The sequence below is a fragment of the Labeo rohita genome, chromosome 19 (assembly GCF_022985175.1).
Source record: "Labeo rohita strain BAU-BD-2019 chromosome 19, IGBB_LRoh.1.0, whole genome shotgun sequence".
NCBI classification, from domain to species: Eukaryota; Metazoa; Chordata; class Actinopteri; order Cypriniformes; family Cyprinidae; genus Labeo; species Labeo rohita.
Window position 1 is genome coordinate 18,334,657 of NC_066887.1, and position 144,179 is coordinate 18,478,835.

The following is a 144,179-nucleotide window of genomic DNA, read 5'->3' on the forward strand; positions in this document are numbered from 1 at the left end:
ACAGACAGAAGTACAACAGGGTCAACAACAGTTCAGCCAGTTTACTGATGGCCAGGTAATGATTTAATGCTTTTGTACACACACACAAAACACTTCATTCTGTATGATTTATGAGCTTGTTTTCTCATGGAGACCTAAAAAATGTCCCCAAAAGGTATTACTATCCACCTTATTTTTTTAATGCGGGAGTGAGCTGTTTTCTGGTAATGTGTGAGACTTCTGGTTCGTAAGCCGCTGTGGGAAAATAAGAAGAATAACAAAGTGCAGTAAATGGTAAAACTGTTTGCATTACAAACCACTGTACTCATAATTAAGATAATACATTAAAATAACATGGTAAGACAGATGGACCAGATGGCAATATTAACCAGCAAAATGAGCTATTTTCTACAGCTAAAAATAGCTGCATGTGGATAAGGCCAGAAGCCAGACACATTACATTTACAAATGGCTGAGTTTGCTTATAAGGAAAAAATAAGGTGGATAGTTGGTGGATAATTTGGTCCCCATAATGTAGTGTACCAGTACACACACACAGATTTCCATTCAAAAGTTTGGGGTTAGTAAGACTTAAATCTCTTATGCTCGAGGCTACATTTGTTTGATCAAATATACGGTAAAATTAGTAATATTGTGAAATTTTATTACAATTATCTGTTAATATTATTTAAATAACATTAACTGTTAATATTATTGAAATAATAACATTTACTAAAATAACATTTTTTGCTATTTGAGTACATGTAATTTATTCCAATAATGGCAAAACTAAATTTTCAGCATCATTACTCCAGTCTTCAGTGTCACATGATCCTTCAGAAATCATTCTAATATGCGGATTTGCTGTTCAGGAAACATTTGTTATTATTATTATCAATATTTAAAACAGTTGAGTACTTTTTTTTTCAGGATGAATAGAAAGATCCAAAGATCAGCATTTATCTAAAATAAAAAGCTTTTGTAACATTATACACTATACCATTTAAAAGCAATTATAGAAATTATAGAAATTAATACTTTTATTTGGCAAGGATGATTTAAATTGACCAAAGGTGATGACATTTATAATGTTACAAAAGATTTCTATTTCAGATAAACGCTGTTCTTAACTTTCTATTCATCAAAGAAACCTAAAAAAAAAATTGTACTTGGCTGTTTTCAACATATTAATAAATGTTTTTTGAGCAGCAAATCAGAATATTAGAATGATTTCTGAAGGACCATGTGACTGGAGTAATGATATTAAAAATTCAGCTTTGAAGTCACAGGAGTAAATTACTTTTAAATATATATATTTAAATAGAAAACAGTTATTTGAAATGGTAAAAATATTTCAATATTGTACTGTTTTTACTGTTACTTTGCAAATAACTGCAGGCTTGGTGAGCAGAAGAGACGACGTTAAAAACATTAAAAATCTTACTGTCCAAAAACTTTTGACTGGTGGTGTTATGTGCTATGTAAAACTATAATTACATTCTCTTAAAGGGATAGTTCACCTAAAAATGAAAATTCTGTCATTATTTATCCCTATGTTGTTCCAAACACGTAAGACCTTTATTCATGTTCAGAACATAAATTAAGATATTTTTGATGAAATCCGAGAGCTTTCTGACCCTGCAACTACCATGTTCAAGTCACAGGAAGGTAGTAAAAACATCATTAAAGTAGTCCATATGACATCAGTGGTTAAACCTTAATGTTTTTATGTTGTCTATGCAGGGTCAAAAAGCTCTCAGATTTCATCAAAAATATCTTAAATTGTGTTCTGAAGATAAACAAAGGTCTTACAGGTTTGGAACGACATGAAGGTGTGTAATTCATGACAGAATTTTCATTTTTGGGTGAACTATCCTTAAAAGAAATTACTTCAATAACACACATCCCTCCTTTTCTTCCTGTGACTCTACAGCAGTTGTATCAGATCCAGCAGGTGACAATGCCGGCAGGACAGGAACTGACCCAGCCCATGTTCATTCAGTCCACCAATCAGACGGCTGACGGGCAGGTCACCACGCAGGTCAGTGCGGACTGAGGCTGTCCATCCGAATCCTCACTGGTCCACGAAGCTCCCGATGCCACCAACCGCAATGAAGGAGAGGAGCCGCCACACACCAACACCCAGTCCTTCCACTTCCTTTCATCTCATGCCATATCTTGATCAAGTTCTCCGACTGGTTTAATTCAGCAATCAAATAATAAACTTCAGATTTAAGCTTCATATTTTACCGTCCAAAATACACGTACTGCTGTTTTGTTAACAGAGTTTGGGTCTCGTTACTAAAGTGCTGGAAGGATCAACGTGTAATGGCAGAGATTTGATTTCTGCCATATTAATTTCAAATGTATGTCTTCTGCAATATGGCTAAACAATATGAACCCACTGTCTTCCTTGCAGTATAGGTAGAATATGTCCTTGTTTTATAGTTCAGTGTGGATATGGGTAGAGATTATGCTTTCAGATCTGTTCAGTGATAGTGATGTTAGAGTGAGGCTTGTGAAACCTGAGCTTGAGGGCACTTCTTTTGTGGAAGAAAAAAATCTTTTTTTTTTTTTTTTTTTTTTTTTAAAGCCCTCATCCATTTTGACAGATTATGCCATCTCATGATGTGTAGAGTTCTAAACTTGATAAAAAGCCATAATCTACACATTCTGCATCTCTGTAGTTTAACTCTGTAATTCTATAGTAATTGTATTAGTTCAGTTGTAGTATCTTGTATAGTTTTGAAATTTGATAACATTGTATTTGTTAAAGGGCTTCTTATTGTTGGGTTTTCTACATGCAGGAATGGTCCTCTTCGTGTGAATGTGTGTGAATGTGTAATTGACGTGCTTTTCTTGCGTGTCTTTCTGGACCAGTTTTAAAGAGACTTCCTCTGCCCCTTGAAATTAAACTGCTCCACTGTTACCGACTTGTAAAAACAACACCTTAATTAAATAAAAACCCTTTTATATAAACATTTTTAATACCAATTGTAACTTTGTTTTCACTGCCCTTTTTTTCTTCATCTTATAATTGTTGGTCATGTTTTGCATGTAGTTATGACTGCCAGCATGATATGCAATACCTAGGTACAAATTTTATTTTTGTGGGTTTTTTTTTTTTTTTTTGGAAACAGACCTTGGTTTGTGGGAAAATAAAAACTCCCAAAAAGGTTGGAAGTTGTATTTTTTATTTTTTTTTTATCACAGCTTTGGCAGTGCATTGTAAATAAAGTCTTTTACAATATCTTTAAAATAAAGTGTTTCTGGTGGATTGAGATGCAGGTTTTAATCCATCTTGTGTCATGTTCTAGTCTTATTCTACTTACCTAGCAAATAAAGGCGATTTAGAAATGTTTTCATTAGGTTGTTAACCGAGTACGTTTATTTTTAACTCCGAGTACATTAGATTTGCCTCTAGCTTTGACGTCACAGTTGAACGTTCTGTTCCTGAGCCTGTACTGTAAGAGAGTGGCTGTGTTTATTTTCAACACACGGTGGCGCCATTTCAACTTGACTAGGGCTCAATCACTGTAGGCACATTTGGATTAATAGAACTCAGACTCATTTCCGCGAATCGAATCTTTTCAAAGAACCAGTTCTAAATACAGATTAAGCCGCAATGTTGTGTTATTAATAAAAGTTTTTATTGTAATTTATGTCTCAGTCTGTTAATTGTTGACATGACTCAAAAAAAGACGAAATTAAAACTTGATTATACGTTGCATGTACATCAAGCAATACATCTTTCCAGTGCATTTACTTCTCTGGTGAAAAAAAAACAGCATATGCTGGTAGGTATGTTTTGTTGCTGGTTTAAACTGGTCCTTTGCTGGTTTATAGACCAGCATAAACCAGCAACAAAACCAAATACCTACCAGCATATGCTGTTTTTTTCTTCATATTTTCAGATGCTCTTTCTACTGTTTTGTTACTTAGTCATGGTTTTTGGCTCCCCTGGTGAAAAAAACAGCATATGCTGGTAGGTATGTTTTGATGCTGGTTTAAGCTGGTCCTTAGCTGGTTTATGCTGGTCCTTAGCTGGTTTAAGCTGGTCATGTTGCTGGTCAAGGACCAGCATAAACCAGCATCAAAACATACCTACCAGCATATGCTGTTTTTTTCACCAGGGTCATCACAAAATATGTGACCCTGAACAACAAAAACGGTCATAACGGGCAATTTTTAAAAAATATTTGGCCGAGATACAACTATTTGAATATATGGTCCAAATGAAGTTCTTAGCAATGCATCTTACTAATAAAAAAATAAGTTTTGATATATTTACGTTAGGAAATAATATCTTCATGGAACATGATCTTAATATCCTAATGATTTCTGGCATAAAAAAACGATTATTTTGACCCATACAATGTATTTTTGGCTATTGCTACAAATGTCACATATTTCTCGGTTTAGTAAATCGGTCGTTTGTAGAACTACTTGTACCGATTAAATCGTTTTTTTAATCATCGGTGATTCACTGATTGAATCTGTTGTTCGTTTTCGTTCTAATCCTTTATTCAGGTCAATGCGTTCGTTTGATTTTCAACAGCCAAACTCCCAGAACAAGTTCACCTACGCAATTTTCATCATATTACAATTTAGGAAATCATTATTATGCAGTCAAAGATAATTTATGAGGAACATAAGTAATCGCTTTTTATTAGTCACGTGACAGAGGAAATGAACAAACGAATCGTTCATGAATGAATCGTTCACAAATCGGAGTGTTTTCACGACGCGTCTTTAATCAGCCGTTTTGGCGGCACTGAACGTAAACAATGCCACTGGACTGAACAAAACTCGCAAATTTAGCTGATTATTGCTGCTGAAAATGGTCAATTATTGTCATATTTTGGGCTGTACTAATCAGGAAAAACATTTGGAGTACTATAGACTGCCGAAAGTTATAACAAATCAAGGAAAGGAGTGCAAAAGGAATTTGTGGTTGGCCAAACTGAAGCAGGATTTCCAGGGCAAGAATCTAGATGACATTCGTATTTGTTCTGATCATCTGATTAGGTAGGTAAAATAATTAAGATAATATCTTAATACTGCTAACGTATCGTTACCACCTATTAACTTTGGTTTGTCAAACTATTGCACCCTTTCCTGCTAAAGTCCTTCTCCATATGATTTAGCAGCTTCCACGTGTTTTTTCCATGGTTTAGACATCACAAATTATCAGAACAACATATTCAGTAGTACATTTACCATGCAATATATGCTGTTGTTTACATCCGAGTATCTCCAATATGGCCACGCCTCCGGGTAACTGACCAAACTGTGACGTAAATGCAAACCCTCTATGGTGTGAGTGCTTGCATTTGTAACAGCATATTGTGACAAAATCACATAAACAAACTTAAAATTTTCCATCTTGGGTTTTTTTTCATATAGTGGAAAAAATGAAACGGTTCAGTCACGGGTTTGTCAATTAGCGCTAAGCTTTGGGAGGTCAGGCTGCTTTTCTTAGCCAGCCTAAATCTTGAAAGGAAGGCTTGATTAGGAGGGAACAGAGAAAGGAGTGGAAAGAGTCGGATGTGCGGTCAGAGCAGATGGCTGGAAACTCGTCATAAACATTCAGCTAATATATAACTGTTTTAAGCCTCTTCTTTTTTTAATTAACTAACACTCAAAAAATAAGGGCAGCTGCTGGTTTTGTCATTCTTTTATTTCTTTTCCTTTATTTCTATTTATTTTATAAAAAAAAAAAGTTTGAAAGCCTTCATAGAGTATAAATAAGCTTACACTTCCTGTAAGTGGTGTGAGGCCAGGATTTCACTTGTGGACATGCCTAATCGTTTTATGCAATGAACAATTACTGCATTAATGAGTGAGGATTGGTTCTTAATATTTCAGATATGGGGCCTGGTGAATATCTGTACCTAATCCTGGCGTGACTTGGATTTATTAACTTTGTTTGTCTTGGCTGTTGAGTTTCTTCAGGTCAAGGAATCATCCAGAAGATTAGCTGAAACTGGTCATGAGAGTCCATGAGAGATTTGTTAATTTAATACCACCACCAAAATCATGTACAATAAATCATCTGATGTAAGACACTGCAATGAGTATTGCACGGTTGTTGTTTTTTATCGTAGCCTGTCACCTTGTGCCAACCTATTGTTGTCACAGAGAAAGCACTTCTAGCTGTTTGCTTGGCACAGCCATTTGTGTTGATAGTTTAGACACCTCATCATATCAAAGGGGAAACCCAGCGGATCAGGCTTCAGTTTTGGACGTGGTTCTAAATTCCATTACATGACCCTCAGTTACTGATCTCCTATACTGATTTATTGCTGCTTGGCTTCCTTAAAGGTATAAAAAAGTCATAAATCAATTCATTTTCAGCTAACTTTATTTGTACAACAGCTTTACAACAAAAAATAAAGCCACATTTAAATGGATACATACGCAAAATTATTAGAGCAGATGCAAACCTTCTCTAGTTTTAGACTTGTTTTGTTGATTTTATAAAGTACAATTCATAAATGACTGATTCTGTACAAAAATTGTGTACAATTTTGTCTAAATAAACGTGATTTTTCTTTTATGCCAAAAATCATTAGGATATTAACTAAAGATCATGTTCCAAAAAAGATATTTTGTACTTTTCCTACTGTAAATATATCAAAACTTAATTTTTGATTAGTAAAATGCATTGCAAAGAACTTCATTTGGACAACTTTAAAGGCGATTTTCTCAATATTTTGATTTTTTGCACCCTCAGATACCAGATTTTCAAAAAAGCTGTATCACGGCCAAATATTGTGCTATCCCAACAAACCATACATCAGTGGAATTATTTATTATTATTTATAAGCTTATTCAGCTTTCAGATGATGTATAAATCTCAATTTTAAAAAAGTGACCCTTATGACCCTTATGGTTTTGTGGTCTAGGGTCACAAATAAATAAAAATAAGTTATTTTAGCTTCAGATGTTAAATTACTAGTGTTTTTAAAAATGAACTTTAAGCGAATGTTTATTGCAAATATAATCTAAATGCAAAATTAAATATGTAATATCAAAAAAAAAAAACTTGAATTTTAGTAGATAACCAGTATAATACTGATATTTCATGCTTTCAACAGATTCTCTGACTCTGTGTATGTGCAAAACATTACATTATAGTGGGAGAGGTTTTTATTTTCAGTCAATAACTGTTGGATTAAACAGTTGGACTCTGAACCGGAATCTTAGTAGTGCTGAATTCCTATTGAGGATAATCCTATGTTTTCCTTGTGTTCCGTTCAGTTTTGGAGTCTGTAAATGACTGACCCATTTGTTTTGAGACAAAGCTTTAGGAATTTGGCTTCTTATGATTTGCGCCAAGTTCTTAACCAGTAATCTCAGAGAGTCTGGAGCTACAGAACCCTTGTCCTGACTCTTGTAGAGTCCTGAGCTGTTCAGGTGGGGCTTCAGTTCCACATTTTCCTTGGTGTGGGTTTGTAGGACCTTGCTTTTAAAAGCCATAGTGTCTGGGGGATTGAGGTTTGATTGACTGGCACAAAGTGACAAACTCTTCCTCTCGTGACGTTCTGTACGGCACATGCAATCAATGTTTTAAGCATTGTGTGGGTGACACAAGGACATTTTAAACTTAGGCTGTGTCCACCAAAGCATTTAAAGCCAGCTGCACATGCCAGGTACTTTTTGACAACTCCCAGCTGTGAGTGCTTGAGAGCTCTTATGGTCAACAAAATGTAAAAATATTGTTGTACAGTAATACTCGTAAATCAAACATTTCTTCTCTATTGTCCCGCCTGTCCTCCACTAATTGGGCAACTTGCTAAAAAGTGACATTTACCCAAAGTTGAACATTTTTAAATTCTCAGTGACCAGAAAGAGAATGTAGAGTGTGCATCATCTGTTTTAAAATGCATTCTGCTTACATTAAAAACATTTAGAAAATATGCCAGCCTCAGGGAAAAATGCTTTGGTGGACACGGCCTTAAAGATGTGCTCTATGGTAGGTTAAGGAGTTTACATACAAAAAGGCCTTGTATTTGGGTGGGAAAAAGGTGTCTCAGCCCTCACAGGTCTTTTAAATAGTCTCTTTCATTCAAGGTACTGCAAACACACCAGGCCGTCCTGCTCAGCAGAAGATACAACCGTGCTACTGTTCCAGCCTCTGGGCTGCACGTGAGTCATGACATCATTTTGGAAAAGGAAGTGATGGATTTGGAAGTTAGTTTAGGAGAGGCAGATTCTAGTCTAGCCACAGACTGCACAAACTCTGTTTTGTGCATGTCTGACCCACACAGTATAATTTCATATATAAATAATTTCTGTGAAAAGCAATTGTCTAGTCATAGTCTGAATGATCTCAAGTTCTTAGTTCTGCATAGGTTTTAAAGGATTAGTTCTCTTTCAGAATAAAAATTTCTTGATCATTTACTCACCCCCATGTCATCCAAGATGTTCATGTCTTTCTTTCTTCAGTCGAAAAGAAATTACGTTTTTTGAGGAAAACATTCCAGGATTTTTCTCCATGTAGTGGACTTTAAAGGGACTCAAATTGCAGTTTCAATGCAGCAGTCATTTTCGATCAGTCATTTTCTAAAAATAATAAAACTGTATTTACTTTTTAACCACAAATGCTTGTCATAATATGAGTCCGCAACTTCACACATTATGTAATCACATTGGAAAGGTCACGCGTGGTGAGATCTTCATCTGTGTGCTCCGGTTCAAAAACGTCCAAAAACGTATTTTTTTTTTGTTTTTTTTTTTTGTAGATGGCGTTTCACGCTCTTTGCACGTTGGCTTTGTAAATAATGTGTCAGTACTTCCACCTACGTCACGTGTGACCTTTCCAACGTGAATTAAAGCTAGTGCAAGATGTGCATTTGTGGTTAAATGTATGTAATTTGGAAAAAAAAAAAATAGAAAATGACCATTCGTTTCACTACGTAAAACTCTTATTCCTAGGCTAGAATCATGTATAGCCCTTTGAAGCTGCATTGAAACTGCAATTTGGACCAGGAATGCTTTTCTCAAAAACCTTAGTTTCTTTTCGACTGAAGAAAGAACGACATGAACATCTTGGATGACATGGGGGTAAGTAAATTATCAGGAAATTTTAATTCAGTAGTCAACTAATCCTTTAAGTCTTTGTGTCATTATTATTGAAAGTTTCATTTCACTATTTTGTATCTTCCTTTTTCCTGTCATTAGCTGAATTAAAAACAGCATACTCTTATTTCTCTTACTATTCTGTAATATGATAATATGCTATACCAAATTCAGCTATTGTTGATGTTTTCTCTTCCTCTTCTATTGATTTATTCTTCCGTCTTGTCTTGTTACTGGTTGTCATCAGTTTTGTTTAGTCTTTTGAGCTCCCATGTGCTTGTAAAAATTCTCACGTCTTGTCTTTGGTCTAGTATTGTTTTGAAATAGTTTAGTACTTTTGTGAGCTGAATTTGTTTTGTGCCGTTCATGGTTCATGTCATGCTTTTTTATTGAATTATTAATAGTTTTGAACTGGTCTTGAACTTTGTGTTATTATTTTAAGATTTCTGTTTCATTGCAAAGCAATTAATAAAGTGCATTGGGGTTCAGTAGGAGAAATTAGGCTTTTAAACAACTTCTAATTAATATAAGCAATTGACACTTCGCGGGGAGTTTGACTGACAGCTGATCTGACCAATCATAGTGTTGAATCTGCCGTTTTGTTAGACAGACAAATCAGACAGGAGAGTAGGTCAACGTTGGTGGGCTTGAACTTGAAAAATTGTGTTTTGATGTCTTTCCATGTTTGAAACAAGATACCAACTGATGTTCATTCATGTTTATTTCATGCTATAATAAGTAGTAAAGAGGAAGAGATGATCAGTTCACGCTTGAACTGAGATGCTACAGCGATCTGTTGCAACACATGAAAGAGACACAAAACGGTATTTATTGTTCAAATTCCTTATTCTTATTCTCTAATTCTTGTGATGTAATTAGTATGGGAATGGGTGATTTTGGTAAAGAGTATGAAAAGGTGCCTAAGCCTCAGCATCAGCAAATCACACAAATGCAGTTGTGTAAACTTGTACAACTACAACTCACCTTACCTAACATCTACAAGAACAGTTGTTTTTTTGTTGACTGTGAAAAAGGAAGTATTGATGAATTCAATGAAAAAAGAAACAATTTAATAAGGCAAACAATATTTTTGGTGTGGGAAACATTGCTGAGCAGTCGTGTTCTACAGAGCAGAGCGGAAGTGAGGGCCTGAGGTCTTACCAGTCCTGCTGATGTGTGTGTATTTTTAAATTCCCCTAATGTCCCTCTGTGGGTGTTCAGTTTTGGATAACACAGTGCTTTCTGGGACGTGAGTGAATGTGTCCTGTGAGTGTGTGTATATTTATGTGTAAAGAGCTCTAAGTTTTCCCATATTGCCTCATCGCATTTGTTGTCTATTTACACCCATGCGCCAAAGGAAGGCGAGAAGGTGTTTATGTCTTTTAGTAGATTTGTCTCAGCAGTGACATTTGGCCCTCGAAAAAACGGGTGCATTTCTGCTCTGTGCCCACCGACCTTGCCCAGCTGCTGTGTGTCATCAGAATTCCGGGCTAGAGGTTTAGGACTCGTATCAGTGGGTTTTCATGTTAATTGCTGGTGTTAGGAGGAGACTCTGTTTGTTTATGAATAGGTGGACCCTGAATGATTGATTCTCTCATGTGAAACGTTTGAAGTAAATCCTATGAGGTTGCTATGGGTCACCTGCACCTACATAAGAACTAAACAGATTAGAATTTAAGAAATTATATGTAAATAAAGGAAACTCGAGCTTCGTCTTGTCATGTTACATGCTGTTGTCCTCATTTTTTCCCTCAAGAACCTGTCTTATATTCCTTGAGAAGCATATAGAAACATGTTCAATGTTATGACATGAAAATAACCACAAGGGCCTTAAAGTGATCAGTGATGAACATATCTGCACTTTTAAGGGTCAGTTCACCCAAAAATGAAAATTGTCAATAATTACTCATCCTCATGTCGTTCGAAACCCGTAAGACCTTTTTCTTCTGAAGATATTTTTGATAAAATCTGAGAGTCTTTGACACGCATTCATGAGATTACCACGTATACGTGTGGTGCTGTCTAGATTTTTGCAGTGGAAATTTCATCTGATATGGAAAGTAACAATTATTATTGTACATTTTTACACTTTTCACATTTTTACGCTTCTTTCCTGACTAAATGTTTGGATGTATTTAAAAGTTAAACAAATTAATAACATGTTTCGTTAGTTTTTTCATCTTTGCTCATTTTCTCCTTTTATTCCAAAGCTTTAAAATTAAGTGGTTAATGAACGTGCATTGAAATGTCATTAAGTTTAAAAACAAAAGCAAGGGGTTCACTATTCAAGAACATTGCAAAGTTGCACAAGAGTGCATGTACAGAATAAAGCATAGGGCTTAAGAGGCAAAGGACTAATGCATTCCACGGTTGCTCTAAAGCAGTGCATATAGCAGCAACCGAAGCCATTAGGACGGTCTGCATAAAATCACATAAACTAAATGCAAGGTATTGATTGTTGATGTCCCTCTTCTCCGCTCCATCATCAACCATCAACACCACATAACTTACGCATTAATTCTCAAACTTTTATAAGCATGGTTTATTGCAATATAAGAAAGTGATGAGAGACTATTACTATTCTTATTTTACTATTGTCCTTATGGTTAGGTGACACGCAGACAATATTGGCATTTACAAAGGCACATGTTCAGAGCTTAGAATACTGTACAGCACATCCCCAACACCTGTTCGTGAGGGTTAATCTTGGCATTGACATCAACAAGATGGCCTTTTGATTGATTCTCTCGATATGACTGAGTGCATGTTTACACAAAAGTACATTGATCCAGCATGTAGTTGGATAAATGTTTGATGTTTGCACTGTGTGTGAATTAGCTACTTCAACTTTAAGGGGGGATTTATATATTTATTTTCTATTATTCTTTTTCGTAGTTTTTAAGGTTGCAAATTGGTGAGGTTAGCCTGGTGCAGCAATTTGTCATTTGGCATAACAGTAAGTTGAAGGGATAGTTTACCCAAAAATTAAAATTCTGTCATTAATTACTCACCCTTGTGTTGTTCCAAACCCGTAAGACCTTCGTTCGTCTTCAGAACACACATTACCAAGAACATAGTCCATGTGACATCAGTGGATCAACTGTGATATTATGAGCTACGAGAATACTTTTTATGCACAAAAAAACCTAAAATAACAACTTATTCAACAAATCTTCTCCTCCATGTCACCCATAATAGTATTTTTGAGAGTACCACAATGCATGCTGCTGATGTAGAACATGCATGCGCTGCGCCTTGTTTACGTTCACGGTGCGTTTCCATTACAGCATCAAATCTCCGCTATGAAGCGAGTGAAATTTAGGGCAGAGCATGCATCTGAAAACAATGTTTACACCCTGTTTGCGTTTCATTTTCTTCTTTTAGTAGTGGTTTGCAAACTTTACACTTTATTGGTGCTGTCTAGGTACAACCTAAACTTCAAAATGATGAAACAGTCTATAGACTCAGCCGCTCTCAACACTTTCTCCGCACAGCTTTCGATCCCATAATGCACTGTGCGAGCGTTTAAGCTCAACTTCCATTGGAATTAATTGAAAACGCTCACTCTGCTGCGCTCGCTACGTGCCAGTGGAAACGCATCAGAGGAAAACATGCGCATGAATGAACTTTTAGTTTTAATTTTAGTTTTTGCGCACAAAAGTATTCTTGTGGCTTCATAAAATTACGGTTGAACCACTGATGTCATATGGACTACTTTGTTGATGTTCTTGGTACCTTTCTGGGCCTTGAACCTGTCACTTACGTTGCTGTCTATGAAGGGTCAGAAAGCTTTTGAATTTCATCAAAAATTAATTTGTGTTCTGAAGATGAATGAAGGTCTTACAGGTTTGGACCAACATGAGGGTGATCAATTAACGACAGAATTTTCATTTTTTGGCTAACTGTCACTTTAACGTAAATTATTTGACCTTTTAAACAAACGCACTTGAGTTTTTGTTACAAGTTCATGTTATAGATCTATAATATAGCAGGAAAGTAGTTATTAATTTATCGCTTTATTTATTATGTTAATTGTCATCTTTCTATCTCAACCGACGCGCAATCACTGTGATTAGGTTACCTCAGCCATAGGTGCTATGACTAAGTTTTTGGTACAGTGAATTTTCTTTAAAAGACCATATTTGTTTTCATTTCTTTTGGAGGGTTTTGTTCCTGAGGGAAAACAGAAACCATAATCCGTTCATCTAAATTTGGTGGCGGTGCCAGCCATCCCTCCCTCTCCTCCTCGCGTCTATCCTGCTCTCACTTTCATCAACATCGCGCTCCGCGGAGCACGTGCCGGTTACGCACTCTCTCCGTTCACACCGCCGAGCGTCTTGGACTCTATAATATGTCATGGACTTTTGGGACAGTCTTGAAATGACCGAACTACGGGCACGACTTTGAATTCATCTCTCACGGACCGGCTCCGCTCCTCCCCAAAGAACCGGAATCAGCGTCGCGCTCCGGAGGGGGAAAACCGGGCATGTCGTTTACTTCTAAACATTTCTGCTGTGTGCTTAGACAGGATTTGTCAGGAAAACTTGAGTTATGGCATGCGTCGGGCTTTTTTGTGACGCTGGGTGTATTACAAAACTTTTGAGTAATTAATTCGCACGGTAGTGTCTCACCATGAAGTGCTCATTGTCCACTTACGATTTAAGATGAAAACCGAGCTGCTGAAATATTCATATCAATGTGGAGTCAGGGCTTTAATGGACGTGTCTTTGTGATTAGTGATAGTGACCTTTAAATTAACAGTGATAACATGTAGACGCGCTCTTTGAGGCTTTTCAACTGTTTCACCTGAGTAAGCCACGGTTATTCACTTGCAGGTTGTTAGAATGAGCATTTTGTCTTTTAAAGGGAGTAATTGTCTTTAATTAGTAGGCTAATTGAGTTAAATGTCCTAATACGTTGTTTTGTTATTTTGCTGATTACAACAATCATTTTTTGTTTAAAAGTGATTTAATATTACAGATCGGTTTTTTTTGACCAGTGTTCACACTTTTCTACTTAATCAGTTATCGGTTAACATCGAGTCCACCGATAAATTCTAATAGGTCTCTAAAATAGCGTTAATTTTTATGGTTATTTGCGTAAATTATTCAACTTTGTATGTTACATGTTCATTCTTAAGTGAACTGTAGATATATTTTGTTTGTCAAGATTAGATTTGAATTTTAATAGTGGTCTTTGCAGCTAAACTGTTTAGGGAAAAGTATTATTATTATTAACAATAATACACAGTATGAATTATTATTAATAATGCATACATTTTAAATATATTATTAATAATACTATTGTATTTTTATCGTAGTATAATTATTTAGCTATTATTGTGCTAGAAATCAAATCAACTTAAACAAATACAAATAATCGTTATCGGTCATTTGGAAAAGAAAAACAAAAAAATATCGGTCAGTCTGTGCTGTATATTTTGCACTAGTTTGCTTGTGTCAACACAATAATGTTGGGCAGCCCTTCAAATAACGGAGGCATTAGGATGCTGGCCCCCCCTGCACCCAATGATGACAGGCGGGTCGAGTTCGTGGCTCTCACGGCTGTTCACACCGAAAGAAGCGAGCCGTCGACCCCAGAGCGCGGACACCCGTCTCACCGCACCGGCTTACTGGGCACTCCGCTGCCGGTGCCACCGGGCCCGAGGGCGACCCCTTCAGCCTCCAGCAAACGCTACAGAAAGTTACAAAACTGCCTGTACAACGTGCTCGAGAGACCCAGAGGATGGGCGTTCATCTACCATGCTTTCATGTAAGTCACCCATACTTTTAAAATGCACTTTTTTGGTTTTTGTTTTCCAAAGTCTTAAGCTAAGCAAGAAGCATGTTGATAAATCACCTCGGAGAAACGGTTAATGACTGCTACATAATTCGCTCACACAAATGGACCACCTGCCACGCGCTCACCTGAAGTCAGCAGCGGTCTCTAATTCTGAACAAGCTGAGTCGAGATATTTTCTTATTAGGTGACCCTTCCAGTAGACCATATCATTTCAGCATCAGCCAAGATTGATTTTCATCTCTCACAATTGGATTAAATTCCCATGCTGCGTTCTTTCAACAAATCAAGTTTGCTTGAGCGTCCGTTTGACATTTACAGATGCGTCGTATAGGGCTTTAACTTGGTTGCAATCGTAAAATGCTTTGGGATGCTCTAATACAGCATATTATTAAATGTTTTATTCATTGTTGCTCGTTGTGTTGCCAACTAAAAGAGCCGAGTATTTAGCAAGAGAAGTAGAGCAAGTGCTCCGCCATGCTAACTTTGACACTTGTTTATTCAAAGTTAGTTATTAGCCCACTTCTCTTTGCTTGAGAGTCCTGAATGGTCCCTATTCTAAAATAATCCACTATATCATTGTATTTGACTGGTCAGAAGTTGTTCCTCGCAGGCAGGCACATCAGAGTTCATTTATGGATGTCCATGACTATAATTTCAGCCATGTGCAATGGAGGCAGGTGTATGTTGTCTTTTAATTTAGTATTGAACAGTTCTAACGTATTTCTTTCTTGAAATGTGATTTCTTTTTAAGAAGGCCCTTTCTGACCGCCGTTTTTATCCTCTTGTACATCCACCTGTCATTCATCTCCTTCACTCAACAGCACAACACAGAATTAATTCACGTCTCCTAGTGCTTTTTGTTTTCAGGCCTAATCTAATTGCAAATTCCAAAATAACTTGTAATCACACAGCTTCAGGGTAAACAATGTTTTAGTTTTTTAATTTAAAATACATGTATATGTTTTGATTGTTTTAAAGGGGTCCTATTATGCTTTTTCAAAGTCTTGATTTTGTTTTGGGGGTGTACTAGAACATGCTCTCATGCTTGGTGGTTCGATAAGCGCATTATTTTTCACATAATTTACATTATTACAGTACATTTCTCCCAGCCTGGCACAAATAGCTCGATTAGTTCTGGGTTTAATGAAGGCCAGCCTTCCGAAAAAAGGAAATGTGTTATGATTGGTTAGCTATCCTAATGCGTTGTGATTGGCGAACAGCTTAGAACAGTAGTGCTAAGTCCCATCCTTAGCCTGCGAGATCGCAGATACATGATCGTGCTAATTTATTTAATTATTTTACATAATTAGTTTCATCGCCCCAAACCAGCTGCAGCATAAGACTAAAAGCAGCCTAACATTATCAAAAAACATCATCACTGATTAGCCTAGCCTATTCTAGTGTAAGTTTATGCATTTTAAAAAACATTCGTGTTATAAGTGAAGCTATCAACACTGTATGATGAATAAATCTCTTACCACACACTGCACACGTCTGTGGCACGTTACAGCTCTGAAGTGGCCACTCCAGTCAATGCTTGTGTTTATACCCGCCGCGCTGTGGTTTGTTGAAGCCGCTCTCCGTGCTGTATCGCTAAAGTTAGGCTAATCCCCCACCTCGTCCCTAACAATTCGAATTTCATATAATTAACCCCATAATTATTCGCATAATTAACCCCTTTAACTAATATGTGGTGCAAATTAAGTTATTCGTCTTTTTGCACTTTAAAGTCAACATGAGTTTCGCTTTTACTACTGTAACATGACGTATTTCCAAGTGAAACAGGATATTCAGTGAGAAAAAATGTAGGGTGGGATTTGATTTTATCCACCATGATTAGCACATGGAAAATGGGTGTGGGTTATCAGAATGGAGCCAGACAGAATGTGATTTTCCTAAAACAAGACCAGGGGTCAGGTTCACCAAAAAAAAAAAAAAAAAAAAAAATTCTATAATAAATTGTAAGAAGTGAGACGTTCATTAGAATATTCCTAGGTTCGGTTCTTGAGAATTATAGATTTAATCTTGGATGCACATGACGTGCGTTTTTTAATGTAAAGTACATGAAGTGTGAGTCAGAAGGTCACTAAAGTTCCCATACTAAATCTAGGCTCAGCAACTGTTTCTGCAAGTGTAAGTTCTACATGAAGTACCTGTATACCTATAATCATAGACTTAAATGTATCCCGTCACGTTTGATCAACCTGCTAAAAGAGCCTTCCCTTTGTCCATGAAGAGGAGATGTCTGGTCTGGCGTGTTTCACCCCAGTGTAGTTTAAACAAGTATAACAGTCTCTAAGCCACTGCCACTATTTGTTTACACCAGCTATGTTGAGCACTCTCTCCCTCTTCCTCTCTCTCTCTTTCTCTCTCTTTCACTCTTTCTCTCTTATTCACTCTTTCTGTCTTTCACTCACACCCTCACACGTACTAAAAGCTCATATATAAAATACACTACCAGTCAAAAGTTTTTGAACAGTACGATTTTTAATGTTTTAAAGAAGTCTCTTCTGCTCACCAAGCCTGCATTTATTTGATCCAAAGCACAGCAAAAACTGTGAAAATGTGAAACATTTTCTATTTAAATATATTTTAAAATGTAATTTATTCCTCTGAATTCATAGCTGATTTTTTAGCATCATTACTCCAGTCACATGACCCTTCAGAAATCATTCTAATATTCTGATTTGCTGCTCAAAAAACATTTATTATTAATATCGTGTTCAAAACAGCTGAGTAGGATTTTTTTCAGGTTTCTTAGGTGCATAGAAGGTTTGAAAGAACTGCATTTATCTGAAATAGAAATCTTTTGTAAGATTATAAATGTCTTTATTGCCACTTTTGATCAATATAAAGCATCCTAGCTAAATGAAAGTATTAATTTCTATCATTTCTTTCCAAATAATTATACTGACTGCAAGCTTTTGAATGTTATAGTGTATAATGATACAAAAGCTTTTTATTTCAGATAAATGCAGATCTTTGCATCTTTCTTTTCATCAAAGAATCTTGAAAAAAAGTACTGTAACAGTAAAACTGTTTTAAATATTGATAATAACTGTTACGAATCTAGTCGGTGAGCTGCAGACCGCTCACCACCAGACGTCGCTCTCGCCTTTTTGTCACGCACGGACTGTCACACTACACCCCGGACTACACTCCCCATCAGCCATTGCACTTCACCCCCGTCCAATCAGAGACAGTATAAATACCCCGGTCTTCCTGTCACTCTTCGCCGAGTATCTAATTGTGTTCATCATTCATACAAAGCGTCTTTCCTTGTTAGTCTGTGTCTAGTTTCCTTGTTTTTGTCCATTCGGAACTCTCGCCTGTCTGACCACTCTTTTGCCTAGCCCTTTACGGATTACGTTCGCCGCTGTATCGACCCTCGCCTGCTATATGGACTATTCTTCACCTTGCTGTCCAAATACCTGTTTGCCGTTGTTTGACCCTGCCTGCCTGACCATGTCTATGTCACGTCCCTTCAATAAAAGTATGCAGATGGATCCGCTCGTCTCTCGTCTCGTTCCCACTGTGACAGAATACTCGGCCACAAAAGGATCCAGCAGCTTTTCACCCGGACATTCGGCAGATATGGACTTTGACTTCACTCTCTTCAGGATCAAACAGGGACAACGTTCACTCAACCAGTACATCCGTGAGTTCTTAGCCCTAGCTAACTATTCTACTCTCCCGGACTGCACCATAATTGAGATCTTTTGTGATGGCGTGAATGAGCCGTTAAAAGCAAGGCTGAGACGCGAGGGTCCGCGCTCTTCGCTAGTGGCTTTCATGAACTTTGCGTTTATGTGTGTGGGCTCGCCGTGTACTGTGGGAGTCGCGGAGGAGGAACGCGACAACGCGGACATGGTAGCCGCGAACCCCTCTCGCAGATTGGCGGTCACGCCGGATCGCGACCCCACAAACACGTTTGCCGCCTGGATCGCCCGTGAAATGGCGGCCGTGCAGGAGCGCGCTCAACCAATGGCGGCGACAGCGGTGCCCGTTCACAAGATGGCGGCAGCGCCGGCGCGCGCTCACAAGATGGCGGCGACGGCGGAGTCTGTTCACAAGATGGCGGCGGAAACAGAGCTCCGTCACGTCACAGCTGCCATACCAGAGCTAGATGGAGTTACAGCTGCATTTCCTGAGTCAAGTCAAGCTTCCAAGTCAGGTCAAGTTGCAGCTGTACGTCCTGAGTTAAGTCAAGTTCCCAAGTCAAGTCAAGTTGCAGCTGTGTTTCCTGTGTCAAGTCAAGTCAGAGCCATCGCACCTATCTCAAGTCACGTTACAGCCATCTTTCCTGAGCCAAGTACAGTCAAGATGGCTGCCACGCCAGAGCCACTGCACAGGTTGGCCGCCGTCTCCAAGCCACTCCTCAAGATGGCCGTCATCCCAGAGCCGGTTCACAAGATGGCCGCCATCCCCAAATCTGTTCACAAGATGGCAGCCCTCCCACAGCCCGCTCACATGATGGCCCACGTGCTGGACTCACCTCTAATAGCTGTATGGGCAGCCAAGATGGAGCTCCGTCGCGTTACAGCTGCTGTTCCTGCAAAAACAAGTCAGGACACCGCTTCATTTCCAGTGTCAAGTCAAGCGTCTCCCAGGCCAAACCAAGCTAAGGCCGCTCTTCCAGAGCCAAGTCAAATTGCAGGTGCATCTTCTGAGTCAAGTCAAGCTCCAGCTGCCACTCCAAGGTCAAGTCAGGCCTCCAAGTCCGGTCAAGCCTTTAAATCCGATCAAGCTTCCAAGTCTGGCCCAGCAACAGGGTCAGGTCAAGACACAGTCGCTGTTCTCCACGAGTCAAGCCAATACACTGCTGTTCTCTACGAGTCAAGCCAACACACTGCTGTTCCTCACGAGTCACGCCAAGTCACAGCTGTGCACCACGAGTTCAGCCAGGAGCCAAGCCAAGTTACTGCTGTTGTTCCAGAGCCAAGTCACGTTACAGCTGTCATTCCCGAACTAAGTCACGTTACAGCTGTCGTTCCTGAAACAAGCCAGGCCAAAGCTGATCTTCATGAGCCAAGCCAGGTCACAGCAGATCTTCGTGAGTCAAGTCCAGTTTCCAAGTCCTGTTTTAATGCAGCTTCAGCCTCCAGTCAAGCTTCAGCCTCCAACCAAGCTTCCGAGTCAGGCCAAGCCAATACTGTGATTCCAGAGTCAAGCAAGTTCACTGCTGCTGCTTCAGAGTCCAGTCAATCCTCCAAGTCACGCAACGTCAGGGCTGTCGTTTCTGAGTCGAGTAAGGTCTCAACCGACATTCCCGAGTCAAGTAAGGTCACAGCTGGTCTCCGTGAACCACGTCAAGTCACAACTGAGCTTCATAAACCTAGTCTTGTCTCGCTCACCCACCCAGAGCCAGGTCTTGTCTCGTCAGACCGCTCCGAGCCTAGTCACGTTTCATCAGACCGCCCAGAGCCCGGTCACGTCTCGTCTGACCACCCAGAGCCTTACCAGGCCTCGTTCGACGGCCCAGAGTCAAGTCATGCCCCGTCCGACTACCCCAAGTCAAGCCACATCTCGTTTGACCTCCCAAGACCACGACCTATCGGGATAGCCAGTGCATTGGGCCCACCACAACCTCCCGCTGCTGCTCTACCTTTAATGGCGATTGCCATCTGGTGTGTGTGGGCTGCACACTGTGCCCCTGAGGCCACGCCTGCTCATAAGTCAGCCCCTGAGGTCGCGTCTGCTCACAAGTCAGCTCCTGAGGCCACGTCTGCTCACAAGTCAGCTCCTGAGGCCACGTCTGCTCACAAGCCTGCTTCTGAGGTCACGTCTGCTCACAAGCCAGCTCCAGAGGCCACGACAGCTCACAAGTCTCCTCCAGAGCCCCCGTCTGGTCACAAGCCTGCTCCAGAGCCCCCGTCTGGTCACAAGCCTGCTCCAGAGCTCCCGTCTGGTCACAGGCCTGCTCCAGAGCTCCCCTCGGTCGGAGAAGCCGCGCCAATACCTCCTGAGGTGTCAGCTTCGGCTGTAGATCCTCCCTTGGAGGTGGCGTCCCCTTACAAGCTCTCTGCTTCTCCCCCTATTCTGTCTGCCTCCTCTGTCCCTGCTTTCCCCAGGTCCCAGACCGTGACGCGGCCTCCTGCTCTGCCCCGGAGGGCCGCTGCGCCTCCTGCTCCGCCCCGGAGGGCTGCTGCGCCTCCTGTTCTGCCCCGGAGGGCCGCTGCGCCTCCTGCTCCGCCCCGGAGGGCTGCTGCGCCTCTGTTCTGCCCCCGGAGGGCTGCTGCGCCTCCTGTTCCGCCTTCTGTTCCGCCCTGGAGGGCTGCAGCACCTTCTCCCCCTATTCTGTCTGCCTCCTCTGTCCCTGCTCTCCCCAGGTCCCAGACCGTGACGCGGATTCCGGCTCCGCCCTGGAGGGCTCTAGCGTCGCCTGCTCTGCCTCCGGCTCCGCCCTGGAGGGCTTCTGCTCTGCCCCGGAGGGTTCCTGCTCCGCCTCCGGCTCTTCCCCGGAGGGCTCCTACTACGCCTCCGGCTCCGCCCTGGAGGGCTCCTGCGCTTCGTGCTCTGCCTCCGGCTCCGCCCTGGAGGGCTTCTGCTCTGCCCCGGAGGGCTCCTGCTCCGCCTCCGGCTCTGCCCCGGAGGGCTCCTACTACGCCTCCGGCTCCGCCCTGGAGGGCTCCGGCGCCTCATGCCCTGCCTCCGGCTCTACCCTGGAGGGCTTCTGTGCCTCCTGCTCCGCTTCCAGCTGCACCCGGGTGGGCTCCTGCTCTGCCGGTCCTGTCTCAATCACCGGGTCCTCCGCAGGGACCTGGTCCTCCAGCCCTTGCCCTGTCTCGCTCCCGCCCCACCACTCCCATGGACTGTTGTTCTGTTGGAGCGTCTGGAAGCCGCTCTTTGGGGGGGGGCTATGTTACGAATCTAGTCGGTGAGCTGCAGACCGCTCACCACCAGACGTCGCTCTCGCCTTTTTGTCACGCACGGACTGTCACACTACACCCCGGACTACACTCCCCATCAGCCATTGCACTTCACCCCCGTCCAATCAGAGACAGTATAAATACCCCGGTCTTCCTGTCACTCTTCGCCGAGTATCTAATTGTGTTCATCATTCATACAAAGCGTCTTTCCTTGTTAGTCTGTGTCTAGTTTCCTTGTTTTTGTCCATTCGGAACTCTCGCCTGTCTGACCACTCTTTTGCCTAGCCCTTTACGGATTACGTTCGCCGCTGTATCGACCCTCGCCTGCTATATGGACTATTCTTCACCTTGCTGTCCAAATACCTGTTTGCCGTTGTTTGACCCTGCCTGCCTGACCATGTCTATGTCACGTCCCTTCAATAAAAGTATGCAGATGGATCCGCTCGTCTCTCGTCTCGTTCCCACTGTGACAATAACAATAATAAAAAATGTTTCATAAAGAGCAAATCAGCATATTAGAATGATTTCTGAAGGATCATGTGACACTGAAGACTGGAGTGAAGATGCTGAAAATTTAGCTTTGATCACAGGAATAAATCACATTTTATATATATATCAATAGAAAACTATTATTTTAAATAGTAAAATATTTTAACTTTCTACTGTTTTAGTAGTACTTTGGATTAAATAAATGCAGGCTTGGTGGGCAGAATAGATGACTTTTAAAAATTAAAAATCTTACTGTTCAAAAACATTTGAGTGGTAGTGTATATAAGGTAAACACCAAATTTGAGATGTTTACCATTTCATGATCTTTGTCAGAAATTATGGGATTAATCACAATTATTTTTAAGTACTCTACTTTCTATACCGAATTGAAAACTCACTGTGTAAATTGGTCTTTATATATGAAAATATATATTAGTCTTTATATTTTAGGAGGGGCTCCATATACTGTTATCTGTCCTTTGACAGGTTTGGGCTGATACGCTTCGATGCAGAGAAAATTCATAAGTTCAAACTTTTTTAAACTTACTTTTATAGATGTAGATACTTCATTTGCATTTACAGCAGATTAGTTGACAAACAAATGGTTATTATGTGAATTTATAGGTTTGGGAAAAGATTATAGCATTCAGAAATCATCTGCGTGAACTCTTGAACACGTCTGAGCAACACGGTAAAAATGTAGATGCGCATTCTTATAATAATACACTGACTCTCTGTCCAATGAAAGAAATACAGTGAGGAGTTATTAACAGTACGTGACGTGTCAAGGTTATGGCTCTCAAATTTCAGACACCCAGTGTCTAAGTCTCTGTTTCTATTAGCGCCTGGGCATGTGGCATTTGGATGATGTATATTCTGTCAATGTATGACATTAGTATCTGAGTTTACCTTCTATATGCCATCTGAGAACCACTGTCATGACGTGGGCATCGATGTGACTACACGTCCAATCGATTATTTAGTGTCAATACTTTGCAATGACAAATTCAAGTTAATTTCTACTAGTGGTATTTCAGCCAGAGTCTCTTAAATGTCTAAATTAGCCCAGCGTTAATGGGAACTTAAACTGTAGATTAGAACCATACTGCATGGCTCAGGGAAATGAAGTAGCACATTGATCATTAAATTGAAACTGCGATTAAGCAAGGGGTGTAATGTCTTGATCGCTTAATTAGCTCTGCCCTATGAGGCAGCTGGAGGCAATGTGTTTCTCTCATGGTACCTTGTGTTTGGCACGACTGTTGTGAAGAGCTTTTCAAACAAGCTTTATCATTCTGATCTCATGCTGAACACTCTGGCTCTCTCTAAAACTTAACAGTTAGATGTTTTCCTCACAGATTTTAATCACGCCTTCTAAATTGGTAGGGAATCATGTGAGATGCTCAATATTTTGACTCAGCAGTAGAAAGCTTGTGTTTAATGGACAGTTTGGATGAGATTAGCTTTCTAACCGACATTTGACTTTAGGATATTAAGTAAAGATCATGTTCCATTGATATTTTACTGGGCATTTTATTATAAATTTTCTACCGTTAATATCAACTTAATTTTTGATTAGTAATATGCATTTCTAAGAACTTAATTTGGACAACTTTAAAGACAATTTTCTCATTATTTTGATTTTTTTCTTTCACCCTCAGATTCCAGTTTTTAAAATAGTTGTATCTCGGCTAATTGTTGTCCTATTCTAACAAACCATACACCAATGGAAAGCTTATTTATTTAGCTTTCAGATGTGTTTAAATATCAATAAAAATTGACCCTTATAACAAAATATAACATTACAAAGTAGGGCGGGGCGATAATTCGATAACGATAATTATCGCGATATAATTTTCCTCGATAAAACGATATGAAGAGTTCGATAAATGTTCGATATAATTTTTATGCACCAAAAGCGGAACGAAATAGCGCGACTCATTTGAATCGCCCCACACGGACCGTTTATCCACTAGGAACAAAGTGCAAATAGCCGCGCTGCGCGAGCTCACTACAAACATTGCATTTATTATCTCGATGTGGCACGGGCGCGCCTGGAAAAACCAAGCGCGTCGCTTCCGTATGACCGCAGCTGCCACGCGCATACATTTGAAATAATGACCTTGAGCGCGCAAAAGACGCGATATGTGAACGGCTCTGTCACGCGAGCACTAAACAGCGTGTGAGATCCAGTGTGAAACACTTGAATTCAGCGATGAACACAAATGACTCTGTGATTCAAACTAGTTTAAAGCTGTCTGCAATGAGACAGTCGGAAGCGTTTTTTAATCTACACATCGCCATCATTTACCATGGATTTACTGTAGTAACACTCACTGCACCATGGTATTGTGGCAGCAATGTGGGATATTCACATTAAATTTTATTACAGGAGTAATGGTATATAGTTATAGTATGTGTGTATTTGTGATTAAGCTATAGCATGTGTGCATTTATACTGAATGTTACCTACCTATAAAACTATGTAGTTATATTTTTTACATGGTATTAACATACCATTATGTGTGGTTTTAACTGTGTTTATCATGATTTAAAATGTATGCTTTCTACTATGGGAGACCAATGCTTAAAAAAAAAAAAAACAGGTCAGAATAAATTTAACCATATAAAACTGAGGTTGCTACAATTTTTACAGATGTTACTGATTGATAATGAACAAAAATGTACCTCTGCATCCTCAAGCTACTATCAAATGTGCATTTCTAAGAGACAAAAAAAATGATATTATTATCATTATCATTATTATCAGACAACCCACACCTGTTTCTTGATGTGAAACAATATAACTCATTAAAACATGCAGAAATTAATTTTTCTATTTAGATATTTGTTTTGTTAGGGAAAATTAATGGTCTGGTTTCTACAACTTTCACTTTGGAGCAAAAATCTGACTTTAAACCGGAAAGAAATAAAGAATTGACATTTATCGACAATTATCGATATTGTGATAATTTTTTTTTTGCCCATATCGCCCAGCCCTATTACAAAGTTAATAAATTTGAAAAATAATCTGAAAAATTCAAAAACAGTTAAAAGTTAACTATTAAGAAGAATAGCTGGACATAAGTTCACACATAAATTCTTTTATGCCAACAAATCATTAGGATATTAAATTAAAATCATGTTCCATGAAGATATTTTGCAAATTTCCTATCAAAATATATCAAAACTTAATTTTTGATTAGTAATATGTATTGCTAAGAATTTCGTTTTCTCAATATTATTTTTTTTTTTTTGCACCATTAGATTCCAGATTTTCAAACAGTTGTATCTCTGCCAAATATTGTCCTAACAAACCATACATCAGTGGAAATTTATTCAGCTTTCAGATGCTGTATAAATTTCAGTTTAAAAAAATTGACCCTTATGACTGGTTTTGTGGTCCAGGGTCACATATTATTATATTATATTATGTTATACTTTTTATCAGAGATAATATTATACATTATGTAGTAATGAGTTAAGGTGAATATAGTGCTGGGCAACGATGAATCGCATCCAAAAAAAAAAAAAATTGTGTACGTAATATATGTCTGTTTACTGTCTATATTTATGTATATATAAATACACAAACATGCATGTAAGAAAAATGTTATATTTAAATATATTTATATTATTATTATATAGATTAATTATGTGCATATAAGTATTTACATGTAAATATTTTCAAAATATATACTGTATGTGTGTCTTTATATATACGTAATAAATAAACACAGTGCACACACATATGTCATGTACACAAAATTTTTTATTTTAGTTGCGATTAATCGTTGCCCAGCATTAATTATATTGTGAATACTATACTTTACACTGATACTACAATTACAGTAGTGAGCATTATTCATTTATTTATTTTTTTATTTTTACAATTGATAGAATGGCATTATTACCACAAATTTACTTTACCCATAAGGATTAAGGTTCACACGGCAGCGCAAAAAGAACAAAAAATGGGTTTGTGTGGAGAAAACTCACGTTTTGATTCGGACAGGATTGAAATTACAAATTATGTTACTGTTAAACTTTTAACTTCTTTAAGGAAAATACAGAGGGACAAAATGCACTTTGTCCACCCAGTTGAGTGAGCCATTACATACAAATCTGACTCGAAAGGACACCTGCTGCTGTTCCTGACATAAATTCCTTCTCTCGTGACGCTGAGACACATTGCTAGGACACGAGAGGAACCTTTGACACTGTTAGAAGTTCGACACAAATGGCTGGTAGCCTGTAAAATGTTTATGCATGGGAAAGGATTGTTTTTCTATCGCCCCAGCGCTCACCCCAGATTAACTTGTCTTGTCGTAGGGTAAACTTACAAGCTATCAGAGTGTTGACGTGACGTTTTCTAGAGATGGGGGGTCAAAGGTGAACATATGTAATGTACATGAGCGCATGCCTAGGATGCAGCTGGAGTTTTAGTAGGCCGAAGTTGACCTTTGGTTGCATCCGTTTTTCATAGCACCACATATAGAAAATCACATGCTGTTTTCAACAGGCCCCGAGCAAACACACAAGGGCTTTCAGAGCTTCACAGCGGTTCTTGGACTATAAATGAGGGCAACGGTGCCAGGAGTTGTTAAACAGTCTCAAACTGAAGAGGTGAACAGCAATGATTACAGTGGAAAACATCTTCATCCCTCGAACAGCCCCCGAGTCACGTTTCAACCTCACCCTACAAATTAAGCAATAATTGAGCTCTCGTTTTGTTAAATGACTTCCTTGTTTATAAATGACTTTCGGATTAATGAAACATCTTTGCGGCTTAATATAATAAAGATGGTATTGCACAGAAGAAATGGACGTAGCCAAAAGAGAAGGATAATATGGAAGTCAGAGAGCCGGGGGAAAAGTGAACAGGCCTGCATTTTTGTCTCCTTTAGGATTCAGTCGTGTTTTGCAGTTTTACCCATTCTTTAACTTTAAGTAGTCAGCCAGAAATAACAACTTGTCCAGAACTGGTGCTCGGCCCCTTAAAGTGCTGTACACTTGAGTTTGAGTAAATAAATATATAACAAAAATTGCGCTCCCTCGGCACAAACATGTAGCCTCGCGCGGTGGAATTGCGTGTGTAAGAAATGCTTTTGTGCTCGTAGTGCTGTTGCGCTGTTCAATAATGCATTTTTGTGCTTTTAAAGAAATTACGCAGCGATCATAAATCCAACGGGGATAGGACCCTCCTCTCACGGGAAGGTCATTGATTTTTCTTCTGTGGTGGCCTTGACCTTGTCAAGTCTAGCTGCTGACCAGAGGGGCCACTAGGATTTTTAGGATTTGCAGCATTAAGGATGCCAAGATTTTTTTGCACAGTAGATTTGTAGCGAAAAGATTTGTAGGCCCTAGACAAACCACAGATTGTTTGTCCTGTCCACCTCTGAATGACAAGGCAATGATTTAATACACATGCTGTAGTAGGCTTTTAAACATAATGATGGCAGATACTTTTCCAGTAAGCAGGACGGTTATGATAAAGTGTGTTGAGTGATACCTTGAACTGTTTCTCCAGCTTTGAGTTGCCTTTGTTGTTTGGTGAGATGGTTTTATTTTATTTTATTTTTTTTATTTTATTTTATATATATTTTATTTTAGTTTTATTCTGTATGTTTTGCTTTTTCTTTTCTTTTGATTTTGAACTATTTGTTGTTGTTTTTTAAGTTTTGTTTTTCTTTTTTGTTAGATTTATTTATTTTTTATTTTATTTTGGTTGTTGAGCTTTTTCTATTTTATTTAGTTTTTTGGTTTTGTTTAGATTTTTAATTCTTTTTCTATTTTATTTTATTTTATTTTAATTTGTTTTGTTTTTTATTTTAGTTTTAAGGGGTTTAGCCTTTATTTTGTTTTTATTTAACTATTTATTTGTTTATTTTATTTTGTCTGTCTTTTTGTTTGATTTATATTATTTTGGGAGTTTTATTTGATTATTTATTTATGTTTTGTTTTTAGATTTTTCTTTTTCTATTTAGTTTTGTTTTTATTTAACTATTTATTTGTTTGTTTGATTTAGTTTTTCTTTTTTGTTTGTTTAGTTTTTTCTATTCTGTTTAGTGTTTTGGTTTTGTTTAGACTGTTTTTGTTTAGTTTTTATTTTATTTGTTAGTTTGTTTTTGTTTTTATTTTAGTTTGGTATGTTTAGCCTTTTCTTTTGGTTTAGTTTTTATTTAACTATTTATTTATTTGATTTGATTTTGTTTGATTTCTTTTGTTTGATTTTGTTTAGTTTATGTCTGTTTTATTTTATTTTTGGTTTTGTTTATTTTTTTTTCTATTTAGTTTTGTTTTTGGTTTATTTTATTATTTTATTTTATTTCATTTTTTTTAGTTTGATACATTTATTATTTTATTTTATTTAGATTTTTTTAATTATTTTTTTTAAAATAAAGTATATATATATATATATATTTTTTTAATAAAGTATATATATATATATATATATATATATATATATATAAAATAAAGTGTAAAAAAATATATTTATATATATTTATATAAATATATTTTTTAAAATAAAGTTTTTTTATTTATTTACTTATTTTGGGGGTTTTGTTTACATTTTTTTATTTTATTTTATTATTTTATTATTATTTTATTGCGTTATTTTATTTTTAATAATTTTGTTTTGTTTATTTTTATTTTACTTTGATATGTTTAGCTTTTTTTCATTTGGGTTTGTTTTTAGTCAACTATTTATTTGTTTATTTTATTTTGTTTTTCTTTTTTGTTTAAGACATCAGCCTTTAACTCTGTTTTTGTCTATACAGGACTTCTATATTGACCTGCAGTACCCAGCTTTGATCTTTTATTTTCTTTAAACAATTTTCTACCTGTAGTTTTTCATTTCCTTCACCATGCACACTGTATCTATGCATTAATTCCAGTAGATATATATCAGTCATATTTCAGACTTTTATAACATGGGCTAAGACAGTATGTTTAAATCCTCATTATTTATAGATGAAGGCAACTTCCTTTACACAAATTAGGAGATGAATGAAAATTTGCCTAAGCCTGTCCAGAATGGAAGCTATTTAGGCTGTCTGAATGACTGCTTGTGTTGCTTCAGGACTCGTATTTTATACTGAAAATCATGTGGTGATCCATCACAGTACCAAAATTGAATGTAACTTTGTGCTCAGCATATTCATTTATCCTGCTCATGACTGCAGTGTTGCTTGTTTCCCATTAGCCTGTTTTATTGGTTAGCGTCAGTGGAGTGTGTAAAATTCTGCCCCATTAAAAACACCCAATATTTATATAGCTATAACTCTCCATTCCATGATACGCTTCAGCAGTGTATTATCTCTTTTTCTCACACCACCTTTAATTTCCGCTCAAGCTACGGCACTCCCTCTCATGCCCATGCAGTGGCTATCCACTTATTTGACTAGTGGTAATAAGGTGAATTAGGTGGAAGAAGAGGAAATGCCTTTTGAGTCTTTCTGCTAAGTGCTAGTTGAGGGCACATTGAGGATTGATTGTTAAGTACTTGTGAGTGGACTATGACCTCAGGTCTTTGGCTTCACTTAAGTCTCAATAGGATGCTCCGGTCCTTCCAGGATGAAACACAGACATGCATCTGTTTCGTTTCGAAACAGATTTGCTAGTTTTGTGTTGTTTTGTACAATTTGTTTTGATTTTTTTTCTGAGGTGCTTCATAATGTTGTGTTTGTTTGTTTGTTTGGTTTCTTTCAGTTTAGTTTTATTTTCTATTTTATTTATTTATTTTCAAGTTTATTTATCAATCACGTTTCATCTTGTTTAATTGTTTGTTAATCCCATTTTGTTTAATTTTTTTCATGTTTCATCTAGTTTATTTGTATTATATATTTGTTTGTTTGTTGGATTTCTTCCTTTTTGTTTTTTTGTTTTTGATCATGTTTTTTTTTTTTTTTTTATTGTTTGTCTTGTCTTGTTTATTTGTTTGTTTGTTTGTTTTGGTATGGTCATTTTTTTGTTAATTTTTGTTTTAGGTTTGTTTTTTTATTTAATTGTTTGTTTTTGGTTTCCTCTTAATTAGTTTTGTTTTATTTTCATTTTATTTGGTTTGTCATGTTTCATCTAGTTTAATTGTTTTGGTTTATTTCTATTATGTTGATTTTTTTCATGTTTCATCTTCTAGTTTATTTTTATTATTTATTTATTTATTTATTTATTTATTGTTTGTTTGTTGGATTTCTTTATTTTTGTTTTTTGTCATGTTTTGTTTTAATTGTTTGTTTTGTTTGTTTGTTTGTTTGTTTTGGTATTGTCCTTTTTTGTTGAAATTATTTGTTGGCTGGTTTTGTTGGTTTCTTTCAGCTAGTTTTGTTTTATTTTGTATTTTGTTTTGTTTTATTTTTGTCATGTTTCATCTACTTTAATTGTTTTAGTTTAATTTCCATTTTGTTAATTTTTTTTTCATGTTTCATGTAGCTTATTTTTATTGTCTATTTGTTTAATTTTTTTTTGTTTGTTGGATTTTATGTTTTCATGTTATGTTTTTTTATTAAATTTTTTGTCTTGCCTTGTTTGTTTGTTTGTTTGTTTGTTTTTTTGGTATTGTATTTTCTGTTTTGTTTTTGATTTTTTTATTTAATTGTTAATATTATTTAGGGTTTTTTGTCATGTTTATTTTAATGATCTATTTATTTATTTTTTTGTTTGTTGAATTTCTTTCTCTTTTATGTAATGTTTTTAATTTTTTTAATTTGCTCTTGTTTGCTCGTTTGTTTGTTTGTTTTGGTATTGTCATTTTTGTGTTGAATTTTTTTTTTGTTTTTGTTTTGTTTTGATTTTTGATTTTTTTTTTCAGCTTTATTTATTTATTTATTTATTTACATTTTTCATCTACTTTAATTGTTTTGGTTTATTTCCATTTTGCTTAATGTTTTAAATGTTTCTGGTTTATTTTTATTATCTGTTTATTGATTTATTTATTTTGTTAGTTGGATATCGCTTTTTTGGTCTTGTTTTGTTTTTTAAATTGTTTGTTTTGGTTTATTTTGTTTTGGTTTTTTTCGTCTAGTTTATTTTTATTTATGTATTTGATTATTTATTTGGATTTGCTTCTTTTTTTCTGGTCATGTTTTTTGTTTAATTGTTTTTAAGTTTTGTTTTTGTTTTATTCTATGTTTTCACAAAACATTTGACTCTCAGAAGGTGGAGCCCCATTTTACGGTGGCGCCGTTATTTGCTCATTCACGGACCGAAGGCTGTTGCTCAGCAGATTGAGTTAAATGAGGTGTGTGTGGGGAATGCTCTCTTTATCTGCATTAGTTCACATTGTTTATTAAGGCTTTGAGTGACTTCATTATGTCTCATCCTCATAGGAACTACTTACTGAAGAGGCTGAAGGTTACTGGTCCTATGAAATATGTGCTTATTTCTCTTTTTTATTTTTTTCCTAGAAAAAAAAGCAATAATTAAGCAAAAAATGAGATTAGCATCACGCTAATTAGACTCTATTAGAACGGAGGAAGTGATTATGCAGGAATCACTCCTACAGCTTTAAGATGTTGAGTGGTGGGTCACTGTAGTCCAGTGTACATTCTGGAAATGTAAGAGAAAGTTTGTCATTTCCAGTCAAGACCAAACATGCATGGGGCCTGGTCTCTTTCAATGAATCTTGCATCCCTAGATTTCACGCAGTCCCTCCTCACATCTGTGGCAGTGCCTGCTGACACTGAACTGATGTCTCATTCAATACCCTGTCACATTCTGTACATGGCGAAGCGTCCAGCTGGCACTACCGGCTTTACTCAGGTTCCTGATAAATTTATACCATGGGAAGGTTATTCAGTGCTAATGTTAAGTATGTGTGTGGAGAGAGAGAGAGAGATTTCTTGTTTTGTTTTGTGTATCCATGCTATGGCAGCTGCCAACAGGCCCTCCTTTTTAAAGGCGATTGAACAGACCAGAAAAAAAAAAAGATTTTTTATTTATTTTTTATTTTTTTTTTAACAATTGGTTGTAACAATTTGTTTCATCATTTTAATGAAAACATTTAAATTTATGTTAATTTATACATGCATTTCTGTTGAAAAGTGTAGGTCTTTTTAATGTTTTTTATGTTTTTGAAATTAGTATTTTATGGTGACCATGGCTGCATTCATTTAATTTAAAAAATGTGTAAAAATTTTCTCAGAATTGTGTTTATATGTCGCAATTGTCTTTTTTTCTCAGAATTGTGAGTTTATGTCACAATTATGACTTTCTTCTCAGAATTGCCACTTTATTTCTCAGAATTGTGAGTTTATATGTCACAATTATGACTTTATTTCTCAGAATTGCAATTTATATCTCGCAATTGTGACTTTTTTCCTCAGAATTGCGACTTTATTTCTCTGAATTGCTCGTTTATATCTAACAATTGTGACTTTTTTTTCTCACAATTATGACTTTATTTCTCAGAATTTTGAGTTTATATGTCGCAATTTTCTTTTTTTCTCCGAATTGTGAGTTTATATCTCGCAATTTTGACTTTTTTCTCAGAAGTGCGACTTTATTTCTCCGAATTGCGAGTTTATATCTTGCAATTGTGACTTTTTTTCTCACAATTATGACTTTATTTCTCAGAATTGCAATTTTATATCTCGCAATTGACTTTTTTCCTCAGAATTGCGACTTTATTTCTCTGAAATGCGAGTTTATATCTAACAATTGTGATTTTTTTTTTTCAGAATTGACTTTATTTCTCAAAATAGTGAGTTTATATGTCGCAATTTTCTTTTTTTCTCAGAATTGTGAGTTTATATGTCACAATTATGACTTTATTTCTCAGAATTGCAATTTTATATCTCGCAATTTTGACTTTTTTCTCAGAACTGCGACTTTATTTCTCCAAATTGCGAGTTTATATCTCACAATTGGCTTTTTTCTCAGAATTACAACTTTATATCCCTAAATTGTGACTTTTTTCTCAGAATTATGACTTTATTTCTCAGAATTGTTAGTTTATGTTGCAATTATGACTTTTTTCTCATAATTGCAGTTTTATATCTTGCAATTGTGACTTTATTTCTCAAAATAGTTTGTTTATATCTTCCAGTTCCCAGTTGTGACTTTTTTATCATAATTGCAACTTTACTTCTCAGAACTTCTCAAAGTTTATATCTCGCAACTGTTATTTTTTTAAGGATTGTGAGTTTATATCTTGCAGTTGTGACTTTTTTTCTCAGAATTGCAAGTTTATATCTCTAAATTGTGCGCAAATCTGACTTTATATCTCACAATTGCGAATTATAAAATGAGATACAAACTCCCAATTCTGAGAACATCATTCTTTTTCCCTCTTTATATCTCACAATTCTGAGAAAAAAGTCTGAATTGCGAGATAAAAACGTATTCAGTGGCAGAAATGGGTTTCAGTGTCACGTGATCTTTTTTTTTCTTCCATCAAACATAAGAGTTCACTCTGCTTTTGTGGGAAAAAACACCTTTAATTAAAAAAAAATACTCCATACAACTTACACATTTTATTTTGTTCCTCGCACAAAGCAGTGCAAATTGTTATTCCCTGATAATTTTCTCTACTGCAGTTCTCAAATCTCATTTATGTTTATGCCTGTTCAAATATATGACATCATGCTGACATCCGTCTTTGATTCTCATGTGTCTCGTAGCCGATTGTGATACACCAAATGTTAATATGTGCATTTTCAAATTACATAAAAGATGAAAATAAAGTTAAATCATTGCAAGAACCGTTGCAGTAAATGTGCGGTGCATGGTGCGGTGGTTCGTCCTTGTGACAGAGCGCTGGAGAAGAAGTCCTGATGCGGTGTATTCATTTCTCCTTTCGGGGCAGAAATGTTTCCCGTGGGACGACCTGTCTCTCCCAGGATGAGCAGTGCAGCGGGTTTTAAGTTTCCAGGATAATGACGAACAGGAGCTTGGACTGTTCTCCAGATGATAGTCTAGTGTTCGCACTGTAATTTACAAACGCTGACTCAGGGTTAAGATTGTGTGTATTCTGCGCTTTGTTAGTGTTATTTTTTTTTCCCAATGAATCACGGTGATTAATTGGCATGTTAATCTAGCAAGTGCACAACTGCCAGTCAAATCACTGCTTTCACAAAGTCGGCCATGCTTAACAGATTTCCTAGAGCGGGTAAATAGTAAGGCAACCGTGTGCGATCACAAATCTGTATTTGTGCAACTTTCGTCATGCGAGGGATGCAGAAACTCTCTTGTTTTATTGACGTAATTCCCTATCCATCTGAATCTGAGAGTCACAACACCCCATCCCGTAGAGATCAGACGGCGAGCCGTGTTTGAAAAAGTACAGAGAGACGGGAAGACCAAAGGCCCAAAAGTGCATAACCGTCATAGCGTGTAACGTGATCCACGCCAGCGTTGATACCCCCTTAATCTGCTGTAATCTCTGTTTATGTAATGTTATTTTTGCCAGGCTACACTCTGTGAGTCTGACAATTCTGGTGCGAGCCTTTGACCAAGGCTTATTTTAAGTGGACGTAACCATCTTACTGCACTCAGGTGGTTTTTACAACCTTAAACTTCAAAGTTTATCACTAGAGATTTAGGCATGTTAGGGATGCTTTAAATACTTCGGCCTTTAGAGCATTGTCTTTTGTAAGTAGCCAAGGGACACTTCTAGCATTTGATCTTGCTTTCATAAACACCTTAACAGTGAATGTCAGTCAGTCGTTTGATGTTTTCATTGTTAAGCGTTTTATGTTATGGTCCTGAATTCATTTTGGGGTTAAATTAAGGTTAGACACTCCTCGTTTGCACTGGCATTATGAATTATTCATGTTATTGTTTGCCATCCAAACTAAAAGTTAATTATAGCCTGATTAAACTAAGAAGGTTCTTCACATAAGCATGTATACAAAAATATTTGTGGTCGTACATTCATAGACATGATTCTTATTTCTGTAGGAATACTACTAAGCAGCCATTGATCCTAGTTACATATATTTACAATAATAAGTGTACATATTCCACTTTGGCATTTATCTGACTTCTGTCTGTTTTGATATCTTAACGTTTCATTAAAAATATCCTGATTTATGTTTTATTTCTGTTTTGGGTTTGGAACAACATAAGAATCAGTAAGTTTCATTATTGGATCAACTATTTCTTTAAAGGAGAAGTTCACGTCCAGAACAAAAATTTACAGATAACTCACCCCCCCCTGTCATCCAAGATGTTCCTGTCTTTCTTCAGTTGTAAAGAAATTATGTTTTTTGAGGACAACATTTCAGGATTTCTCTCTCTCAGGACTTCAATGATGCCTGTGAGTTTGAACTTCCAAAATGCAGTTTAAATGCAGCTTTAAAGGGCTCTAATACTTTTTAACCTCAAATGCTCATCTTGTCTACACTGTAAAAAACAATTTGTTGAATCAACTTAAAATAATTTGTAACCTGGCTGCCTTAAAATTTTAAGTTCAGTCAACTCAAAAAAAGTTTATTCAACTTGAAATGTTAAATTATACTAAGTGACAACTTAGATATTTGAGTTGAATCAACGTAAAATTTTAAGGCAGCTGGGTTACTTACCCATCTCTTAAGTTTAGCAAACACAAATATCTAAGTTGTTACTTAGCACAACTTAACATTTCAAGTTGACTAAACTTATTTTAGTTGACTGAACTTAACATTTTAAGGCAGCAGGGTAACAAATTATTTTAAGCTGACTCAACAAATTGTGTTTTTTATTTTTTACAGTGTAACTCTGCGTGAACTCTGTGTAGTCCGGTGCAAGACAGTTAGGGTATGTCGGAAAAACTCCAGTCTCATTTTCTTCTCTAACTTTAAAATCATCCTACATTGCTGTTTTAACTTTTGTAAAGAGCTTTTGATTTTCTTTGCACATTCATTTTGTAAACACTGGGTCGATATCTCTGCAGCGATGTGGGATGATTTTGAAGTTGGAGGAGAAAATGAGATGGGAGTTTTTCGACATAGTCCAACTGTCTTGAACCGGAATACACAGAGCTAAACAAGTCGAGCATTTAAGGTAAAAAGTATATTAATTGTCAATTTGTTTCAGAAAATAAACAATCGTTTTGCTAGATAAGACCCTTCTTCCTCAGCTGGGATCATTTAGAGCCTTTTGAAGCTGCATTTAAGCTACATTTTGGAAGTTCAAATTCAGGGGAACCAATGAAGTCCATTATATGCAGAAAAATCCTGAAATGCTTTCCTCAAAAACCATAATTTCTTTACGACTGAAGACGGAAAGACATGAACATCTTGGATGACAAGGCGGTGAGTAAATTATTTGTAAATTGTAATTGTTCTGGAAGTGGACTTCTCCTTTAATTTGTTAGTAATTAGTTAGTAATTAGTGGTAAATTAGAACATAACCAATGAAGATATTTTAAATTTTGTGACAACATGCCCCAATTGTGGAGAATTGTTGGTGGAGAAAACATGCTTGTGTAATTAAACTTTTGACATTGTAGTTACTAAGATATTGGCCAAATGTAGATTTATGATTCTTAAAATTCTGATTCTTAATTAATTGCTAAATCCTGTGGTGTTTCCACATCATGAACTCTTATGACTCTTATTCAACTACAGAATGGTTAGACTTTAGTAAATAGGGAGCCCCTGTGAACGTCTTCACTGAAAAATCAGCAGAGCTAACCTCCCACTCCCACCTCCCCCCTGGTTGCCGGTCGGCAGCTGATGTCTTGTGTAAGCCCCCTTAAGTGTTGTTAAGGCCTTTTAATTTATAATGGCAGGTTGTATAAACATGTCGGGAAACCTCACCATAGCAACAGTACTAAAACAAATTCATAATATAGAGAGGTATTTATAAGGGCTAGCATCCTGACGACTCTCACATAGTGGTTTGGTGTTCGTGTATCTGTTGTGAATGAACATATTAGTGAACTAATAACCACAAACTTCGTCACTAGTACCAACATCCATTAAATACTAAAAATGCTATTAGTGAAAATCACAGATGTTTTCATTTATTTCTGAATACAGAGAGTCAGTCCGACCCCATTAACCTACTACTTTTTGGTCATTTTGATTTGGTCATCTTTGCACTCATGCCAGTTAAGGTCCGTTACATTATTCAGCACTTTTTATCTCTCCTAATTCAAGTAAAAATCAAAACAATATCAAGATGAACGTTTGTTGCTAATATGAGAGTATTAGACAGAGTGTGTATACAGTATATTAATGGGTTTATTCACGAGTGTTTGTAGTCTAATTTATCTACTATAAATCAGTTTATATATTGCAAATCTTAATTATTAGTGGTGTTTGTTCTGTGATTAGATATTTCATTTTTTATTTATATCAAATAATGTTTTTTATTTTGGAACATTGTGTTGTTAGTTATGGATACAGCTGTACTTGGATACAAAGTAACAATGAGGTAACGTTTTTACAGGTCATTTATTTGACCTGACAGATCCAAGTAGGTGTGTGTACAGTGTGATACCGTGCATGGATTTCTTTGTGAAACTACGAAAGCTTCCTAGAATCTGCTGGCCTGGATGGTCTTGTCTTGGCTGTGTTTCCTGTAAGATGTCATATGATGAAGGAGAAGCATTCACAGATGATTTCAGTGTTTCTTGCTGTCTCTCTCTTATATTGCTCAGATAATAAATGGCCAGAAGAAAGTCATGCTAATTTCTTGGATCCAAGAAATGCGTCCAGTCATGCTGATTTCTTATTTAATTCTTGTTATTATCGATGTTGAAACAGTTATGCTGCTTGGTAGGGATGTCACAATACTCAATATAATATTGAACCGTTCGGGACGACATCCACGATTCAATACACGCTTGTGAATTGCGTTTTTTTGGTTTTGCTTTTAAATAACTTCCTTTTCTGTTTTATTTCTGTTGGAATTTGCTGTATGTGTGCCCGTGATTTCACGTGCTGAAATGAGGAAACACTTCCCCGCTTATATTTAAAAAAAGCAACATGCAGAGCATCTTCCATTCTAATGACATGCAATGATAAGCCTTTCTAAACCTGTTGTCCAACAAAAGAGTTAAAAACAAAAGTTATAAAAAACATTATACCTTGTTTTTAATTCACAACATCAGTCGAGTGTTTGAAATAATGTCCTTATGTGATCTGATGTGGATTCTTATCACAGAATGAGGCAGATGATAAATTCTATACTCATATTCTATGTATGTTGATTAGCAATAGTTTATAAAAATACAACCGATGACTTGAAGAACACAGATAAACCATATATTGTTGCAGACAAGTGTTTATTGTCCTTACATTTCATCATTCAATACGTTTAATGTTAAATCTTGTTTTTAATCAGCCTTTATCCATATTAGAGAAGCTGGAACGGAACGTCACCAGTGATACATCTTTGACACATATGTGGATTTTCTGGCGTACAGTATGAATGAAACCCTTTCTATTTTGCGTAAAAATCATAGACTGTAAAAAATATTGATGTAGTGTCCGTGACATCACCCGTAGGTTTCTGAAGAGCATTTTTGAAGCTCTTAGTGGCTGTGTGTCGGCCGTCGCCATCTTGGAATCGTGTCACTGCACGTCACTCCTGGATAATCGGAAATGGGAAAGAGGCGGGATGTGGGTGGAGCTGGTTGCTGAAACCACGCCCGCCTAGCGCGACGCTGGTGACAGCAGCAGCAATCCACCTGTCACTCAAGTGGCCACGCCCTAAATTATACAGAACTTTAAGGCTTAATATAATTTAAACGGATGAGTTATAAAAAAATTCATCCCCTCACAGTTGACATGAAGGGCAAAATTAGCTATATAGACCAAAACCACTTTTTGTACCAGGCTGTAAACATATTTATTTCCCGCTGTAAAGTTGGGCATTTTAACATGGGGAGTCTATGGGATTGACTCCCTTTTGGAGCCAGTCTCTAGCGGCCAGTTGATGAATTGCGGTTTAAGTCACTTCTGTGTTGGCTTCAATAGAGAGAGCGGGAGGTTGCCGCTTGATAACAATCAAAAAAATAATACATCTGTCAAAAGAAAAATTAAGAAGACATATACTAAACCACGCTTTTTCCAGTGTGCAGATGTTTATGGGAGTATTTTGTTAATTTGTTGCAAAAAAAACTACACTTAAGTGGCAAGATATCAGAACCGAACCGAAAACCGTGGTTAAAAACCGAGGTACGTACTGAACTGTGGACTAACTGTATTGTTGCGTCCCTACTGCTTAGTATTTTTGTGGAAACCATGATCATTTTTTTTCTTATAGAATAGAAAGTTACTAAAAACTGTGTTTATTTGAAATAGAAATCTTTTGCAACCATATAAATGTCTTAATGCATCCTTGCTTCTAAAAAAAGAAATGTTCATACATCTCTGTTAGTTTAGACAGGGGAATATTATGTATCTAACATGTGTTTGCCGCATAAACTGTAACTGTATCAGAAGCTCCAGGTTAAACCTCTGTAGTGATGAGACAGCAGCGGAGTCTCTGTACTGTGTTTTGTGTCAGTTTCAGCAGCGTTGACAAGGTGCTGCACTCTTGATTACACTCTTGCGTGCCACAGCAGTCGTTTAGATGAACCAGAGTGTCCATGTTTGAAGTCTTGGTCAAAGATGGTAGCCCGCTGATCTTGTAAATAGTACTTTGAAAGATAAGCGTAATGGCGAGATAGCATTTGGCGTGCTCTATAAACGTCTCTTCTTTGCTGCCAGATGCTCCCATCGCTTGTCTGGTAATAAGGCTGTCTTCAAAAGAACATTCCCACCAGAGGGTCAGAGGGACGCTTCTGTGACATCTCAGCCGAACAGAGACACTGACAGTCCGTGATCAGGCTTGTGTAACTTTGATTGGCTAAATCTTTTTATATAATTCAGGGGGCGCTTATTTCTAAGAATTATTTTAGGGTTTTTTCCACCAACAGTGGTATGCACATTTTAGGATACTGCATAAATTGTGTGAGTGTACATATTTATAATGTATTAGTAAATGTTGAAATTAACTTTAGATTAAAACATGCTGTAAAAGTATTGTTCATTCTTCGTTTATGGTAACTATAGTAGTTAACTAATGTTAACTAATGAACCTTATTGTAAAGTGTTACCATGTGCATCCAAAAAGTATAATTCTAAGCCATTCTATATATTATACTGAAAGTTTAAGCTTCTAAAACAGATCATTAAAAACTATTTTAACTATTCAGGGTGTGACGTTACATCCAAAACACTTGTCAGTGACCTTTGACCTTTACCTGTAATTTCATATATGCTTTTATATGTTGTTGTGTCTTTTTTTAAGACACACGCTAGTGTTCAAAAGTCACCTATGCTCACTAAGGCTGCATTTATTTGATCAAAAAATACAGTAAAAACAATCATAGTGTAGATTATGTTATTTTATGTAAATGTAATTTATTTCTGATTCAAAGCTGAATTTTTAGCATCATTACTCCAGTTCTCAGAGTCATATGATCCTTCAGAAATCATTCTAATATGCTGATTTAGGGCTTAACATTTTTATTATGATAGATGAAAACAGCATTTACTTGAAATAGAAAGATAGTTTGTCCAAAAATGAAAATTACCCCATGATTTACTCACCCTCAAGCCATCCTAGGTGTATATGACTTTCTTCTTTCAAACAAATACAGTCGGAGATATTAAAAAATGTCCTGGCTCTTCCAAGCTTTATAATTGCAGTGAATGGCTATTGATGTTTTGAAGTCCATTAAAGTGCATCCATCCATCATAAAAAGTGCTCCACATGGGACATTTTTAATATAACTCTGATTATATTCATCTGAAAGAATAAAGCTATATACACCTATGATGGCTTGAGGGTGAGCAAATAATTAGGTAATTTTCATTTTTGGGTGAACTATCCCTTTAAAGTTATTACCTGCCACATAAAGGCTTTGCCGCTGACCACCAAAGAAGTGTAACCTTTTTCTTTTTCTCACACCCTTGAATTCCTAAACATCTTAATCCGGTCAGTTACAGGTCAAATGTTAAAGCCACTTCTTTCTTTTGTTGTTGTTCAATCCACTGACCAGTTCCTGTAAATCTCATAATCCACTAAAGGAAATTCCCACTAAATGAACAGAAGTTCTGCCACTTTCTGACAATTTAGTTGCAGTGTCACTTCTCTAACCGAACAAAGACCCCAACTTGACCGTGCACCTATTAAACAATTATTCCTGCTCCATGCCCAACGTGTTACTTTTAATCAAAAGAAAGACTGTTGGTCCTTATCCATACAAAGTGGATTAGAGTAATGAATAAATGTTCAGAAATAAGTGGAAATATTTGGTTGTCCCACAAAGCATAGCATTCATACTGCAAAAAATATATATAAAAGAGTAGATTTTAAACTTATCAATCTTTGTTTGAATCCAAAAGCACCCAGTTTGGATTGTAATGGATATAGGAAATATACTGTGTGAGAGCTATTTATTTTCTTCTGTATGGCTTGCTGAACTACATTTATATGTAGTTTAAATCAGAGACTTAAAATCTGATCAATAAGTACAGAACATAAAAATGTGCAGGTAAGTGGATGCTGCTGAAATATTACCATTCGGCCGTCCCAGCGCTGTAGTAATGACAGGGAGAAATAAGGACGTATTTAGAAACAAGTCTGCATTAAATCAAAGCATCTTTGACAGAGCTGTGGGCCACATGCACTGGCTTCTCTTCACCTCATGTGTAAATAAAGGCATTATATTTTGCAAGGCTTTGGGCTTTTAGGAGTGACGTTAGCAGTGCATTGAGTGGTGAAATGTCAGCACATAAATACTGGAAATCTGGGCAATGAACTGTGCGCGTGAAAGAGTACAAGTGTGCAAGGTGTGTGTGTTTTGAAAGCACTGCTTCAATTTTTTTGCGACTGTGCAAGATTATTTATATTTGTGTGTAACACCACTGAATGTGATGTTAGGCACATTTTGGTAAAAACATCAGATTTTAACAAAATACATGCTGAATTTTTTTAAATATTTAAAATATTTCCTAATTAAATATGTAATTATTATTTGATATTTTATAATGATTCTGCATGAATTTGAAGATTTTAGTGTGTGTGTGTGTGTGTGTATATATATATATATATGCGTTTGATTACGCACAGGCAGGTACACAGAAGCTACAATGATCTACCATGCCACATTAGAGAGCGCCAAACAGTATTTATTGCTTGAATTTCCTAAGAAAATTGACAGAATTTGAAATCTGGGACTTTGTTTCATATCAAAAGTAACACAAATCCTAGCCTATTGCTATTTATTGGAAGGAAGATGCACTATGTACTGTTCATTCATCAGCTGAAAACAGCATAGATCGATTGTGATTTAATAATTGCTGTTGGTTCATTAAAGAAGAAGAGAATCTATTTTTTTTTTTTTTTTTTTTTTTTTACCCAGCCCTAGCATATTTTGTTGTTTTTAAACACTGCGCTGTTGTCCTGTAGGTTCATGATTAAAAGCGAAAATGTGAACAAAAATGAAAGCAATTAAATGTGTTATTATAATTAAAATATGAAAATTAAAATGATGGGCAATAATAGATTATGACGGAATTTTTTGAAGTCTAGTGCGACCTTTGATATATTTATACAGTTGAGGTCAAAAGTTTACAGACACCTTGCAGAATCTGCAAAATGTTAATTATTTTACCAAAATAAAAGGGATCATACAAAATGCATGTTCTTTTTTTATTTAGTACTGACCTGAATAAGATATTTCACATAAAAGATGTTTACATATAGTCCACAAAAGAAAATCATAGTTGAATTTATAAAAATGACCCCATTCAAAAGTTTACATACACTTGATACTTAATACTGTGTTGTTACCTGAATGAGCCACAGCTGTGTGTGTGTGTTTTTTGTTTTGTTTTTTTTGTTTTTTGTTTTTTTTTTGGTTTAATGATAGCTGTTTACGAGTTCCTTGTTTTTTCCCGAACAGTTAAACTGCCTGCTGTTCTTCAGAGAAATCACAAATTCTTTGGTTTTTCAGCATTTTTGTGTATTTGAACCCTTCCAACAATGACTGTATGATTTTGAGATCCATCTTTTCACACTGAGGACAACTGAGGGACTCGTATGCAACTATTACAGATGGTTCAAATGGTCACTGATGCTCCAAAAGGAAACATGATGCATCAAGAGCCATTGGGTGAAAACTTTTTGAATTTTAAGATCAGGGTAAATTTAACTTTTTGTCTTCTGGGAAACATGTAAGTGTCTTCTGTAGCTTCTGAAGGGCAGTACTAAAAAAAAAAATATGATATTTAGGCAAAATAAGAAAAATGTACACATACATTCTGTTCAAAGTTTTCACCCCCTGGCTCTTAATGCATTGTGTGTCCTTCTGGAGCATCAGTGAGTGTTTGAACCTTCTGTAATAGTTACATATGAGTCCCTCAGATGTCCTCAGTGTGAAAAGATGGATCTCAAAATCATATAGTCATTGTTGGAAAGGGTTTAAATACACAAAAATGCTGAAAAACCAAAGAATTTGATTTGTGAGAGCTGAAGGATTTTTCTGAAGAACAGCAGGCAGTTTAACTGTTCAGGACAAACAAGGGACTCATGAACAATTATCCCTATACAAAAACACAGCTGTGGATTCAGGTAACAATATAGTATTAAGAATCAAGCGTATATAAACTTTCAAACAGGGTCATTTTTACAAATTCAGCTATTCTCTTGTGGACTATATGTAAACGTCTTTTATATGAAATATCTTATTCAGGTCAGTACTAAATAAAAAAATAACACATTTTGTATGATCCCTCTTATTTTGGTGAAATAATTAACATTTTGCAGATTCTGCAAGGTTATGACCTCAACTGTATATATCGAAAACATATTATTTTACAATACAAAATTGCAGGTAACATGGAAGGTTATACGTTTTTGTGTGTGGCATCCTGTTTGTTCAGTATCTGGAGAGGATTCTCTAATTGTCTGCTCATGGTAACAGTATTGTCTGTAAATGTCAAGCCTCTCATCATCCTTCTGCCGTCCAATTAACATCTCTCACTGCTCTTCTGCTTTTCCACTCAGCAAGCTCAGCATATATCCCACTCACAATACTGCGACTCAGTGGCCTGTGATTGTGCCCTTTCAAACTATAGCTTGAATGAGACTTTCCAGATAGCAGAGTGTGTTCAGAAGGCCACTGTGTGTGTGTGTGTGTGTGTGTTGGTGAACGGATGTGTGACATGAATGAATAGTGGAGACACACTGATAGATGCCATTTGCAGTTGGCAAACAGTATATCAGTAATCCTATTAAAATGAAGTAATTTATGATCCACCAGTTACATAAAGACTCTTTAATAAAGGCTACTCTCACAGCTGAATATGCAGTAAAAAACACTACAACAGCATAAAAGTGTCATAATAGTAGTTGGGGTGCGAGCCTCAGCAAAGGTGAATAACCACTTTTTCTGGTTTGTTCCTCACACAAAGGCATGGAAGCCTGCTTCTGCCTCTGAATATTAAAAAAAGGTATTTACGACTTTTATCTCACAATTCTGACTTTTCTTTTATATCTTTAGACAGAATTCCGAGAAAGAAACTCAGAATTGTGAGATATGAACTCACATGGCATATTCAGAATTCTGAGGAAAAAAATCAGAATTGTGAGATGTAAACAAAAAAAAGTTTTGTGTTTATATCTCACAGTTCTTCATTTCTTAGAATTGCAAGAAACAAAGTCTGAATTGTTAGATAAAAAGTCACAGAATTTCATAGAAAGCTGTCATATGTTGTTTAGTTCTTTCATGTGTTCTTTGTGATTTTTGGACTTGACATACCATTCTTACTATGATCTTAGATTGTTTGGTAATGAAAAAAAAGTCACTTTTGTGTTCCTGATACAGTTTTGGAACAATGTGAGGTTGAGTAAATAATGACAATGAATCAGTTTTTTGGTTTAACTATTGCTTTAAGTCAAGCAAAATATAAACTTGAACTAAACAACTTTGGGGACTTGAGCAATAGCTTTTCCTTTCCAGATGTGAAGTGTGCTTTTAAAAACATTTAAATGACCTCATAATGACCTCATAATAAGCTCATTCCCCATGCAGGGCCATTTTTCATGATTCAGTAGCTGGAGCCTGCGCTTTCTTCGGGGAAGCGTCTGTGCTCATTTTCACTGATGATATTTCTGTTGTATGATGGGTATCAGTTTTAACCCTATTTTGCTGACATTCAGGATTTATGCTTTCCAGACTGGTTGCAGCTATGGCAGCGTTGTACTTCCCGCTGTGTTGTGTTGTCTGCTCCTGCTTCTTCTTTTTGACATCTTTCACAACTGTGTACAGTGTAATAAACACTGACTTCCAATTCCACTTTAGAATTAAATGAATTATTATGAACTTAGCAGGCAGCTCTCTAGACAGCAGATAACAGATTTGCGTTATGGATGGATTGTTTGGTTATACACAGTGTTTCCCAGCAGAGCTTGTGTTGCCAAACCTGTGCCTTGTGTTTATTTATGCTTCAGCAAGATGTTTCCTCTCACTTGAACAGTTGTATTTTTAATTTTCAGTTCTGTGAAGACCAGCCATATTTTTGCAGTATATATTTTAGTTTCCTTAACATGAGTCTGTCTTCACTGTAAAAGTTTAGATAAAGTAATTTTCATTTTATACTATTATATTTTTAAAGCGGACATTGGAGACCCATTTTCCACAAGTTGGTATGATTCTTTAAGGTCTTCATGAAATGTCTGCAAAATACTTTGGTTCAAATTTCTCAATGGTTGTTTCAAACAACACCCTTTTACCTTGTCACAAACAGCTCTGTTCACAGTGACCCGTTTCGGAGCATGTTTCTTTAAATTATAATGAGCTACCGCTCACTCCGCCCCTCTCTTCCGTTTTTCTTTTTTGTGTGTGTGTGTGTGTGTGTGTGCATTTGGTGGTGCGTTACCATCAAAAACAAAACAAATTCACTGCGTCCACATTGGTTCTGATGTTGGGAGAAAATGAAGACTTTTATGGTCACTTGCAAAAAATCCGTAAAATTTCCGTTAAAAAACAGCAGCTACTACACTGTAAAAAATGACAGTGAATTTTCTGTAAAAATTTGTGTAATTTCACATGTAAAGGGGTCATCGGATGCTGAGTTCACTTTTACATGCTTTTTGAACATTAATGTGTGTTGTCAGTGTATGTACAAATCTACCCTATAATGCTAAAAATCCATGCAGTGGTTTTTAATTAATCTGTAAAAATAATATCCCCTTTTTCAAATCAAGCCATTCTCAGATGCCTGTCGTTGTTGTGTCACACCCACAGAGGCCGCTCCTACAATAGTTGATTGACATTACCGTCTTACCTCAGATCAGCTGTAACAGTCCAGCCTACATGTTTCAATGCCAGAGCAGGGATATAAGTTGAGAATTTTTGACCAAAGTATATTATAGACTTTTCATTAAGACCCTAAAGAATCATATCAACTTGTGGAAAATGGGCATCCGATGACCCCTTTAAAAAGCAAAAACAGAATGGTCTGACTTTAGCTTTGTAAAACGATACTACATTAAACATATCTACACTAAACAGCAGATGGGCTGAATGAGATGCAAATTCACTCCCTGACAACAGGTGGCGCTTATGAAACAGCAGCAATACAGCATTTTCTCAGTTACTGCTGTAAACAAAGCAGCACTGCGCTTTTACTACATCAATATGGATTATATGGAGGTAAGATGAAAGCAAAATACCATCTTAACTTTTCCAAACACAGTCAGTTCAATGCAGAGATACATTCATATAAACCCCCAACTCCAGTTCACTGTTTAGAATTTGCTTGCTATATTTTGCGTGCCGTCAACAGTGAGCTTGATCTGCCTGCTACAGCATTTTCTCCTTTTTGTGTTTGTCTTCAGCATCTCTGGCTTCTGTTAATGGCCCTTACAGTTGGTTTATTTGCCAAGTTACATAATTATTTGTGTTTTATTAATAGTTCTGAAAGTCCTTCAACCATTAGTCAGACATGTATATGGTATGTAGTTAACAGGGTTCTCTTCTTAATTCACAACGCTGTCTACATTGCTTAGGCACTTTTACTGGTATGGCGTTTTTTTTTTATTTTCATTCTGCCTGAAAGCTGTATATTGTTAGGATTTCACATTACCAAGTAAGCCAAAATGACTACAGTATTAAAGGAAATTGTTGGTATTTCATCAGTATTTGCTTGAGGTAATCATTTTTTACAGTGACTTGAACAGATGTTTAGATGTTCTCTCTTTTGTTCAGGTTACCATACACACGTAATTGCACTATATAAAGCCTTGTACAGTATCAAGGCATTCATCTTTTTTTGCATCTTCAGCCTTTCTTTCCTTTTCTTATATTCCCCACAGACACCTCGCAGCATTAACAATGTGGTTGTGTGTACTGGACAAATTTGCAGGCTGTCACAATTCAAGGCACGTGGATATTTATAGAGCTTTCCACTGCTGCCACCTTTGTCCTCTGCTTAGAGGTACAATCTTTTTCTCTCCTTTGCTATACTATTTGTTTTCTAGCTTTTTAACACATCTACATATTATTCATGAAGAAATCACATGACACCTTTCACTTTTTCCATTTCCAAACATTTATCCTTCTTCCACCCTTACGGTAGCTTAGTGTTTATCTCTCTTGTTGTGTAACTGATACCTGGTCCATCAGCCTGGTGTGATTGAATTAGGGTCAGAGACTCTGGCGTTATGCGCAGATGTTTTGTGGTGTGGAGTCTACAGAGTCCAGCTCAGCAATGTGTAAAGCCCTTACTATTCATCATCCCCTCTGTTTACCCACATGGCCCATATCTGTGTCCTCATGCTTTCATCTCGCTGTGGCTTTTATGGCATATTAACAGTCCAAGTGATGAATTTAGCCTAAGACTTAGCCTAATGAGGACCACAGCAGGGTCCATTACATCATACTTCATCTTAATGTATAGCAGAAAATGAGAAAAGAGGAACAGGTCATGCTGCGTTATTGCAACGATTATTTCATAACCCATATTCAATTTAAAAAACTAGAAAAGTTGATATTTAAAAGGCATATAGCCTTCTTAGATTTACCTATGATTTATGTTTTCTTGGATGGATTTTTTTGGATTCTTTATGAAATATCTGATGATGGATAAATTGTTGGTTAAAGTGAGCAGCTTACCTGGAATTAAAAAGATAGTTCATGCAAAATTTAAAATTCTGCTATCATTCACTCACCCTCATATTGTTTTCTTTTCATACATTTTTTTCAACTAAATAAAAAATAGTGAACAACTATTTAAATGTTCTCAAGCTCCTATAGTCAATACTACTACTGCTAATACTAATACTAATATGATATTAAACTAATTCTTATATAATTTGTTGCATGAATGCTACCACTTCCAGTCAAAAGATTTTTGATGTTTTTTTTTTCTAAAGAAGTCTCTTCTGCTCAGCAAGCCTGCATTTATTTGATCGAAAGTACAGCAAAACAGTACAATTTTGAAATATTTTGACTATTTAAAGTAACTGTTTTCTATTTGAATATATTTTAAAATGTAATTTATTCCTGGGATTTCAAACTGAATTTTTAGCATCATTACTCCAGTCACATTAAGTCATTTTAATATTCTGATTTGCTGCTCAAAAAACTATTATTATTATTATTATTATTATTATTATGTTGAAAACAGCTGAGTAGAATTTTTTTAGGATTCTTTGATGAATAGAAAATTCAGAAGAACAGCATTTATCTGAAACAGAAATCTTTTGTAACAATATAAATGTTTTTATCATCTTTTGATCAATTTATTTCAGATAAATGCTTATCTCTGGATCTTTCTATTCAGCAAAAAATCCTGAAAAAATTTACTCAACTGTTTTAAATATTGATAATAATAATAATAATAATAATAATAATAATAGTAATATTATATTAAATTGTTTCCAGCATATTAGAATGATTTCTAAAGGTGACTGGAGTGATGATGCTGAAAATGTAGCTTTGATCACAGGAATAAATTACATTTTAAAATATATTCAAATAGAAAACAGTTACTTTAAATAGTCAAAATATTTCAAAATTGTACTGTTTTGCTGTACTTTCGATCAAATAAATGCAGGCTTGCATTTTTAACTATATTCAAATAAAAACAGTTATTTTAAATAGTAAAAATATTTCAACATTTTTTAAAGAGACTTCTTTTTTAAAGAAACTTTTGACTGGTAGTGTATCTGGCATTTATCCAAATATATTTGAATTATTATGCATATATATTCTATTTAATGAGAGCTCAAAAGTATCAAAAAATCTTCTAAAATTTGTCCTTTTTTTTCTTGCATTTACAAGGTCCATTTGATGATGAGGTGCATTTTACAGGGTTAGCTTCTGAAAACTTTTTTCTTACAGTGTACTTTTTTTATAAATAAAACAAATTATGGTAGTACATTTGACAAGAAAATATTGTTTTATGTATCTTTCTGTACTTCAGAATTTTGTGTTAAAGTTCAATATGTATTTTGCCATTTCTTTGTAATAATTTGTGAAATTTAATAGTAATTTCTGAGTCAAAAATATTTTGCTACCCTTGTTTTTATCCCAGTGTAAAATTCAACCTGGACCAATTGTCAGCACAGGCATACATCAGAGGATAGTATCGACATGATTTACAGCAAAATCATGTGCTTACCAGGAAATACATACACACGTGGCACTGCATTGTTTTCACCTCACGAGACTGTCATTTCTGCTGAGTTGAGTATTTGATTTCTGCTTTTCCCAGATTGACTTTGGGCTTGGAGGTTGGGTTCAAAAGTTGCTTCTCAGCTGAAATGCTAGCCGCACATGGTCTTTGCATGCTCTAATGTATCTATTTTTTACTGCGTTCATCGTTTTTTGATGGAAACCTATTGGGGGCAGCTAAGCAGTTTCTGGGCATTTTCCTCCTCTGGTCATCCAGTCGGATTGTTGTTGATTCAGGACTGGGAAACTGGTCCTTGGCTTTCAGTGCTTTTGGCCTTTTTTTTAGTCTGTTGTTTTATGAGGGATCATTTTACCTACAGTACATTAGTTTGGCAGTAATGAGTCACACTCAGCAAAAACGGTTCAGGGATGAAGTGACCTTTCAGTCTTCTGAGATTTTCCAAAATTATTATTTATGCATAAAGAAAGCATGTTAAAAACTAATTGACTTGAGTTCAATACCCTAATAGTTCCCATAATCTTTGATATATATTTTTATTAGACCCATCAATCTCTATATATACTAAAAAACAGACATTTTTATTTTCTTTAATTGTTGATCTTGTTTGCTTAAAGTCAAAGTTCTTTTCTTGCGCTCCAAACAGCAAATGGGCAAAATTTCAACCTTTCAGAAATTGTTCAAACGTAAAACTTTGGAAAATGCCTCCAGAAACCAAGTCCATTAAATACGATCGAAAAGTGTTTGTGCGTGTTAAATTAGCACTAAAATCCATGTATTATTAATCCTGTTTGTTTACTTTAAACAACAGGTGTTTCCACTCACCCGTGATTTCCAATATAAATTAGTTTTCTGCTGCTTTTTTCCATCCAAAACACGAAGGTATCCGTGGCATCCTTACTGAGGGTTTTTTATTCTCTTGGTCAACATGGTCAACTTTAGAAGGTGTATTATTATCTTTTGCCTTCTTTAAGCATTTACAGCCTTTTCTGATGTCAGCTGATGGTCGTTTAACAGAAGGCTACTATGTTTTGATGTAGACGTTAACTGGCTGTCTGCCTATCTCTGTCTCCTTCCTCCTTTCTGAGAGAATCAGTGTACAGCGGCTCATTAAGATCTGTCAGTCTTGTAACGCTCTTCATTCCTTAGAGTTTGTGCTATTAGCATCTTACCATTTTTATCAATAATTAATTGAGAAAAAAGCCCCAGGAGTTGTATTTCAAATGTCCTTATGGGCCTCATTAGGCAACAAGGTTCTTTTGTTGTGACTATTCGAATCTTCTTGCTGTTGCTCCTAACCGTCACATTGCGCCCAAGAACACAGCTGAACAGTGTCATTCTCTCATCATACAGTTAGTTTGCAAAACTGAGAAGACAGCGGGTATGAGTATGAGCGAGGGCCGTGTGAGCGAGCGGGCCAGATGTGTCCGGTTTGGCATCATCCCCAGCAGCAGCTGCTTGCACGGAGCCAATCGGACTCCAAGAGGTTCTCTGAGAACCGCAGGGCGAATCCAGCTTTCATTTTGCGAAGCTTCAGCTGGGAGCACCTGGAGCCGTCCGGGAGCCCCAGTTCTTGAGAAAAGGCCCCTTTTCCCAAAGAGTCTGAGTGCTCCCGAGAAATGGCAGGAAGTGGGGCTGTAATCTCTGCTTTTATCCACTCCATTTTGAGTGGGCATGCTGGGCTTTCCAAGCGGGGTCTGTGACAGCAGTGATTAAGAGCATCTGTGTGTATGAGCTGAATGCCAACTTGGATTATGGGGTTCCATGGCGAGCTGAAGGCCAATATTCATCAGTATGTGTAGAACACATGTTTGTTTTTGGTCAGTCTTTGCTGTGTTGCTGTGATATTTGTGTTTTTGTTTGTTGATTTGTTTAGTTTTATTTTTGCTGTGTTACATAGGGTATAGATTAAAAAATAATAATTATAAAATCTGCATTACATTAACTGTGTTTTACATGATAAAGTATTACTCTATAAAAAAAAAAATACAACACTCATCTCAGTTTTGTATTGTATTTTGATCTGTTAGTTTGTGTGTGTTTGTTTGTGTTTCAGTTTTCTCCTAGTGTTCAGCTGTCTGGTGCTTTCTGTTTTCTCCACCATCCCAGACCATCATAAATTTGCCAACGAGGGGCTCTTCATCCTGGTAAGGGGTTAAAATGACACAAACTATATCTTAAATATAGATAGTTCTAGAGATAGTTCACCCAAAAACAAAAATTCTGTCATTAATTTCTCACCCTCATGTCGTTACAAAACCTTAAGACCTTCGTTCATCTTCGGAACACAAATTAAGATATTTTTTATGAAGTCCGAGAGCGTTCTAACGCTGCATAGACAGTAACTGCCACGTTCAAGGCCCAGAAAGGTAGAAAGGACATTGTTAAAATAGTCTATGTGACATTAGTGATTCAATGTAATTTTATGAAGCTGCCAGAATACTTTGTGTGCAAAGAAAACAAAAATACCATATCATATGCGTGTGATGCTGGTGGTGGAGGAGCTGGCATTCGGACGTATTTTAATGATATTCTTACTTCCTTTGTGGGCCTTGCACATGTCAGTTGTGTTGCTGTCTATTCAGGCTCTCAGATTTAATCAAAAATATCTTAACTTGTGTTCTGAAGAAGAACAAAGTTCTTATGGGTTTGGAATGACATGAGGGTGAGTAATTAATGACAAACTTTTCATTTTTGGGTGAACTATCCCTTTAAACAGCCTAATAATACTAATCACTCTTAAAGAAAATTATATAATAACAATGCTGATTGGTTCATGACACCACAAGAACATGCATAGTCACAAACCCTTTGCTAGCAGCTTTCCTTAGCAATGATATCAAATGTGGCAGACAGGAAAAAAAGTTAAGCCTGTTTCATGCATTTAAGAATATCAAAAAAAAATATATATATTGACGCTGATAAAACATCTACTACAATTAGCAATTTATAAGTTAAGTCCTTTTTCAGAATGCACAGCTACTTTTGAATGGCCAGACTTTTTTTTGTACCTAGATGGTGTAATTCCAACATCTACCAGATTCAGCCACTTTGCATGTTTATTTATTTAATATTTCGGGTAATTAATAAAGCTGTCAGCTACCAATAAAAGTGTAGTACTCTTAGTAGTACATTTTGCCATATTTAAAGTCTGTGTAAAAAATCTTAAATTTGTGTTGCGTTTGTCACACTGCATGTGTTATTAACCACCCAGCCAAATTTGAATGATCAAAAAACATCAAGTAAATAAAATAAGTGATCAAAATCTTTAAAAAATAAGCAGAATTCTCTACTCTCGAACACTGTGGGCGTGTCTGCTGTTTGTGCTGAAACCACGCCCACTCACAGGAAAGCTGCCGCCTCAACTGTCAAACTGTCAAATACCTAGCTAGCAAATGTCTCGGTTACATATATTCCCTGAAGGAGGGAACAGAGACGTCACATTGGTAATGAGCGATGAATTGGGATCCCAGTTCGTTGGTGATGTCAAGAGTGACCGACTGAAAGGGAACTGCAGGATGTTGTAACTAAAGGTAATGACAGTAACTTGTGATTGAGCGGGCTAACCACTGATGCTAATGCGCTCTAGTTATTCTAGACCAATTTGGAGCATTGTGGTGGCAGAAAAACACTGGTAACAAGTGCAAAATGTATTGTGCCTTTGGATGTCAGAATCAGAATGCAAATGATTTTTATAGAATACTGCCATCTAAGATAGCTAAATGTAGATGTTTAAACAGACTAATGGATGAAGCCTTCTATGATTACTCTACTTTTAAAGCATAAATTTGATTTAAACAATTTGTCTGTATAATATTCACATGCAGTTCATAATGGACATATTATATTAGCCCAGCTGTTACAGCATGAAATACTACTTCAACCTATAACATTTTACATAACATTTACCTATTTGTGACCCTGGACCACAAAACCAGTCTTAAGTCACTGGGGTTTATTTGTAGCAATAGCCAAAAATACTTTGTATGGGTCAAAATTATTGATTTTTCTTTTATGGCAAAAATCATTAAGAAATTAAGTAAAGATTATGTTCCATGAAGATATTTTGTAAAATTCCTACTGTAAATATATGAAAACTTAATTTTTGATTAGTAATATACATTGTTAAGAACTTTATCTGGACAATTTTAAAGGTGATTTTGAAATTTTTTGAACCCTCATATTTCAGAATTTCAAATAGTTGTATCTTGACCAAATAGTGTCCTAACAAACCATACATCAATGGAAAGCTTATTTATTCAGCTATCAGATGATGTGTACATCTCAATTTTGAAAAATTGACCCTTATGACTGGTTTTGTGATCCAGGGTCGAATTTTATCTCACAATTCAGATTTTTTTCTCACAAATGCAAGTTTGCATTTCCTAGTTCAGACTTTATAACTCAATTTAACTCAACAATAGCAAGTTTGTCAATTCTGAGGGGAAAAAAATAGATGTATGAGATATAAACTAATATAAACTGATTCTGAGCCATTCAGGGGAAAAGAGAAAATGGCAAGTTGGTTCTTCTTATCAGAACTGTGAGATATAATCTTGGAATTGTGAGAATAAAGTCAGAATTTTGAAATATAAAATCAAATGTACCTTTTTTTATTCTTTTATTACATTGCTTCCATAGTCCGCTACTTAAAATGTTCATTTTCTGCCACCAGATTAACTCCGCCCACAAAAAAAAACACACAATCACTGTTTGCAAACACCAAATTGGTCTATAGTGTTAGGGGAGAGGCCATGCTCAGTGGCTCCAGTGTGTCATCGAGACGATTTCAGGCCTGCCCAAAATATCCTGAACACAAAAACGGTGAAAAACTTAATGGTTTAATGATCTAATTCCACAATTCAGTACTACATAGTTCAGTCTTTGTAACGTATTTTCAGCAATACATTTCTAACATTTATAATGTGTTTAGAAACAATTCTCTGAATTGCCATTACACAGACTTTAAATACTAAAATGCACTGAACATTTCATAGTTCATTGAAAAATTAAATATCTGTCTTTATTTACTCACCATTGTGTCATCCAAAATCGTTCTCCTGTATGATGAATTTCGCTCTTTTGTGCTGAGCACAAAAGATGATGATTAGAAGAATGTGGGTGACCAAACAGTTGACTGTAGTAATTAAACTTCCATTGTATGAAAAAAAAAAAATGGCTAACATTTTGAAACAACATGAGGGTGAGTAAATGACAGAATTTTCATTTTTTGGGTGAACTATTCCTTTAGCTACACAAGTGTACCACAAATATTTAAAAAAATAATGGATCAATCACAAAAGTAGAAATGCAAAATTGTTTCTTGTTTTTTTTTTTTCCTAATTATTAATTAAATCAACCTCATCCCTCATCTCCAGACAGCTTTAAGTCTGACACAGCATACGTTGTTTCATACCTATTGAACTGCATTCAAATGAATCCACTGACTCTCTCTTACCTGTAGAGCAAATGGCTTGACTTCCTTCCCGTGTTTAGTATCCAAAAATGTAGTTTAAAGAAAAAAGTTGGCAGCCACAGACTATCTGATCTGTCTAAGTATCTTCACTAAACGGCATCCACGTTGTCTGCGCCATCTCTAAATACATTCATAATAGCACATCATCTGAATAATTAATCGCACAGGGCTTTCTCTGTGGCCGTTAGTTCATCCAATCGCATCTTTTTTGAGGTGTTTTTGGAGGTGTGTCTTCAAAAAAGGGTGAATTGGGCCTTTTTTTCTGTTTGCCAGCAGTATGGATCAAATGTGCCGTGTATGCAAGCCTGTTTTGCTGTCTATTGTGTTACGAAGAAGTTTATCTTATTAGTCCAGCCGGTATTGTTCTGAAATCCTTCGTAAGCATAAACATACGCAGTAGAAAGTTTTGTAACTACAAATTATTATTAATTCATTATAAGGCCTTTTGCTAAAGCAGGTTCTGCGTGCCGTCCATCTGGAGGGATTGCGAACTTTATTTAGTATGATAAACTATAATCAGTGTTCTGTATACACCTTCATTATAACACATGAGGGGAGCGTTTGCTCTGTTTATAACTGCAAGGAAACACATTTTGCAAATTATTAGGCCTTATTTTCATTACGGTTTTAGCAGCATCTCAGGCCGGATTCATTTCTCATCTGATTGGCACACGGTAAGCATTCTTGTACTGTCTCATGTCTCCCTGTGGCTGCGTTAAGTGTGCATTTTGTTTTCCGCTGGGATCTTTGCTCTGGGAAATGGCAGTGTAAGCACACGGCAGGATTCAGGTGTTGTCGAGTATGCAAGAAGTAGCCAACTCCATCCAATAATCTCAGCTGCAATTCTATAATCACTCATTCAGTATGAAGTGCTTTCCCTCTCACACCGAAATTTTTTTCCATTTAATGGTCTAATTCAGGAAAGGGCTGCGTTGTCTATCATGCAGGATCTGGTATTGACTGTACACTCAGTCTGTAATGTGTTTGTTCACATTGAGAACGCGGGTGCCACTCCAGGATCTGTAATCAATACACGCATTTAGCGCAGGCCTCTGTGAATCCAAGCCGTCTGTGGCATCTTCAACAGGAAGAGAAGAAGATTTAGCGTAAATGATGACTCTTTTTTTTTTTATGAATTAGAGGTATTTTGCCAGTCTAGTACTTTAGTCTTTACAGTGTATTTTATATTTATAGATTACTGGAAGAACATCAGTCATCATTTTTTTATTGCTATTTGGATACATTTATTGCTGTATTTAAGGTACATTATTAGGAGGATTGATTTTAACATGATTTCATGTTGTTTGACTTGCAGGAGTTTGTGATGATCGTGGTTTTTGGGCTGGAGTACTTTGTGAGGATCTGGGCAGCCGGATGCTGCTGTCGGTACAGAGGATGGCAGGGTCGGCTACGGTTCGCCAGAAAGCCCTTCTGCGTCATAGGTAAGACTTAGAGTCTGAGATCAGAAGCACCATGTCTATTTAAAGTGAGGGGGAACAAACGGTGTTTATATGAAGATCTATGGCAATGTCTAAATTTAGTCAGTCCAGTCAGGTTTCTCCTGAATATTTTGTCATTGTCTACACACAAGCATCTTAAACGAGACATATATGACTTTTACTTACTCTGGAACACAAAGAAAATTATTATTTAAAGGTCAAAGATTTTTTTTATATATACAGTAAAATTGTATAAATATTTATTTATGTGTTTAAACTTTTATTCCTGTGATGGCAAAGCTGAATTTTCAGCAGTCATCATTCCAGTCTTCAGTGTCACGTGATCCTTCAGAATCATTCTTTTTTTTTTTTTATGGTTTTATTTAGTGTTTTGGAAGTTATATTCAGAAATCATTCTGATATGCTGATCTGGTGCTCAAGAAACATTTCTTTTCAATGTTAACAAAAGATGGGCTGCTTAATATTTTTGTGTAAACTGTAATACATTTTTTCTTCAGGATACTTTGATATTTCAAAAAGAAAAGGATTTTTATAAAGCAGAAATCTTGGTCTCGCTTTATTTTAAGGTCCAGTTCTCGCTAATAACAAACCAGTTACTACCACTTTTGCTTAAAATAACTCCTGATTTGCTGCTTATTAATAGTAAGGTAGTTGTTAAGATTTGGTATTAGGTAGGATTAGGGATGCAGAATATGTTCATGCAGATTATGTGCATTATAAATACTAATAAACCGCCAATATGCAAAAATAAAACATAAAAAAAATCTGTAAAATTTACAGTAAAAAACTGGCAGATGTGGTTACCAGAATTTTACCATAAATGTAGCAACATTTAAGGTTTTATGGATTTAGCTAAAATGTACATTTAAAAAACATTTTTTTTTTTAACTGAAATAATGTTAATATAGGTGATGATGAGAAAGTCACAAGATGAACTAAAGCTCATCACAAGCAGTATTATTACTAATATTTATAGAAAGTATATAGAAATGTAAGTATACTAATATTTATAGAAATAAATATACTTATATATAATACTAATATTTAAAGAAAGTGCACAATGTCATTTAAACAAACACTAAACACCATTATGGTAACACATACTGAATATGATACTGAAATAATGCAATAAACATTAGATGTAACATACAACCCTAATGAACACAACTGGTCAGAAAAAGCTAAGAAGAAACATAATTATTTCAATGAAAACACATCAAATGTGAAATGTAACACAGGGAATTCTGGGAATGACTATTTACGTTTTTCACTGTAAATTAAAAATGAAATGTCCATTACAGTTTTTCACAGTATATAGTAAGGGAACTTACCGTTAACCAATTAAAAGTTTTTTACTATAGCATTTTACAGTCTTTTACCACTCAAAACATGCTAATTTTTTACAGTGTAGTAATATGCATTCTAATAAGCCAACTAGTTAATAGTGAGAATTGGTCCCTATATTAAAGTGGTACCGAAATCTTCTGTAACTTTTGATTAATTTAATGTGTCCTTGCTAAATAAAAGTAACCATTTCTTTTAAAAACATTACTGACCCCAAACTTTTGAACAGTGTGTATAGATATCATATATTTACAAGGTATTTAAATGCATCTTATTCCACTAATATGGGATAGCAAACACAATCATCTTTTGAAGGGGCACCACTTTTTTTGTAAGACACATAGATATCGATGTACAATAGGTTGAGATTTCAACCCATTGCAAAATAAACATAGATCAAGATGTCTTACAAAAAAAAGTGGTGCCCCTTCAAAAAATGATTGTGTTTGCTGTCCCATATTAGTGGAATAAGATGCGTTTAAATACCTTGTAAATATATGCATTTAAATATAATTTTTCTTTGTTCTCCTTCTGTTCTTGTCATCTGTGTTTTTCTCATTTTGTAGACTTCATTGTGTTTGTGGCGTCGCTGGCAGTGATAGCAGCGGGCACACAGGGAAACATCTTCGCCACATCTGCTCTGCGCAGCATGCGTTTTCTGCAGATCTTGCGCATGGTTCGTATGGACCGCCGGGGAGGAACCTGGAAGCTACTGGGCTCTGTGGTGTACGCTCACAGCAAGGTGACAGCACACATGCTAATCCATCACAAGATGTTTGCTTCAATATTATGTCACATTTGTTTAAACCATGTTTTTAACTTATAAAACATAAACATATTACAATACAATGTAAAGTTCTCAGATTAAGTCAGCGGTGTCCAGTCCGGCTCCTGGAGGGCCGGTGTCCTGTAGATTTTAGCCTCATCCCCAATTTAACACACCTGAACCAGCTAATCAAGCTCTTACTAGGCATACTAGGAACTTCCATCCAGGTGTGTTGAGGCAAGTTGGAGCTAAACTCTGCAGGACACCGGCCCTCCAGGACGGAGTTTGGACACCCCTGAATTAAGCGTTATAAGATTTTCTGAAATCCTCTTTTCATAGCTTCCATTGTCCACTTTTTCAAATCTTTTCTCTCCATTTTAGGAGCTGATCACAGCCTGGTACATTGGCTTCCTGGTACTGATCTTTGCTTCGTTCTTGGTCTATTTGGCTGAGAAGGAGGACAACCAAGAGTTTTCCACTTATGCTGACTCCCTCTGGTGGGGAACAGTAAGTACTGTCCTCGACTCAACTAATGACCCGTGTCGCTGCTGTCAGACTTGTTCTTTCAGTCAGTTCCCTGGCTCAGAATAGCTTTGTGGGAATTGATGTTGCAGCTATTTTGTTTGATTTCTACTGGGATTATAATTCTGCCTCTAATAGACTGATTGCTGAATAATATTGTGAATCTGCTGAGTTAGAAATGATTTTTAGAAGCGTCACGCCTACACGCACATAGTGGGGCCTCAAGTCAGGGGTATTGCAGTTTTACATTATTTAATTCGTATTTTAATTTTCATTTGTTTCATAAATGTTAATTTACAGTTTTTGATGTTGTTTCAGTTTTAGTGTAAATTAATAAGTTAACATGGTCAAAATTCTCATGTTAGTTCTAATGTTCAGTGCAGACAGGTTGTAAAGGTTTTATAATCTACTGTTTATAAAAAGCTGTTGTTTTATTATTTTTGAGTTAGTTTTGGAGTCATTCATTTTAAATGTATTTTATTAAGTATTATTATTACACAGTTTTATTTATACTTATTGTTTAAGTTTTATTTATATTTATTTTATTTGTCAGTTGATAAAAAATATTTTTCATTTTAGTTTTTCAAACTTTTTTCAGCAAATGAGCGTTCATTTTTACCAGGAATATGCTAACTATATTTTTGTTGTTGTTGATTTTCCTAGCCTTGCAATGCATTTGACTGACCAAACTGGTTAACCTTAAACATGTTTTATGTTTTTAAAATTGTAAAATTTTAACAGCATCTTGTTATTTATACCTCCACTGTTTTTACCCAGATTACCCTCACTACGATCGGCTACGGTGACAAGACGCCACATACTTGGCAAGGTCGGCTTTTAGCAGCTTGTTTTGCCCTGCTGGGAGTGTCCTTCTTTGCCCTGCCGGCTGTAAGTACTGCCGTCGATTTTAAGGTCGGTGACATTTCTTTTTCCACCGATCCCAAACCATCTAATAATCCTCTGTCCTTTCTATAAGGGCATCCTGGGTTCAGGTTTTGCTCTGAAAGTGCAGGAGCAGCACCGGCAGAAACACTTTGAGAAGAGGAGGACTCCCGCTGCCAACCTCATACAGGTAACTGCTCAGTCAGCAACACATCTGCTGCAAATACAATCATGATTTCTCTTTCCACGTCCAAATACGTGTATGTTGTGTGTGTGTTGTGTACATGTACATCCATGTGTGTCATCTTGTGCCGTGCTGTATCGTGTTGTCTCCCCAGGCTGCATGGCGTCTCTACTCTACAGATGCTCAGCACTCATATCTCACAGCCACCTGGTATTTCTATGACAGTATGCTGCCGTCCTTCAGGTAAGTATGACCTGTAACGGAGCCCTCCTCGGAGATGCTTATCTGTGCCGTGCAAGTTGAACTGGCCTTGTGTGTAACTGATATGACTGACAGGTGGCTTTGCCGTTTTGAGGTCATGATTTCAAAATGAAGGGGTTCAAAATACCCAAATAGCATTAGACTGATTTATAATCGAGTTTCTGAGAAAACAATATTTTATTCATGATAAACACAATCCTCCCTGCACACACACCCACACAATGTTTTCACAAAATCCCTTTCACTTTAATTAAATGTGGTACTTTGACCCAGAAATCATGATTTAATTGATCGTTTTACAGTTCCTTTTATCATTTTAGTCATCTGCAACGTTAATTTTTGCATGTACTGAAAGCAAAGATTATGAGTTTTCATGAGTTATGTGACATTTCATTTTGGTCCCAGTTAATGTGGGATGAAAAATGTGGAGAAATAGAAATTGTAGCTGGTATTTTAACAAGTTTTGGCAAAAAATTCATTTGTTTTAAGGATTTCTACTCTACCTGTCAAAAGTTTTTGAACCATAAGATTTTTAATGTTTTTTAAAGGATTCTCTTCTCACCAAGCCTGAATTTATTTATTCCGAAAAAACAGTAAAACAGTAAAACAGCAAAAACAGTAATGTTGTGAAATATTTGTACTATTTAAAATAACTGCTTTCTATTTGAATATATTTTAACATTTATTTCTGTGATCAAAGCTACATTTTCAGCATCATTACTCCAGTCTTCTGTGTCACATGATCCTTCAGAAGTCATTCTAATATGCTGATTTGCTGTTCAAGAACATTTATTATTATTATTATCAATATTTAAAACAGTTGAGTACATTTTTCAGAATTGTTTGATGAATTTAGCAAGGATGTTTTAAATTGATCAAAAGTCATGAAGACATTTATAATGTTACAAAAGATTTCTATTTTAGATGAATGCTGTTCTGAACTTTCTCTTCATCAAAAAACTAAAAAAATTCTACTCAACTGTTTTCAACATAATAATAATAATAATAATAATAATAATAAATGTTTTCTGAGCAGCAAATCAGAATATTAGAATGATTTCTGAATGATCATGTGATGATGCTAAATTATACTAAAAAATCAGCTTTGAAATCTCAGGAATAAATGACATTTTAAATATATTCAAATAGAAAACCATTATTTTAAATAGTAAAAATATTTAAAAATTTGACAGTTTATGCTGTATTTTGAATCAAATAAATGCAGGCTTGGTGAGCAGAAGAGACTTCTTTAAAAAAAAAAAAATTAGAAATCTCACTGTTCAAAAACTTTTGACTGGTAGTGTACATATTTGTCATTTTACAGTGCGTAAAGATCCTAAGTAAAACATTTTTTAAACTGATTTGATTTGATACACAATTTAATTAATTTTATAAACCGTGTTCCACCTTTTTGATTGTTCGTAATATATTTCTATTTTCCCTTTAATAATATTTATCCCACATGCATTCTTGTTTGGATGAATTAATAATGACTAATTATTCATTTAAAATGACGGGGAAGTTTGTAATTCTGTTTAACATTTCTTAAATCTAAAATATTGATGTTTTATAAGCTGAATTGTCCCTGTCTTTTTAAAGTGATTTGATGGTTAATTTGCCATTTTGTTTTCAGTTTGTTTGGCTTCTTTTTTTTCCTTTTTGTTTTGTTTCTGTATCATGTTTTATTATTTTTATTTTTTGCTTGTGGGTCAGAGAACTGACATTACTGTTCAGTCACCTCCAACGGCAGCGTAGCACCAAGAAGGTTCTTCACAACTCCTACCACACCCTGCTGTCGGGGCTCCGGCCGTATAGCTCCCCCTACCTGTCTGGGGACAGGTACGACACTGTCCAGTTTAACTGTCTTCCTAGAGGACACTAACTCTTCCCTGCAATTTGCATTCACATGCTGGCATAATATATAGTGTCAGGTCTCAGATCATTACTTAAAACATCCGACAATATGTAACCTGACGCTCCAGTAAGCTGCAGTTAATGCAGCTGCCGTAGTTTTACTTGTTTGTGTTTTCTGTGTTTGCTTGTCTTGTTTTCTGTGCTGATACTAATATGCATCTATACTGGGACATTGAAAGATTTATCAGATATGTGATGAAGTTGTACTCTTTGATTGTTTTGAATTTTAAAGGTAAAAAGTAGATTTTTAGTAGTTATAATTGAAAATCTCCATAATTGATCACATATCTGATGCTGGTCTTTGGTACAATGGCCTTTGTGTGTGTGTTTATGTGTGTGTGTGTTTGTTAATGCCTGCACACATTTGTGTGTGAGCATTATCTCTTTACCCTTTGACCTTTCAGTGTGTCTCACAACCCATCTTCATACCCCTTCATTCAACTTCTCCATTCTCCTCCTTCTCCTCCTCATCTCTCCCTGCCATCACTCCATCTATTCACGTTTTCAGGAGGACAGACGTTCCATGCAGGTTTGTGGTAGACTTTTGAGACGACTGTATTTCGCCCAATGGGAAGTGTCGTTGGCCATGCTGTGTTTACAGTTTGAGGTGCTTTTTGATTAGAGTGACGATGATAAAAATTAACCGGGTCTCAGATGCAACGATGGTCCGGCTGCATTCAGATGCATTGAAATCTTACCGAATAACCTCACATGCCAGTGTCTGCATGCCACCCTATCCCTGCCTGCCTCACTTTAGACTTTCTCACCCTACCTTTTCTAAATGACCTTCCACCCCTATAAGTTGCACATGTCATAGTCCTTTCAACTGATGCTGGGGCAGTTTTTCATTTCAGTGCAAAAAAAATAAAAAATAAAATGCAGAGATGTGCTGAAAGGCTGCAAGTGCTGATCCTGAATCCTGAATGTGTGTGTGAGCTCACCGACCCTTTCTAAAGAAACACTTATTTCTCCACTTATTACTAAGTTACACTTTGTTTTAAAGTGCACGTAATAGAGAGCTTAATGTGGCTCCAAACCTGTATAATTTTCATTCATCTGTGGAACACAGAGATATTAAGCTACATTTGCAATAAAAATAAATGGTGGCTGGAGCTGTCAAGAAAAAGTTAAAGTACTATAACAGTAGTTCATATGAGTTGTGTGCTGAATCCCAAGTTTTCTAAAGCTGTACAATATATTTTAAATGTAGACTAAAATGTAAGTCATTATAAAATATAAAAAGCAATGATGGAAAAAAAATATTTAAAGGGTTAGTTCACCCAAAAACTAAAATTCTGTCATTAATTACCCTCGTGCCATTCCAAACCTGTAAGACCTTCCTTCATTTTCAGAACACAAATTAAGATATTTTTGATTAAATCTGAGAACTTTTTGACCCTGCATAGACAGCAACGCACTTACCACTTTCAAGATCCAGAAAGGTAGTAAGGACATCATTAAAATAGTCCATGTGACATCAGTGGTTCAAACATAATTTCAGGATGCTACGAGAATACTTTTTGTGCGAAAAGAAAACAAAAATAACTTTATTTAACAATTTCTTGCTTGCACCACACTAGGGCTGCCCTCCACTAAAGATTTTTTTGGCGACTATTAGTCGCACGTTTATTAATAAACCATATCAATCACAATAATGAGCCTTTAATTGCGTACATATCCTAAGCCTTCAAGCGCACAAAAAAAGCTTATCACAGCGCACTGGCAGATATAATAATTATGAATGTGGCAGGGAAAAACAGCAAGGATACTGCATTAATGTTTTAATAATTTATTGATAAACTAGCGCTTAAGTCAGCGACACTGACCCATCATCTCCGCAATAGTGGATGCGCCTGTATGCATGTATTCATACGGATTACATAATCTGAGAATATTTGAATTGGTTCATTTAAAAGTAGACGTTTCATTCTCTATAGATATATTTTCATGTCTGTAAGCCAAGTATACACAAAGTTTTGAAGTTTCACGCTCAAGTTCACGAGATGGCAGAAAAAGCATACTTGTATGATTTTACAAAAGCGCAAAGTTTTGTTGTTATTCTGAATGCACACAAATAAACACAGTCTTTACAGATTTGAAAGATGTATTAATTTTATCTGTATAATCAAAAATGACAAAGTATTTTAAGAGCAAGTGACCACACCAGCGCCTCCATCTGTTATGCGATGAGCATGCTACTATTCAGCTTCCACATTCCGCACAGACACTAGAATAGCGCACATTTTTCTAGGTTAACATTAGATTGAGCTGCCATGTAAAGTTGCTGCTACATAGCATATTTCAGATGAAAAGCCATATTTGAGGTTGATGAATGATAGGTGGACGTTTGGATGTCCTGCCTAATGTATTATGTTACCACATAGACCAGCCGCTAATGATCTGTCATGAACTACGTGACTTTGCCACTTTTTTTCTGCAGCTAAGCTAAATTTTAGTCAACCAAGCCTCCTCTCGTTGACTAATGGTTAGTTGACTTTGCACAACAAAGACTTATACAGAAGAGAAGAAAGAACTATTCTCGTAGCTTCACAACATAAATGTTGAACCACTGATGTCACATGGACTATTTTAACAATGTCCTAACTACCTTTCCGGGCCTTGAAAATTTCAGTTGCATTGCTGTCTATGCAGGGTCAGAAAGCTCACGTATTTCATCAAAAATATCTTCATTTGTGTTCTGAAGATGAACAATGGTCCTATGGGTTTGAAACAACATGAGGGTGAGTAATTAATAAAATTTTTGGGAGAACTATCCCTTTAAGTAGGTAGCAGCTTACATTTTGGCCTGTTCCACACACACAGCTATCTCAGCTATCTGTTTTATGGCTTGAAATGTAGCACAGATGTCTGCATATTACTTTTATGCTATTTATAGTCATGTGTTTTGTCATTTTTAGAGCTTGACCGCTCCAGTCCACACTGGCTTTCATTGTGTGGGGAAAAAAGCAGTTAAGGCATTTTTCAAAACATCTCCTTTTGTGTTCCACAGAAGAAAGAATACTAGTTTTGAAATTCTGAGGAATGAATTTGCATTTTTTGAATGAACTGTAATTTGGAATTTAAGTCATGTTAAGATACATTAACAAAAAGAGATTAATCCATAAGAACATCATCAACTTGGATGGTATTACATACTTGCATATGAAATTTAAATGTCTGCCCGCAATCTCTTGCAAATGCACACTAAAAACAAGTGTAACACGTGTGTCCTGGCACAGCCAACTAACCCTCACGACCCCTCACGAATCCCTCCCTCTGCCTTGTGTGTCTCTTCAGTCAGCTCATATCTAAAAAGAGGGGTTTCTTCCGGATTCATACTGGCAGTAAGCAGAGGTATCCATGTGTGATGTGCCTGTGCACACTGGGCACGATCCGTCCCACCCCGATGCCTGAAACTCTCTGAGCCTTACTGATCCAGTGCAGCTTGACTCATTCAGGGAGATTCATAAAGCCTTATGTGAAGAGATATTCATAGTCATCATGACTGGATTACATTCCTCATAAACTGTGAAAGACAAAGGCTGCACTAGCTCAATAATCTCAGTAATCTGCCCTTTAATCTGTGAGAGGCTGACCAGAGAACAGAGTACTGTATATCTCTGCTGAATGCACACAGATGAGGCCTGCATGTGCTCACAGGGCAAAGATAAACCATGCAGTCGGGTGTAACCAAAAACCTGAATAACTGTTCTTCATGGTTTATTTCGATATGCATGTCACTTTCGATTTGGCATGTTGTAACATTTGGATGCAGGAGTATCAAGAATTCTTGAGTCAGCTGTTAAAATATTTCGTAGGAGAGGTATGCATGTACGAGTCATGCTTAGACTGAGATCTTTATGTGTTTTAATGTGTTTAAGCATGTGTTTGAATGCAAAAAGTAATCTGATGTAGATTTGTGGGTTGCTGAATTCTGCTCTTGACGAAGGAAGTGCATTGTGCATGAGGTTTGTGACCTCTATGTGCATGAGATTGAAACAATATTTCAATTTAAGGCTTTTCACACTTGAAATATGTAACCCTGGGTCATTCTAAACACTGATTCACATTTCACACTGAGGTTAACAATTAGTTCTGAGTATTCTATTCATAAGCTGAGGTTTCACACTGTACATTCTTAAACGCTGGGTTAATGCTCTTAATTGCATTACGTTTTTCGATATCAGTGTCATTGACTGGACGAACGCATCATGTGATATGTTTACATAAATGCTCTAACAATTGTAATTTTAATGTGTGAGGCTTCCCGTGTCATCCACATCCAGCTATTTTTTACTGTACAAAACAGCTCGTTTTGCTGCTTAACACTGCAAACTAGTGTGTCTTACCATGTTAATGTATTATCTTAAATACGAACATACTGGTTTGTAGTGCAAAGAGTTTTACCGTTTACTACACTTTGTTACTCTTCTTGTTATTCCGTTCAGCAGTTAATGAACCTGAGGTCTCGCACATTCACAGAAAACGGCTTACTTCCACGTTGAAAATTAAGGTGGATACAAAGCGCAATGTTTTCGTGACTGTCCAAAGCAGGGGAAAACGAGGCACGTGACTGGCTGTCGGTTGCATCTAGTCATCTATCATTCTAACACTGAATCATGTCACACTGTGCACATTTGACACCGCAAATTTCATGGGTAAAAGCAATGCTGACACCACTTCTACATTTCAAATGTGAAATGTTAAAATACAGTTTTAGAATGACAATAAGCGAGGGTTGAGCACTGTGTGAAAAGCTTAAATGGTGACTAGGACTGTAGAAAATCTTTCTGGCATGTTTTTTAGCAATTTTTTTGAAATTATTTTGAAATATCATGATTTATGGTTTTAGTTTGGTTAAAATGTTTCAGCTAAAAATACCTACTTCAGCATGCTTATGCTTGATTCCATGGATTCAAAGAGAACTCTTGCATTTCTACTGTTGCTCCTTTTGATGGCATGCTGCAGGTTAATACACCATTACCCCTCAATCAACTCCAGACATTAAGATTAATATCTGCTATGCTGTCTTAACTATTTAACTGATAATACACATGACTTTACATACAGCACTATAAACATTTGCAAGTGTTCTAAAAGTTCATTCAGTGGCGGATGTAACAAGCTAGTATGATACTAGATCCGTTTATTGAAAGTGATGCACTGCAAAAATCAATAATTTTGTCTTGAAAATATGTTTGAAACATAAAAAAAACTATTTGTAAATGGAGTAAGAAAAAGGCTTTAGGATTTTGAAAAAAGGATATAGTTTTGAAGATTTTTTTGATACTGAAAAAAGACAATAATACTAATTAAGAAGATTGTTTTTTGCAGTGTTTTCCAGTTAGCACACGCTGTCTTGACAGTATTTAAAGGGGACATCGGATGGCCATTTTTCACAAGTTGGTACAGCTCTTTTGGGTCTTCATGAAAAGCCTGTAATATACTTTGGTTAAAACTCCCCAATGGTTGTGTAAAACAACATCCTTTTTACCTTATCAAAAACAGCTCTGTTCACAGTGACCCATTTCGGTGCATGTCTCTTTAAATGATAATGAGCTACTGCTCACCCCGCCCTTCTCTTCCATATTCAAATGGCTAGCTACCTACATAGATACCAGCTGCAAATTGTAACAGCTCGCTGGATGATAACGTTTCAGACTCAGGCAGTCCTTAAAGGGGTCATTGGATGCAAACTTCACTTTTACATGTTGTTTGAACATTAATGTGTGTTGTCAGTGTATGTACAAATCTACCCTATAATTATAAAAATCCATGCAGTGGTTTTTAATTAATCTGTTAAAATAATATCCCCTTTTTCAAATCAAGCCATTCTCAGATGCCTGTTGTTGTGGCGTCACACCGACAGAGGCCACTCCCACAATAGTTGATTGACATGAGTGTCTTACCTCAGATCAGCTGTAACAGTCCACCCTCTTTGTTTCGATGCCGGAGCAGGGATGTAATTTAGACAAGAATATCTACGATTGACCGATTGAGGTGTTCTGTTGCTGGATGTAATAATGAATATAGTAATTGTCATTTACTCCCGACATCTGAGCCACTGAAGATGCAGTGGATTACATTTGTTTGTGAAGGGAATGCACCTCCTGATCTACATAAATGCGTCTATGTTTGCACAAATCATTCGTGATCCAGCTTTACTTACCACAGAAGTGAGTATAAGGTTTTTTTTATGAATGTCTGCAATCACCTTTTCATAATAACGTGCTAGTTAGCAAGTTTTGCGGCTAAACGCGGCTAAATGCAGCTAAAGTAAACAATCTCTCAGAGCAGCACGTCACTCCACAGAGAGAACAGAGGGGCGGGGTGAGCAGAGCTCATTTGCATTTAAAGGAACAATCCATCAGAAAGGGATGATTTTTGCAGAGCTGTTTTTGACAAGGTAAAAAGGGTGTTGTTTTACACAACCATTGAGAATTTTTAACCAAAGTATATTATAGACTTTTCATTAAGACCCTAAAGAATCATATTAACTTGTGGAAAATGGGCATCTGATGACCTTTTTAAAGGGGTAGTTCACCCAAAAATGAAAATTACCACCCTCTACTACTCGCCCTCAAGCCATCCTAGGTGTATATGACTTTCTTCTTTCAGACGAATCCAATTGGAGTGATATTAAAAAATGTCCTTACTCTTTCAAGCTGTATCATGGCAATAGGTGAGTGTTTTTCTTCAACAGATCAAAAAAACAAGTCCAATAAAGTGCATTCATCCATAATAAAAAGTGCCTCACATGGCTACAGGGGGTGAATAAAGGCCCTCTGTAGCGAATCGATGCATTTTTGTAAGAAATATATCCATACTCAAAACGTAATAATCACTTTAATCTAGCTTGTGCTGACTGTTGTACACGGAAGTTATCCCGGGCAGATGATGCAGGATGTCTCGCACAAACCAACGTTTGTTTACAGAAGCAAAGGAAGCAAAGTTTCCTTACTTTAGCAAAGGAAAACCAGTCTCCTCCTGGCTTATATTGAAATTCCTCTTGACAAATCCTTGTTTTGTACTTCCAATTTTTGACCGTTGTTTGGTTTTGCTCTATACTCTGTGCGTCCCTGTTCGTCACTTCTGAGCGGCGCATACACAACTCCTATATCCTACGTCATCCACCTGGAGCAGCTTTCGTGTACGACAGTGAGCGCAAGCTAGATTAAAGTGATTATTAAATTTTAAATATGGATATTTTTCTTACAAAAGCATCACTTCACTACAGGAGGCCTTTATTCACCCCCCGGAGTCATGTGAGGCACTTTTTATTATGGATAGATGCACTTTTTTCGACTTATTTTGACCTGTTGAAGAGAAATACTCACCTATTTTTTAATATCACTCCAACTGGATTTGTCTGAAAGAAGGAAGTCATATACACCTAGGATGGCTTGAGGGTGAGTAAATAATGGGCTAATTTTCATTTTGGGTGAACTATCCCTTTAACAAACTGGCTGTGCGTTTTCTTTTCAGTGATTCTGAACTGACAAACATACCAAAAACCTAACTAAAAAAATGGAAAAAGTGAAATTTTCTTCCAGTGTTCCCTTTAAAGGTTGTGATATTGTCTAAAATGTAGATAAATCTAGAAACCATGAAATTATGTGAAGCTCACACAGGGCAACATATGTCTTTGATTAACCATTTTCCTTCTATGTGGTGTCAGCGTTACCATGTAAATTAAACTAATCACCTTTTGATAGATCAATGTCTGTTTTCTAACCCTTTTGTCTGTTCGTCTTTGTTAAAAAATGTATTATTACATAAGCAAACATAGTCTCTGAAATAAAGGTTTACATTATAGAACATGTAAGAAAAAGATTTCCTTGTTTGTCACCAAATCAGATTATTGCTCTAATTTTTTCGGCAGTGGGAAGATGGGTTTCCGTGACCGCATTAGGATGAACAATTCACGCTCCTCTCAGGCTATCCGGAGCAAGGCTTCTCCTTTGCCCCCAGGTAATGTTCGGCGCTCCCCCAGCACCGAGAACGTGCCAGAAGCCACCAGCCCCGGCAAGGTCCAGAAAAGCTGGAGCTTTAATGATCGGACTCGATTCCGTACCTCTCTCCGGCTAAAACCACGTCCCGCTGCAGATGGTAGCAATCTTTCCACTTGTTTACGTTTATACAGATACATATTTACATACAGTTGAGGTCAAAAGTTTGCATCCTCCTTTCAGAATCATTAAAAGTGTTAATTATTTTACCAAAATAAGAGGGATCATACAAAATGCATGTTATTGTTTATTTAGTACTGACCTGAATAAGATATTTCAAATAAAATATGTTTACATATAGTCTACAGGAGAAAATAATAGTTGAATTTATAAAAATGACCTGGTTCAAAAGTTTACACCCCCTTGATTCTTAATACTGTGTTGTTACCTGAATGATCGACAGCTGTGTTTTTTTTTTAGTGATAGCTGTTCATGAGTCCCTTGTTTGTCCTAACAGTTAAACTGCCTGTTGTTCTTCAGAAAAATCCTTCAGGTCCCACATATTCTTTGGTTTTCCAGCATTTTTGTGTATTTGTGACCTTTCCAACAAAGACTGTATGATTTTGAGATCCATCTTTTCACACTGAGAACAACTGAGCAGAAGGTTCAAACGCTCATTGATGATCTAGAAGGAAACACAATGCGTTTTGTGTGATCCCTGTCATTTTGGTAAAATAATTAACATTTTTAATGATTCTGAAAGGGGGGTGCAAACTTTTGACCTCAACTGTACATAAACTACCGTTCAAAAGTTCAAAGTCAAGAAGATTTATTTATTTTAAAGTCTTTTATGCTCCTCAGGACTACATTTATTTGATCTAAAACAGTAAAAACAGTAATATTATGAAATGTTACTGCAATTTAAAACAACTGTTTTCAGTTTTATTATAATTGAAATTTTAGTTTATTCCTTCAATGGAAAAGTCTTCAGTGTCACATGATCCTATTAAGTTGGTTCTCAAAAAAACAAGACTGATAACTTTTAATTTGCTAAATCCAAGTATAAACTTTTTTCAAAAAAAATCTTGGTGTAAATTGTGGTGTACATTTCTCTCTTTTCATTACGGACTGATCTCTTATAGTGGAGGGAGTCGGAGAAGAGCACACAGAGGACAAATCTTACTGTGATGTCGCCATGGAGGATGTGATACCAGCAGTGAAAACCCTAATTCGTGCTGTTAGGTGAGTCAGAGGTTGAAAACACCACTACAGAGCTCTACGGAGTCCTGTAGTTCACTTAACGACCGAGAATTCTCAGATAATGTCACCACGCATGCTGTTCAGTTTGAATGAACAGTTGGTCTTTTGCAAAAGGGACCTCAGTATAGAATCTGCTCTGTCAGCCGTGACCTTTTCACAGTGCAATTACATCAGTTGACCATTATGGAGACAAAGCGGGGTTAGACTCATAGAGGGCATGGCAACCTTCAGTTGTGGCTCCTACTTCTTGCTTAAACAAGCAGAAAGTAATACAAGATGTTCTAAAAATATTGTCAAGTTCTTACTGAGAAGCGAGCAGCCTCTCTCTGATTGGTCAGTGCAACACAAATGCCTAGTTCAGTGAGAACATGATGTGTAGTGTGAGGCCCTATTTACACTAGTGGGACCAAAAGTCTCTGTTTTGGTCCGTTTACACTGAAATGCAACCCCTGAGTTTTCAAACTCAGATGGGGTCTGCAGCAAACGTTCAAAACTCCCCGTTTTCAATGGTCGTAGTAGTGTAAACCACAGGCGTAACCGTAGCAAAAGTTATGTGTTTTAAAACAATAATGCACTAGTGTAAACAGCCTGAGAGTGGCATTGTTTGTCAGACATAGCAACAGTAACTAAGGAGGGCGGGTTTCTGCGAAGGGTCAATTGAGCCTTTTAAGTTTTTGGGGGGACAAAAAAAGAGTGAATGGATTTTTATCATTGTAGGATGGTTGTGTCCACACACTACCAAGACACATTTATATGCAAACAACATGTAAAACTGAATTTTGCATCCAATGAATTTCCTATAATTTCTCATGTTTTAAATAGTTTTTGTGTACAGTTTGTCCTACAGATTCCTTTAGCTCAAATGTAAGTCGCTTTGGATAAAAGCATCTTTTAAATTCATTAATGTACATGTGAAATATGTCATTACATGTCATCAACATCATAAATATAGACACATAATATGGCAAAATGCAGTTGAAGGTTAATTCAGGCCATGATAACAGGACGTGATAAATGTTCTAACAAAAAAGAATTTGTTCAAAGAAGTTCTGTTTTTCAAAATTTCAAAAAAGTCAAAAGTCAAAAAAGTGCATCTATTTGAAGAATCGCCCATAGGTAGATGCGCGTAAAATCTCATATTTGCACCTTACTGCACCTGTGAATGTCACACTTTCTGAGAACAATTGTATCTTCTAGCTTTTCGTCCTAACCAGTGTATCGTGGGTGATTAGGTCACATTGCCCAAACAGATTCTCAAAGCAGAACTCCAGGTGTGTACATACTCACAGGTGCATCATTTCCTGTTATCTGTGCGAGAAGATTTTGTGTTTTACATAAGAGCCCTCAATAAGATTGATGTCCTTAAGGAACAGGCAAATTTTAGCTTCACCACAATGCTGAGGTTTCACTTTTGCAGAAGGCCCATAGTTCATCAGTGTTCGGCTGCACAAATGTGTACAAAAGAATATGGAACGCTCTAAATCCGGAATTTCCCTCATTTAAACTTTGACTTTCTGCACAGTTTATAATGTAATAATTACTATTTTATTTTATTTTATTTTATTTTATTTTATTTTATTTTTTATTTTTATTTTTTCCTGGATTGGCAGAGAACCAGGGGAAAGCTTTTAAAGGACTGCAATGAATCAGGTCTGCTTAATGACTAAAAATATTTTCTATTTGTGAAATATTTCATTTAGAGACTCCTGTGTGTTATTTTGCATTTATCCCTACTTCCGATGAATTATGAAGGCTGATATTTGTTCATGCAGCTATTCTTAGAGATTCCATCTCAAATGCTTCTGTGGACTGGGGTATTCTAAAGCTGCCCATATAATGATACACCCATACAGTGCATTGCCATCGAGTGAGCGAGTCAGCATTTTAAGGAAACCCTTGGAGGATGGAAATAAATGGGATTTCTTTTTTCCTTTCCCTCTCTCTTTCTCTTTTTCCTTACCCTCTCTTTTATCCACACCTGAGACCCACCCTGGCAAAATATGCAGCTACCTGCAAAATTAAAAGACGGAAAAAATACATATACAGACAGCAAAAAGCCTAAACTCTAGAGTCATCAAGAAACTTGTTTGTTCTGTGGGGGGGAGGTTGACGGGTGCTGTGGACCAGCTGTGGACTTCTTCTGAGATCCGACTGAAACTGCACCATCACCCGGGCAGAGATGCACAGCTCAACATTTGCTGTTGCACACGCAAGCTGTTCCTGCGAAACAATGGCTCTTTAAAAAAAAAATTCCTCCTCAGTATGTAGAATTTACCAGCACTGGAAGACTTTTGTCCAAGCTCGGTTTCCCCCCCTGCTGGTTGCTAATGAATCTAGAGGATGAGGAAGGATAGTTGTCCTGCTGATACTCTCCATAACCGAAGGTTATCCCAACATAAAATGCCTCTATACTAAAGACAGGATATCCTCTTTGCTTTGATGGATAACAACAGAGAGTGAGATTAGAAAATCACCAGAGTATGACAGTTTGAGTGGATCTATTTGCCCATGTTGTGTTTTCTGTTGAGCCAGCAGGGCTTGATAGTCCACTGTGACAATAATAAGAGGGATCAGTGCTGATTTAGAGAGGGCTAACGTGTCTCTGACTAACAACTGGGGGAGAAAAAAACACTTTAGGTGAAAAATGAAGCACGGTGGCAGTCAAGGGCATCTCTGCTCATGCTCGGGTGCGTACAGTAACGTCTAGTATATTTTCAGCTGCTTCTGCCTCAGAGATTCACTGATATATGAAACATATGGTTGTTTTATGTATATACACTACAAGTCGAACGTTTTTGAACAGTAAGATTTTTAATGTTTTTTAAAGAAGTCTCTTCTGCTCACCAAGCCTGCATTTATTTAATCCTAAGTACAGCAAAAGCAGTAAAATTTTTAAATATTTTTACTATTTAAAATAACTGTCTATTTGAATATATTTTAAAATGTAATTTATTCCTGTGATCAAAGCTAAATTTTCAACATCATTGCTAAAATGATGAAAAGTGATAATTAAAGACATTTCTAATATTACAAAAGATTATTTCAAATGATGTTCTTCTGAACTTTCTATTCATCAAAGAAACCTGAAAAAAATTCTACTCAGCTGTTTTTTAATAACAACAACAATAATAATAATAATAATACATGTTTTTTTGGCAGAAAATAAGAATATTAGAATGATTTCTGAAGGATCATGTGACACTGAAGACTGGAGTAATGATAAATATTCAGCTTTAAAATTACAGGAGTAAGTTACTTTAAAAAATATATATATTTAAACAGAAAACAGATATTTTAAATAATAAAAAACATTTCAGAATTGTACTGTTTTTGCTGTACTTTGGATTAAATAAATGCAGGCTTGGTGAGCAGAAAAGACTTCTTTAAAAAACATTAAAAATCTTACTGTTACTGGTAGTGCATATGGTAGTTGGAAATATTTGGAATTTGTATTGGATTGGCGATCGGTTTTCTAGCTATTTATTGTAAGCATTTTAGGAATTGTCTAGTGACTTTTTTAAGAGTGTCTCACTAAAAATGACTGTGAAATACGAGATATTCCTTAAAAATAAATTTGAAAGGAAAGATTAAAAAAAAATCTATTTGTGTATTACATGTTGCCTACAAATTGGCCATAATATATCAGCAACACCCATTTAAAACTGTAGAATAAAACAGAAAATAAATGATGAAATATGAAAAGTACCATTATTACAGTAACACTTTACAGTAAGCTTCATTAGTTAACTGCATTAGTTAACATGAACTAAGAACAAACTATACTTCTACAGCATTTATTAATCTTAATGTTAATTTCAGAATTTTCTAAAGCATTATTAAAATCACAAGTTGTGTGTTAACATTAGTAAATGCACAACATGAACAAACAAAACATGACTATTTTTATTAACCCAACATTAACAAAGATTAATAAACAGCGTAATAAATGTATCGTTTATTATTCGTTTATGTTAGTTAATACATTAACTAATGATAACAAATATGTTACCGTTCATACAAAACCGTTCATTTTATTTTAAACCTGACATTTTTATGATATCAAGGTTTAAGGGGACACTGTAAAACAGACAAATAGCTTAAATTTATCTGTGAAAAAAGCATAATTTGAATAAAATAATAAATAATTGTACAAGTGTGTAGTTTTAATTTTCTTCTACAGAGCACACACAATAAAGCATAAATCTATTTTTTAAGATCAAAGTCATATATCTTATGCCTTAAATACTACAGTATAATGACATGAAAGAAATTCCCCTTTTTTCCCCCGGTCCTTAGTAGGTTACATTACACAATACACACGCACACACTTTCCCTCTTTGTAAAGAGGGTGTCATCGTCAGAATAATTACCAGCCGGTAGGTGGGGGATGTATTCTCTCTCTCCACGCTGACTGTTTATGAGTCACTCATGTAATTGATAAGGCCTCTTTCTGTAATTAATCTTGTTACACTTATTAATCTTGTGGCTCGTTTCACAGCTGTTTGCTTTTGTTTTGCAGTATTCCGGTTTTATCTTTCCCTGTAATGCCATGGCTTCTACGTCATTCTAGTATGTTTCGTGTCTCATGTGAATGCAGGATTCTGAAATTCCTGGTGGCCAAGAGGAAGTTTAAAGAGACCCTGCGGCCATATGATGTAAAAGATGTGATTGAGCAGTATTCAGCAGGACACCTCGATATGCTGGGCAGAATCAAAAGCCTGCAGACCAGGTTTGATCAGTCAAAATAAAAAACAGACAAGCCATCAATCCTACAATCAGATTGTACTCCTAACACACAAAAACCTCTCCTGATAAGTCCCAACGAATTTTCTTTTTTTACAGGGTGGATCAGATCATAGGCCGTGGTGCCATTCCATCAGATAAAAAAGTGAGGCCTGAAAAAGGGGAGAAAACTCCTCCTGAACTGGAACAGATGGACGAATTAAGCATGATGGGACGTGTGGTGAAAGTGGAAAAGCAGGTAAACTATGAATATCTATCTATCTATCTATCTATAAAGATTTGAGGTCAGCAAGATTTTGGTTTTTGGTAGACTTTTGTTTTTAGTATTTGTTTTTAAAATAAGTCTTTTATACTATTTGATAAAAAAAAACTACAATAAAAATAACGTTTTTTATTTTAATATATTGCAAAATGTATTTTATCCTGGCGATGACAAAGCTGAATTTTCAACATCATTACTCCAGTCTTCAATGTCACATGATCCTTCAGATTATAATATGCTGTCTTTTTTTGTTTAAGAAACATTTATTATTATCACTGTTGTAAACAGTAGTGCTGCATAATTTATTTAATTTTATAATAATTTTTTTTTTTTTTTTTTTTTTGGAATCCATGATACATTTTTTTAATCATTCAAACAGCAAGTTTAAAAACAGTTTTTAAAAAAAAAAAAAAAAAACATTAGATAGATAACATTAGTTAACTACTTTAGTTAACATGAACTAAGAATGAACAATATTCTACAGCATTTATTAATATTAGTTAATGTTATTTTTTTTAATAGTAGTGTATTTACACTACCAGTCAAAAGTTTTTGAACAGTAAGATTTTTAGTGCTATTTAAAGAGGTTTCTTCCTCCCACCAAGCATACATTTATTTGATCCATAATACAGCAAAAGCAGTAATATTTTGAAATATTTTTACTATTTAAAATAACTGCTTTCTATTTAAATATATTTTAAAATGTCATTTTTTCCTGTGATGAAAGCTACATTTTCAGCATCATTACTCCAGTCTTCAGTGTCACCATAATTCTTCAGAAATCATTCTAATATGCTGATTTGCTGTTCAAGAAACATTTATTATTATTAATTTAAGAAAGTGTTTCAATTTAAAACAGTTGAGTACATTCTTTCAGGATGAATAAAAAGATGCAAAGATCAGGGGGAAATTATAGAAATTAATACTTTTATTTAGCAAGGATGCTTTAAATTGATCAATAGTGATGACAAAGGCATTTATAATATTACAAAATATTTCTATTTCAGATAAATACTGTTCTTCTGAATTTTCTATTCATCAAAAAAACAGAAAAACAAAAAAACTTAGCTGTTTTCAACATAATAATAATAATAAATATTTTTGAACAGCAATTTTGAATATTAGAATGATTTCTGAAGAATCATGTGACTAGTAATGATGCTAAAAATTCAGATTTGAAATCAAAGGAATAAAATACATTTTAAAATACATTCAAACAGAAAACAGTTATTTTAAATTGATAATATTGTACTGTTTTCGCTGTACTTTGAATCAAATAAATGCAGGCTTGGTGAGCAGAAGAGACTTCTTTAAAAAAATATTTAAAATCGTACTGTTCAAAAACTTTTGACTGGTAGTGTATGTAGTTATAAGATACAGTTAAATGAATTTCAGCATGCCGTTCAATACCCGCCACTACCAAATCTTGTTTTCCAGTCTATGTGTGCTTAGTTTTCACTTGTCATGCCAGTAATTCATCACCTATAGTGTCTATATTGCAGCCTATTGTGTTTCACATAGTTGTGGTTTTGAAAACTGCTGACATTCAATAATATTCCAAACTAATTTCCTGGACATTATCAGATCATCACAAAATAGCACTAGATCTTGTTGTAACTTGACTACAAACTCTTTTTTTTTTCCTTCTCAGGTGCAGTCAATCGAAAACAAGCTGGACCTGCTCCTAAACTTCTACTCCCAGTGCCTGAAAAAGGGCTCGTCACACTTCACCCTGTCGTCCCTGCTGGAACCCGACTTAACCTCTGACTACCACAGTCCCACTGACCAACGCGACCTGTTCCCTTCTGCAAACACTCTTAATATCTCTCACTCAGACAGTGGCAACATGGAATGACCCCCAGAGACACCCGACAGCAGTCCCACTCTGACTGCAGCATCAGGGCAACTCATCCAAAGGCTAAATACCTCCCTAAACTAACCTAGCACAGTTCCTCTAAACAACTGCTGTATCCTTGCATGGGTTCATCCTTTGCACAGTGGATGCTGGCTTCGGGTCAACATTTCTAGACTTTGCCTTGCAAACTATGCCCTGATTTTTCGCAGTGTCTGGTTTTTATTTTAACACACCTGTGGTAACAGCCTTTCTTCTTTTTAATTTGATTCAAGAACATTTTAGAGAAATATTCTCATGTGAATGATATCGTTATTGAGGTTTTGTTGAACATTTGGACGTCATCCAGTAGATGGCAGAGTTTTATCTGAAGTGGTCTTCCACCATCACTTCTTATCAGTCTTCCAAACATGAGGGGACGAATCACTTGACTGCTACAAAACTGTCCCCTTTACGTTTCATTGATGCTATTTTTTTCTGAAAATCTCAGTGCCAATATCGTTTCTTGGTTTCGTTGAGTTGAGGTTTTTGATAATCGATAGGCCCCCAGAGCAATTCTATTTTTCTCTCTGTCTTTTTTTCTAAGAAATCAGGGCATTGTGAACTGAATTTGATTTTCGGACTCTCTTTCTTGGCCTTGGCCTTACACTTTGGCCCGATGCAACAGACTCCTCGTGCCACAAGAAGAAGCCGCTGAGCTTCAAATGAATGTACTGCATATAGTACTTTTTTCTTTATTTATCACTGACATGTCCTTAGCGAAAACGGCATCGCAGATCGCTGTTAAGTACAGCGTGATGGACTGACGGACAGGATTTCCACCAAAGCATCATCTCTTGTCATTTTGTTCTTGCATGGTTCCTCTTGGCACTTCAGGAAGGAAGGAACGTCAAAACGTGAGACCCTCAGGTTTCCTTTCCCACATTGCGGTGTCTCTTTGGCTTATTGGGTCCCTCTCTTCTGCGATCGCACCCTGCCACTGCATCATCTCTCAGAAGCCCACCGTGCAAAAAATAAGAAAATCAAATAAATAAAAATATTCTTTGATGAAATAGCCAGCATTAAAGTGCATGTTAATAGTTCGAATAGTTCAGGCAAGTTTGTTTTATTTTAGTGAGGTTAGTTGTAGAGGCTGTTCATATGCCCTTCTCTCCGATCCTCAGCCTCTCTGCCTTGCAGCCCATCTCCTCATTCAGCATGTGCATCAGTCTGACTGCAAACAAAGAAGAGGGTCAAAATTAGTCTATATCTTCTCCCCAAATGAGACTCTTAATCAGATGAGATTTTAAAGGGATATTTCACTCAAAAAATGGTTTTGATGTCATTCCAATCCTATATGGTGGACCCTTTTCACATTTCTACGTTGTAAAAAAAATCCGTAAAAACGGAAGCACAGTGTACTGCAGGGTCGGAAATTAATTAAACTAAATTAACAAAAATGCCCCATAAATTCAAGACAAAGGGGCAAAAATTAAAACAAAATGTGAAAATGAATTTAAAAGTGTCAGTTCCCGGAATTACATTATGATTCGCTCACATTGCATCAGATTGCATTTATGTGCCATTTTGTGCAATGTTGAGCCTTATAACCAATCAAACATTCATGAACTCATAAACGACACAGTGCGGATATGATGTAAATGAAAAATTAATTTCATAGCTTCAGTGATTATAACAGGAGTTTTTGCGTAACTTGTGCTAGACTTGGCTAATGTCATGGACCGAGTTTGTCTGTGAAGCCAGAATGTGATGTCCCCAAAACGAAACAAAAACTTTTTACATATATTTATTAATCATTATGACAATATAAAGAGCAAAAATCTACAATAATGATTATTGTTGTAATATTGCAGCCCTATGAGCTCCTGTTTTTACATGTATAATTTAGATGCAATTTTAAACAGTCTATTGTTATTGACAACAGTTAAATATTTTGATTGAAGTAATTGGGTAAATTTAAGTATTTGACATTAAAGACAACATATGGTTTTTATAATAATAATAATAATAATAATAATAATAATAAGGTGATTATAAAAATTGCCCACACAAATGTAAAAAATGTCCCGTAATGGAAAAGCTCATTTGTGACCCTGAAGTACTGTATTAGGACTTTTACCTGTATTTTGAATTTTGCATTTCATTGCATTGTGTTTTAGAGTTAACAGAAATGTCTATAAATTACAAGTACTTTCCTTTTTTTCTTAATGTACAGTGTAGGGTTCTCAAAAGTGGAAGTCTTCATAGTTATACAAGTATAATCTTTGCGTTCCAATTTAACACCAAAGAAAAAATCCATGATAGTGTTTCTATGACTTTCCAAAACAGCAAAAAAAAAAAAAAAAAAAGACTGATTATGTTGGTCAGAAGAGAAGGATGTCACTCCCTCAGCCACTGTATCAGAAACGCTCAGGCTAATCAGTTTTCAGTAATTCAATGCCAAGGTAATAAAACACATAGTATAGTTTGTTACGATAACAATAGCTGTGGAAATGTGTCATCACAGTCTGTGAAAAGGGTCAATTTTCCTTCATCTGTGAAACACAAAATTTTAAAACAAATGTCTCTGTGGCCAATACCAATGTCAGTTGGGTCCAGACCCTATAGACCTTAAAGCTGCATTACGTAACTTTTTTGGTTAAAATTTATCTAAAATCAATCATTGAGCAAGTACATAACCAATCAGAGTTTAAAACGTGTGTCTACTAACCGGTCTGGCTAGTAGACATCTGTAGACGTCACATCTGTGGATGCTGCAGGTGGCGGAACATTGGCGGGTGAAACTTATTATTTTAGACATACTTCTAAAACAGTGGGCCGTATTTTAACGATATGAGTGCATGGTCTGATGTCTGATGCATGGCACAGGTGCACTTAGGGCGTGCAAATCCACTTTTGCTAGTTTAACGATGGACAAAAAGGTCTGCGCACCAGGCGCATGGTCCAAAAGGGTTGTAGCTATTCTCTTAATGAGTCATGGGTGTGTTTTGGGCGTACAAGAAATAAACCAATTTGAGTCTCATTTCCCATTCCCTTTTGCTGTTTACACAGCTCAATTTGCAAGAGCAAAGACCGAATGCATCTCCAGAAAGGAAACAGATCTGCTCATGTGCGGGGTTAAAGCATACACAATAATAATCTTTTACATTGTAATTCTTTCATTTTTAATATGAATGTTTGTGTGCTGCTGCAAATCATAGTGTGCATAATAAGCAGAGTGTACACGCATTGTGCACCCACCTATATGTGCATATCACTAACGCGCCCTTTAAATAATTTTTTTTTTAAATACTGCACCATTGACTTTATACCAGGTTTTAGTTGGTCAATGGTGCAATCTTTTTTAATTGCCTCAAAATAGCAACGCACCAACAATGCTCTTGAACACCTTGTTTTCAGACCAGCACGCCCATGGGCAAACAGATGGGTGCAAGTGTATTTGCTGTATATCTGAGGAGCCGTGCCAATGCACATCCCACATAAAGAAGATAATTCTGCAAATAACTGTAATTGCAGGTTTGAAACAGAGATGCCGACAAAGAGGCAAAACCTACATAATGCAGCTTTAATCAGGTTAGAAAGCATATTGAATTTAAAACGAGACTGAGGAAGACTTGCAGTCTTTACAATGGTCCTAGATAATGTAATTTTCACAACTTTCAAAACTTCTTTTTGTGTTTTTTCTACTGAATGTTTCATTTTTCATTGGCTGAACAATCGGTACATTTGCTAAACAGTACAATCAACAGTCAATCAATTTCATTCCAGTCAAAAATTAAATACAGTGCTACCCTGACTAAGATCTATTAAAGCCATACACCTTTGAAATAGCATAAATAAATGATGACAGAATTGTCATTTTTGGGTGAACTATCCCTTTAAGACTATGATCTTTCACCAGGTTATGACCTCACAATGAATGCCTTGTTTTGCTACATTCATCACCCCCTAAAGATCAATGAGTCAGAGATCATCCAGCATGAAGAAATACTTATCATGTTATTTTTTTTTCGTCTGATTATGTGAAAACAATTCTCAAATTGTCTCACACGTGACCTTAACCTCAGCCACGTACAGACTCGCCAATTTTTGAAGAATTGAGTAAACTGGGAGAAGTGAGATTAATCTGAGTCATTGAGATGAGCGTTGATGCATGATCTCAACATTAATATCTATGCATGCAGTAATGGGATTGGTTCCAGCTTTATATGACATGCAGTTCAGGTAACAGACAGCATGGAGGGGACTGTAAGGAATACAGCACTCCTCTGCCTTACTGACATAGCTAGAGCGCACTGACCACGTGTTTACGGTACAACGGTGGACCTAAGAGATCATTTAGGCCACTTGCCATGGCATTTATTCATTGTTCTAATGGACAGAACTGGAGTTCACAATTCAAGCTGAATTTTCTACATTTACTTTTCTCTCGCACCTTCACAGATTCCAATATATGCTCCTTTAACCACATTTGTTTCTACTGGACTGTATTTGAAAACAAGCACTTGTTTTCAGTAGTTCTTGTTAGTTCAAACTTCTCTGTCCCTTTAAACTGAACTCTGAACCTTTCAGGCATTACATAATACTTTTGTTCCTCATTGACATGATTGGTAACTGCTATTGTGAGAGGTAACTTGATCTATAATATGTATGTTTAACTCTGAAATGATTGTAAAAAAATGAATAAATCCAGATTTTGTTTATGAAAAACAGGTGTAACAGATCTCTGTAGTAATTTAATGCTCTTCTAGATACATTTTAATAGTTTGTGAGAGGAAAATCAATACCTTTAAACATGTACTGTCAACCAGGGCATTTCATGATCAATTGAGTTGAACTGGATTTGTTAGAAATAACGCTGTTGCAGTTATAAACTGAACTATCCACATTTTTCTTCGCGTAAGAGTGAGCGCGGCCGTTTGTTAATGTTATGGGTCTGGCTTCCGGTCTCATCCAAGTCCAGCTATCTTTAGCTGTACAAAACAGCTCGTTTTGCTGTTTGATATTGCAAATAGCAAATGTGTTTTACCATTTTGTTTTAATGTATTATCTTAATTATGTACCTACACTGTAAAAAATAAAAAACACAATTAGTTGAGTCAGCTTAAAATAATTACTTACCCAGCTGCCTTAAAATTAAGTTCAGTCAACTAAAATAAGTTTAGTCAACTTGAAATGTTAAGTTGTACAAAGTAACAACTTAGATATTTGTGTTTGCTAAACTTAACAGATGGGTAAGTAACCCAGCTGCCTTAAAATTTTAAGTTGATTCAACTCAAATATCTAAGCTGTCACTTAGTATAATTTATAATTTCAAGTTGAATAAACTTTTTTTGAGTTGACTGAACTTAAAATTTTAAGGCAGCCAGGTTACAAATTATTTTAAATTGACTCAACAAATCGTTTTTTACAGTGTAGTGGTTTGTAGCGTGTAAAATGCACTTAAATTGTATGGTATAATACAAAATAGCCTAATTATAACAATTAATGCAATTAAATTAAATGAGTTTAATGTAATTAAATCTAATTAACAATAAAATCTAATGTTTACCCATACACAAATCCTGTGTAGGGTCTAGATGTGCCAAGTAATTGTATTAAAAAACTAAATCTCGAACCAAGTGGTTTGTAAAAACGACCCTGGTGAAAAAACCAGCATATGCTGGTTAGGTAGGTTTTGATGCTGGTTTAAGCTGGTTTATGCTGGTCCTTAGCTGGTTTAAGCTGGTCCTTTGCTGGTTTTTGCTGGTCATGTTGCTGGTCAAGGACCAGTTTAAACCAGCATCAAAACCTACCTAACTAGCATATGCTGTTTTTTTTACCAGGGGAAACAATAACAATCAGACAAAACAGTAGATACTACACCTGCCTTCATACATCTAACAGTTGGGTTCAGTAGATCCCAAGTTTGAAACATCATTTGTTTGCAGACGCTATATGCTTCAGTAATTTTTATGTAACGTAAACAAATCCATATATGCATATCCAAACACATTTTGAGAGGAAATACGGTCGTGACAATGTAGAGCCGCTCCAGTAGAGGGCGATACACTTTAAATCTGATTTGAAAGCCACACTCTCCTGTGACGTAATCCTCTCTGTTTCAGTATGGCAGGCAGGCCCTTATCTAGAGGTCTCTGTAAATAAAGACGTTTACACGGCGAATTCAGAGCTAACAGTCGTGTATATCTAGTGATCGATGATCGCTAGCCGTTAAGTGTTTCGGAGATCCTCTCATGGGAATGTCCGGAGAGACGGACGCTCGGTTAATATGATTTCAGGTGAGTACTGCGTGTTCCCTGCTGATGTGGACCGTGTTTAGTTGGAGCTCACCACACTTTCTCTGTTTACGAAACTCGTGAGATCATCAGCGGGGTTTCTTCTGTATTTATGTGTGTTTCCGTAATCGGGGGTGAGTGGAGTCATTTGTTTTGCGACGGTTGTTAAATTTTTGTTGGTTTAACGGTAGGTGTTTCTCATTTATAAGACTGTTTATCAGTTAGATGTAAACACTGCTTTGATTTAACTTCGTTTAATCTGCTAGTTTTATATTTAAATGACATTACATTTTAAGTAGCTTTAACGTAACAGTTAGCTGCTTTTGTTAGTAACGTCCAATGTGGCTTCACTGTAGTTTACTCGCTTTACATTATGTATAGGCAAACTAACATTACAGAGTTTTTTTCTCGGGGATTTTAGCTAACGTAGTTAGTTGAAATATAGTAGAAAAATGATATTTTTAGTTAGTCTGTTTTCTTTAACACGTCGATTGCGTCTTGATTCATCACGTAAATAGCACAGATAATGAGATTATGTCAGTTTAGGTAAGAGTTACCTTTAAACGGTATTGGGGAGTAACTAGTTAACGTTACATGTAACAGCGTTACGTAATTTGATTACACATGTATGGGTAATCTGTTACAGCTACTGAGAAAAAATGTGTAATTAAATTAGTTACTTATGAAAAAGTGTAACGATTACAAAGGGGCTTACATCTGAATATGTTCACACACCTACAGATTTGATTGATTTCTTTTCAAAATTGCATTGACTGCTCTAAAATGTGAGCCAATATTTCAGGAGTTTAGGACAGAATATAATTATTTGGTAACTTTTTTTATTTCCTGTTTGGCTTTGTGCATATGCTTTATTTTTTTTAAATTAACGAATGGTTTATCAAAGGCATTGTTAGATTCCAGCATTTCCTGTCACACTAGTTATTGAAAACAGTATCATAGCTATTAAACTATGTCTTATGATTTTAAATCGGTATCAAACCTGAGAACTATCACAGAGTAAGTAAAAAGTGCTGAAGTCTCATTTTGTGGTGGCTTTAAAATTTAATTATTTGTAACCTTAATTCAAGTGATGAAGTATTTTGAAAAATGTAAGTAACCAAAGTAATCAGTTACATTGCTTTAATAAAGTAATTGAAATATTTACACTACTTCCAAAGTAACTTCCCAACACTGCCTTCAAATCATCTCTCACGGTATGTGTTCAGTGTTTATATGACGTTCGGTGTCTTTATTTTATTTTTCACTTGTGTCTTTGTAGATACTTTGGATGTTTTACTGATTCAAGGAAAGAAACTCTGCGCTATGAACCGGCAGTGAACGCCAGTTGTGTTACTTTATAAACGCATGTGCACCAGAGCGATGGAGAGCGACTGTAGGATCCCTATGGCATGTCTGAGACCCCGAATACTGGCCCTTCATGCTTTATTTTGGGGCTTAGTGTCTCTTAGGTGAGAAAAAATACAGATTACCTGATTCTCTTGATTCTCTTCTAATGCAGAGTAATGTAAAACAAGCTTTGATCATGTTCATTCATTTTTTTTCTAGAGTGTTTGGAGCAGCTCTTCTTAGTGATGAGAAGGCAGCAGGTATTTTAAAAAATCAGGATTTCAACATAGACTGTTCTTCTAATATGTATCAAGTTCATACACTTGTAATTGTCCTTATGTTTTTCTTTTGTAGTTGCAGTGACAAAGGCCATGACGGCACCATGCTGGCAGCTGGAGGAGTTTGTGGTGGCTAAAGAGTGCAGTGCATGTGAAGGTTTACAATCGGTGAGGGTATACACGTGCAAACACACACACACAACTTTTGAAAAGTTTGGGCTTAGCGAGATTTATTTGAAGTTTTTAATAAAAACGTCTTGTGTGCTAACAGAGGCCACATTTATTGATTTATGTATTTACAACAGCAGCATTGTGAAATATTACAATTTAAAATAGCTGTCTTCTATTGCTCAACAACATTTCTTATCATCATCAGTTGTGCTGCTTAAAGGCATAGTTCTGTCGTTTATTACTCATCCTTATGTCGTTCCAAACCCATAAGACCTTTCATCTTCAGAACACAAATTAAGATATTTTTGTTGAAATCCAAGAGCTTTCTGATCCTAAATAGACGACAACACTGACATAGAATAGTACATGTGACATCTGTGGTTCAACCGTAATTTTATAAAGCTACTAGAATACATTTTGTGTGCAAGGAAAAAAAACCAACAAATTTATTCAACAATTTCTTCTCTTCCATGACGCTGTCAGTTCACGAGAGCATTGCAACGCCTGCGTGTGCTGCTGCTGACGCAGGAGCCGGTGCTCTGGTATATTCTAGTTCAAATAAGTAAAGCTGGGCAAGAAATTGCAAGTCATCCTCTCTGTCTGAACCTTCAGACATGTTTACGAAGGCCGTTTTATCTACAGCATGCGTCTTTCTCTGCTTGTAAACAAGCCACAGCACATCTTGGTTCAACGTTAGAACGCCGACTCCTGCGTCAGCAGCAGCACACGCATGTGTCATGGTACTCTCGTAAACGCACGATGGAGGCTAATATTGAGGAGAAGAAATGGTTGAATAAAGTCATTATTTTTGTTTTCTTTGCATACAACAAGTATTTTCATAGCTTCATAAAATTAAGATTGAAGCACTGATGTCACATTTTAACAATGTCCTTACTACCTTTCTGGGCCTTAAATGTGGTAGTTGCGTTGCTGTCTACTCAGGGTCAGAAAGCTCTCTGTTTTTATCAAAAAATCTTAATTTGTGTTCTGAAGATGAATGAAGGTCCTGCAGGTTTGGAACAACATTAGGGTGAGTAATTATAATAGATATTCCTTTAATAACAGCATTTAAAAAAAATGAATCTTATGAAACATTCTGACAGTCTTCAAATACACTTTACATACATTTTGTGTATATTTGTATGTATGAATGTAAGCACATGTTAAAGATTCCTAAGTAGAATATACTCCATTGGATAAACAAGCTCGATAGCTTCTGAATTCTGAACAGAAGCACATTTCATTTTTGAGAGTTAATTTAAAAGTTTCCTCTGCTTCCCTTATAAATCCTTTTCTTTACAGAAAACTATACCTGCCTGTGGCCAAACAGGATTTGTAGAAAAGATCAACTGCACTAAATCCAACAGAGATGAATACAAAAGGTGAGTGGCTCTCCACCAAAAAATATATATCCTGTTCTGTTCAGCTAACAGTAGTCAGTTTTCCAACCGCATACATTGATGCAGACAGGACAAATAAATGCATGTTCTAAACCTTGGGTAATTTATTACTTTTGACATGTAAGATGTCATTGTACTATAAAAACATTTTGTAAGTTTCAGAACTCCAAACTTTCTTGTTAGTTTATAAACAGCTTATTTTGAAGCCAATCTTCAATAACGACAGGTTATGTAATGTTCCACACTAAGTTGCGAGCCACATCGGTATAAACTTGGTCACCATGGGTTTGTTTAAAAACATGGCACAATTCGATGTAGGATTTTCAGAAAGACTGAAACTAAACGACGATGCTGTGCACACTATATTGGATCCGACTGTAATGTTGCACCACACAAGTGTGAGAAACTGTTTTTATTATGTGGACAATATTACTTTATTACAAATCATTTGATAAGTACTGAGTATTTATGCGTTTATAACCTAAATCACAGCAGCATCCATTTGTAAAGGATGTAGGCTGTCAACCATACACAACTGTTAGCCAATCATAGCAGCGGGCGTTTACTTCAGAGTCCACAATCCGTCATGTCTGTTCAAACAGAGCGTTAAGGCGTTAATGAGGGGAGTCGAAATAAGGACAGAAAATAGCTTGTTACTTTTAAATTATGATTTTTTTTTTTTGAATGTAAAAACTCTTAACTTTAGAAGTGGACCTTAGAGAACAGTACAAAATAGATCATGACAGTTCATGACTCCTTTAATGAAAGAGTCACAGTTGTCGTAAAAGGGAAAAAAATTCTTTTTCTGAAAGTGATGATTTTGTTTTCTGTGATGGAAGCACTGCTTTATTCGCAAACGTTTCTCAACATTCCACTTTTTTCTATATTATAATTAAATGATTACTCCACTTCCAGAATAAGAAAAACTTCCTGATAATTTACTCAGTCCCATGTCGTCCAAGTTATTCATGTCGTTTTTCTTCAGTCACAAAGAAATTAAGGTCTTTGGGGAAAACATTCCAGGATTTTTCTCCATATAGTGGACTTCAATGGTGCTCAACGGATTGAAGGTTAAAAATGCAGTTTCAATGCAGCTTCAAAGAGCTCTACACGATAAGTGTCTTATCTAGCGAAACCATTGGTTATTTTCTGAAAAAAAAAAAAAAAAAAAAGCTTGTATTTTTTTTAAGCTCAAATGCTTGTCTTGTCTAGCTCTACCATGCACATGCATATTAGGTAGGGTAGGTAGAAAAACTCCAATTTTAAAATCATCCCACATCACCGTTTTAGCTTTTTTTTTGTAAAGGGTGTTTAACCAACTTTGCACATTCACTTGTAAACACTCTGCAGCAATGTAGGATGATTTTGATGTTGGAGGAGAAAATAAGATGGGAGTTTTTCAACATTACCTAACTGTCTTGAACCGTAATACACAGTGTACGCTTGTGCATCGCAGAGCTAGACAAGACAAGCATTTGGTGTTAAAGTATATACATTTTTATTTTTTTCGGAAAATGACAGATCGTTTTACTAGGTAAGACCCTTATTCCTCAGATCGTTTATGATGCGTTTAAGATGCGTTGAAACTACATTTTTAACGTCAATCCATTGAGCACCTTTGAAGCCCACTATATATTTGGATGGCAACATAGCAACTGATTATCTGGCTTGCAATTTTGTTAACCCAGCTTGAAATCATACTAACTTAATTCACTCTTTCTATTTGTTTTCCATTCAGCTGTCGGTCAACCAAAATGGAGGAGCATCTCTTTTGGAAATTTGAGGGCGCAATGCTGGCTCTCACTGTTGTCTTTGCAATAGTAGTGGTCGCTAGGCAACATTCACTTGACCGCCAAGCCTCGGACAAGGTTCGGCGACAGATAGAATCTATTTAGTAGACCAGACTGTTCTAAAAGTTAATGGGCCTGTGGCCTGGTGTTATAAACTCTCAGCAATGGGCATAACCCCACAGTCCATGGAAGCTTCCAGACTTTATCACTGGTTTAATCTTACTGGACGCACAAAGACAGAGCTCTGAACGGGCACAATGTGCTCTAAGTTGCTCTCCAGACTGACTTGTGGATGCTGCCTCTGTGCAGGATTAAACTAACTAGATGTGAATCTCAAGACCATCCCATCAAATCAGCAAACATTATGCAAGACAGGAGTCTAGTCCCTATTTTGTAACAGAAGATGTACAGCTCTGCGTATACCTGTTCTTTCAAATGCTGTGAAGGTGGTGTGTGTAGAACAAAATATGGGTGTGTGTGTTGCATGTTTTCAATAATCCAAAAGCACATCAAGTATTTGGTCAAGCTGAGATTGAACTGTATGGTCAAAGTCTTGAAAGAAGACACGGTTTTGTGTTTCATCACAATGTTAGACGGTGTGTTTCAGTGAATAACAAAGTTTTGGGGTTTGTTCATTTGGCTTCATTCATTTTGGGATGTGCTACCATTTATAAAATCACTGATGTCTTTTCCTGACTTTTTTTCAAACTGACACATTCGTACATCCATTAACATTGACATGTTTCTTCCAGAAATATTAACAGTAATTTAATTAATCTTATTTGTGCAGTTGCTGTTTGTTAAACCTTTATTTTCAGTATATACTTTTAAAGTGTTTTCAACATGTTCTTTAGAGACTCGTAGGTGTTCTTTATTACAGTTTTTTTTTTTTTTTTTTTTTTTCTTCTATTCATGGTGTTTACTTTCAGTCTTTGCCCTCCTGAGTAAAAAGAATTATTTTATGTAAAATTATGTGAGCGAACGTCTTGGTTCATAATGTCAGTCTCAAAAATACCAGCTCTGTACTCATATCTGACTGATATATGCAAGACTGCATTGTAGTGTACGTTAAAGCTGCTTGACTTGAATTGAAAAGGATAAGATGTATTGAAATCAACCCAGTTTTTTTTTCTCTTTATTTTTTTTTAAGCACTTCACAAAATTGACAAAATAATGCCTTTGTGTTAAGGCTGATTGGTGGGGGTTTTTTTTCCCCCTCAACTCCACAAGTTAAAAAGGAAGCCATGTGGATTTGGTTAAGTGTTGTCCCATAGCTAGTTTTATTGATCTACTTAAAATATAAAAGGTGTATTTTTATGAAAGATGAGTGACATTTCCTGTCCTCTGTTGATAATGAACTGAGGAATAAATGGGATAAAGGAATTGTCTGCCTTGGTTTGTCTGTTGTCACATTATTCTGTCATAATGGAATATTATGTACTGTGTGATGAAAGTAAAAAAAGAGAGGTCACAAACTCCATAAAAAGAAATGAGTGCACTTTGATCCTTTTGGGCAGGAGCAGATGTGGCCATGCGGGAAATGTGTGATCGCAGAACAGAACTTTGGTGTGTTACACTGTGAAGATTAAAAAAAAAAAAAAAGGATAAATTGTAAGAAAATCTGATCAAAACAAGAATAATAAAATGTGTCAAAAGTAACCAAAAATATTATAATGCATCTCAGAAAGTACTTGAATAATTTGCATTCAAAGTGTTCAGCTGCCCAAAAGAGGATGAACTTGTACTACAAGCAATGTTTTTTTTTTTCTGTGGTCTACCTTCTTAAAAGGATAGTAGACCTAAAAATTAAAATGTTTTACATTTACTCATCTTCAAGTTGTTCCAAACCTGTATGAATTCATTTCTTAAGTTGAATACAAAAATTATACTTTGATGAATGTTGCTTACCCAACAGTTGGTACAGCTGAAGGTCGAAAGTTTACATACGCCTTGCAGAATCTGCAAAATGTTAATTTTTTACCAAAATAAGAGGGATTATGCAAAATGCATGTTATTTTATATTTAGTACTGACCTGAATAAGATTTCTAGAGGTCCATAAGAGAAAATAATAGTTGAATTTATGAAATCGACCCCGTTCAAAAGTTTACATTCATTTGATTCTTAATACTGTGTTGTTACCTGAATGATCCACAGCTGTTTTATTTTGTTTAGCGATAGTTGTTCATGACTCCCTTGTTTGTCCTGAACAGTTCTTCAGAAAAATCCTTCAGGTCCTAAAAATGTGTGGTTTTTCAGCATTTTTGTGTATTTGAACCTTTTCCAGCAATGACTATGATTTTTGAGCTCCATTTTTTCACACTGAGGACAACTGCTGGACTCACATGCAAGGTTCAAACGCTCACTGATGCTTCAGACAATGCATTAAGAGCCAGGGGTGTAAACTTTTGAACAGAATGAAGATGTGTACATAAAGAAGCTACAGAAGACAAAATAAATTAAATTTACCACGATCTTTACATTTAAAAAGTCTCAATGCATTGTGTTTCCTTCTGGAGCATCAGTGAGCGTTTGAACCTATATGTGAACATCTTTTATGTGAAATATCTTATTCAGGACAGTACTAAAAAAAAACATGCATTTTGTATGATCCCTCTTATTTAATAAAATAATTAACATTTTGCAGATTCTGCAAGGTGTATGTAAACTTTTGACCTCAACTGTAGCCGTATTTCTTTAAATTAGTGGCTACAAGCAACTGGATACAAGCATTATTCAAAATATCTTTTTTCTGTTTCATAAAACAAAGAAGCCCATACACGTTTGAAACATCTCGAGGGTGAGTAAATGATGACATGTATCCGTTAAATGACTTCAGTACAGAATATACACGACAGTCGTGTTTGTCACAGTATACAGACTTAAAATAAACGAAAGTGAAGTACCAGAATTGTTATCCTCCTCCTTTTGAGTCGTCTGCATACGCCTGGAAGACGGTTGAACTTTCTTTTCAAAATGGGCACGACCTGTCTTTGTAGATTTTCTTTGTATTCTGTCACAGCTCTTGCCTGAAATAAACAGCAAGTTTTCCGATTATCCAACGATCTGCGGTCCAAAAAAGAACGCTCGCAATGTTTCAACTCACCGCTTCTGTCGCGTCGTCGATAAACGGCCCGGTCGGTTGATAGTCTGGCGGTCTTGAATCCACGCCACTGATTTTGGAATAAATGTATACGGCACAGTGAAGCGCTACGAGAAGTACAGATAAACTTGACATTGTATTTTTTATTATAGTCACGTATGGGTACTTCTAGTCGCGAGGGGTCCTCCACGAGTTTTTACGCAAAGGTTTGCGGTACTTAAAAGGTCTTACCCGCTTCTACGTCACATGAGGTTGTTGATCACCCCAGCTGATCGACTGAAAGAGCAAGTTGATGAGATTATCGAAGATTTATCAGAGCCATTATATGTAGATTTCCCTTCGACATTTAGATTACTTGAATTTATATAATGGTGATTGGTGACCATAACCTGTGGACATATCTTGCAGAAGTCTAATCCTCTTTGTTTCAAAGAGGATTTAAGAAACAAAATGAGTCTGGATCTAGAACAAAGCTTTTCAACCAGGGATCTGCTTGAATTATGTAATGTAGTTATTCTCAATGATAGTTAAGATGTAGGCTAACCACAAAAGGTATATTGCAAGTTTGCGCAAAACACGCTCTCTAACAAGTCGCACTTGCCTGAGGAGCTAAACGCAGCAACTGTACGCGTTTTCCGGACTGTAAAACATTACAGATTTAAATATCACAAATCTCTGTTGCTTTTAAAACTTAAGATGACCCTAACTGCGCTAAGGCGTCACAAGGCAATTTTGTTTTGATTGCGCACCGAAAATCGCTCGTTCCAATCTGTCTTTTTTGTCATAAGATTCACTAGAAACCAATGATTAATGATTTTTTCAAATCGAGATTTTAGTTGTTGATCACGACACTCGTTAATCACCATTGATCGCACCCTTTTTGTATCTTAGGCTACCTGTAATAATACCCTCAGTTCAGAGCTTGTTCTAACAGTTTTTACGGTTTTATTAAACATAGTTAAATTATGAACTCACAGAGAATGTATACATACTTTCATTTAGACAACATTCAGAACGAATGAGCCTCAAAGACATTTTATTAACTGAAAATAAACAATCATATACACATGTAATCAAGATTACGAACAATACAACAGTATCAATACATCACCCATGTAATTTCACGCGTAGAATTAAACCGTTAAATCTTAAACCAAGTGTCCCAAGCATTGCTGTCACGGGTTTCTTAGCACAGTGCCTGAGAGAGGGGAGAGTTGGCGGCGAGCTCCATCAGTAGCAGCGCAAGAAGAAAGTATTGCAGGCTGTTCCTCGCATACAATCACATAGTCGCCCGATGCGCGGTCCGTGCTTCATAGCGCAGCGCTCTCCAACATCACACTAGAAACATAGTGCACCCCATTAGATATTTTTACAGTCAACATCTTTTACTTGATGCTGAACGATATTTTTAAGAAAACATGAAAAAAGTGGAGGAATGTGTTTACCCGTGGAATGACGCTAGCTTTTTTCTCCACAGATATCCGATTGTCCTGATCTCCATCCAGAAGTTCATCAAGCGCCTCAGCCTAAACACAAATGGTGAGAAATCATGCATTTAGATTAGATATGAGAACTTAAAGATTAATGCGACAGTTTTGTATTTATACAGGTGAGACGTTAGATATTTCTACTGAGAAAATAGTTGGAAGTTACAGCGAATTTCACGCGAATAAACATATCGTTACACTTGAAATGTCTGAACCCATTCAGTGAACGCTGCTCAAATGCTGTTTTTTAGGATGTTGCTGAAAGTTTTTATAATCAACAGGTTGAAAATGCATTTGTTACGTTATGCCGTATAACAGTCTCATTTATTCTCTTACCAGGTCTCTTTTGATGAACTGCTCCTCTTGTTCGGTCAGTCGGTTGTCCAGTGACATCTGACCCCTGCAGACGCACAGTAGCGAGAGGAAAACGCTCAGGTAAACCGCTGCGCGGACGCTGTCCATGGTGCTGAATGCTTTGGCGTCTATAAGATAAAACTAAGAACTGAAAGTACAAAATCCTTTTTATTACTATGGTCTATTTTAGCGATGCCGGCGATGAAAGTTTTTGTCGGCGCTTGTGCTCTTGCTGGCGCTTTCTATTGCTTCACTGGGTTGCTGGGAAACTTTCTCTATTTATACGGTGTTCCTGCTACCTGATGTATTCACGTAACGTCACTACATCCGTATTCAGTCGGCTGTTTTTTCAAGAACCAGCTGAGAGTCAGTTTGAATTAGAGATGATATCGCTTTGACACCCGTGCAGTTTAAATCTGCTGTTTGTGCGCTAAGAGAATTTGACTAATGTATTTATTGGCATGCAATTGTTAGAATTACCTGTGGTTGTACTGTTGCGTCTTAGAACCTTTCAGTGAACAGTTCTTAAAAGAACCATTTGAATCATCTAAATAACATATAACGAAAATGCATGGATGTTAAAGATTGTTCATGAATCCAGATGTTAAAGGATTAGTTCACTTCCAGAATAAACATTTCCTGATAATTAACTCAGCCCCATGTCATCCAAGATGTTTATGTCCTTTCCTTCTTTAGTCAAAAAGAAATTAAGTTTTTTGCAGAAAACATTCCAGGATTTTTCTCCAATGGGGATCCACGGTTTGAAGGTCCAAATTGCAGTTTCAATGCAGCTTCAAAGGGCTCTGCATGGACCCAGCTGAGGAATAAGGGTCTTATCTAGTTAAACGTTTAGTTGTTTTTATTTTTTTTTAAAGAAGTACATTAATTTTACCACAAATGCTTATCGTGCACTAGCTCTGTGATACGCATACGCAACTTTACAAGTCACGTAATCACATTGGAAAAGTCACATGCGGTTAGTTCTTCATATGTGTACTTTGGTTCAAAAAGGCAGGGTAGGGCGAAAAACTCACAATCATCTGATATAGTAGTTTTACCTTTTTTGTAAAGGCCGTTTGACTTTCTTTGCGCATTCTCTTTGTAAACACTGGGTAGGTGCTTCCGTCTACATCACGAGTGACCTTTCCAACGTGACTACGTTATGCACGAGACCAAGCTAGTGCAAGACGAGCATTTGGGGTTAAGAGTATATAAATTTTTTAATCTATTTATTTCACTTAACAAGACCTTTATTCCTCGGCTGGGATCATCTAGAGTCCTTTGATGCTGCATCGAAACTGCAGTTTGGACTTTCAACCCGTTGGTTCCCATTGAAGTCCACAATATGGAGAAAAAGAAAGACATGAACATCATGGGAATAAGTAAATTATCAGGAAATTTTTATTCTAGAAGTGAACTAATCCTTTAAAAAGATGTTTTATTTTTAAGAGCATAAATATAGGTCAGTATGTCTTTAAAAATCCATTCTCTCTTTCAAAAATGACTTCATAAGCTTTTCTTTCATTCATTTACATGTCAGTCTTGGCATTTTGTCTGTTTATTGTTGTATCAAAAGTTCCATGAACCTTTAGCAACTGTGAGCGGAATAGTTAAAGTAAATGTGTGCGGTAAAAACATGAACATCAATAAAAGGTTTTTTAATGAAAGGTTTTATGAATCACCTCTGTGAGTGGGCAGTCAATTCCACTCATGTCTGGAAGGTTACACACCTCTAATTGGCAACGGCTGTTCACCAATTTATTCACCATGTAATTATCTATAAAAATATAAAAGTCCTTGCCCATATATATTCACACATAGAATAATATATATGTCCAGGTGTCAAATTGGTTTGTAACCCATATTTCACAGTGCTGATGATGGAAGATGTCATCAGATATGTTGTTTTTCATTGAATATCTGCTGTACGAGTATGACCTATATCTCATCTGTCAATGCACTTTAGAATTAAAATGGATCAATTCTGATCCAACACCTCCAACGCCTTGTTCTGACCTTTGTATGCCAAGATTTACTCAAAATGTGTGAAATGTTCTGTGTTTGACAACAGGGTGTTTTTCGAGCAGGGATGCAGTATGTGAGAATGTTGGCATCTTAAATGAATAGACAGAATGTTTCTGAGTGACAGCAGAGTTGTTATCCAACATCACGAGCCTTGATATTTAAATGTGATCTCAACAAAAAACATCTTATAGAACGAATCATTTCATAGTTTCTCTGAATCGCTTAAATTGACTGTGTAATTCTTTTATTTAAAAAGTAGACTTGCCTTTCATCAGTTTATTATTTGAAATCTCTTTTAAAATAATTACCTGACAAATATGAACTGAAGGATCAAGCTTAGCTAATAGTTACATCGAAACTACATCAAAATATGGTGTAAAAGGTCTAGGTCATTTTTAATCTCACAGTTCATTTCTAAGTATTCTAAGAATTCTCGTAATTCTTACTCATTATTTCACTCTGGGTTTTTTCCCTGGGGTCCTGAGCAGACCGTGACAGGATGAAGACAGCTTTTCGACAATGTCTTACATTCTGATTAGGTGCGGTCAGATGTCTGACATTTTCACCACCTCACCGTGTCTCATTTCTCTCCTCTGGGGGAGTCACTCATCTTCTCAGAAGCTCGTAATTAAAGCTCCGCTCTTCTCATGCCAGTGCTCACATTCTTGTGAAAACGGAAGAGCGGGAGCCATTAAAGAGAAGGTACAAATGTATTTATTTAAGTGTGAACATAGAAGTGGCTCATCCATACCTGGTCTTCAAGACATCTGTACTATTAGTCTGTAGGGAATTCATCTTCCCTTAGTCAGGAGTTCATGATTATGATTTCAGGCCGGATGAGTTTAAGTTTGTTTCTTCTTTAGAACAAATTTGAATAAACTTACAATTTACAGCTTAATTTTTCTCACTAATGGATCCACTGCAGTGAATGGGTGCTGTCATAATGAGAGTCTAAACAGCTAATAAAAACAGAGCAAAAATTCACATGTAATCCTCCAATATACATCTTGAGAAGCAAAAAACTTTTTGTAAGAAACAAACCCATTTTTAACATATTTAATATTGCTTTTTCCAAGAAAAAAGTTATATTGTCTGAACCAGGGGAGAAATATGCACAGGTCAAGCGATGTTTACAAGCAAAAACAGTCCAAAACATGTAATATGTTGGTGGATTTTGATGTGAAAAGACAACAGAGGATTTTTTTTTTCACTGGAAGATTATTTTGATGGTTTTATCATCTTCTGACGGCACCCATTCACTGCAGAGGACCCACTGGTGAGCAAGCGCTGGAATGACAAATTTCTCCAAATCTGCTCTGATGAAACAAACTCACCTACATCTTGGATATCCTTAGGGTGAATAAACTGTTTTCAAATGTTCAATTTTAGGTGAACTAGTCTTTTAACAGAGGTAAGATTTTTAACCTCCCACAGAAATGAGGACTTTTGTACACTATCAGTCAAAAGTTTTTGAACAGTAAGATTTATAATGTTTTTTAGAGAAATCTCTTCTGCTCGTCAAGCTTACAGCAAAAAACAGACAAATTTTTAAATATTTCTACTATTAAAATAACTGTTTTCTATTCAAATATATTTTAAAATGTAATTTATTCCTGTGATTTCAAAGCTGATTTTTTAGCATCATTAACTAAATGATTAACTAAAATCATTCTAATATTCTGTTTTGGTGCTCAAAAACATTTATTATTATTATTATTATGTTGAAAACAGCTGAGTAGATTTTTTCAGGTTTCTTTGATGAATAGAAAGTTCAGAAGAACAGCATAGAATTATTTTGTATCTTTATCATCACTTTTAATCAATTTAAAGCATAAATTACTAGATAAAACTATTAATTTCTATAATGTATGTATAATGTTTCTTGAACAGCAAATCAGCATATTAGAATGATTTCTGAAGGATCATGTGACACTGAATACTGGAGTAATGATGCTGAAAATTTAGCTTTGATCACAGGAATAAATTACATTTTTCAAAATATATTCAAATAAAAAGCAGTTATTTTAAATAGTAAAAAATATTTCACAATATTACTGCTTTTGCTGTATTTTGGAGCAAATAAATGCAGTCTTAGTGAGCAAAAGAGAATTCTTTAAGAAACATTAAAAATAATACTGTCCAAAACTGTGTGACTGGTAGTGTTTATATATATATATATATGATATGTGATGCACCAAAATCCATTTACTTGCTCTCTAGGTGATGTGATTTCAGAAAGGTAAAAAAAAAATAACATTCGACAGTTTCATCAGTTTAAAAATTGTGCAAGTATTGAAAAGGGAAAACAGCCCAAGTATCAACATCAGGGTAAAACAGATATTTACTGTATATAGCACATATTACAGCTAATATTTTATATATCTGATACAGGGTGGTCCTTTATGTGTGTGTGTGCACTAGTTTGGGTGGTTTACGAGGACCCAAATTTGTATAATGACATGGGTATGACATAGGTGTTACAATGTAAATGTGGTTTACAAGGACACTTCCTGTGTCTCGTTATTCAAAAGGCTTAAAAACATACTAAATTGTGTGTGTTTTTTTTTTGTTTTTTGTTTTTTTTTTGGAAAATCTAAAAATGCACAGTTTGTTTGTATAAAAATTTGTATATAGTGTGTGAGTGTGTATGTGTGTGCTGATAGTTTACTCCTTGCATTATTCAGCAGTGCTTGATCTGCCACAGATCCACATCTCTGATTTGTCAGACCATTATTCATCCCTTCACCTGGTTAGCACAGTAACCTTGTGGAGCACACGGAGGAGCCAGGTTTATACAAAATGTATGACCTGATGTATCTGGAATCAAATGAAAGACCTTACCAAGAAGACGCATGTGCTCTGACGTCACAGATCAGTCCATGAATGTGCACTGATGTGCATCCCATATCTGCCATTCAGATACAACGAAAGATAGCATCAGGGGTCCTTAATGCTCATTCTTGGGTTTGGGTGTGTCATCAAGAACTCTTTTCCTGTATACAAAATCTGTAAATCATAACCTACTGTCTCAGACCTATTTGAAGACCTAGGAAATGTTTTGTGGTAATCAAACTAAAAGGTAAAATCCTGTCAAAAAATTCCTTCAAACCGTTTTTCATGGCAAAACTAGACATTTGTCTGTAAATGTGCATGCATGAACTGCTAAAAGTTGCATAGTAGTAATTTATAGTATTAATATGTGCCATTAAGGTTGGTGATAAATAAGGTACAAATATGTTAATTTAAAAGGATAGTCAGCCCAAAAATGAAAATTCTGTCATCATTTAGGCCTTAAATCATTCCAAACCTGGAACTTACTTTCTTCTGTGAAACATAAACCAAACCGTTTCAGTTCCCACTGATGTCCATTGCATTTTTCGTCAGTGGATGTCAGTGGGAGCCAAAACTGTTTGGTTACAAGCATAATTTAAAGTATGTTCTGTTATGTTCCACAAAAGAAAGATAGCCATATAGGGTTCTTTTTCTGAGAAAAAAAGGTACAAAAGTGGTTTGCTACAGTGCCATGGGCTGTAAACCTCTTGATGATATTGTGCACAGTGGACACAGGAACATTAAGATCTCTGGAGATGGACTTGTAGCCTTGTTGTCCATGTTTTTCCACAATTTTTTCTCTCAAATCCACAGACAACTCTTTACACTTCTTTCTTTTCTCCATGCTCAGTGTGACACACAACACAACGGTTAACTTTTCTCAATTTTAACTGGTTGCAAGTGTGATTACAAATTGCCCACACCTGTTACTTGCCACAGGTGTGTCTAAATACAAATTACAGGAGCATCACATGCTTGAAAAACAATAATTTCTTACAATTTTGACAAGGTGCCAATAATTTTGTCCAGTCCATTTTTGAGTTCTGTGACTTTTCTTCTCTGTTTTTGTGTGTTAACAAAAACAATAAGCATGTGAATACCAAACATTTGCAACTAAAACAATTTTCTGAGAGAAGTGCAAGGGTGCCAATATTTTTGGCCATGACTGTATATATATAGTAAACATATAATTTTAGCACATTTTTGTCTATGTTTCACACTAAAAAAAGAACCTTCAGACCAGAGTTTCAAATTATCTTCCTGTCAAGACCACAAATGGCAGTTTAATGTGAAATTTACATATTTCTAAGATTGTAAAGATTTGCAAAAGAGAATTACTAAACACGTTCTCGGAAACTGTCACACTGTGGAGCAAACATTTCTGACACTGATGATCTGATAATCAAATATGACGTGCCAAGAAAATGTCCTGAGAGAAGTCACATTATTAATTTGCCATCAAATGATCTGAATCACAAGTAAACGGCATCAAAAAACCCATTAGATTCAACAGACAGAGCTCAACAGTTTTTAATAGCAGGATATAAAGAATGCATTGAGACATCATCAGTTGAAGTGATACGTTGTAACTGTGGCCAAGTCTCGCCAGCTGTTTGCTTGCACTGATCAATTTCAGTGGCAAATCACGTTTCTGATTCTGTTGGCTCCTGATGGCTTTGGTCTTTGTAGAACAAAACCGAAAGTGGTCTGACTGAGCATGGTGAGAGATGAAGAAACACTCGCCTCATCTCTCCTTTTCTGTTCTGTCCTCAGCTGGTCTTTACATTATGATTCTCAAAACTGATATGAAAGTGTTGATATGGAAACACAATGGGGCAGGAAAACAGAGAACATGACTGAAATTAATCATTACTGGAGCATGACTATGAGTGCGAATGATCAGTTATATACTGCATGAAACATCAGACTGGCTGTATAAACCCAGTGATTCACAAATTAAATTCAAAAAGTGGCATGACACAGATATAAAAAAAGACTTTATTAGATCTTTGTAAATAACTTGGTTTAAATACAGGTTTCCTTTAAATGATAGTTAAAGTTAAAAACTCACAGAACCTGTTTTATCTCAGTTTGAGACCAACCTCACTACACTGTTTTTTTTTTTTTTTCAGCAGAGAAAAGACTGCAATTTATCTGAACAATTGTAGTCTGGTACCCTGTCTGGAAGTCAGTCTGATCTATTCCTCATTCCTTATCCTTTAAAAGCCAGTTTTTAAAAAGAGAACGTATCGGCTGACTAAAACGTCAGATTCAGCCGGTGAGATTTTCCAGAGCAGAACTGGCTCTCTTTATCTGAAGCAAATCTTATAGAGCCGCTTTAAAATGAGCAGTACAGAACATAAACTGTCTGAAGAGTTCTGATAAGAATCCATTTTAGATATCACCTGTCGTCATCAGCGCTGAGCCACGTTACAACGTTTCTGACCTTGCTCTGTTTGTTTATGAACACCCTCAGACGCCTCTGTCTGTGTTTTCTCCCACTGACCTATTGACTCGGGCCTCTCTATTATTGCAGAGTAACAGCTAAAAATCATGAATATTTTACAGATTGTTGCTGAAATGGGCTGACGCATGTACAGGCTGCATGATATTTTTTTCTCCTGTTTTAATGATCTAATTGACACCCACTGACAGCAGTTAAATGAAAAAGTGCAGAGAAGAGGCCGGAAGTTAATGTGTGCTGTTGATACAGAGAAAGGCTATTCCTGACACATTCACTGCATGTTTTCAAGTGCTTTTAATTGGGTAATGCTGACTAACCACTGACTATCTCTAAGAACGTGACCCAGAGTTGTGTTCGTCTCCTTACTGATGAAGGCTTGTATGTGTGGCTTTGAATTCAGAACAACCTGACTGCATTTGAAAATTGACAGACATAATACCTTTAATTAGGGCTGTCACAATGTTAGATTTTTCACTACTCAGTTATAACGGCCTCAAAAATTAACGATAACAATATATTTTGATATCTATAGAAATCTTGAAAAATTAAAAGATAACAATAAATATAGCTGCAAGCAGCGATTATCAGGGTTGAAGTGCTTTAAGGCATTTAAGCACGTATGAAAAGAGACATTTATTTAGCAAGCTTGTAACCAGCTAAATCAATTATTTAAAAAGCATTTCTGGCAAATCAAGGTAATTTACCATAGAAATTTTGTGTTTTTTAACGGTTATGGTTTTAGCACCAGCTGTGGTCGGATCGCCTGTCACATGTGCTTACCAAGTTTCGTAAAGTTTTGAGTTTTTCTTTAGGCTTTATAGGATTTTGGGGGAAATTTGGACTGGCCCCTTTTCTAAACAACGTTGTTATAGCCTCCCAAAGGGTAAATTTCACTTTTTTTTTATCATTATTGACCTACAGAGTCCAGAGAATTGTACTGTAGTGTTATTTTTCAGAAAAAAGCTAGTTTTTAAGCAAAAAACCTAGGACTATTTTGCAAAAGTAGATTTTTGAGATCTTCACAATCATTTAACAAACAATTTGATTGACACCAGTGGTTCTAGAGACAAAGTTGTCCAGAATGAGGAGTTCTATTCTATGATATGAATATTGCATGTATGTGCGACAAAGCAAGTGACATTGTTTACGCCCTTAAAAATGGCGATATTGCCCCCCCCTCCCATGTGGCTAATTTCTTTTGCATGTTTTTTGAGATACGCAAATGTCCTTATAGATGTTTGTGGTCCAAGACCATGCAAACCGATTTTCATGTTGAAAGGACAAATGGTTGCACAGTTATAGCCATTTTTATGTTTTTTTCCTCTAATAGCGCCACCAAGTGGTCAAGCTCAGAGCCGAAAGCTCAACTTTTGTTTTGTTAATTGTGGATATTCACTCACCAGAGAATCTTTCTGCACTGCTTGGTTCCGATCCGGCAAAAAACCTAGGATTAGTTCACAAAACGTTTTTTTCGGAAATACCCAAAAATGTTGCCTTACAACTGAATCATGAGTTTTGTTCACCATGAGCGAAGGATTCCAATGACATAAGACGCTTGAGCCTGCTACTGAAGGTTTAGAAGTTGTTCAAACTTTTTCAAACTTTTGTTTGCTGTAGCGCCCCCGTTGTAGGCGATGTGATTACTATCATCCCTCCAAGTTTCAAGTTTCTACGACTTATGGTTTGGTCTGCACAATCAGTTTGACGTGGAGATCGCTCATCCGTGACATTCTAACAATTACAATAGGGTTTCAGCGCTACGCGCTTGAACCCACAATAAAACAACAACAACAACAACAACAAAAAAATGCTATCAGTCAAATGAATCTGTTTATTTATTTATTACCAGTGAATCACACCATTACATACAAAAGGAACAATTCCACTAAACAGAAGAGACTAAAATAACGTTTTTAGGTTAGCACAGTGTCAAAGTAGGCCTAAGACAATTTATGAGAATAACTACATATTTTTACTCCAAACTTGAGTTACATCATTTTCGTGTTTGTAAAAACTTCCTGCTGTGAACTGATTCTTATTTTATAGTAGCCTATTCTATCCACCTTATTCTTCAACGCTGAAGTAAGCCAACGGGCGAGAATTCCAGTTCATTAGCCACACAAAACGAGAAAAATAACAATGTGCAGTAAATGGTAAAACTGTTTACAAACCACACTGTAAAAACTATTTGTTGAGTCAACTTAAAATAATTTGTTATGTAGCTGCCTTAAAATTTTGAGTTCAGTCAACTCAAAAAACGTTTATTCAACTTGAAATGTTAAGTTGTACTAAATGACAACTTAGATATTTGAGTTGATTCAGCTTAAAATTTTAAGGCAGCTGGGTTACTTACCCAGCTTTTAAGTTTAACAAACACAAATATCTAAGTTGTCACTCAGTACAACTTAACATTTGAAGTTGACTAAACTTATTTTAGTTGACTGAACTTAACATTTTAAGGCAGCAGGGTAACAAATTATTTTAAGCTGACTCAGCAAATTGTGTTTTTTGTTTTTTACAGTGGCAGTGTGTTCATAAAGATAATACATAAAATAATATGGTAATACACACCAATATGTGATATCAAACAGCAAAACGAGCTGTTTTTGTAGCTACAGCTAAAAAAAGCTGATGCGGATGAGACCAGAAACCAGACCCATAAAAATGACAAATTCCACCCCCACGCTTACGGAAAAATAAGGTGGATACAGTGATTAGCACTGCAATATATATATACATTATCCATATTAATATTCCTTATCCATATTAAAAAGTAATTTCTGGAAAGTAATTTTGTATTAACTTACTCCTATGAGTCTCGCTTGTTTCTGCACAAAGGCGCCCTCTGGTGTGGAGTATTAATGAAACTAATTACACCGAGAGTGTAACACTACATAATGGCGCTGGATAATGTGTCATATTAACGTATGTGTACTATTCATTTTCAAATATTTATACTACCGATATGCTGTGGCACAATAAGAATATTTCATTATTTAAATATCATGATTATCATCAACACCGTATATCCTGACACCCCTACCCTGAATAATGAAAAGTAACTTTTTTCTTACCATGTCAGTCATTAGACAAATTACACAAAGTGGTGTATTACTTGAAAAAATATTTATTCAGAATTTGTAACAACACATAAAAAAGCTCAACTGGCTCACAAATTCATATGCATTTTGGTGTAAATCACCATCCTTATTTGTAACAAAACATAAATCCATAACAAAACAAAAAATGTGCTTGTATCGAGGATTACTGAAGAAATAGTGAGGCTTAGAAGTGCAGTGGTGAAGGAAAGTGCCTACATGTAATATCTGCAAGAGGTCATGATGCTTTAAATGACTAGAAAAGCTTAAACTAATTGTAAAACTTCAGTGCGTATCTACAGTTTCCCAAACAATACATGATAAAATTGGCATATTAAAACTGGACATTATGTAACACTGACATCTGATTTGTTTGTTTCTCAAATACATCTTTGCCATGGCAATCAAAGGATGTGCTCATTACAGCTAAAAAATATGCTTAAACAAAGTCTCATAAAAGAGACAAATGTATTGATTTTGCCAAAAATTGCATTGTTTTACGTGACAATGGACAGCCTGCACATCTGTTCATTAAAAAAAGAGAAATATCTTGTTTTTCTCAGTTTCTTTGTTATTCAGGCTCCTCAAATCACCTCCTCTGAGTCACAACCTGAAAGAATACCCACAAAAGAAGCTGTCATTTAGTTTAGCCCTGTTTCACATTCATATTCCATTCCATTGATCCAGCCTATGAGACCTTTGACCTCTGTGCGCCTGTTTTGCGGTGACAAAGAATAGGGAACAATGTGTCTTTTCATGTACAGCTTGCAAGCCGTGTGTTGTCGTGGTTTGTCATGGATCCGCTGTTGTTTTTGCTTGAGCTCTTTGAGTGTGTATGCATGAGCATGTGTGTGTCTGTCTGTACTGGATGTCCACATGTCTTTCGTTCAGGTTATCTGTCCATCTGCTCTTCTTCTTCGTGGACTTCTAGAATAATTGGAGAAAGAGAAAGCCACTGAGTCTAAAATATTAAAAGATGTTATCACTTGTTTATTGGCTAGATATATATCTCATGATGAGTGCAGTTGTATGAGGTGGAGAGCAGAGAGCACATAAAGCAATGTACTGCAACTTAATGAGTGTCAAGAAGTCTAATCAGTTTAATTCTGAGGCTTCCAGACAATCATTTCAAATCACAGTACGCTGCTGATGCACTATGTTGTGCTTTATGCATCCTGTTATATCAAGACACACAAAAAACCGCCAATGTTTGAGTGCCCTCTGCAGGCTCCAAAAAGAATAACACAACTGTTTACAAACGTTTTAGCAGCCTATTGAAATAAATTCATTCATATATATGCTATTCTAGTAGGCTATTCTGCACAATTAAAAAGAAAAAAAAAAACTTCATGGTATAAATAAATATCCCATTTAAATAAATATCACCCATTTTTCTACACATAACATTATTTTTACATTATAAATGTATTTTTTGGAATGCACAATAGGACTTTATATATTTTAGAACACTAAGTTCTTGTTGGATTTTTTTTTTTTTAGACAAAGATTTAAATAATTTAGCACTAACTTACAGGATAAATATAGGTTATGGCAAAGACAGTTTCAGACTACATAAATAACCTCTCTTACATAATAGCAAGATAATGGACCTTTAAAAGAAATATTCGATAAAATAATTCACAGATTTTATCCAGCAGTTTTTGCAGAAATTCAAAAGTGACATTGATATGTTTTGTTCTTTCTGTGAAATTTCTTCTGAATCTGTAGCTCATTTGTTTTGGGAGTGTCCTTTCGTTCAGTCCTTTTGGAATAATGTAAATGCTTTGATTGTCCAAAATGTTTTTTATGATTTCTCTATATGTTATAGACACATTCTTTTTGGGTTTTATGCAAAAGAGCAGAATTTATTTAATGCGAGTTTTTGTATAAATCTCCTGTTGTTTATTGGAAACGTTTATGTCCATAAATGTAAATATACTAAATGTAAGCCTCACTTTAACATCTTCATACAAGAACTGAAGTTGTATTTAAATAAAATTTCAACATCTGTTAACAAGAAAGCTATAAAAACAAGAGAATTTTTTTTTTCCATGTTTAATATTCTTCCTTAATATACTTGTATTTCTATTTGTATGCCCTCTTTTCTTCTTCTTTTTTTTTCTTTCTTTCTTGTGGACTTCTCTCTATTTCTTAAGGATTTTGTCTATTATATTACTGCAATTAAATATATATATATATATATATATATATATATATATATATATATATATAAAAAAATGAAACAATGAAAATTAAAAAAAAAAAAAAAAAAAAAAAAAAAAAAAAGCTAATGGGCCTTTCTCACATTTTTGATGAAAAGGTGAAATAATACTTAGTGAAATAATACTAACTATCATGAGTTCGCACAACTGTTTGTTTCCGACAACTTTCAGCGCTCATACATACAGATAAACCGGAAGTACCGCCACACAGGCCAGTAGCCCTGGTGAAAAAAACAGCATATGCTGGTAGGTAGGTTTTGATGCTGGTTTAAGCTGGTCCTTTGCTGGTTTAAGCTGGTCCTTTGCTGGTTTTTGCTGGTCATGTTGGACCAGCATGAACCAGCAAAGGACCAGCATAAACCAGCCAAGGACCAGCATAAACCAGCAAAGGACCAGCTTAAACCAGCATCAAAACCTACCTAACCAGCATCCCAGCATCAAAACATACCTACCAGCATATGCTGTTTTTTTCACCAGGGAGGTCTAGTCTGTTTTTTAACAGTAGTCCGTTGTCTAAGCCGAAGTTTGTCTAAGCTTTTTGAAAGTTTTTGAAAGACTTCCCAAACAGCATCGTAACTACCTCCTTTATTGTTGTAAACACTTTCATTTCTAATTCAAACACAACAAATAGCAGAATTTAAACTAGCAATAGGTATTTATCTTTAATACTTGTGATACACTTTTAGCATACAAATCATTTTAGCTTGTAGAGTTAGCCTCTCCTTTTAGTGTATATTGTCTAATATCAGCCATTTGTCAGTATGGGTCAGAATCTCAATGTGAGTGCATCCCTGGTTAATTTATTCTATAAATGAATTTCCCACAAGAAAATTAACACTGCATTGTGACTTCTATATTATATTTAGGTATATATTTTACTTACCTGTTCAGATTGTGTAACGGAGTCCTGTAATGTGCAGTGTGTCTGCTATAATAGTCTGAGTAGCTGATGAAGCATCAGAACCAAAGTAAGAAGGGAACACAGAGGCGTTGACTGAGATGCCTAAAATAATAATAATAAAAAAGGTATTGCGTCAATATACTGCTGCCAAACAAACGTGAGATTTCATAAGTGATTGTGGTTTAAGCTTGTAAAGGATTCAAGTAAAAAAAAAGATTCTGTTTAACATATTAAAGGCATAGTCCACACAAAAATAATCAATATTTTAAAGAATGATGGTGAAAATCTGGTGAAGTTCTTTCACGACGCGTCATCAGTCGGTCATACTGACACTGAACCAAACGTAACTCGCATTTTGCTGATTATTACTGCTGAAAATGGTCAACTACTGTCATGTTTTGGGCTGTACTAATCAGTCAGACCAGGAAAAACATTTGGAGAACTGTAGGCTGGCAAAAGGTAAAACAAATCAAGGAGAACAGTGAAAAAAACAAAAGGTGTTTGTGGTTGACCAAACTAAACCAGGATTTCCAGAGCAAGAATCTTGACAACATTTGTATTTTTATAGGTGAAATATGAGACTAATATCTTAATTAATACCTTAACTTTAGTTTGTCAAAATATTGTGTCCTTTCCTGCTTACTAAGTCTACATGATTAAGCAGCTTCTACATGTTTTTTTTCCATGGTTTAAACAGCATAAATTAGCAGAACAACTTTACATTAACCGTGCAATAAATGCTGTTGTTTACATCCAAGTATCGCAAACATGGCCATGTATCCGGGTAACTGATCAAATCGTGACGCAAGTGCAAACTCTCTATGGGAACTGAAACTGTTTGGTTACCAACATATCTTCTTTTATGTTCCACAGAACAAAGAAAGTCATACAGAGTTGGAACAATGTGAGGAGGAGTAAATGAAAACTCATTTTTGGGTGGACTATCCTTTTAATGTGTTGTGTTGAGAGGAAGTCTGGAAAAGGAACTTTAGTGAGTTGGATCACCCTTTTCTAAGACTTCTCCTTCGGTAGTGCACTTCTTATTTTTCTACATCACTTTAAAAACATGTTGATTTTTGCTTCTCTTATGTTCATCCACATAACTAGTTCTTAGCTGATACATTCATTAGTTCAAGTGGATCATGTGATTTGTGTTTTATAGTTCTCTCCACTATGTGGAGCAATGTGACAAAGTGTTTTATTGTCTGAGATCTTTCCCATTGTATGTTTAAAGCAGATGTTGCAAATAAATGCATTTGTATTCTCACAGGAATTCAAATGACTTTGTATAATTAGTAGCTTGTTTAATTAAATGTGCATGCTTAAATAGGTTGAGTATGGTACTGCTGGGACTGTCTTCCCCTTTGCATTTCCTCTGTTTACAGATGCTTTCCTTTAATGCAGAGCAGAGGCATTGTTTAACTTCCCAACACATGAGGATAAGAAGCAGATGGAGCTTTCAAAAAGAATGCATGTTTTTGAAATAATAGGGACACCTGTTTACATTCATGTTCATTCCCAGTTTGCCACGTCAGTAGGTCTGTAGTGTCTCATCAGAGACACACCACGGCTAATCTAATAAAAAAATAACATTTTACCTATGTGGTTTTATTGCACTCATTAAAAATAAATATTATCTCATCCACTGATATTTTCACAGTATACAGTGCTGACATTAAATATAGAGATGGGTATTTAGTTTCTAAACACCATGTAGCATAAATGCGTTTCATGGAAATGATGTGCTCTTGAAATCATCCAGATTAAAAGTTTAAAAGTTCAACAACTCAGGATTTCACAACGTTTGTTTCTTTTCCTGGGGTTTAAGAACAGGTCAGTGACATATTTCTCTCATTTTTCACAGAAGATAACACTTCTCTATTATTGAGCAGATTTATCATTTGTTTGTCATTTTGCGAATACAGGGTTTAAGATGCTGAACATCTGACCTCAGCGTTTCGAAGTCCTGTGTGGAGGAGTTCTGTCCGCCCACAAAAATGGTAAAGTAAACCAGCCCCCTTTCATAATCCCATCCCAAAGACACAAAGCCTTTGTTTCTCAGAAAAGACAAACCATGTTACTCAGGACTGTATTGGCTGTGACACATGTGAGTATTTTGGGTATTCAGCATATTGTAATGCATCAAGAAGTATTTAACAGAACTGGTTCAAGAAATACCTGATTCATAACAAAGGTTGTTGGCTCAGTAGGCTTTTCTTCATGTGCACCTCCATCTGTTTCTTTTTCTCTTTCTGTTTCTGTTTCTTTAAAGCTTGTTTCTCTTCCACTGTCCGTCCCTTCTCCCATGAAAAACTTCTCCAGTTCTTCACTGCTGGCATTGCCTAGTGACACACATTCATAAAAATGAGCAATGGTTAAGCTTCATGCAAGTATATAAACACATACACTACTGTACTGTTTTTCTTTCGGAGACTTTTCTTGTCCCATTGGACTGAATTTCCTAGAGAACTGTACAACTTTTTAGAATTTTATAACTTATTTTGTACATTTTTCAGTTAAAAATATTTGTATTTAATGATTGAGGGTAAAAAAAAGCACTTTAGGGCTGTCTTTTGGACATTTCTCATAGTTTTCCAAAGAAATGTTTGCATAATTAGTGTATGATTAAGATTTATTTTAAACCATTAATTCCCGTTGAGTATCATGGAGGTGCCGACGTCCTGCTGTAATAATAAATGACACTCTGGGGTGCAGTTAAGTGACCCCTCATCCCCCAGTCTGATGGTAGAGATTACTAAGAGGGTCTATGACTAGAACAAGGGGGGTATCTAACCCACTTGCCCCCCTGTAATTCAAACTGCCATTAGCTCATATGCATACCAATCTGATCAAGTCTGAGGAACAAAATGATCAAATTTAAACAAACCAAATGTAAATGTGAACATTTTTTAAGTGTGTTTTAGTAATAAAATGTGACCCTGCACCTGAAAACCAGTCATACGCATCAATTTTTTTGAAACTGAGATTTCTGAAAGCTAAATAAATAAGTTTTCCATTGATTTATGGTTTGTTAGGATAGGACAATATATAAAATATTGAGAAAATCACCTTTAAAGTTGTTCAAATGAAGTTCTTAGCAATGGATATTACTAATCAAAAATTAAGTTTTGATATATTTGCGGTAGGAAATTTACTAAATATCTTCATGGAACATGATCTATACCTAATATCCTAATGATTTTTGGCATAAAAGAAAAAAATGATAATTCTGACCCATACAATGTATTGTTGGCTATTGCTACAAATATACCTGTGCGACTTACAACTGGTTTTGTGGTCCAGGGTCACAAATGTGAAGTAAAATGTGAAACAATTAAAAACCTACTGAAGAATGAGAAATCAAATGTTGAGTTGTAGTCATACTCCGGGGTTTGAGTGGAATCATAGTCAATGTTATATTGATAATCCTCAACGCCTGCCAAGACAAAACAGAGTAGATTTAGCTTTTATTTATTTAAAAAAAAACATCAAATTTTACATGGAAAGCAATGTGGAGGTCAGTTTCTGGGCAGATCACTCAACATGTCTGTCCTTCTTATAATCTTCCATTCACACCAGTCAGACAGTGAGTGTCACAGCATGTTAGCCATCAATTATGACTTGTCTTCATTTCACAAATACAATTAATGCTTTGAACATTATCTGGCCATCTTTACTGCATCACAGCCCAGTCACCTCACTGAACCATAGAGGACATTGTTTCCCATTGAAAAGAAGCAGTGTCAGTAACTTGAGATCTTTGTATTGCTTCTCACATACTATTGCCATTTGTCAGTTATGTGAGACTATTCACCATGACATTTCTTTCTTCCCAAGCATCCTGTCTTTTCCTGACATATGTGATACTATGAGATTACTGGAGACTGAGATGTTCATGAATGAAGAGTCAGCAGTAACATCTGTGAAGCTGCTTCTGTCAGGCCCAAGAGATTGAGAAGACAGCTGGTTAACAGGTATTTTTCTGCAACTTTTTCTCGGAATTTATTTAGATTTGATAACTTACTTAGTCGTACTCCTGCATCACTATTCAAAGTAAATGTGAATTTCCTATTTTATTATATTTTAAAATGTAATTTATTCCTTTGATGGCAAAGCTAAATTTTCAGCAGTCATTACTCCAGACTTCGGTGTCACATGATCCTTCAGAAATCATTTTAACATCCTGATTTGGTGCTTAGGAAACATTTCTTATTATTAACAATGTTGAAATCAGTTGTGCTGCTTAATATTTTTGTGAAAACTGATACAATGTTTTGAGGAGTCCATGATGAAAGTTCAAAATAACAGCATTTATTGAAAATAAAAATCGTTTGCGCTCTTTACTAACACTTCAGTTAATCAACTGAATGCATCCTTGCAGAATACAAGTATTAATTTCTTTCTAAAAAAAAAAATGAACCCAAAATATTTGAACAGTACTGTATGACATATAACAGATCTGTGTTTTATTTCCGTCTGGGAATGCTACAGAAAACTGTTCTTTCCTTATTCAGTAACAGGCACACATTGAGCATCCGTTTCAGGATCATGGCTGGCACTATAAAAAAACATCAGTCTCTTGATGATTATTCTTCAGTATCATATGGAAATCTTCTAAACCTTTGGGTCACCGTGTATTTTTGGAATTTAGGGCCCCTGGACACATAGGAGTCCCTTAAGTGCTGACCCTCCACAGAACTTGCTTTTAAAGTACAGAGGATGGGAACTGAACCGAGAATCTGCTTCCTTAGGCTGAAAAAATAATCTGTTAGGCTTTTCCTTTTACATGTTATTCATTTATACAGCTGTTTAGTCAAGACCAAGGTGATCAGTGTCAGTATTTTTCTTCAGGGAATGTGAATGATATCCAGACTACACCTGGGAGTTGAGCCCAAGAAGCCCACCTCATATGCCTTAGGCTTATCTGGATTTGTCTGACTCCATTTACTTTGAACTTTTTAGGGAGAAGGGTAAATATCAAATGTCAGAGCAAAAAAACTTAAACGTAATTTCAAGTTGTGAAAGCTCTCCATTGTCACTTACACCTACACTAAAATATAGGTTCCAAAAAGTTGTTTTTGCAGTGTTGCCGTTGAAGAACCATTTTTGGTTCCCCGAAGAACCTTTCAGTGAACAGTTCCTAAAAGAACCATTTTGAAAACCATTTTAAAAACCTTTTTTGACATTTTCTGCATGTGAAAGGTTCCATGGATGTTCAAAGTTCTTCATAGAACCATTGATGCCAATAAAGAAACTGTATTTTCAAGAGTGTAGACACACTGTATAGTGATAAGTGATTACCTGCAATGTTTTCTCTAAGGAGCTATTTCTACCTGATCTAACCCTTAAATTTTCTATTACTTCAAAAATTATTATGCATCTCTCTAATGCTAATTGGCATTTCCTAATAGCAGTTGCAACTCTAGATATCTGTTCACTCAAAAGGATGACTACTTTCCATAGTTTCATAAAAACAACCTTCTTGCATCCCAGTAATCTATGGTAGTCTATTTCCACCACATAAAAAAATCATGCTTTGGAAAAATTATAATTATGATATAAAAAATTGAAATTGTGAGATAAAAGGTAAGAATTGTGGCATTAAAATTTCACAGTTTTATGTCATAATTTTGACCTATCTTATAGATCAGACTTAGTATCTTAGAATTGATTAATCAACTTATTTAAAGTGGGAAAACTTGCTAGGCATTTTCTATTCTGTTAATTTTGCAAAAAGAAATGAATGCATTATAATTAGTGCAGTCAAATGATTAATCGCGATTAATCGCATCCAAAATAAAAGTTTTTGTTTACATAATATATGTGTATACTGTGTATATTTATTACGTGTATATAAATACACACACATACAATAAATATTTAGAAAATATTTATATATGTTTACATGTATTTATTTATATTCATATAATTGATATTATATATAAATATTTTTAATATATAAACATAACATTTTTATTAAATATATACATGCATGTGTGTATATTTATATATAGGCCTACATAATACAAATTATGTAAACAAAGACTTTTATTTTGGATGGGATTAATCACGATTAATCATTTGACAGCTCTAATTATAATGTAACACCAACATTTATATTAAAATATCAATCTCAGTTTTAGTTTCAGAGGTTATTTTAGATACAAAATACATTATTGCATTATTTTTGTTAGTGCACAGGAGTGTTTTTGATTGAAAACATCATGGAACATAGTATAAACCTAAATGTTTTGCCACACATGTCCAAGAATTGGCACTTGGCTTTTGATTTATGGATGTTTGCCAGTGCCAGTAGGACTCTAAACCTTTTCCCAGACTTGCCTTGCTTTATCATTACAATCATCCCTGAAGGAACAAGTAATAAGCTCTGAGTACTTCTTTCTTGCGCTGCATCATCCATGACAAGTTCTTCATGACTTTTTCAAGCAAATTATAATCAAACTGCAGTCATAGTTCTTTGGAGACAGACATCTGTGGGCTAAAAAGTATCTGTAAGCGTAATCTTTTCACTTTCTCTTGAGATTCGTGGGAAACAAGGCTGAGTTAATACCTGGATCAACACCAATAAACATGTGGTGCCATAAACAGCATGAGGATAAACGCTCTTAGCTATCACTGAGCGGGGACGTCTGGCCAGGTCTGTGGTGAGCATGCAATGTGCTGTTTATTTAAACATCATCATCCCCAGAGTAAAGCAGTCACTGTCTATTAAGTGCCATCTGAATACTACGAATGGAGTCCCACGCTAGTCTACAACTCACACTATGGGTTCTTATCCAAACATTATCGTGCCCCTTTAATCAGATAGCTTTGCCAAATAAAGAAGCAAAAATAACGGTGTTATGTTTTGTCTGCAGATTGACATGGTGGATTTTAGGGTGGAAGTATTCACATGCCCCATTAAATGAGTTTATCTTTCAAGTTCTGCTTTAGTGAGAAAAGTTAACAAAGCTGAGCTGTGAACCCAGGCTTAAACATGTGGTTTTCACAAGTTTTACCCTATTGTTCACCCCATTTTAATGCCTTTATCCCTCTCACTTATTCTTCTTGTGTCACTGCCATTGAGATATGAGCAAAATTCCACAGTTTAGAGGTTCAACATACTGTCTGGCCTTTGTCCAACTTCATGTTCTCACTATAGACTATAAAATCCAACCTGGTCACACCAATCCAACAGAGCAAACAAGCTGGAACATGAAAGCTAGAACAATGAGAGCTGGGAACAAACCTCAGGAACATTATTCATTATTTTAACTAAGAATATACTGCTTCGGAGTTGAGATTGGCATTTCGTAACATTCACTGACAAACATAGTTTCTTGCAAGGCATTGGGAAATTTAGTCAGGCGGAACTTGACCCTTCAACTCCCACCAAGCACCATCAGTCATTGAAAGGCCCCAAAACTTGTGATTCCAAGATGTTATCCTAAAGAAATGTCAAAACAAGCATGAACCTAAAGTTACGAAAATATCCTTAAGGTAAAACTTCCCCTCACGTAATGATTTTAGGCCAGTGTTTTTCTCCTTATCGCTTTGCCTAAACCCCAGGAAGTGATGGGTTCAGTCCAACAGTAAAACGAAAGCATGAATGCAACTCATCTCAAGACATCTGCTTTATTAATTCCCAGATTATCTTCTGTTTTCCAGTAATTTATTCATAAAATCGCCAGACTCCTGGCACACTGGGCACATCCCCCCTAGTGCGGGTTGCCAAGTGCTTTGTCTCAACAACACATTTCAACGTAAATTTTCTGTGCACTAAAGCAGGCAACACATTAGTTCATTCCGCTGGTGTTTACCAGGAATAATGCGGCTGTTTATAAAGTTTGACACTTTGTGTATAGCAGTTTGGGGGTAAATCTTTACCATGAAGGTTTTATTCTTGCCAAGGATATCATTCAGTCTGCTACTCCTAATTATCACTTATTGTAGTTGTGCACCACACTGAAGTCATGGATGTTCTGTCACTTCCTCAACACAAAAGAACAGATTCCTGCTTGTTTCTGTTGGTAGTCAATGAACAAAAAAAAGAGAAGGAAGTCAGAGCTGTGAGTGTGCGTCGACAGAAAACAGCTGTGTGGGGAACACGGTGGGATTACTTTGCCCTCGTGATTGTTATGACCCCCTGAGGCTGTCTGTCATGCCGAAGAGTTTGCACTGAATTGCGCTGTCATACAACTCTATATGGATGCACAGGATTTTTCACTGGGTATTTCCAAACCAAACGTTTTTTTTTAACTGAGCTTCAAGAACTAAGTTTACAAATGAGCAGAAGTACACGTTTAACAAGTTCCATGCTGACTAATTGTTGCTTCTTTTGTTCCTAGTAATATATATATATATATACTTTAAGTTTTTTTTACCTTAATACTTAATATTTACACTGGATGTGAGTGGTGTGGTGCGACGCAACAAAATACTAAAGAGCCCATTATAATTAGAGATGCTGTCTACACTGGATACGGTGCAGCAAAGTCAAATACCAGACAGTAAACTGATGTCTTGTTCTATTTATGACGTACTGACACAAAGTTCAAACGGTCACTTTGTCGCGTCTAGTGTAGATAGCCTCAAGCTGTTGCGGCACGATGCGAAACAATACAACACGACGCAACAACTGTAGCATCTGGTGTACAATAATATTTTTGACTTAAGTCAATTCATGTATTGATTGATTTTTATGAGTTACCATGTTACCATGTTTGCCTTATTTTCAGTGTAATTGCTGCAGATCACTAACCAAGATTGTTAATTTTATGAAAATATAGAGGTCTCCCAGGTGAAAAAAGTGCACTTCTATAATGTATTTAAAGTGCTCTATTTTCACTAATTTGTAGGGAATCCCAGGTATTAAGACTTGTATGGCTTAATATAATGTAAATGTCTCTTACTAAAATATGTAGTAGGAAACCTATGAAAGACTGGTTATTTTAAGAAATCCACATCGTTTTATACATATTTTGGACTATGGGGAGCGCCATTTTTTCAATGATGTGAAATGGGTGCACTCTAACAGCTACTGCTGCCAACTGTTGCTATTTTTACAGAAATTTGTAAAAATAAAATACTGATACAATGCCACATTGTGCGGCTTTTGGTTTGAATTTTTAGACGTAGGGCAACAAGAGAAGTGATGTAAGTCTTCACTGCTTTTCCTAGCGATAAGAAGAGGAGAAATGAATGGAAAGATGCCTGTGGACAAATAAAACTTCCTAAAGACTTGTGTCTTTGTTCTCTCCACTTTAAAATTTTAAGTTCAGTCAACTAAAATAAGTTAAGTCAACTTGAAATGTTAAGTTGTACTAAGTAACAACTTAGATATTTGTGTTTGCTAAACTTAACAGATGGGTAAGTAACCCGGCTGTCTTAAAAAATTTAAGTTGATTCAACTCGTACATCTAAGTTGTCACTTAGTATAATTTAACATTTCAAGTTGAATAAACTTTTTTTTGAGTTGACTGAACTTAAAATTTTAGGGCAGCCAGGTTACAAATTATTTTAAGTTGACTCAACAAATTGTTTTTTACAGTGTAGACTACACCTACTGAAAGAGCTTACAAATGGCAGAGACAAGAAATGCTAGATGCCTTGTCAAGATGCTGCAGCCAAGGAGTTTCTCAGCATGGATTTCAGTTGATAGACTTCTTGTGGGGAAAATCGATAGTACAACTTTTGGTTTAAGCCTACATTTAAATGCCACCTGAGTGCAACCAATTCAAGTCATTGAAATAATGGCGCCCCCATAGTCCAAAATATGTATAAAACGATAAGTAACATAAATCTTTCATAGGTTTCCTAATACATATTTCAGTAAGATACATCATTTACATTATATTAAGCCGTACATGTCATAATACCCAGGGATCCCTTTAATAGTTACCACTTGTAGTACACTTGAGCCCATCTTTCATACACTAGTACGCTCAAGTGTACTACAAGTGGTATCTAAATACATTTTAAATAGAAATAGTGTGTTAAAAGCACATTTTAGTTCATATTTATGGTGTTCCAAAATAGCATGGTTGAGTACACTTAATCTTAAGAAGTACTTTTTAGTATATTAAGTATAAAATTATAGTGTGTGAAAATAGAGCATTTTAAGTACATTATAAAAGTGCATTTTTTTCACTTGGGCTTCTTGTTCACTGTAAAAACACAAATCAAAACCAGAATCTCACAACACACTTCCTGTCAGTGGATCTCTGCATGCTTAAACATTTTTGTGTCAATACAATGAAAAAATGGGTAAGCAAATAACCTGTATCAACCAAAATGCATTAGATTACAACAACAAAAACAAACTATGCCTTTCTTTCTTTCTTTCTTTGAATATTAAAGACAAGTTCTGAAAAATTGTCTCACACAGTGAAAGTCACTGAGGCCCAGTGATCTTTTGGACCCCATTGACTTTTATTGTATAAACAGTTCAAACATTCTTAAAACCAATCTTCTGTAGCAGAAATAAAGTCAAACAGGTTTAGAACAACACTTTGTACGGTGTTCTCAGCCTCAAATACAGTCCCACATGCAAATGTCTTTTCAAATGCAATGTTTTTTTTATAATGTCCCTTAGGAGCAGTTTTAGAACTTCATCTTGCACTAGATCTGCACCTCATTCCAAACATTCACACCTAGCAAGTCCCCCCATTAAAGCTATAATCAATCTCAGGCTCACTCTCACTCACACACACTCACCCAAGCAGAGCGGCAGCAGTAGGAGAGCTCCTGCCAAACATACTGATATCATCACACAGCGGTGAGGTAGTCTTGCCATGTCGCTCTAAACGTGTCGGTGTGTGTATGTGCAGCCTCCACGCTGTGCCTCTGAATGACTGCAGCATGTGAGTGAGTGTGAGGAGAGGAAACCACTGGGAGAAGGGGTGGGAGGAAGGAGTAAGAGGGGGTGGGAACTCCAAAGTTTTAGATGCCTCATTCATCTGTTAACTATAGCACCGCCTTCAAACAATACAACAGCGACTGTCTCAACCCTGAAAGTGGATTTGGATTGTAGATCCTCATACATTTAAGCAGGTTATTTGTAGTAATATGAATTTTAGGACAGGCAGTGAGATGAAAAGACTCACCGGGGGTTTGGGATGTGGGTCACAGAGCCCACGCAAAGGTCAGTGAAGATGTTCGTAGGTCAGCAGATCTAAATGTCATCCAGGCAGCTGTGTGACTCTGCTGTTGTATCTGCTGTTTGTCAACTGATCTTGAATAGTGATAAACTTGGATGCCTGCTGTGCAGTTAATGGCTCAGAAAGGATGTTTCAAGATCAGTTAACCAAGGCATTTAATGCGTCACCCAAGCAAGAAACTTCTGCATGGTTACAAAACACTGCGTGTTAGGCATAATCATAGTTTTATGGACATGAATTCATGATAATATGATGATTCGTACCGTGGTAGTAGCATAGTAACATTTTAAGTACCTTACAACAGGGTTTTCAAACTTTTTAATGCCAAATAGCCCTTAATATGATGACCTCTTCATAAATATTGCTTTAGTGAGCAATCGAAAGAAAAACATCTGAGGAAAAAAAGATTATAATAATTCTTACTATAAGATTTGTAAAAAAAAAAAAAAAAATGTCCTTGGACAACAGCTTGAAAAACTATGGTTTTTGAGGAAGACATTCCAGGATTTTTCTCCATATAGAGGACTTTAATGAGACCCAATGGGTTGGAGGGTCCAAATTGCAGTTTCAATGCAGCTTCAAAGGGCTCTACATGGTCCTACCTGAGGAATAAGGTTCTTATCTATGGTCATTTTCTAAAAAATGTAAAAACAATATACTTTTTAACCATAAATGCTCATCTTGCACTAGCTCTGCGATGCGTGTCCACGACTTCACACATTGTAATCACATTCTTCATCTGTGTAAAAAACTGAAGTTGTTTTATCTTTTTTTGTAAAGGGTGTTTGACTTTGGGTGAAATATAACATAATGCGTTAAGTCGAGCTTGTACAAGATGAGCATTTGTGGTTTAAAAGTATATAAATTTGTAATTTCTTTTTAGAAAATAACTGATTGTTTTGCTAGACAAAGACCTTATTTCTCAGCTGGGATCGTGTAGAGCCCTTTGAAGCTGCATTGAAACTGCAGTTTGGACCTTCAATCCATTGGCTCCTATTGAAGTCCACTATATAAAGAAAATCCTGGAATGTTTTCCTTCCTAATTTATTTTCAAATGAAGAAAGAAAGACTTGAACATCTTGGATGACATGGGGGTAAGTAAATTATCAGGAATTTTTTATTCTGCAATTGAACTAATCCTTTAGCTCTCACTTGAAAGTGTAGAAACTTACAGTCAAGGACAAAGAGATGTTTAAACTCCCACTCTCCCACACAGTTGTTTTCATTTTACTTAAAGATGTTCTAGTGTCAAATATCTTTAAGAAGAAAAGCCTGAATATCTTTGCATGCGGGTCCCACCGTATTAAAAAACCCACTGCTATGCCAAGTGCCAGATGTTTTTGAGTTCTGCATTGAGGAGGCAGGGGGGCTTTGACCTGCCCATCTTTTTTTACTCAGCAGGGGCTTGAGGAAAGGCACAAGGTACATAAAAGTGGACTTCTGTAGCAGGAAAGGACAGAGCGCAGGGGGTGTTTGTTAGTGAAGTACGTAAATGAATTAATATTCTTGGCCTTTCAGCCTTCCTTTCCTGTCTTGCGGCACTGATGTGGCCTGTTCCCCAGTCGTCGCTCTGAGTCAGCCAGACTTGGCTCTCTTCAAACCCTGTTCACAAGCCCCAGCTGTGTGAATTGGACCGTGGGACTGTGTGGGTGAGCCGAGCATACGTGATACAAGACAAGAGCCTCCTTCGAACAGTTAAGATCTATTTTCCTGCTTTAAAAAAAGTAGTCCTCTTATTTCAATCCTAGTCTGTGCCCGTGGGCTGCAGACACACCCTGGGCTTGTGCTGAAATCTGAGATGCCTCCCATTGAACAGAGAGCAAAACCTCAGATTGACTGCAAGTCTGTCAGTGCCCACATGGGTCATATAGCGGGAAATGGTCATGTTGTTGGTGGGCAGACTAAAAAAAAAAAAGTTAGTTCAGATTGTTTTTTTATGCTGTATTAGTATCTGCACTTTGTGTTACTCCCTTAAGTCCTTTTTCTTTTTTTAATGACAGGAAAAAATAGGGGCTAGAGCTGCAGGTGGTCCGCCAGTTATCTCTTGATCTCAAAATATTTTTGAAGAAAAAATGAAAATACATGGTGCTTAACCAAAACTACAATTCAAATGAAAATAAAAATCTGCAATAAAGATAGGGATTAGGGATTTTTTTTTTTGTGATAGTTGTGATTGTTTGTCCTGAACAGTGAAACTGCCTGCTGTTCTTCGGAAAAATCCTTTAGGTCCCACAAATTCTGTTCTTTCAGCATTTTTGTGTATTTGAACCCTTTCCAACAATAACTGTATGATTTTAAGATCCATCTTTTCACACTGAGGACAACTGAGGGACTCATATGCAACTGAAGGTTCAAACACTCACTGATGTTTCAGAAGAAAAAAAAAGCATTTTGAATTTGAAGATCAGGGTAAATTTAGCTTATTTCGTCTTCTGGGAAACATGTAAGTATCTTCTGTAGCTTCTGAAGGGTAGTACTGAAATAAAAAATATGATATTTAGGCAAAATAAGAAAAAAATTGAGTTGTCTTTAGTGTGAAAAGATGGAACTTAAAATCATACAGTCATTGTTGGAAAGGGTTCAAATACACAAAAATGCTGAAAAACCAAAGAATTTGTGGGACCTGAACAGCAGGCGTTATAACTTTTCAGGACAAACAAGGGACACACAACTGTGGATCATTCAGATATACACAGTATTATGAATCAACTTTTGCACAAGTTAATTTAAATAAATTAAACTATTATTTTCTCTGGTGGACAATATGTAAACATATTTTATGTGAAATATCTTATTCAGGTCAGTACTAAACCTTCAGTACTAAAATAACATGCATTTTGTATGATCCCTCTTATTTTGGTAAAATAAAACGAACATTTTGCAGATTCTGCAAGATGTATTTGTTCACCAAGAGGTCCTTGGCCTGAAAAAGGCTGGAGACCTTCAGTTGTTAAAACCAAGTGCATTTTAGAGGGATTTTCAGCTGGAGTGATTGGCTAGAAGGCTGAATTACTGTTGTGTCAATCATAAATAAAAAACATTCTGTCCCAATTGCTAATTTTTCTCAGTACTATTATTCTCTTCTGAAATAGATTCAAAAGGATGCCACCCTTGGCTCTGTCTTGGACAGAAGAATTGGAACTGGCATTTGTGTCACACATTTTGGCTGATATCCTGATAAACAGACACACATTTGATGCTGACTGAGTGGTGAAAAAAAAAGAAAATAACACTTTTAAGCTGTTAACTAGTTCATTTGCGTCAAGAATTCAACAAAAAATAGTCACTTGCTTAGGCAACCAAGTTTTTTATCTGAGTAACATTTTGACCTTTATAGTAAATTTTCTAAAAAAAACTGCTGATTTGAAATAAAGCTAAGCTGATAAGAATTTCCACCATGGTGAAGCATGCTTGAAAAATAGGATAGGATTTCTCTGGTGAGGGATAAGTGGGGGAAAAGAAGGGATTAGAGATTCATATCTTCACTCCCCACCCTTATAGAGAGATCTGGCTTCATCTAATGCATTGCTTTCTTTTGTAAATATTATATGAACTGTATTGCAGTCATGATGAAGTATTTTGGGGGAAACATAAAATGCCACTTTCGGATCCTGAATTGAGCTTTTACAGGGATTAAACCATAATAGGAGTGTTTAGAAAGACTTGCAGAGGCTGTGTGAACATTATCCGATGGGGGTTCTTCCTTGATTTACATGCGAGCGGGATGTCAGCCACACTCCCACTGATATCTCAGCGTGGGCATGGCTGACCAGTGCATTAAATGGGATGTGTGTACGTGAGAACAGAGAGAAGATGAGTCTCGGGGGTCACTGGGGACCCCCCGCGGGAACGGGGAAGGATCTGCCGCTCTGGCTGTGAGGTCCCACAATGGCCAAGCCAGTGGGAGAAAACATTTGTGAGTGTTTAGCACAGAGCATTTGCATGGAATCTGGGCCCTCATCCAGAAGCTGTTTTCCATGCACACTGTAGGAACAGACCTGTAAGGAATTCTCTATCATGGATTGCTTACACACACCATGTGTGAATTTCTCTTCATGATTAGAGTTTAAAGCAGTATTCTGGGTTCAGTTAAACTCAACCAACAACATTTGTGGTGTAATGTTGTTTTCTACAAAAACAAATGTAGGGTTTTCTTTAAAAATAAAAATCTGGGACAGCTCTACATCTTAAGAAAAAAAAAGTCCATGAAAGAAGTCCATTTATAACATTTATCACCAGTCAAGTAAACTTGCAACAGCAGTCTCAACGCATCTTTCTCACCACCCCTGAGCCCATTGAGTTTTAACAGACCCCCTAAAGCATGCGGTGGGTTTGATGGGGGGTAAGTGAGAATGAATGGATGAAAGTCACACCAGAGGAGGCAATGCCTCCATTGCGATATGATTGGATATGATCGGTTATGTTCGGCTGTGATTGGTTCATGTGATAAATCCCACCTTTTGTGTTCATGTATGTTCCGGTCTGAATGAACAATAATGGGTTAAAGGGCAGACTAATTTAAAAAAAAAGTAAGTAAACTACTCACACACATAGATATAACCACTTTCTACATCAAAATAAGACCTGGAAACATGATCTGTGGGAGTTTTTAGTGAGTAATCAGCTTGATGAAATTTAGAGTAAATCTCTGTGTCTGTGACCAATATTTACCAAGCTTTAATGACTTATGATCTGAAAATTAAAAAAATAGAAATATAAAACACTAGCCTGACGAGATTATACTTGGCTTTAATAAATTGAATATTGATTATATTGTTAATGTAAAAATATAAAACATTTGATTTAAAAAAAAAAGACTTTGCCTCCTCATTTCAGAACACCACCTCACACCATTGTAAAATATATAACAAAAGATTCACATTTCTGTTTAATAATCCTATGAAAATTGACCCCAATTTACTTATTGTAAGTTCCTTACTGTAACCTGTAAGAAAGAAAGAAAGAAAGAAAGAAAGAAGTCAGAATTATTATGTTTGGCAACATTATGACATAGATGGTATTTTATGAGCTCTACTTGTATTGAACCAAAAAACGATGCAGGTTTAATGTATTTACATTACTGGATGGTTATATATTTTAAATGACATGCTATAACATGCATTCCATGATAGTAGATTAAAAATAACCAAGTGTACCACAGGAAAGAAATTGGCATTGATTAAACATAAGCTCCAACATATGAAATCAGATATAATGGAGTAAAAACATGGCCATGATATTTGGTCCAACATCTATTATTTTTAAAGCGCTGCTTGCTGAAAGCCAAGAATAAAGCCTGAGAGCAGCAGACTGTTTACACTTATCCCCCCATCTGCAGATCATTCATTTAATGCTGGCACTGAGAGATGTTCTCAAGTGATAAGAATAGTCTTTTTGTTACGCAGGAGGGACTCAGGACAACCCCAAGACAATATACGTTCGAATGAGAAGATGCAGTTGACACAGCTGGGAGAAACTAAACTCTCTCTGACATGACGTATATATGTCTTGTGCACCATAAACCAGTTATATAATACTTTGATGAATCATGACATGGCGTTTTAAACTCTAAAATACACACTTTTGTATTTGTTACAGTCTCCAAAGGAAAGATGCCAAAAAAGCGGTAAGTGGAATAGCTTAACTTTCTGGACAATTTATTTTGCCATGACTTGACTGTTTTGCGTCTCATTGGTCCCTTTTAGACTGTTGATGTATTTACATGTTTTACAGGTAAAGCTGGTTCAAACTGATATATTTTGCGTTTAGGATTTATAGGTTTTTTCTCTAATACCACCCAGAGTGCAAAGTCCGTGGAGAGGTATAGGAAAAAAACATTTGGGAAAGAGGCCAAAGTTTGGGGTACCTGCAAAATCTCTGGTTCTCATTGTCCCCCCTCTTGGAAGCGTGTGCAGGAAATGAGCTCACTGAGAAAAATGGTGTTTGACTACGGCACTGGCTAAAATGATTGACAGATAGCTGTTAAAACCACACGGCTGCAAAACATCCACATGTGTAAGTTAAACTTGCAGAAATTATGATTTCCTAGCAGAGCAGTTAACAGCCATGATTGGAAAACAAGAGGGTGGATTGAGAAATAGCAAAAATGAACAGACGTCTCAATATAAATCTAATTTCTTCAGCTGTTTTCCCAATCTAAAAAAGTTTGGTTTACTCTTGCTAGGGGTTAAAAATGCACTGATTCTGAATGAGTTATAGGTTCTCATGTATTTCAGGAATGGTTAAAAGCTTAGTCCCAAGTCAGCATTCTTCTCATCCCCAAAGGAGGAGTTGAGGACCTCTGTCCTTGACCTTTTACAGTGTTCAGGTTCATGTTCCTTTCCTTTGTAAATCAGCCATGGATTATGGTCAGAACGACTATCATGAGAAGCCTAAAAAAACAGAGCCTGGTACTCTCTGGGATTGATTTGTACATGACCTTAACATCATGCTCCCAGAGTAAAGGAGCTCCCGCTAAATTAGGTCTATTGTGTGTCTGCTGATGATGTCTTCATTTTGTCCTAATCCTCATGGTGGGAAGTTTTTAGGAGGTGTTTGTGGACTTGGAGAGCAGTGAATTATGGAAAAGAAACAGGAAAGGGGGAAGGGAATAATGAATCTGGGTGTAAACTGGCCTTATTCATTTTAAAAGTCAGTTTATCTTCTTCACACATATCTCAGTTCATCTCTTGAGTTCTTTCATTTTAACTGGACAGTCAATGATAAAAGCCTGTATCTGTTCACTGCTGCCCTGTTTCGTGGTTTCTGTGCTGGGGGCTTCAAGGCAATTATTGCAAATGAAAGACGACTTATTAAACAGCATTGGGAATTTTCTGGAAGATGATTGCATCATCTGATTTGACTCATCCATATGACCGTAGGGCATTCAAACGTCTTGGAATAAGACAAAGATGCAAGTGTGGACAGATTTTTCATGGAGACCAATGTGAGAGAAGCCACTTTGAAACGTGTCATGCTTCATGCTAATCAAAATTGATTAAACAAGTCTCAAGGTACTCTATAGTTTGCCACACTGCAAGCTACTAAAAAAAGTAGTTTAAACGTTTTTTTTTTTTTATAACTTTTCAATTAATATTAAATCATAGGCCCTAGTATTCTAGGACAAATCATTGTAGATTTTTTTGAATGAATAGAATGAACAAAACATCCCAGTTAAACTAAACTGATCATTTTTCACTTCTGTAACTACAGAACTATTTTAACTACTTCTTTCATTTCTGTTTCTTCCTCTTCATCTATGACTTCTGCTCCTTTAACATCTTCGGCTTTTTTATCACTCCTTCTTTGACTTCCTTAACTACTTCTTCGGCCTCTATAACTTTGCTTCTTCGACTTCTGCTTGTTTGCTTTCTTCTATGACTTCTACTTCTTCGACCTCTATGACCTCTGCTTCTTTGACTTCTTCTATCACTTGTTTTTCAACTTCTTCGACTTCTATGATCTCTGCTTCTTCGACTTCTGCTTCTTTGACTTTCTTTTATTTCTTCTATTACTCCTTCAACTTCTTGGACTTTTGACTTCTACTTCTTTGAATTCTATGATCTCTGCTTCTTCGACTTCTGCTTCTTTGACTTCTTTCATTTCTTCTATTACTCCTTCAACTTCTTGGACTTCTGACTTCTACTTTTTTGAATTCTATGATTTCTGCTTCTTCTATGACTTCTTCTTCGACTTGTGTGACTTCTATTTTTCGACTTCTATCACTCTTTCTTCGACTTATTCAGCTTCTTTGATTTCTATAACTTCTGCTTCTTTAACTTCTTCAGTTTTTTCTATCACTCCAACTTCGTCTATGACTTCTACTTCTTCGACGACTTATATCACTCCTTCAACAGCTTCTTTGGCTTCTGTAACTTCTGCTTCTTTGCCTTTTTCTATGACTTCTGCTGCTTTGACTTCTATTTCTTTCATCACTCCTTTTTCTACTTACACTTCTTCAACTTCCTCAATGACCTCTGCTTCTTCGATGACTTCTATCACTCCTTCTTTGACTTCTGCCACTTCTTCTTTGACTTTATCTATAACTTCTGCTTCTATGACTTCTATTATTCAAATTCTGTGACATCTTCTATGACTTCTTCAATTTCTTCTATCACTCTTTCAACTGCTTCAACTTCTTCTTTAACTTTTTCTATGACCTATGTTTCTTCGATTTCTTCTATCACTCCTTCTTCGACTTTTTTAACTTCTTCTATAACTTGTGCTTCTTCGACTTCTCCTATGTCTGCTTCTTCTTTGACTTCTTCAACTTATTTTTTTCACTCCTTCGATGACTTCTATGATTTCTGCTTCTTTGGTTTTTGCTTTAACTGCTCCTTCTTACTTTTCTTCCGACTTTTTTTTTCCCGAATTATTCTTCAACTTTACCTTTCACTCCTCCTTTGATTTCTTAACACAGTTAACACAGTCTTTGATTTCTTCCTGATCTTTGATTTCTTCTTCTGTGACTTATATGACTTTTGCTTTTTCAACTTCTATAACTTCTTCGACTTCTTTGACTTTATTTCAAACACAATGAACTCAACAAAAAATAAAACACTTCTTTAAATATCATATATCACATCATATCATATCATATCATATATAGTGATGGATTAAATATTCTGCTTTAAAGTAAATTGCAGAGAATCAAAACAATGAATGAACCAGTTTCTTAGAGCGAATCTGTCTTTTCAAAACTACATATGAGAGAGTAGTGTCTGAATGCATCAGACTTTTAAACACGACATATGACAGTAAGCGAGCCGAGTGTTTGAATACCTCAGCTCAGTTGGCCTTTAAATTGTATATAAACAACGATGTTGAGTGTGGTTGCTCTCCACCACTAATCGTTGGAAAAAAAATATCTCGTTGGCAGAAAAGCTAAACTGTTTCAAAGTAATTTGAGCTACTGAAAAATGCAGTTTATTTAGTTAAATAGTAGTCTCAGTTTACCAAACACACACACAGATTATTATTTTATATAATTGTCTTGTGGAAAGAAATACAATGTCTCATAGTTATCTTTTAGGTGACATAAAGAAAAAGGCTTTGTTCTTGTTCACTCCAGAACACAAAACAGACCAGGTGTCAGGCATTGTGTTATACACCCTTTTTTGCCATAATTCAAATTATATTGGAAACCTCCCTTGACACATGGAGCACGCTCCCTGACACACTCACAAACACACCCTCACGAGCCTTTACATGTTAAACCGCAGGGTGTGATGTAGACATATGCACAAACAAACCCTTTGTTAACACAGTGTTTCAGAAACAGGCTCTAGTACATATGCTGCTCATGTGTGATCACAGTCCCTCTTTTTTATAATGTAATATGTTCATTCACAAAGCATAAAAGACTTCAGTCTTCCTCTTTGGCTGTAGCATATGCACAATGATGAATGAACAGTGTTGAATCCCAAAAATATTGCAGACTCACTTACTGGCTCATTTTCATGTCTGAAAATAACTTGATAATGTTTTCTTGTTTATTAATACAACCCTTTGCCTTAGATATTACTTAAGCTTTTATTGCCTCTTGCAAAATCTAGGTTATCCAATGCTCTCAAAGTGCATTTTTACAGTTCATCCAAGAACATTATTAATCGTGCTAACAGCACTTTTGAGTTTCTGTTTTCATCACAAGTGCACTTTTTGTCACTTTGTTTTTTTCATCTGTGCACAGGGTTGTCCTAAATAAGACAACATTTCCCAGGATTTGGTATTCATATCCCAAACCGCTACAGCCAACAGCCTTAAATCTCAGAAACCCACTCACACTTGACCTTGTTCATGTGGGCTGGCAGCTACACCTGGATCCAATTAAACGTCTCTCACATCCTCTTTGTTATTTTTAACCAAGTCCAGAACTTCATGTTATTGTTTTACTAGCTTTGTTAGGGCAACGCTGTTTGTGTAGGCCAAACTTATTCAAGTAATTCAGAGAAATACTCTGTTTCTAATAATACAGCGTACTACGCTGTTTACAAACTTTAATCTGCATATTTTAACAAGACGGCATTTAGAGCAGAACGTAATGTTCTCCATTTTAATGACTGACTAATTGTTCTAAATAGTCCTCACACTTATAGTCTAAAACGTCTGTCTTGAGCCTCTAGGGTCTGTCTTTTGTGCTTGCTGGTGTATTTCTCTCAATCACTCAAGTATTAAACACTTGTTAGGGATTCCCAAGGCTGCCTGACTGCCGTTGGCCTATTGTGTTCTTTGCATGAGAATACACTAGTGTGTGTCTCCTATTATTCTTGCCTGAACGTGAAACCCTCTCCCCCATCTGTCCACCCCCTCAGCAGGCCACCATGCAGCCGGAGGACAAAAGGTTGCAGGAAACATTGAGAAGACGTGACAATGGCCCTCAATCAAGGTCAAGCAAGAGAAGCTCCAGGGTTCAAGCACAATGAATTTTATTCATCATTAGTTAACTTGCTCCAACACAAGTCTTGCAACTGTCCACCAACTTAGAGAGGTTAAAATGTGAAGTATGATTTGAAGTGTTACACATATTTGTCTGTGCGAAGCTCTAGTGCTCCATCTAGCGATGGTTTACTATAAATCCACAAGGTACACAAGCAGTCATAACCAGTCCTAACTGGTTTGGGCCGTGTCCTTGCACTGTCTGCCATCTAGTGGATTTTTTGGCATTGTTTTTCATCATTCATTTAATTTGCCTCCCGTGAAAGTACAAATGCATGATAAAATACTTAATAGTCAAGTTCTGTCTAAAATCATGGAAACATTAGTGTAATCAAAACCTTATACACAATACACATAAACTAAAATATACTTTTAATAAACAAGTATGATTGAAATAGCAATCAAGTGTTGATCTGTGTCATCCTGAGCAAGCTTTTTGCTGCATCTTCTCCGTTTCCACTTTGCTAGAGCATTTCCTGTTTCCTGTCTACTGTATACATGTGTTTCAACCCAACCTCTAAATACTGTGCTTCCTATGAGCTGTCTATTGTTTGCATACAGAAACAATAACGACAAAGAGATATCTTGATCACAGGATGTTATATCATGTGCTTTACAGCTTATCTATCAATCTGATACATTAGGTTTATCATCTGCTGTGTAAATTAGTATTTGGGGTCAGGGGCAAAAACAAAAAAAAACAGACATTAAAAATTTAAAGGGAAAATTTGATATTGCATATATAATCAAAATGCAGTGTTTTATATATTTTAAAAAATATCCCATGTTTTACAGCTTATCAGCCTGATACATTAGGTTTATCATCTGCTGTGTAAAATAGTATTTGGGGTCAGGGGCAAAAACAAAACAAAACAAAACAAAACAAAAAAAAACAGACATTAAAAATTTAAAGGAAAAAAATATTCTATTGCATATATTATGAAAATGCAGTGTTTCATATATTTAGAAAAATATCACGTTTCACAGCTTATCAACCGGATACATTAGGTTTTTCATCTTCTGTGTAAAGTAGTATTTGGGGTCAGGGGCAAAAACAAACAAACAAACACACAAAAAAAGGCATTAAAAATTGAAAGGCAAAAATTAATATTGCATATATTATGAAAATGCAGTGTTTAATATATTTAGAAAAATATCCCATGTTTTACAGCCTGTCTATCAACCTGATACATTAGGTTTTTCATCTGCTGTGTAAATTAGTATTTGGGGTCAGGGGCAAAAACAAACACACACACACACACACACACACAAAAACAGGCATTAAAAATTTAAAGGCAAAAATTAATATTGCATATATTATCAAAATGCAGTGTTTCATATATTTAGAAAAATATCCCATGTTTTACAGCTTATCTATAAACCTGATACAGTAGGTTTTTCATCTGCTGTGTAAATTAGTATTTGGGGTAGTGGCAAAAACAAAAAAACAACAAAAAACAGACATTAAAAATTTAAAGAGAAAATTTTATATTGCATATATTATCAAAATGCAAGGTTTCATATATTTAGAAAAATATCCCATATTTTACAGCTTATCCACCTGATACATTAGGTTTTTCATCTGCTGTGTAAATTAGTATTTGGGGTCAAAAAAACAGGTATTAAAAATTTAAAGGCAAAAAATAATATTGCATATATTATAAAAATGCTGTATTTTATATATTTAGAAAAATATAGCTTATCAACCTGGTACATTAGGTTTTTCATCTGCTGTGTAAATTAGTATTTGAGGGGAGGGGCAAAAAAATAGGTATTAAATATTTAAAAGCAAAAATTATTGTACATATTATCAAAATGCAGTGTTTTATATATTTAGAAAAATATGCCCTCATAAAGGTAAAAAAAATGACACACAAAAAACAAATTTCCTTAGAAAATAACCTTAAATTTAAAAAGAAAGTTATTTTTGAAATATACTCATCAGAAATAAACAAACAAACATGTTGTCTATCCTAATGACTGTTTTATGCAAAAGATTATTCACTTCTTCTCTGGCAGCCAGGATAAATCAGCTTAGGAGATCTGTTGTGGTGTCCATTCCATTTCAGGGTCAGTGTGCCATGAAGCCCTAGTGGTCACCTTGGTGCATTGCACTAATGCACACCGCTGAAAGCATTCGTTTTACATCAGGGCTTATTTCCGTCTAAGGTGGGGACTATTGTTTTTAAGCTCTTTTAAAATGAATGTAAACACGTTTGAAGAAAGTTTGGATAACTGTAATTGTTATTAATTTATAAAAACCTAATATCCTCCTGGTACTCTACCAGCAAACGGGCCTTCGTGAGTTCTGCGGAGAAGCGATCAGCAGCACATTACATGGGACAGATGGCGTGGCGTGCGCAGCCTTTAAGCCACCATGGCTGTCTGGGTTTATGGTCAGCCATTTTGTAGAATTATTGTATGGAGGATACTCCGTGTTTGAGAGTATTATGAGATCAGTTGATTAAAACAATCTAAAACGTGTTGTTTATTTGTAAGGAAATTATGTGCATTGTATACGAAGATTAAAAATAAGTCATTATTTTTTCTCTAATATGTTAGTGTTCAATTTTGACTTCAAAATACACAAATTTAACCTGGTCTCAAATTGATTTCGATTTAGTGGAGTATTAAAGGACACGGACGTCGCCTCCAGGCGCCAATGAGAACAAAGAATGGGCGGATTTACAGTTTGAAAGCTTCATACTGACGTTCTCACCGACCCGTCTAAAATCTACTGCGCGCGTATTTCCAACCAATCACGTCTGTGTACAAAGACCGATTATGTTGATAAGCGTGATCCGTTTGATTGACAGGCCGGTCGACCAATCACGCCTTCAAAAATAACAACTATCCAATTAGGGCGCAGCGGGGGCGGGATCTCAGAAAGGGGGTTGGGTGCGAGGTATCATGGAGGATCAGTTAGAGAACGGCAGCCATTGAAGATAGCCGAGCCGTTGGTCCGTGCTCCGGAGTTTCTCAAATTGTTTTGTTTGAACGGTCTTAACCAGTGCAGCGATTACTAACAAAATGGAGATGAAGAAGAGGATCAGTTTAGAGCTGAGGAACAGAACTCCAGCGGAGGTGAGAGCTTTAATTATTTATTTTTCACGGAAACGCGAAATGATGTTAGTTCGCAACCTGTCTATCCTGCGCGTTAGGAATAGTCGGTGGACTCCGCTGAATGGCAGCACGGCTGTGTAAGACCACATGGGCGCTTAAAAGGATGCGAATACGATTTTTCAGTCATGAATGAATGCATCACAGAATGTATATGGACATTTATACAAGCTTATTTAAAAACAAGTAGTTCATCTAATCGTTATGCGAGCTCGCAGAACTCTTAGTGAATCTTTTGTGAACTCGCTACACGGTCTCCTTCGCCATTGCATTAGACTTGTCGTTGTGGGCGTCCCAAGTAGTACCTTAAAATAATGTACTTAAGCCCAAATTTTTAATTTGATGTCATAGAAATAATTTTTATTACTCAACAAGTGACGTCCAATTCGGTTACGACGGTTATAGTCTCCCCGCACCACAATATTCTCGCTTTCAAAGAGAAACGGTAACAATAAAAACAAAACGTTAGTGCGAGTTCATACTCCGACTGTCTATTTAGGCAAAAAAAGACGCCGAACAAAACATAACGCGAATGAATGTCTTATATCCTCACATAAAAGTTTATTGTAGGCAAGCTTCACGGATGCGTACCTCACTATGGCTTCTCTAACCTAGTAAAACGAGCAGTTTCGTCTTCCAAAGGCGGACATCTTACTCTCCAACTCTTCGACATTAGACATTCAGGGGCACTTGCCTTCGGTGTTCCTCCTAAGACCCTCAAAGCCATTTAAGTTCAGGCTTTGAGAGCACAAGCACATATCGAGCGAATGTCGGGTCAAACTGTATAATTAAGCGTTCATGGCTTCTGCAGCGCCTCGCAGTGTGTGTGGTGAGGATGGTGTGTGCGAAAGCTGCTCGAGTCTCCGTGTTGACGGGCGGGGAGTGGAAGTCATTTTGTTGCATCAATAGTTGAGACGCAAATGACGGTGTTTTGCGGCTTTTGCAGTGTTTTTGTTCATCGGAGTTGAGCACATTCTCCTTCACCGTGCTTACGTGCCGTGTGGAATGGAATAATTGGCGCGTAGAGCCAGAAATAGTCGCTCGACGGATGCGGCTGTACGAACCGTTTAAAAAAAACAAGTTGCCATTTTCCTCCGTGGTTACGTTAATGGCGTAATTATGTAACCTACTGTAACATTATTTTCACTGACGTGAAAAACAATATGCATTCGGCTTTATGAAGCATGCCCGTCACTGTTTTATTAATTGAAGGAATGTGGCAGATGGTGAAGGGGCGAGCCCCCCTTCCTCCCCTCCGATTTTAGTAGATTATTGTAGGCTTGCCTGAACCGAAGTGGAGAAGCACGCTTCTTTTGAATGGGGGTTCTGATGGATGGGATCTTTTACACGAGCTTGAGTTAATGCTCTGACAGAGCGGATGTGTATAAACGATACGTGACTTTTAACTCGGGTGTATCTTGCGTCACCAGAACAAGAACAGTAGCAAAATATTATTACTGCCGCGCGCATAGTCGCGAGCGTTCTGAAAATCTTCTTGTGAGAGGCTGGCAGTAAATTCATCGCAAATCCTAAGTGATATAAGGGGGGTGGAAGCATTACCAAGGCTACATTACACACACATCACGTGCTGAAAAATGTCGTATCTTTCCACAAGGGCAACAAGTTATTGAATATTTAAATTTTAGGGCTGCAGTGCACTACTGTGCGCGCGCGCTTGTGTTATAAGACGTTATTTAAATCCCGTAAACATTGTTTTTATTTATTGTAATTTTTTAAAAAAGTAAAACTTTTTTTTTTTAACTTAATTACTTTTCACTTTTTAGACACATAAACATCAATGCATGATTGCATTACCTTTAAAGATAAATTTTATTTTTTTTTGTCATGTCCCAGTTTAATATTATTCATAAAATATTTATTCAAAAACATTTATTTTGCTTTCCTCGTGTTAATACATTGGAGATCCTGGGATATTGTTCGTTTTAGCAGTCCAACTTGGCAAAACTGGCTCAACCAATTGTGTGGGGGCTATATGTTTGCCTGACCAATAGCGAGGGGGGGGCAGGGTCTGGGAAACCTGTCTTAAAACGCAAATTGTTTTTGCAGTACCGTTTGGTACCACTAGTAGCGCATTAAGTGAAACTTCAGCTCCGTAACCGTCGATTATTCTGATGATTATTTGAGTAATCGGATAATCATAATACTTATTTGAGATAATAAAAATAGACCTAAGCAAACAATAGCTTTACTTAAAATACATATAAAAAACAACTGGTTTAAATGAAGTATCAAAAGCAATTTTTTTAATGGTTTTATTAAACAAAACTGTGAAAATACATAATGTATTATATACAATAGAACTAATGTACATTATGCATTATATCAAAGGCCTGCAGAGGGCGCCAACGGCCTGGTGATTGTATTTACACTGTTTTTACACCGTGATCTAAACCTTGTTTAATATTTACTAAAGTTAATTCACATGTCTACTTAATCTTTAATATTTGGTAGCTTTTTTTATGACAGAAATGTTACAGCCACTGTAATTTCTTGAAAATGTGGACATCAAAACGTAAGACTGTGGGTTTGAGTTTTTATTTTGAAATTGTGAACAGTTATATTTAGAAACGTATTGATATATTCTCCTGTTTTGGCTTAGGCTTATAGATGATGTAACTTACAAATCTAAGGAAATGGCACGCATCATGTTCCCAGATGAACGTTATAATAACCTCAGACAGCAATATACAGAGATGGAGTTTTAAGATGCTCCACACATGAACCTTTTGTGGAGCAGCATTTACTGTCAGTCACTCTGAGATGCATGTAACCTACACGCACTTAAATAGCATAAAGCGCATGCATTTATTTAATTGAATCGTAGTGTTCACAACAATATTACATTTTTTAAATGGGTTTAATATGTCATGCAGGTTGAAAAAATGGTCTAATAATGCATTTATTTGATTCTCGTCCGTGGAATGCACCATTTCTGGGCAAAATGCAATCAAGGATTTTTATATATATATATATATATATATATATATATATATATATATATATATATATATATATTTTTTTTTTTTTTTTTTTTTTTTTTATTTTTTTTTTTTTTTTTTTTTTTTTTTAAATTGATGAATCATGGCATCCCTAGTGTGTAAGAATTTTTCAAATAAAAGCTTGAATGTTATTTTGAAATGTACGGACAACCACTATTAGCTGTCAGATGTTGCAACTTTAGCCTTGTGGTAAATCATGCCCATAGTATGTTTCTTTGTTTACCATTGGCCTAATTATGTTCATCACTCCTACAGGTAGCAGAGCTGGTGGTAGATAACTGCCGCTCAAGTGACGGTGAGATTGAAGGCCTGACAGATGAGTTTAAGGAGCTGGAGTTCCTCAGCATGGTCAACGTGGGTCTCACCTCCCTGGCCAAACTACCCACACTGCCAAAATTGAGGAAGGTCAGTCAAGAGATCAAACATTCAGTTCAGTACACGCTAGGCAAAGTGCTCTTAATGAGATCTGTTGCGTTTAAGAAAGTTTAATGTTCTAACCATGCAGAAAAAGGATACCCCAACTCATTTTACGTATTAATGTTGACACTTTGTATTATTAAAGTGCACAAAAATGGATTTGAGAATATCCGAAGGAAACTTAAAAGTGTGACGTTGGAAAACATCCATGTTGAATAATTGTAGTTGTAAATTAGGCTTGTAAACATCAAGAATATGTTGATTAATATTACTCAATACTTGTGTAATCATGCTTTAATTGTCCTATTAGTATGTGTTTCAACATTTTCAGTGTTAAGTTTATTTTAAGAACAATTCTTTCTGTTACAGTTGGAGCTGAGTGATAATAACATCTCAGGGTCACTGGAGACACTCGCAGAGAAATGCGCCAACCTGACTTACCTTAATTTGAGTGGAAACAAGATCAAAGAACTCAGCACACTGGAGGCCCTGGTAAAAACACTGATACGTTTATAAAACCACAACATATGTCTGAATACATGTTTGTTTGTTTTTTTCATTAAGTGAACGTATAGTTAAGACGTCGTCATCCCAAGTGTCAGTTTTCAATTTTGATTGGTGTATGACATGCTCTTCCCTCAGCAAAACTTAAAGAACCTGAAAAGTTTGGACCTGTTCAACTGTGAGATCACCACGTTGGAGGACTACAGGGAAAGCATCTTTGAGCTGCTGCCTCAGGTCACATACCTGGACGGCTTTGATGCAGAAGACAATGAAGCTCCAGACTCTGAGGCTGATGATGATGGTAAGAACCATGAATAAGGAGTCCATACATATGCTGCAAACTAAATGAGATAAATGCATGTTACATCATTTGCATTTCTACTACTTTTATGCAGATGATGATGAGGATGGCGAGGAAGGAGCAGGGCAGCTGGGAGAATACGAGGAAGAGGAGGATGAGGAGGAAGGTTCAGAGGGTGGAGAAGTTGGGCTGTCCTATCTAATGAAAGAGGACATTCAGGTGATGTATCTTCCACCTGTTTTTAACATTCACAACCAGTTTTCCAAAACGTTACATTGCCATAACATCAGGTTCCTTCCGTAACAGGATGAAGAAGATGATGGCGATTATGTAGAAGAGGAAGAGGAGGAGGAAGGAGAAGAAGGTAAGCATTCGTGATGCAACCAAACATCATGTTTCACGTTGAACTGCTTTTTAACGACCGTACTTTGTGCAGAAGACGAGGCCGAAGTTCGAGGAGAGAAGCGGAAGAGGGAAGCAGAAGACGAGGGCGAAGATGATGACGAGGACGACGACTAACCCTTTGTTCGACTTCTTGGAAACAATATCCAAGGTGTGGATCAACCCTGAAAAAGACCGTGATCTTGCAGATTGTTTTTCTCTTTGTAAAACCATAGATAAATCACTGTAGAGGCTAAGTGTTTTCTTTTATAAATACATTATATATTACACTATATAAAAGGGGTTTATTGATAATTCATTTATAGCCATTCCAAGTTTATTCCCAACGCGCATAAATCGGTGTCGTCAGGGGGCGGGCGCGGGGAGGTTGGCGAGGGCGTGAGATTTCTCGATTGTAAATAAGCTGTTGAACAGCCCATTCAAGACAGCGCTAGGATTTCACCACTGAGAGGAGACGGCAGCGAACGTTTGTCCAAATCCGCAAACTCCAGCTCCCCCAAGACCTCTGTGAGGAGGCAGAGCGTTTCTCTGCTCCTCATCTACCTCTCCAGGTCTCATTCTCAGCCCAACACGGAGCAGCAAGCCAATCATCTCCAAGCGTCAACCCCTTTGTTCCTGGATCAACCAATCGCTGCCAAGGATCTTGTGTCACACTCTTTATATGGGATGGTCTCCACTTGATTCAGCTTTTCTTGTAGATCAGGCTCACGTAGGCAGACCAGATGGTATGTGATCTCGTGAATTTTAAAGTGTGATGTATGTAAATGTGATGTAAATTGAGCAAAGATGGGGGGAGTCGAGCTGTAGGTTGGCAAAAATCGAATTTCAGTTTTAATCTCAAAGTAGTTTTTTAATAAAGAGATCAATCATGTGTAACCTATGAGCAGTTCCCTTTCTCACGTTTTATGCAGAAGTCACTTATTTTTGACAAGATGTCATCTTAGACGTTCAAATCAAGATTCGTTCGTTTTTAAGAGAAATGCCGTTGCTGGAAATTTCTCACGATGTTCAGGTTTAACAGCTTTGTTGGATTAAACAGTACCCTTGAGTACCTTTCTACCTTTGTCTTGCTGTGGAAACAGGTTAGTTTCTACCTTTTGTTGAGGTATTTTACAGAGTAATACCTTTAATCTAATGTTCGTATGGCAATATGTATATAGTATCTGTTTCAACAGGTTGTGTTTTTTTCTCCTTTTCTTTTTTTTTTAACTAATCTGTTTGGTCAGTTGTTTTAATACAAAGCACATGTCAAAGGACTTACATACACACAGGTCACCTGTTTAAATTTCAAGTACTTGGTTGTTGTGCGAGTGTTGTATTTGGGGTTTTATGTGCTGTAAACCTCTCTCTAAAAGGATTTTAGTTTTGTTGTTGGATTTTGATGTTTTGTTTTAATGGGTTGTTTAGGGTTTTTTTTTCCTGTCAGGTAAGTTTGCAAGCTCCTTTGTCCAATTATGAGCTCTATTTCAGTTAGCAGTAATGAGTGAGTGAATTGTCCTTTTGATTATTAAAATGACATGGGATGTTGTTCAAGATGGACCTTTGTCTGCTAAAGCTTTCTGTAATTTGATTACACAATTTGGGATATTCTCCAAATGAGACCCGTGAACTGTCTGGAAGCCTCAAACATGGGTAAAGAAGCACTGTTTTTAATGTCTCCAGAGTTGATAGAAAAATGTGTACTGATAAAAACTGCAGTGATATTTCAATCATTTTTTTAGATAAATTTGAAAGATTTATAAAAACCCTTAAATGAATGCAACCTGGTGTAAGTTTGATGTGGAAAATAAAGGAAAAACCTTTCACCATAATGTTCTTGTGTTATAGATTTTTGTAGTTGTAAAGTTCTTAAAATGTAGACTTTTAATGTAATTTCCCAGCTCAAGTGTAGCTTGACTATTTATTTAGCTTGAGCTTCACAGGCCTGCAAGCCTACAAACTTTAATTTTATACTACACTGCCATCTGCAAATCATCCTACTTAGATTATTTATTATTTATGAGTTACACAAACTTTAAGCAGCGGAGCATAGTGGAAAGGGGTGTGGCATGTGATCAACAGACAGAGTTACCAAGAGTGCCATTAATTAATCAGGAGTAAAGCAATCACCATCTAGCCAGTAGAAAAACAGCTGCAACAGTGTAAGGGTGGAGTCACTGTGATGCATATTAATTATTCATAGATTAGATAAGTGTTTCACTAGGTGATTATTAATAAGACATATTAAAACAAAATGGCTATTGAATTTGAACAATAACAACTGTACTATGATATATGACATACAAATTCATTTCTATGTTAAATCCATATAATCAATAGCAGTAAATGCAATGAGCTTTTATTTTACTGATTACAGAGAAAAAAATACTATTTAATTTGAGACCAGAATTCTGTTTCTCAAAAGGTTCTTTGTGGCAAAGGAAGGTTCTTCAGATCATAAAAAGGTAAGAAAGAGATGGTTCTTTAAAGAACCTTTAACTGAATGGTTCTTTTTGGAACCAAAAATGGTTCTTCTATGGCATCACTGCGAAGAACCTTTTAAAGCACCTTTATTTTATGAGTGCAGAAAGGCATTTTTAAAATAGTCCATGTGACATCAGTGGTTCAACCGTAAGTTTATGAAGCTTTTTGTGTGCAAAGAACAAACAAAAAAAAAACTTTATTCAGCGATTTCTTTTCTCCCGGGACCATTACCTCCGCCATTATTGAGAGAACCATGATGCATGCACATGTATTCTTCTACATCACACTTTATTATTGTTTTCTCTGCACAAAAAGTATTGTTGTAGCTTCATAAAAATACAGTTGAACCACTTACATGGACTATTTTATCAATGTCCTTACTACATTTCTGTGCCTTGACCACAGTAGTACCCTTGCTGTCTATGGAGGGTCAGAAAGCTCTCGGATTTCATCAAAAATATTTTAATTTGTGTTCTGAAGTTGGCGCCAATAGCCTTGTGGTTAGCGTGTCAACATATAGTGTTGTTACGCTGGGCGACCCGCGTTCGAATACCAGCTTGTGGATCTTTCCTGATCAGACCCCCTTCTTTCTCTCCTACTTCACTTCCTTGCCAGAAATATCTGTCTTGTCCAAACATAACTTAGGCAAAGACAGCATTAGTCTTTTATTTATTTATTTGTGCATTAAAATTGGTCTAAAGCAAGCTGTAATTTGAGAAGTTTAAAAAAAAAGTGCTGAAGATTGGCTTTGACAAACATGTTTACAGGTTGTGGTTTAGTCAGTCATTTAGCTTATAAAAATACAAAAATATCTGCATATAGGTCAAATGTATTACTTTACAGTAAATTTTAGTTCTTGAAACTTTAGTTCTTTAGTTCTTTATTGCTTTCATTTTCTCTTTTTGAAAAAAAACAACAACAATAATAAAAGTGTCTGCACCCTTTGTAAACTGGTTGGTCTGTTCTCAAAATTTAAAGGTATAAATATATAGAGAAGTGTAAAAACAATGACAAAAATTGTCTATCCAGTATATATGCCAGACCACCCTTTATAGCTGCCAACAACCAGGTCTGTCTCACATCAAATTTTTACAACATTTTTTATTACCATCATGAATTCAAAATGAAAAACTGTTTAAGTTTAAAACACCCTTGGAGCTTCATTTATCTTTTAAGAGATCATACCATTCACAGAAAAGAATTTATTTTTCATATTATTTTCTTATGTCCTTCTGCACTTCTCTGGAAGAAGACTTTTCAAGAAATACTAAGCTTACACCTAAGAACTGGTAAAAGGTTTGATTGTTTTTCTCAGAAATGTGTTTTAGAAACAAGACTATTTTTCATAAATATCAGGTTTGGCCAAGCAACCATTAATTTTATTGTTTCATAATTGGGAAAAGCCTAATGACAGGCTCTATTGTGACAACTTACCCCATATAATATGACAACATGTGTTCAGTGAAAACAATCTTTATTAAAGGTGAAGTTCACTTCCAGAACAAAAATTTACAGATAATTTACTCAATTTTTGTTCTAGAAGTGAACGTCTCTTTTAATCTGATCTGACATCCAAAATAGTAAACTCAAACTTGTTTCTTATTCTTCCACTGTAACATGGCCTTTAGACCACTGGAGGGAGCTAATGTACTAGTAATGTGTGTTTTGTCTTGGGCACATTATCATCCCCACATTATGATCATATACCAATAACTCAGGAAATTTTAGGAAGCTTTAACCATGTTAATCTCTGTGAACATAGTTAATTACTATGGGTAATAAAATAAAAAAAAATCAGTTCAAAGTATCTTTTTTTGAACAGAGGACGGTGCTGTTTTTTTTATGTCTGAATGTTTGTGATGTATAGTGTATCACAGACACCACACAAAAAGAGTACTTCAACACAGAATGTTTCAGCAGTGCTCATGTACATTACAGCTTAGATGAATCTGCACACACACACACGGCCTACAGCTCATCCATGTGCAGACTGCCTCAACCCCCACAGCAGCTGATGAGCTGGAGCATCCAATCAGGACATCCGAGCCTCTGTAAGCCTTAAAAGGAGTCACTGCAGTGAATGGCCAAGATCTGATGAGCAGTTATGATGAGTAGCCATTTAGCTTTTGTTATATGACACAACATCTCCACTGCTCCCAGGGGGAACGTTTATATTAACAATGCTTTTATGTGCCTTAGATCAGATATTTAATAAAACCACAAAATCCCCAAGAGGCCAAAGGTGAGTGAATAAAAGACAAGTGGCGTGCAAATACACTATACACACAACAAACAGACATTTTAACCACTCTGGTATTACTTTAAGAAGTACATTGATGGAAAAACCACAGTATAATATGTAATCTGAGAGAAGTCCATTTTGATTAAAAATTTAAATTAAGGTCAAAATGTTGTTGTTTTTTTAAATGAACATACATAGATGAATCATTCATAAAAAGATATGCGTAAAGTAACATCACACTAGTAACAGTGTCGTATTGCTGAATATTGGTGCTTGAGCTCAATCACAAATGAGGCATTCATTTTATCCTCCTTTTTCTTCAACGTGGAAGTTGTACAGTAAGTACAGTAAATGGTAAAACTGTTCACACCACAAACCAGTGAGTTCATAATTAAGACAACACATTAAAATAATATGGTAAAATACACCAATTTGCACTATCAAGCAGCAAAACGAGTTGTTTTGTACAGCTAAAAATAGCTGGACCTGGATGAGACCGGAAGCCAGACACATAAAATTTACAAATGGCTGCGAACACTTACGTGAAGAAAAATGTGGATACAACAGTTCAACAAACACAAAAAAGAACAGGTTAATACTGAGTCAGTTACCTTTTAGACACAATATTGTTTTGGGGTTTTTTTGCCAACGAAAATAGTTCCAAACAAAGCCAAAACAGAACATTTGTGCATCTCAGAGCAACACTGCTGTTTCATTCCTGAATCAATCTGTCTTTGAACTAGGGATGGCTTGACACCCTAATTTTGGCTTCTGTACAATACCAGAAACTAATACCTTGGTATCGATACTAAATCAGTACCATAGGTGACAAATAACCAGCCTCAAAAGATAAGTGAATTGAAAACAAATTAGTAAGTAATGTTAATAACTAAACAAAACTAATACTAGACATGTATTAGTTAATTTAACATATAAATGATTAAATAATTATTGACCCAGGTCAATACCTGCTGTAATACTGTTAGGTCAGCTTACCTAATGAATTTTAACAAAGGTTGCTTTACTGTAAAATATTATTCTAACAGTCAAAGTATTTAAAATCACATTATTATCGCTTTTTCTCTCTCTGATTGTTTTCAGGTTTCAGACTCAGATAGCCAAAGATACAGCATTAAATATAAATCTCTCGCTCTGACGGCTGCTTCATATTAAGTGTCTGTACTTTATCAGGGTTTTTCTTTAGAAAACTTCACAACATTCCACAGCATAGTACTTTTTACTGCACTACGTTTCATATTAAATATCACTTAATACTTAAATACATTAGAAATCTATTACTTTCTTTTACTCAAGTAAAAGTAATTCAAAGACTTACTTGAGTACAAGAAAATACTACATTGTTAATATTCTTAAGCATTAAAAGTAAAACAAACAACAACTTTTATTTATGAAATGTAGTGCAGTAAAAAGTATGACACTATACTTTGGAATGTAGTTAAGTAAATTTTTTTCCAAAAAAAAAACACTCTGATAAACTACAGATACATTTTACATTTCTTAAGTAAAGTAAAAATACTTTACCACTGTCCGCCTCTGATCTGTTGTGAATAAAAGTTAAATAAAACTGAATGTATGAATGATGCACTCACCTGTCGATCTCTACACTGGCGGAAATGATCAGGATGAG

At 36.1% G+C, this 144,179-nt stretch overlaps 7 protein-coding genes across 22 annotated transcripts in view; 4 read left to right on the top strand and 3 right to left on the bottom strand.

Moving 5' to 3' along the window:
- Nucleotides 1-3,260, top strand: part of nfyc (nuclear transcription factor Y, gamma) — a 27,360-nt gene extending 24,100 nt beyond the window's left edge. For all 10 annotated transcript variants that reach the window (XM_051136521.1, XM_051136525.1, XM_051136529.1 and 7 more), the window contains 2 exons: nt 1-55; nt 1,913-3,260. The exon at nt 1-55 is cut by the window's left edge and continues 5 nt beyond it. In XM_051136521.1, the coding sequence (XP_050992478.1) occupies nt 1-55; nt 1,913-2,035 (178 nt within the window). In that variant the 3' untranslated portion in view covers nt 2,036-3,260. The remainder of the gene's footprint in view (nt 56-1,912) is intronic.
- A 10,090-nt stretch (nt 3,261-13,350) lies between these two features.
- LOC127181769 (potassium voltage-gated channel subfamily KQT member 4) lies at nt 13,351-83,408 on the top strand. 4 transcript variants are annotated; one of them, XM_051136681.1, is made up of 15 exons: nt 13,351-14,835; nt 51,903-51,993; nt 56,638-56,764; nt 58,693-58,868; nt 59,274-59,399; nt 60,192-60,302; nt 60,391-60,486; nt 60,635-60,723; nt 63,164-63,184; nt 65,953-66,009; nt 70,538-70,764; nt 71,747-71,846; nt 76,462-76,593; nt 76,707-76,845; nt 78,521-83,408. In XM_051136681.1, the coding sequence occupies exons 1-15, from the start codon at nt 14,534-14,536 to the stop codon at nt 78,722-78,724; spliced, it is 1,998 nt and encodes a 665-aa protein (XP_050992638.1). In that variant the 5' UTR covers nt 13,351-14,533; the 3' UTR covers nt 78,725-83,408. The 4 variants fall into 4 exon arrangements, with proteins under 4 accessions (XP_050992638.1, XP_050992637.1, XP_050992640.1 ...); XM_051136680.1 differs by lacking the exons at nt 63,164-63,184; nt 65,953-66,009 and adding an exon at nt 62,455-62,580; XM_051136683.1 differs by lacking the exons at nt 63,164-63,184; nt 65,953-66,009 and adding an exon at nt 62,455-62,580 and having other exon boundaries at nt 70,538-70,626.
- On the bottom strand, nt 79,804-93,427 carry si:ch211-191i18.4 (uncharacterized protein LOC799350 homolog). Of its 2 annotated transcripts, none has more exons than XM_051136687.1 (3): nt 93,090-93,427; nt 92,890-93,012; nt 79,804-79,934 (listed from the first exon to the last, which is right to left on the bottom strand). In XM_051136687.1, exons 1-3 carry the CDS (start codon nt 93,219-93,221, stop codon nt 79,926-79,928), a joined length of 264 nt encoding a protein of 87 aa, XP_050992644.1. In that variant the 5' UTR covers nt 93,222-93,427; the 3' UTR covers nt 79,804-79,925. The 2 variants fall into 2 exon arrangements, with proteins under 2 accessions (XP_050992644.1, XP_050992643.1); XM_051136686.1 differs by lacking the exon at nt 79,804-79,934 and adding an exon at nt 91,437-91,561.
- Nucleotides 84,809-91,369, top strand: jtb (jumping translocation breakpoint). 2 transcript variants are annotated; one of them, XM_051136684.1, is made up of 6 exons: nt 84,809-85,002; nt 86,279-86,468; nt 86,566-86,606; nt 86,701-86,792; nt 88,098-88,177; nt 89,934-91,369. In XM_051136684.1, exons 2-6 carry the CDS (start codon nt 86,365-86,367, stop codon nt 90,088-90,090), a joined length of 474 nt encoding a protein of 157 aa, XP_050992641.1. In that variant the 5' UTR covers nt 84,809-85,002; nt 86,279-86,364; the 3' UTR covers nt 90,091-91,369. The 2 variants fall into 2 exon arrangements, with proteins under 2 accessions (XP_050992641.1, XP_050992642.1); XM_051136685.1 differs by lacking the exon at nt 84,809-85,002 and adding an exon at nt 85,093-85,186.
- A 778-nt stretch (nt 93,428-94,205) lies between the features above and the next one.
- Nucleotides 94,206-95,185, bottom strand: cart4 (cocaine- and amphetamine-regulated transcript 4). Its single transcript, XM_051137048.1, has 3 exons — nt 94,910-95,185; nt 94,532-94,612; nt 94,206-94,424 (listed from the first exon to the last, which is right to left on the bottom strand). Exons 1-3 carry the CDS (start codon nt 95,033-95,035, stop codon nt 94,317-94,319), a joined length of 315 nt encoding a protein of 104 aa, XP_050993005.1. The 5' UTR covers nt 95,036-95,185; the 3' UTR covers nt 94,206-94,316.
- A 9,046-nt stretch (nt 95,186-104,231) lies between these two features.
- si:ch211-191i18.2 (uncharacterized protein LOC564095 homolog) lies at nt 104,232-119,334 on the bottom strand. The gene is made up of 5 exons (XM_051137714.1): nt 119,186-119,334; nt 111,816-111,905; nt 110,648-110,811; nt 108,452-108,571; nt 104,232-106,273 (listed from the first exon to the last, which is right to left on the bottom strand). The coding sequence occupies exons 1-4, from the start codon at nt 119,262-119,264 to the stop codon at nt 108,497-108,499; spliced, it is 408 nt and encodes a 135-aa protein (XP_050993671.1). The 5' UTR covers nt 119,265-119,334; the 3' UTR covers nt 104,232-106,273; nt 108,452-108,496.
- A 13,629-nt stretch (nt 119,335-132,963) lies between these two features.
- anp32e (acidic (leucine-rich) nuclear phosphoprotein 32 family, member E) lies at nt 132,964-139,365 on the top strand. Of its 2 annotated transcripts, none has more exons than XM_051136926.1 (7): nt 132,964-133,146; nt 136,458-136,607; nt 136,989-137,111; nt 137,262-137,424; nt 137,519-137,643; nt 137,731-137,788; nt 137,861-139,365. In XM_051136926.1, exons 1-7 carry the CDS (start codon nt 133,093-133,095, stop codon nt 137,941-137,943), a joined length of 756 nt encoding a protein of 251 aa, XP_050992883.1. In that variant the 5' UTR covers nt 132,964-133,092; the 3' UTR covers nt 137,944-139,365. The 2 variants fall into 2 exon arrangements, with proteins under 2 accessions (XP_050992883.1, XP_050992884.1); XM_051136927.1 differs by having other exon boundaries at nt 137,864-139,365.
- The last annotated feature ends 4,814 nt before the right edge of the window (nt 139,366-144,179 follow it).

Coding starts and splice junctions, on each gene's coding strand:
- LOC127181769 (XM_051136680.1), top strand. CDS start 14,534: ATGTTGGGCAGCCCTTCAAATAACGGAGGCATTAGGATGCTGGCCCCC. Junction 60,487..60,634: donor CCGCTGCCAACCTCATACAG/GTAACTGCTCAG, acceptor TTGTCTCCCCAG/GCTGCATGGCGTCTCTACTC. Junction 60,724..62,454: donor AGTATGCTGCCGTCCTTCAG/GTAAGTATGACC, acceptor CTTGTGGGTCAG/AGAACTGACATTACTGTTCA.
- jtb (XM_051136684.1), top strand. CDS start 86,365: ATGTGCACCAGAGCGATGGAGAGCGACTGTAGGATCCCTATGGCATGT. Junction 86,607..86,700: donor TAGTGATGAGAAGGCAGCAG/GTATTTTAAAAA, acceptor TTTCTTTTGTAG/TTGCAGTGACAAAGGCCATG. Junction 86,793..88,097: donor CATGTGAAGGTTTACAATCG/GTGAGGGTATAC, acceptor TTTTCTTTACAG/AAAACTATACCTGCCTGTGG.
- si:ch211-191i18.4 (XM_051136686.1), bottom strand. CDS start 93,221: ATGTCAAGTTTATCTGTACTTCTCGTAGCGCTTCACTGTGCCGTATAC. Junction 93,013..93,089: donor TCGACGACGCGACAGAAGCG/GTGAGTTGAAAC, acceptor TGTTTATTTCAG/GCAAGAGCTGTGACAGAATA. Junction 91,562..92,889: donor GGAGGAGGATAACAATTCTG/GTACTTCACTTT, acceptor TAATCTTCACAG/TGTAACACACCAAAGTTCTG.
- cart4 (XM_051137048.1), bottom strand. CDS start 95,035: ATGGACAGCGTCCGCGCAGCGGTTTACCTGAGCGTTTTCCTCTCGCTA. Junction 94,613..94,909: donor AGTTCATCAAAAGAGACCTG/GTAAGAGAATAA, acceptor ATTTGTGTTTAG/GCTGAGGCGCTTGATGAACT. Junction 94,425..94,531: donor AAGCTAGCGTCATTCCACGG/GTAAACACATTC, acceptor CTATGTTTCTAG/TGTGATGTTGGAGAGCGCTG.
- si:ch211-191i18.2 (XM_051137714.1), bottom strand. CDS start 119,264: ATGGCAAGACTACCTCACCGCTGTGTGATGATATCAGTATGTTTGGCA. Junction 111,906..119,185: donor ACTGCTGCCGCTCTGCTTGG/GTGAGTGTGTGT, acceptor TTGTCTTGGCAG/GCGTTGAGGATTATCAATAT. Junction 110,812..111,815: donor ATTTGATTTCTCATTCTTCA/GTAGGTTTTTAA, acceptor GTGTGTCACTAG/GCAATGCCAGCAGTGAAGAA.
- anp32e (XM_051136926.1), top strand. CDS start 133,093: ATGGAGATGAAGAAGAGGATCAGTTTAGAGCTGAGGAACAGAACTCCA. Junction 133,147..136,457: donor GGAACAGAACTCCAGCGGAG/GTGAGAGCTTTA, acceptor TCACTCCTACAG/GTAGCAGAGCTGGTGGTAGA. Junction 136,608..136,988: donor CACTGCCAAAATTGAGGAAG/GTCAGTCAAGAG, acceptor TTTCTGTTACAG/TTGGAGCTGAGTGATAATAA.